The sequence below is a fragment of the Hippoglossus stenolepis genome, chromosome 20, assembly GCF_022539355.2.
Source record: "Hippoglossus stenolepis isolate QCI-W04-F060 chromosome 20, HSTE1.2, whole genome shotgun sequence".
Classification (NCBI taxonomy): domain Eukaryota; kingdom Metazoa; phylum Chordata; class Actinopteri; order Pleuronectiformes; family Pleuronectidae; genus Hippoglossus; species Hippoglossus stenolepis.
This window is the reverse complement of record NC_061502.1, coordinates 19015295-19154521: the sequence shown is the minus strand read 5'-3', so window position 1 is coordinate 19154521 and position 139227 is coordinate 19015295. Positions and strand designations below refer to the sequence as shown.

General features: G+C 43.2%; 12 protein-coding genes across 19 annotated transcripts in view; 5 read left to right on the top strand and 7 right to left on the bottom strand.

Moving 5' to 3' along the window:
* The window catches only part of msra (methionine sulfoxide reductase A), a 23071-nt gene extending 8981 nt beyond the window's left edge, over window positions 1-14090 (top strand). For both annotated transcript variants that reach the window (XM_035143903.2, XM_035143904.2), the window contains exons 2-6: window positions 2606-2674; window positions 3175-3294; window positions 5505-5609; window positions 6328-6434; window positions 13334-14090. In XM_035143903.2, the coding sequence (XP_034999794.1) occupies window positions 2606-2674; window positions 3175-3294; window positions 5505-5609; window positions 6328-6434; window positions 13334-13504 (572 nt within the window). In that variant the 3' untranslated portion in view covers window positions 13505-14090. The remainder of the gene's footprint in view (window positions 1-2605; window positions 2675-3174; window positions 3295-5504; window positions 5610-6327; window positions 6435-13333) is intronic.
* A 5204-nt stretch (window positions 14091-19294) lies between these two features.
* Window positions 19295-22538, bottom strand: LOC118099108 (12-(S)-hydroxy-5,8,10,14-eicosatetraenoic acid receptor-like). Its single transcript, XM_035143386.2, has 3 exons — window positions 22125-22538; window positions 20695-21070; window positions 19295-20401 (listed from the first exon to the last, which is right to left on the bottom strand). The coding sequence occupies exons 1-3, from the start codon at window positions 22277-22279 to the stop codon at window positions 19877-19879; spliced, it is 1056 nt and encodes a 351-aa protein (XP_034999277.1). The 5' UTR covers window positions 22280-22538; the 3' UTR covers window positions 19295-19876.
* A 6780-nt stretch (window positions 22539-29318) lies between these two features.
* On the bottom strand, window positions 29319-33538 carry LOC118099813 (hydroxycarboxylic acid receptor 2). The gene is made up of 2 exons (XM_035144589.2): window positions 32403-33538; window positions 29319-30791 (listed from the first exon to the last, which is right to left on the bottom strand). The coding sequence occupies exons 1-2, from the start codon at window positions 32919-32921 to the stop codon at window positions 30330-30332; spliced, it is 981 nt and encodes a 326-aa protein (XP_035000480.1). The 5' UTR covers window positions 32922-33538; the 3' UTR covers window positions 29319-30329.
* Window positions 33539-42912: 9374 nt separating this feature from the next.
* si:ch211-140l13.3 (centromere protein J) lies at window positions 42913-44420 on the top strand. 2 transcript variants are annotated; one of them, XM_047338126.1, is made up of 4 exons: window positions 42913-43073; window positions 43155-43239; window positions 43516-43636; window positions 44006-44420. In XM_047338126.1, exons 1-4 carry the CDS (start codon window positions 42924-42926, stop codon window positions 44181-44183), a joined length of 534 nt encoding a protein of 177 aa, XP_047194082.1. In that variant the 5' UTR covers window positions 42913-42923; the 3' UTR covers window positions 44184-44420. The 2 variants fall into 2 exon arrangements, with proteins under 2 accessions (XP_047194082.1, XP_047194081.1); XM_047338125.1 differs by having other exon boundaries at window positions 42913-43239.
* Window positions 44421-44670: 250 nt separating this feature from the next.
* Window positions 44671-47478, bottom strand: ttll2 (tubulin tyrosine ligase-like family, member 2). Of its 2 annotated transcripts, XM_035144221.2 has the most exons (4): window positions 47337-47478; window positions 46765-46996; window positions 45358-46583; window positions 44671-45117 (listed from the first exon to the last, which is right to left on the bottom strand). In XM_035144221.2, the coding sequence occupies exons 2-4, from the start codon at window positions 46981-46983 to the stop codon at window positions 44811-44813; spliced, it is 1752 nt and encodes a 583-aa protein (XP_035000112.2). In that variant the 5' UTR covers window positions 46984-46996; window positions 47337-47478; the 3' UTR covers window positions 44671-44810. The 2 variants fall into 2 exon arrangements, with proteins under 2 accessions (XP_035000112.2, XP_035000113.2); XM_035144222.2 differs by lacking the exon at window positions 47337-47478 and having other exon boundaries at window positions 46749-46897.
* A 299-nt stretch (window positions 47479-47777) lies between these two features.
* On the bottom strand, window positions 47778-50456 carry LOC118099566 (hatching enzyme 1.2). The gene is made up of 12 exons (XM_035144231.2): window positions 50330-50456; window positions 50177-50248; window positions 49687-49749; window positions 49543-49593; window positions 49405-49467; window positions 49257-49303; window positions 48990-49059; window positions 48787-48901; window positions 48357-48529; window positions 48163-48244; window positions 47950-48071; window positions 47778-47860 (listed from the first exon to the last, which is right to left on the bottom strand). The coding sequence occupies exons 1-12, from the start codon at window positions 50376-50378 to the stop codon at window positions 47838-47840; spliced, it is 930 nt and encodes a 309-aa protein (XP_035000122.2). The 5' UTR covers window positions 50379-50456; the 3' UTR covers window positions 47778-47837.
* Window positions 50457-51410: 954 nt separating this feature from the next.
* igf2r (insulin-like growth factor 2 receptor) lies at window positions 51411-79243 on the top strand. Of its 2 annotated transcripts, XM_047337996.1 has the most exons (51): window positions 51411-51653; window positions 53529-53668; window positions 58275-58393; window positions 59014-59112; window positions 59590-59722; window positions 60201-60312; window positions 60456-60564; window positions 60658-60817; window positions 61582-61771; window positions 62023-62126; window positions 62349-62513; window positions 62773-62916; window positions 63283-63438; window positions 63566-63703; window positions 64197-64344; window positions 64462-64630; window positions 64729-64844; window positions 64959-65109; window positions 65446-65622; window positions 65715-65810; window positions 65940-66041; window positions 66198-66360; window positions 66461-66637; window positions 66800-66946; window positions 67038-67216; window positions 67333-67420; window positions 67600-67809; window positions 67903-68033; window positions 68252-68355; window positions 68591-68724; window positions 68951-69147; window positions 69263-69389; window positions 69501-69632; window positions 70134-70293; window positions 70448-70556; window positions 70817-70898; window positions 70981-71114; window positions 71258-71407; window positions 71488-71643; window positions 71809-72019; window positions 72436-72588; window positions 73120-73354; window positions 73477-73613; window positions 73725-73842; window positions 74330-74476; window positions 74594-74778; window positions 74913-75099; window positions 75192-75347; window positions 75424-75493; window positions 75578-75844; window positions 75932-79243. In XM_047337996.1, exons 1-51 carry the CDS (start codon window positions 51502-51504, stop codon window positions 76091-76093), a joined length of 7488 nt encoding a protein of 2495 aa, XP_047193952.1. In that variant the 5' UTR covers window positions 51411-51501; the 3' UTR covers window positions 76094-79243. The 2 variants fall into 2 exon arrangements, with proteins under 2 accessions (XP_047193952.1, XP_047193953.1); XM_047337997.1 differs by lacking the exon at window positions 72436-72588.
* A 96-nt stretch (window positions 79244-79339) lies between these two features.
* LOC118099221 (solute carrier family 22 member 2) lies at window positions 79340-83909 on the top strand. The gene is made up of 11 exons (XM_035143617.2): window positions 79340-80482; window positions 80625-80728; window positions 80835-80989; window positions 81078-81246; window positions 81816-81930; window positions 82016-82116; window positions 82203-82417; window positions 82495-82603; window positions 82876-82988; window positions 83290-83389; window positions 83816-83909. The coding sequence occupies exons 1-11, from the start codon at window positions 80081-80083 to the stop codon at window positions 83907-83909; spliced, it is 1677 nt and encodes a 558-aa protein (XP_034999508.1). The 5' UTR covers window positions 79340-80080.
* A 1453-nt stretch (window positions 83910-85362) lies between these two features.
* On the top strand, window positions 85363-90665 carry LOC118099730 (solute carrier family 22 member 2). Its single transcript, XM_035144479.2, has 12 exons — window positions 85363-86178; window positions 86697-86744; window positions 86841-86944; window positions 87114-87268; window positions 87502-87670; window positions 88273-88387; window positions 88463-88563; window positions 88636-88850; window positions 89229-89337; window positions 89408-89520; window positions 89709-89808; window positions 90440-90665. Exons 1-12 carry the CDS (start codon window positions 85825-85827, stop codon window positions 90525-90527), a joined length of 1671 nt encoding a protein of 556 aa, XP_035000370.2. The 5' UTR covers window positions 85363-85824; the 3' UTR covers window positions 90528-90665.
* Window positions 90666-90668: 3 nt separating this feature from the next.
* LOC118099732 (plasminogen) lies at window positions 90669-103717 on the bottom strand. Of its 2 annotated transcripts, XM_047338153.1 has the most exons (19): window positions 103573-103717; window positions 102940-103075; window positions 102744-102850; window positions 102329-102443; window positions 102011-102150; window positions 101439-101559; window positions 101199-101317; window positions 100559-100721; window positions 100300-100418; window positions 99128-99287; window positions 94329-94519; window positions 94087-94235; window positions 93896-93989; window positions 93513-93627; window positions 93345-93419; window positions 93073-93213; window positions 92402-92508; window positions 91577-91719; window positions 90669-91075 (listed from the first exon to the last, which is right to left on the bottom strand). In XM_047338153.1, the coding sequence occupies exons 1-19, from the start codon at window positions 103619-103621 to the stop codon at window positions 90914-90916; spliced, it is 2406 nt and encodes an 801-aa protein (XP_047194109.1). In that variant the 5' UTR covers window positions 103622-103717; the 3' UTR covers window positions 90669-90913. The 2 variants fall into 2 exon arrangements, with proteins under 2 accessions (XP_047194109.1, XP_047194108.1); XM_047338152.1 differs by having other exon boundaries at window positions 94087-94519.
* A 1228-nt stretch (window positions 103718-104945) lies between these two features.
* Window positions 104946-113414, bottom strand: LOC118099731 (plasminogen). Its single transcript, XM_047338154.1, has 19 exons — window positions 113273-113414; window positions 112445-112580; window positions 112249-112355; window positions 111827-111941; window positions 111494-111633; window positions 111053-111173; window positions 110828-110946; window positions 110540-110702; window positions 110281-110399; window positions 109550-109709; window positions 108671-108861; window positions 108428-108576; window positions 108237-108330; window positions 107855-107969; window positions 107687-107761; window positions 107409-107549; window positions 106739-106845; window positions 105860-106005; window positions 104946-105345 (listed from the first exon to the last, which is right to left on the bottom strand). The coding sequence occupies exons 1-19, from the start codon at window positions 113319-113321 to the stop codon at window positions 105184-105186; spliced, it is 2409 nt and encodes an 802-aa protein (XP_047194110.1). The 5' UTR covers window positions 113322-113414; the 3' UTR covers window positions 104946-105183.
* An 11391-nt stretch (window positions 113415-124805) lies between these two features.
* vgll2a (vestigial-like family member 2a) lies at window positions 124806-132656 on the bottom strand. Of its 3 annotated transcripts, none has more exons than XM_035144009.2 (4): window positions 132390-132656; window positions 130538-130781; window positions 128776-129267; window positions 124806-127425 (listed from the first exon to the last, which is right to left on the bottom strand). In XM_035144009.2, the coding sequence occupies exons 1-4, from the start codon at window positions 132465-132467 to the stop codon at window positions 127376-127378; spliced, it is 864 nt and encodes a 287-aa protein (XP_034999900.2). In that variant the 5' UTR covers window positions 132468-132656; the 3' UTR covers window positions 124806-127375. The 3 variants fall into 3 exon arrangements, with proteins under 3 accessions (XP_034999900.2, XP_034999899.2, XP_034999901.2); XM_035144008.2 differs by having other exon boundaries at window positions 130538-130784; window positions 132390-132652; XM_035144010.2 differs by having other exon boundaries at window positions 124806-127653; window positions 130538-130784; window positions 132390-132651.
* Between the last annotated feature and the right edge of the window lie 6571 nt (window positions 132657-139227).

Here is a 139227-nt window from a genome sequence, read left to right as displayed (position 1 = left end):
TTTCATGTGTTTTACAAATGATTTGCCTCTTATGTCACAGTTTATACCTTTTTATTTATTTCATTATAATCTAGTTCTGCTGTGGTTAGCCGTGTGCAACATCCTCGCTTATCGACAGAGAAGCTGCAAAGAAGCACTGTGTGTGTGTGTGTGTGTGTGTGTGTGTGTGTGTGTGTGTGTGTGTGTGTGTGTGTGTGTGTTCCACAGTGATATCTACAGTTTGAATCTAAAGAAACATTTCAGATCTTACATACGTTTCGAGGTAGAGATGGAAATAGATGACAGAGCTGATTTGCATCTTCTAATGCTACCTACCTGTGTTTTATTCCTCCATGCACACACACACACACACACACACACACACACACACACAGAAAGAGAAAGCTGTTACATTCATTAGTATTCTGTCTGGACTTATTGTCTTTCCCCACTGACATTAACATTTAAATTGTTTATCTGTGTGTGTGTGTATATATACATATATGTTTGTGTGTTGTGTGTATCTACGTGTGTGTAGCCAGTAATGAACATGCCTTCGCTTGTCCCTGAAGGCAGCCATTAGGAACACGCACACACACACACACACACAACACACACACACACACACACACACACACACACACACTCACACACACTGAGCAGTAGTGTGAGAGGAGGGGGATGGAGGAGTATTTGTACCAGTAATAAGATGGAGGATCTAAAATGTTCATGTTGGAATCATGGAGATGTGCACGTTGTTAAAGGCTTATGGTGCTTTTATTTTATAGTCATTTCTATGTGTCTGAAAACGGTATCATATATTTTCTCTGCACTGCTAGAAAAGGCAGAATATATATGAATATCTTGATTTTTCACATTTAAAAATGTAAATATTTGGATCCTACGGAGTGAATCTATAACCTGAGAAAGTATAAAACACCACAGAGAATGAGTGCCATTAACAATAAGGTAAATTTAAATGAAAAACATACACGTGTGGTCAAAAAACATAAACATTACACCAGATGTTACAAAGAAAAGGCAAAATGAGTTTGTTCATTTAAATTCTGATGTATTCTGATTACACATCACTACACATCAAATGGTTTTTAATGTTTCCCCCCCCCCTCTGTCTATGTGTGTATCTCAACACATTGAGATGCTAATAGTGTGTTCAGTCTGACAGTGCTAACAATAGCAACACTGCACAATGGAGGCTAAGTGAACGGGGCTGTCGAGGGACTGAAGGTGAGGAGCCGCAGTCGTTTCCTCCCCGACGTCCAATCACTGAAGCTGCAGCTCCGCAAACCTTCCTCCCTCGGAACGTGTGTGTCTGTGTGTGTGTGCGTGTGTGTGTGTGTGTGTGTGTGTGTGTGTGTGTGTGTGTGTGTGTCAGTCGCACACTGACTCTGCAGGATGAAACGCTGTAATCAGAATAACAAGAACGACTCAGAGAATCATACGACGTGTGTGTGTGTGTGTTTTCCGAGTTGAAATCATGCTTTGTACAAAATGTTAAATTCAAACTGATGATTACAGATTTATTTTTTCAAAGTTTGTGTGTTTGAAGCGCTGCCGACTGGCTGCCACTTCCCATCTGGCTGCTTTTGTCTATAGGCATGTTGCCCCTCGTGACACTTACGCTGCCATGCATAAAGATTGTGTGTGTGTGTGTGTGTGTGTGTGTGTGTGTGTGTGTGTGTGTGTGTGTGTGTGTGTGTGTGTGTGAAGAAGCGGGAGGATGTAAGGAGGGAGGATCCAGATGTTGGGTTCATTCTCGTCCTCCTCTACCCCATTTCATTTATTTTAATCCATGTCCCTCCCCCACAGCATCGTACAGCAAGCCATCTGCACACACACACACACACACACACACACACACAGCCTCCAGCATGTTATAACGCTGATGCGTGTTAGCGCAGCCAGGTGGCTGGGTGGCCTCAAATGGTCCTCATGCACCTCTGGCTCTGTGCTGATTGGAGTGAATTCAGCTGCTATGAAATTATGCAGAGCTGCTCACCACTGTTTAAGTGGGTCAACGGTGTGTGTGTGTGTGTGTGTGTGCGTGTGCGTGTGCGTGTGCGTGTGTGTGTGTGTGTGTGTGTCCCATATGCGAATTCAGTGCTGTAGTTTGTGTTTTCTTGTTTTGCTGGTGCAGGCTCATTAAAAATGAAATGTTTGTTTGAAACCCACTGTTCCTCCCAGACGACGGCTTATTAATGTGGTTTCACCAAATCATTCATTTGGTGTGTGGGAGAATTTAAACCTCTGTGGAACTTCCTGTACTTTCATTACAGAGTCAGGAGATAACACTTTTCTATTCTTGGGGAAAAACCGAGCTTGTGTATAATTAAAAAAGACAACGGCATAAAAACAGGTGCATGAAGTTTCAGAGCAGCGCTGCTGTCTTGTTCTCTCCTGCTGGGGCCGAGCGATACAGTAACATGTGGAAATAGATTGAATAGAGCAGAAGACGACATTCCTCTCGTGTTATAACTTCACCTACAGCTCTAATCTTCAGAAAACTTAACTTTTCCTCAAAAGATAAGCGTCATAGACCATCATAGATTATTAATCCTGCCTTCATGTTCATAACCTCTGTCTCTGTCTTACTTTTCTCCCGCAGCCAAACATGACGTGAACGGCAACAAGACTATTCCACCTTTCCCAGAGGGGACGGAGATGGTCATGTTTGGTAAGTGTCCTTTAAAAAAAAATTCACATTTATGGGTTGAACATGGCTCATAACGCCACCTAGTGTATTAAACTGTCTTTGACCTTGGAGGGCCCAGTGCCTACGTAGAGTTTGCTAGCTCTCTACGTCACGATGCTACCTCCCTACGGGCACGCTCACACCGTTTGAACCGCTCCAGATATCGAACCCTCGGGACCACCACGCTCGTCCAACACAGTCGCCTCAGCCCTGGCTGTCTCGGCAGCAGTCGCCTGGGCCAGCGGTTCAAATGGCTCGGGGCGACTGGACTTGGCCGAAACTTCACACGACATTTCTGTTGCGATAGTGTGTGTGCTGCTACTAGAGTCGTGGCCGTCTAGACAACCGAGATAACTTAGCTGCAGCTAATTGGTATTTCCAGGGAAACGCACTCCAGCCTAAACTTATGTCTGAAGTTAATTTCTTCTCTGTCAAATTGCTTTTTGTGTCGTTCTGTTGACTTCTCCTTTCTGCTCCTGAAGGCATGGGCTGCTTCTGGGGAGCCGAGAGGAAGTTCTGGAGTCAAAAAGGAGTTTATTCCACCCAGGTGGGCTACTCTGCAGGATGCACACCTAACGCCACCTACAGGGAGGTCTGCACAGGTATAGCCCCCGCATACTGACACACCCCCCCCTCACACTGTGTGCTGGACACTGTGTTTTCTACTGAGAGTCAATAGATTGTGGAAAACAAGATACAAATAAACAGAGCAGGGAATCATTTTCCCCCAGGCCCTATTATAGTGGGGCATGGATTAGGATGCTATTGATGCCTGACCACTCTGAGCAGACTGTGTGTGTGTGTGTGTGTGTGTGTGTGTGTGTGTGTGTGTGTGTGTGTGTGTGTGTGTGTGTGTGTGTGTGTGTGTGTGTGTGTGTGTGTCTGTGATGCGTGTCCAGACCTCCCAGTGACTCCTCCAGCCAGTAATGAATCCATCATTAGACCTGCACCACCGCCTGTCTCCCTCTCTAACTTAGTTTTACTCTCCCAAACACTCACAGAACAAGTGTCTGTCAAACCGGGGGAAAAGGTTCACTTGATTAATTGATAGAAAAGTCTCGTGCCCTGGTGAAGAAGAACAGAGCGAGTCTCTGGACCCGCACGCCGGTGGAAAGATGGACGTGTGTTGTTTGTTTAACACAGTGACTTGGCAGAGCGTTGAAAGATGGAAGCTTGGCTAAAATCAGGTGCTTCTCACACCTTCACGTCTTCAGGAGAAACAAACAGAAGATGCTGATGAGGATGTGAATATTCATTGTTGGTTAAATATTTACACACACACACACACACACACACACACACACACACACACACACACACACACACACACGCTCCACGTCCACACACACAACACACGTTTATTTTTTAAAACCATTTAAAAATGATTTCAAAGTGATCTCCGTCGAGATGAGCTCTGTCATCAAGGAAAAGGAAGAAACTATTCAGTCTTTATTTTATATTTATAAACGTAACTTAAAGCTGCACTAATCATAGTTATCGACTATAAATGCAATGCAAAACAATATATTACAGACTCAAACAAAAACATGGATTATTGTCTGAATAAAGTAAGATTACAAGGGTGGGAAGTCTTATTATTTTAGGTTATACAGGTTTTTGCTCTGCCAACGTTTGGAGAATTTCATATTGCATTTCTGCCAATAGACCCCTGACACAGCCGCCCTTTAAGAGAGGAAAAGACAAAAGCATTGTTTTGAGTCTCAGGTTTCATAACTCAAAAAACTTTCCTACACACCCGGTCCCTGGTCTGTGAAGAGTCTGAGCTTTCATTACGTTTTCTTTTTTACTTTATCTGTGAGAAGTTGTGGGTTTTTTTCAGGAGCCAAAGTGCAAACGTCAGAATAAAACTTCTAGAATCTGTTTTGACAGGTATAGTTTTCCGTTGGCAGGCAAATCGAAACTGATGAGATTCAGAAACTGAAACTCTGGCAGCGTAACAGGCAAAGACTGAGGAATGAGAACAAATAACTAAACCAACAATGAGACAGAGTCATTTCTAAGTAAAACAGGAAACAACAAGTTCAATGTCCAAGTCCAGAGTCATTCAGAAGTCCTTTACATTCCAACATTTATATAGATTGAATAATAATAAGACAACTCTGCAGTTAAATGTACATTAAGTGGACGGAGGATCTCTGCAGCTTTATTTTTCTATTTCGGTTCCAACCACCACTTTATTTCTCGTCCTGTCCAAGAATGAATTTATTCCTGTGAGATCTGCCCGGTGAGGCATTAATTTAATATCGACCGCCGCTTTGTCTCCGTTCAACCAATATCTACCGAAGGAATCCATAAGTCCTGATATTAAAAAAGTAATAAGACGGACAGCGAGCGACGGAGATAGGAGCGGAGGCAGAGACGGAAGAAGACGAGGTTCAGCGTAACGGGTCGTACTCATTACCGACACCAGCTGCTATCTGTCTGCAGGAGTCAGCGTTTCCTGACGTGACAATTAGCGGCGTGGATCACGTGGACCTTTTTAAGGAAGGGGCCTGTTTCTTGAATTATCAGGTGATTCAGTTTTGATTGAATTCCATAATATACCAAAATACTCCCAAGGACGACTGAGGGGTACCTTCTGTTTTTTTGGGATAGACCTTCGGACCATTTGCAGGAAGTTGAGACAGAAACTATTGAAGAAGAGATAGAAGCTGAAGGGTTTGTTGTGTGTGATCAATCAAAGACCTCGAGTTGAGACTGTTTTGCTTGACGTTCACCACACGGAAATGTTTGTGACATGATTTACTAGTCGAACTTCGTGGAATTAAACCCATTTGTTTGTATTGCGCAGGTCGAACCGGCCACACTGAGGTGGTGAGAGTCGTCTTCCATCCCGAGCGGATCAGCTTCGCCAACCTGCTGAAGGTTTTCTGGGAAAGCCACAACCCGACTCAAGGTATGAGACAGTCTGTGCTTTTAAACAAGCTTCGTTTTACTGAGTACAGTTAAACTGAAGAGATGAAACCCCCGAGATTTCAAGAATGATGTCGTAAAAGTGCCACTTTGCTCTCGTACCATTGCCGTTACTCTTGATTTCTTGTTTTCCTCTTTCAGTCTCTCGCCCTCGTACTCCGATGTAGTTCTGTGTTGTCTTATTGCTTTGACTATTGAAACGTTCTAAACAAAGAACTTTGCGTTTCCCTCTAAGTTTTTCAGACATTGTTGGTTAATTATCTTGTGAAGAAACTTCTGATTCACCCAGATCCACTGTCTGCTGATACACTGGAGGCAGAAATTAGAAATTGGCTAAAAGTGTGGAGCCAACGAAACAGGCTGAGCAGCTGAGAGGGAAATGATGAAATGATAAATGATGAAATGATAAATGATGAAATGATCGGATCACAGGAAAAAACAAAACTGCGTTCGGTTCTGCCAAGATAGACGAGTCTTATTTTTGGAAACACTTCTGGCTGTTTCCAGATGATGTGATGTTCTCTCTGCCAGGATGAAAGCACCTCATGTGAAAATCCTCAAACGTGTGTGTGTGTGTGTGTGTGTGTGTGTGTGTGTGTGTGTGTGTGTGTGTGTGTGTGTGTGTGTGTGTGTGTGTGTGTGTGTGTGTGTGTGTGTGTGTGTGTGTGTGTGTGTGTGTGTGTGTGTGTGTGTGTGTTCAGGGATGCGTCAGGGGAACGATACTGGGACCACGTACCGCTCCGCCATCTACACCTACACAGAGCTGCAGCTGGAGGAAGCCTTGGCCTCCAGAGATCAATACCAGCAGGTAGACGAGTCTTCATCTGTTAATCACTCCATCATCATCATCCTCCTCATCAGCTCCTGTCCACTCCTCATCCATTTGTATTTAATCTGTCTCTTCTCTCTGAGCACCCCCCCCCCTCTGCTGCACATCCCTCTTTCCATCAGTCTGCATCAGAAACACTTCTGATGGCAGCAGATGGAGACTGACATGTAATGGATTTGTCTGCATGTGCATGTAACACTCGCCATATATACCCATATGCTGTTTTTAAGTGAACACACACACACACACACACACACACACACACACACACACACACACACACACACACACACACACACACACCTCTCCCTCTCTCTCGAACTCTCTCTCCTGCTGAGACTTCTGCACCACCATGCCACCAACAGGGCTTGTTGCCATGGAAACTGACGAGGAAGAGGCTACTCTATTCAACTCTATTCTTTTCTATTCTATTCCGGTGTAGTCTGGTCTTTTTGTTCTCTGTGCTTCTTCCCCTCGTTCACGTCTCTCTTTTTTTCCGTCTCAAAGCTCGTTCCTCTCGACAGGGTTTGTCTCTCGGAGCAAAATCCTGGTTCTGGGCTTCAGGATCTTTAACGGACGTGAAACCATAAAGCAAAACCGCAGTTTTCATGCAGACATGCTCGGTCATTGGAGCGTTATAAATGCCCTGAGTATTTAAGTGGGACATTTATAGCGGAGACACGTGTCCAACGGAAAGGAGGAGGGAACATGTAGGAACACTGAGAGACCGAGACACTGGTGTAGATGAGGAATATGCTGACAGGTGGAAAATACAGGGAGTGGGGGGGGGGGACTGAAAAAGAAAAGCAGACGCACGTGAGGTTCAAAGTTCAAAGCTCGGTCACCAGGGAACAAAGGACTTATTTTGAGTGAAAGGAAATTAATACATATTCTTAAACTTTTATTCTAACAATTTTTTATTTCTTCAGCTCACAAGAACAAGATTTGCTGTAACAAGTCATTTCTTATAGTTTCAGGTGTTGTGAACATTTAAATATCTTCACTCTATTATTACCGTTAATTAAAGGACAGTTTCAGCTTCGTATATTTGTTCAATCCCTTTGAGGGAAGATCAAACCGCTGCAGCTGCTGATATAAAAGCATCGTTTGTGATGCTCACAGCTTTGTGTCTGTATTTGTGTGTCCGTGTGTGTGTGTTTGTGTTTTGATTGGTTATGGCCAGAAGCTCTTATCCACGATGGTCGTAGATTGACAGATGCTCACAACAATTTCTATCTGTCTTTAAACTGTGACGAGTCCACGGATAGATTCTTCTTCTCCTCGTCGATCCATCGAAATCGCTCTGTGTTTTGTTTCCGCTCTTTTTTCTCCTCACCAGATTGCCTCCCCCACCCTCTCCCATCTTGTGTGTGTGTGTGTGTGTGTGTGTGTGTGTGTGTGTGTGTGTGTGTGTGTGTGTGTGTGTGTTGTGTGTGCTTTAGCCTTGCACTCCATGCCAAACCATCTGGGCCTTAAATCTGTCCTCCACAAAAATCGCTTTAGTTGCAAAACTAACACAACCACACACACACACACACGACAACAACCACACACACACACGGGTTTGTTCACATTATGTTTTGGCTTCTTTTTAATGTTCTTAACTCTGTATTTGGTCTGAGGTCGTCTGTATCGTGTTTCCTACAAATATGAGCATCTTTGTGCCAGAAGCCACGAGGACGTTTCACAGACTGTAAATAAAGACGGGCGGAGTGTCGCTGTCACTTCCTCCCGTTGTAGGAAGTGAAGCCATTATCTCAGATACTGGCGCCGCCATTTTGCTCTTTAAAATTCTCCAGAGAACCTGAAGCATTTCTCTGATCTGCAGCGAGTTCGAGACACAATATTGAGGCAGGAAAGTACAGAATTGTGGCTTTTTACTCAGTTCAGCATCCTTCCTCCCACCATCCAGAAACTAAGCCAAATTATCCCCGGACTCGAACGCTGCCATCCTGCACATTTGGATTCCCCGCTCGACCAATCGCTGCAGACGTAGATTCTCTGGAGGATTCACAGCGAGCGCGTGGGAGTGTTTCTTACAGACGCAAAACAAGAAAGAACACAAATATGTCAGGATGAAACAGAGCAGCGTAGAAGACGCCGGCGGAGATGACGACTTGGAGGTTTTCCACGTCCGGACAATCTCCTGCTGCTTTCTTCATATGTGAAAGACCAACCACACACATCAGTGTGATAAGAACCACCGAAATGGACAGACACCTTCTTTGAGAAAACATTTTTCAATGTGTACTTTGACATTTGAGTTTGGTCCATGTCCCTTCTGCTAACATGGAGAAGCCGGGGTTTATGATGTATACTTAGGGGGGGGCTGTTGCGTCGTCCATCTTTATACACAGTCTAGAGTTCATCCCTTCCCTTCGCTCACCCACCCACACGGACTCTCTGTGAAACGAGTTCACGCTCATCCTTCCGGAGGATGAAGCCTTCGCAGGTCGACTCACTTGTCTTTGCCTCCGCAGTGGCCGCTCCTTCTTCCTCCTCCCAAACAAAGTGAAAATGTAAAATGCATCACAGCACAGAGGATTCTTTCCCAGGACGCACCTAGCAGACACTTCCTGAATCCTCATTAATATCCGCTCTGATCCTCGGAGTCTCTCTCCCCGTCTCCCTTCCAGCCACATTTCATACGCCCGAACGTAAAACATGTAGAGGACAAAGTGAAATAGAGATGGAGGAGGAGGAGGAGAGGAAGTTAAGGTGATGGAGGGAGGCAGGAGGATGGAAAAGAGAGAGAGAGAGGGAGCAGTGTGGTTAATTTGGTGTCAGGGTATTGACTTCGCCACCTGGCTTGATTGTATTGTTCACGCAGAGAGTGATTGGGGAATTTGGTGTGTGTGTGTGTGTCTGTGTGTCTGTGTGTGTGTCTGTGTGTGTGAGTGTGTGTGTGTGTGTGAGGTACAACAGCACTGCAGATAATTACCTTGCAGGCGGCTGGCGGTTGTCTGCAGCATGAAAGGAGCCTCCCTTTTCTTCTCCTGCCTCCTACCCATCATTAGGGTGTGCACTGCATCTAAAACGGCAGATGGAAGAAGAGTGTGTGTGTGTGTGTGTGTGTGTGTGTGTGTGTGTGTGTGTGTGTGTGTGTGTGTGTGTGTGTGTGTGTGTGTGTGTGTGTGTGTGTGTGTGTGTGTGTGTGTGTGTGCTCTTTATGTAATAGTGTGTGCTCGCTCAGTGGGTGCAGCATGGGTGCTAAAGCAGTGTGTACTCATTGTTCTGGCATCTCTTTCTCTCTCCTGCTACATCTTCCTCTCGTGAACGTTCATATTTCTGCTGCCCAGCACCGAACAGCTGCTTCTCTTCTCCTTCCCTTTCTTCTTTGTCTATGAAAATCCCTCTCTGGCACTTTGTACCACGGCGGCTTCACCTTTCCTCTGTTCCTCTTGTTCCCCGTTTCTCTCTCCCCGTGTCTCGCGGGTGCTTATCGCTGTTGTTCACGTGTCCCTGCTTTACCGGCGCAGTCAAGGTATTTGCATTCCAAATGAGCAATCTACTTCTCCGACATGCAAATGAATGGATGTGAATTATGCATTTATAGCCGGCTGCTAACACAGCAGAAGGGAGGATGTGTGCGGAGGCCATTAGAGCAGCATAATGGAGAATGCAGTCATTCTGGGTATCACAGGTAGCAATGGATTGAAGTCAGTGCTTCTAGTTTCCACTTAAAGAGCCTGTAGCCACTTATATTCATTATCTGAGAGGGACTGTCACACTTTAATGTGTTAATACTTCAACCTTTAGAATAATAGGAGGCTCTGAAAAGACTGTTGTCGCAGTTAACTTGGATTCACAGCAGCTACTGTGGTTTTCAATCATGACGACCCAGGAAAGCAACATGTCAGTTTTGTCAAACGACTCCTGAAGCTTCCTTTATGTTTATGACCTTCATCTTTATGTTTTGCGTGCACCAAACTCATTATTTGGCAAATAAATCACAATTAGCTTCATGCTACGTCCGGAGTTGTGGAGGTAATGGGCGACGAAGACGCTTTAAAGCTTCAATGTGCAGAAAAACATCTGTTTAAAACGTTAATAACATTCAAATCCAAAGGTGAGAAACAGATTGTCCTGCAATTCCTCCAAAAGTGAATAGTGAGAAGTAAAATGATCCCCGATGTGGGATCAGTAAAGTTGATCTTATCTGAAAAGTCTTCCAGAAGATGTGAGAAGACCGATTTGCTGCAGTTTATGGACGACACGTTTCCACTTCCTCCTGCTGAGCCTTGGTATCCAGGTCCGCTCGACCAATGACATTTCACCCTATTTTTATTGGTTTGACCTTCTGTCAGATTCTCTAAGAGCCGTGTGAAACCTCAGCTTCTGCTTTGACTCTCAGGAATCTCTAGTTCTGTGGTTGTGCTGTGATGAGCAGATCATTTAAACGCTCCGCTCCGACTGGGCAGAGGTTTTCTGACGTAGTTTACGTACGACACTTGTTTCCAGAGACAGAAAAGCTTTCAACACGTGTTTTAACACAACAGTGACCCAGCTCGTCTCAGACTGACGATCCTGTATCTTCACTGCGGATCAGCGCCGAGCGGAGCACCCGCCCTGCCTCAGTTTCTGTGGGAATCAAACCAGCGTGATTGGCTGGCTCGCATTGCGTCAGAGGACACTTGCACAAAGTTGAGTCTTTCTCAACTTCTCCTCCGTAGTCGCCGCCGGGCGCCTTTTAAAATCTCTTTAACTCAACAATGAGAATCAGCCTATCACAGTAATAGGTTTTGATTATGTCTACGTGAATGTTCCCATTATTCCTACATGCGAACATTAGTGGGTGAAACTTTCTTTGGATGATTTTCTGATGTTGTTCTTCTCTGACTCTGAGACAAGAGGAGTTATCTGAAGTGTCTCTGTAGATAACTAAACGAGTGGGAGACGCAGTAACTCACTGGACTCTGACATCTTTTCACTGACGTCATCTTTGTCAAGCGCCATAAGAATCTGATTCTCTACAACCAAAACAGTGAAAATATGATATTTCCAAAGGCTTTTACTCTGTGTTGTTGCTTGAATTTAAGTTTAACTAATTATTCACACTGTGGTAATGAGAAATCCTTAAGTTTTCAATTTTTGTATTCACAATTGTCTCTGGAATACTTTCACACGTAATTAAATCTTCTGAAGTCGTGCCATAATGAAGAAGTTGCCAACTTTGCCTTTAATTTTCTCAGAAATTCTGCGGGAAAATCCTATGAAAGTTAACACACAGACAGTGGGGGGGAATATCTGTGTCACCACTCAAGGTTGTTTTTTAAATAATATTTAATATGAGCACGTTTTGATCCTGCAGAGCTTTAGTCTCACTTTGTCTTTTTCTCGTTCTACTGTAATTTGATTTGACTTGGTTCCATTACAAGTTATTTTATCTCCTCTTTCTTCTGTTAAATGTCTCTTTTCTTTGTCTTTGTATAGAATATCCTTCTGAATATCATAATTCCGGCCTGAATCTCAAACTGCAGCTTCGACAGAAACACAGAACCCCGGCCTGACTCACCGCTGCGCTCTACCTTCACACTACTTACTCAAATTAAATTGTGGTGTCAGTACAGTCATGGTGGGAAGTGTTCACAGGAGCTGATGGATCAAGCAGCGGGGAGCAGACACTCTCTGGCCATTAAAAGACGAACACGCCAACGTTACAGCTTTTTGTCTCTTTGGTATTTTCTGCTGTTAAAGCATCGCCGACCCTGTGGGTTTGTTTGCTGACATGTTCTTTAACAACTTGCGTGAGCTGACGTCAATGAAGTTAAAATGGTTTTCTAACAATTAGCTCTCACTAACTATTAGAGGCACCAATGTGTGAAATTACCCATCACAGCTTTAGGCCTGATTGTTTTTGGTACTAAAAATACACAGAGAACTTTTTTTTATTATTTCCCCCGGAGGAGTTCATTCCAAATCAAACTGCCTGAGAAGATTTCTCCCATTTAACACTGAGCCTGTCTGAACATTTACTTTATGACAAATGCACAAATCTAAACGTCCAGAACAGAAACAGTACTAAAGTGTTTCCTGTTACTTTTACGTCCTGTCAAACCAGCGAACGTCTGTTCTCTGTAACTTTGGTGAGTGGGTTCGAAGCTGAACTGGAGATCAGTTGAAAAGACTCTGAACTTATTAAAAACCTGAGTTTATCTCCAATATTCAGCAGGAAACTGTTAAAACATGAAGAATTCTGAACAGAGTTTGGTGGATTTGTCACAGCAGCAGCTCTTCTGGTTCAGGAAGCAGAGGATCATGGGTAATATCCAGCGTTCAGAGTCGGGTTCGGTAGAGAAACTGTCCTTTCTTGTATCGTGCCAGGACCACGAACAGCAGGTCGGCTCTTAAAAGGGAAAACGTGTAAATGTCAAACCCAATTCAGCTCCACGACATGTTTAAATATAAAACTCTGCTGTAAACATGCATGCACACGTGCACAAAATCACAGAAACACTCTTCCACCGGCAATGAAACTTTCATAAGTGTGTGTGTGTGTGTGTGTGTGTGTGTGTGTGTGTGTGTGTGTGTGTGTGTGTGTCTTTTCATGTTCATTTCCCTTTGTCTTTTACCCACACGCCATCTGGTTGAGTAGTTTTTATCACGAGGAGGAGAAAGTGTCATCCCCAACTGATTCTTCTGCGTACGTGTGTGTGTGTGTATAGTGTGTATAGTGTGTATTTGTACCACAATGCTTGCAGCTACACACGTGCTTTCGCATAACCGGATTAATTCCATCTCATGTTTCCAGTGTGAAGCCCTGAAAAGTGTCGTCCAACTGGAAGTCACATTCTTCTTTTGTGTGAAAAGCCGGATCCCTGTGTTTTGTTTTCATTTGAAATCCAGACGATTAAAGGCGACGTGTGATTTTCCTCCAGGTCCTGACGGAGGGCGGCTTCGGTCCAATCACAACAGAGATAGCCGAAGTCAAGCCGTTCTACTACGCTGAGGATTACCACCAACAGTACCTGAACAAGAACCCAGACGGATACTGTGGCCTGGGCGGAACCGGAGTCTCCTGCCCAATAGGAATCAAGAAGAAGACTTAGATTGACAGTGGCAGGGATTTCTTTTAAGCTTTAAAATGCCTACAAATGCAAAAAACCTGATTTATTAAATATAACTGCATGAAGCTTCTATGATGCGTTGGGGCACCACATAGCACCGGCCTCTTATCTACAGCAGCTGATAAAGTAAGAGTGTCAGTAATGGAACGGCTCAATCTTCTTGAAAACAACAGACGTGTGTTCCTCATTGGAAACGTGATGAGCAGTGCTGCTTTCTGTCGACGTGTGTCAATCATGACCCGTTTTTATATCATCAAATAACCAAACTTTCTACCTGGAATGACACAACACATTTATTTGACTCCATGTCCCATCTGCTAACATGGAGGAGGCAGGGTTTATAACCCATACTGCAGCCAGCCACTAGAGGGGGACACTTTTTTGAGCCGTCATATCGTCCATCTTTCTCTACAGACTTTGGGAAAATCTGCAAAAATGTCATATTTTCTCTGGTTTGAGCTCCAGAAGAAGATCGTGATTTGTTTTGTTCAGCTTGTTTTATGATATTATTCTTTTTAAACTGATGTAGTTTCATAGTTTTGATCATTAAAGCATTAACAAATTCTCATAGCAGTTCACTGTCTTTTCTGATTCCTGACTCGTGATATTTGAACCTGTGAAAACTTTACGTTTGCATTTTGGAAAGAAAACTCAAAGTAAACGATGCTCAGGAGTATTTTACACAGTAATAAATCTGACACCATTTTCTTCCAGAAAAGAACGTTTTCCTCATTTTTTTCCAGACTCATTAAGTCACCGTGACCTCGGATCAGTTCATCTGTGAGTGTTATTGAACCTTTGGGCTAAATTTGATTCTCACGAGGTAAAACAACATATTGACAATGTGGAAAGACCTGTGAGGTCACAGTGACCTTGACCTTTGACCTTCAAATCAGTTCACTTGTCCAATTGAATGTTTGTTCCAACTTTTTTCACATAAAAACATTTATTTTATAGAACAAACGATGCAGAAAAGGTGAATTTATCTTAAAAATATTTATTTTCCTAATTCAAGTTCTATATATTTGATTGTGTATGTGTTTTACTTTATTTATACTTAAATATAATTAAGTTTTTGGATAAACTTTAAAATAATAAGCTTCAATTACATTTATATGTCATTAGGGTTCATTGCTAATTTAAAAATATCTATAAATCAGCCTTGTGAGGGGGACTAATAAATAACTATTCTGTGATATTTATGTTCAGGGTTGTTATAATTACAATTTGTACGTTGTACTCCTGTGGAAAGGAAACTGTAAAAATAAGTCTATATAATATAAAAATTCAGAATAATGTAAATATATAGGCCGATATATGGTTACGAGAATTTCTTTTACTCCCCAATATCGGTATCCATGGTGTTGACCTTCAAAAACCCTCAGGCTCTTTTACTCGTGATTTAAAGCGTTGATATTATTTCTGGGAATTTGTCCACAAACATTTCTATATCCTCTATTTTAAATTTTGCATTGTTTCTCCTGTTTTCCTTTCACTGACTCTTCAGGCCGGTTTCAACAGGAGATGAAAAGAACCCCATGTTGGTGTTTGCTCCTTTGTGTTGCTGCGTTGCAGGATTTTGGACGACCTCCTTCCTCTGGTCTCCGCCTGCAGCGATGTTCCAGTTCGTGACTCGTCTGTCATCGCCGCTAATCTGCGCACGAGTGTGTTTGTACAGTATATGTGTATGTTTTGATGGTACAGCCTGTAAACACACACACACACCAGCAGGAGGAGGCTGGTGCCAGGGCCTCTGAGCCTGGCACCACCATCACAGAAGAGAGGGACAGAACGGAGAGGAAGAGGAGGAGGAGGAGATGAGTCTTTCTGGATGTGGCAGAGCGCCACCTTGGATCTGTGCTGCGTTGGAACACCTCCTGCTTGCAGGATCATGGCTCGACCGTGGGTTTGAAAGCCAAATCTGACTGCTTGGTTTTTTGGAAATGGACCTCTGACGATGGCTTTTTGCAAATACTTCAATTCTTTTTAATGGAATAAAAGTAAATTCCCCCCCAAGAAAGAAGACTTATCATGGTTTCACCTTTAAATTTGCTAAAATTCAAATGGTTGATGCACTAAAACTACTGGAGAATCATTTGACTCACACGTTTTCAATCATTTAAATATAATTAGCTCACATCTACAGGCCAATTCTGAACCTACATCCACTGAGATAAAATGTGACATCTGCTTAATGGTTCAGTTGAACAGGAAGGAGTTGTTCCCTCTGCCAGGGACGTTCATTTGTCTGTTGATTTGTTTGTTTGTGAACAAGATTACACAAAAAAACCACACGACAAATTACCACCACACTTACACCAATGATGTGATACGAGTCCGGAAAGAACTCATTAAGTTTTGGTCCAGATCTGGATCAGGGGGCATATCGAGGATTTTATTTTCTCTTTAACGTTGAAAGATAGGATTGTTTTTGACAGTTTCACTAATTTCTCATTGAAACATTCACGGATCTTGATGATTGGTGTATTTAGGGAACAGATTTGACTGAGTGTGTGTGATTGGATGCAGCCTGATTGAATTTAAAGGAGCAGTCCGACCTTGGTGGAGGTTTGAGCTCTACTGGGAGATATCACAGTTTATTAGGAGGTTTCCTCTGTGATGTGGATCTCACTCATCTCACACCACACTCAGACCCATTAGTTAGACCGCTGGGTTATCCTGCCACCGTGTGGTTATTCCAAGTAACACAGACCAACACAAAGTATTCATATGTAAAAGATATAGACTGTATATAAATGACTTCTTTAGGTTTTCAAATAAATTCAATATTAGTTCTCAATTTTAGAAATATCTTCAAAAATGTTCCCGGAACAAAGAAAACAAAAAAAACATTTTTTTTTTCCAAATGAGAACGCACTGACCGAACCTTTATTTTGAACGTTTTCCTTCACGTTTTTATTCCCGCGTCAGATTTCACTTTAATATCAAGTCACGTGTTTGAACTTCAACTAAACCGTAGAGCCGGAAATGTAACTGTAGCAACAGTAAACTTCCCTCAACTGAACCTGACGACAGGTAACAAGGAATTAACGATTCATTCAGTAAATACAGGTTTAAAAATGTCTCGTGCCACAAACTACACGTATTTTCTTTATCTGCGTTTGGTTTAAGTTTAATTAATTCAAGAGTTTCAACGTTAACTTTGTTTCAACCTTTGACTTTTTATCATTATTGTAGTTTTGTTCATCTGAAGTTAGCTACGTTCGTGTTTTTATTCACGCAAAGTTTAAAATTGATAATAAATCAACGCTAAAGCCGTTTTTGTTTGATTAAATTACTGTACATTACATTTGTTTAACTGTTATGCCTCCTCGTTGGTGACACCTAGTGGCCGGAGGGTCATTTGGTAAAATATAATTATTTTCTGACCAACTCCACAGCCAAGTTTCCGTCCTGTTGTTTTTGTGGAATCTGCGAATTAATAGGAATATTTTTTTGTCAGAAAAAGTATTTACAGAACAGGGTCTTTCTTCTCAGAGAACTTTAGTTAATTTTCATTGTAACGTGTTTTTTGTGTGTTTGTTTACAATCCACTTTTCTTCAGATACAGCTCAGGACAACCAGGTGTGGTCATCGTCCAGAGATGTCTGCTGAAATACCCACGGACCGAACGAGTCCACGCACAGATCCAGGTCCGTCACGTCCCCCTCCAGCCTCAGCCTCAGCACCGTCCTCCGGAGTCGGTGGCGTGGAGCTCCAGGGCCACACACCGGACCTGCCGTCCTCTCAGGGTGGGCCAGTGGTGGACAAGACTCACACGTCCCCCCCGCTGAGCCCTGATGCCGCTGTGCCCCCTGGACCATCCCAACCGACTGCTGCCAACATGGACGCCTGTCAGAATGTCAAAAAAAACATGGAACAAGTAGGTTTTAAAGGAAAATGATGACGTAGATCTTTCATACTGTGAAAAACTAGTATTGATAATGTACCTTTGAGCGCTGGCTTCTCTCCATAGCTCCTATTGTTCTCGAATGTTCAATAGAGATATTAGTTGGAGCGATCTCTTCACAACATTGGCCTCAGTAAAGTGGATTTGAATCCAGTCAAAACATTTCCTGTTTCATTCCCACTCCTCACCCTGAAGTCCGGACACTTTCCTGAACGAAGGAGACGCCGAGGAAGACGTCAACTTGGAAACACAATGAGATTTGAAAGGTTTTGGTGAAAAGGGCCGACGCCGGTGTGGATGTGCTGTTAACAGAAACACTGAGCTTGTGTTGCTTTAGGAGCAGGGAACTTTATTGAGAAGCAAATATTTACATTATACAATATCAATGTGATCTGATGTCAACTTTAACCTCAGTTCTTCCTCTGTCCATTAGATGGCAGTAAAACTTCAGCATCTCCCCCTGCCTGTCACAGAGATTGAAACGTGTTTGGTTGTTTGCAGACTGGAGCTCGTCCCTGTGAGCTGCTGCAGCACATTGAGCAGATCCACCAGGTTCTACAGGAGCAGGTCCGACTGCTCACTCTTCTAGCAACAGGTCAGTGTCCGACAGAGCAAATGGGCCCATGTGAGAACACAGCAGGAGATTCACAGTGTTGGTGACGTTTCTAACACGTGACGGACGCAAAAATGTAATATATATATATATACAATAACTAAAAACAATCACAGAAAATACAAATATCTCAGGATGAAAAAGAGGAGCCATACACGATGGAAACCTCAGACCAATTCCAGAGCCTAAAGTGATGCTTCAGATCGACATGTGAAACTAAAGAAAATCTAACTTTTCTAACTTACTACTCAATTCTTTTAATGTTTGTTTGCACGCTTCCTGTCTCTGTTGTTGTTGTTGTTGTTGTTGTTGTTGTTGTTGTTGTTGTTGTTGTTGCTGTGATATTCAAGATTCAAGAAAAGATTTGTTTGTCATTCCAAAAGTACCGAGGTCCCTGTAAGCAGCAATGAAGTAGAAACACTTGAATCTAAAAAAAACTGCTCCTGCTCGCCTCAACTCCACAGACTCCAGCAGCTCGGCTGTTGCAAAACCCATTAAACCCGCCCAGAGCAAAAGGTTCACGCCTTAAAAATGTTCAAAGAGTCGAATAGAGTCGATAACGACATGTGGGAATGCGCCGCCTGTGTTTGACCTGCGAGCGCACGGCAACAGAACCTGGGCTCAGTGTCTGTGGCAGCTTCCTGTGATCAGCAACAGGTCAACGTCATGGTTGTTTTGGGGGTAAAGTGAAGTGTGTTTAGATCAGTGGTCTCCTGCTGATTTGTATTTGTGCAGCTGCATCACCTGTATTCTGTGTGTTTACTGTCGCCATACACACAAATCTCCAGTCAGCCTTACTGTGATATACAAATGATCCAGTTGTGATAATCAACTTCACCAACGACCTGTAAACTCTGTGAGTGAGGAGAGTTTAAAAATCCTTCCAGGCTCCTGCAGGACACTGTTTTCTCTTTCACCTCCGGGATGCAGACGATTTACTCTGATTATAAAAGAGACAGAAACGAATGCAAGGAGCAAACTGATGTCTCTGACGGATACTGACATTTAAATACACAGAGTTGAGTCGTGTCAGACAAACGTGGAGACGTTCACAATGTGTCGCGCAGAGTAGAAATAACACGACAGTGAGAAGAGACGGGGGAAGTGGTTTGAGATGATGGATGAGTTTTCTGCAAACACTCGGAGAGCAAACACACAAGTATTATCTTCTGAGCACTTTGTAAATGCTGCAGGAGTCAAAGTATTCAGATAAAATATAATCACAAAGGAAACGTCACATTCTCTCGGCTCCTGAACGCAGACTCACAAGAATCCAAATACTTTAATATATTATAAGTAAATACAGATATAAAAATACAGATATAAAAATACATTTTAAGCGACACTTTGTAACTTTGACTTTGAAGCAACACCCAAATCTGCAGCTCTGACTCCGGTGCTTAACGGAAAGAAAATCTAAATATGTTTATGATGCACCTGGGATGGTGGAGGGGGGCTTTTGCTTGGAGCCCCAAAGTCCCCTGAAACGCCCCTGCCCACAGATCACAAACATCCCCCCATCCCTCCCTCATCCCTTCATCCTCATCCCTTCATCCCTTATTGCTCTTTCCCTCAACTCACCCTCATCCCTTCATCCTCTTTTCCATTTCCATTCAAACCCTTCAATCATATATTGCTGTGGCGCTGTTCTTGCCGGTGAGACGACCTTTGATGACCTTTAATGGTCATCATTGACAGAAAGAAAGAGTCTGATGTGCCACAGTAGCTGAGAACAGAAGCAGTGGTTATAATCTGTACGGCTGAGGCGTGATGCTAAATGTCCGCAGATGCTGCCTTTAGATATAGATTCACAGTTCGGCAGAAGAACAAGTCACTTGCCTACGAACGGCAATGAAATTTTTCTCGCTGCAGAGGTTGTAGCTGTGTTCGTTGCTGTCGTTGAGCTGATGTCGTATTTCTTCAGCCTCTTCTGCAGAAACGTGGGGCAGAAGGTGGACATGTAAGCGTTTTTAAACCCCGAGTTACTTAAGCAGTAGACCAGCGGGTCCAGCAGGCAGTCGGTGTAAGACAGAACCATGAGGCCGTCGTACACCTGCACCACGGCGTCCTCGGCCTCCTGCCTTTCGCTCGGCAGCAATGCTGAGTGTCCGTCCCCGGCACCCTTCCGCCGAACGATCAGCAGCACCGCTCGGGCGACAGCGCAGGGCAGGAAGCAGACGGAGAAGACCACCACCACAGACATGACCAACCACATGGCTCTCCTCAGTTTGGCCTTCTCCCCCACGGTCTTCTTCCTGAGCCGGTGGACGATGCGCACCGTGCAGAAGACGAGGATGACGAAGGGGATGAGGATCTCAGAGAAGAAGACCACCTCTCTCAAAATGTCCACCACGTCCTCAAATAAACAGACATGTACATCAAGTATTATTATTATTATTATGGGAAATAAAATGTGCACAGGCCTCAGATTGTTACTGCATCAGCTGCTGTGATGGAACTGAAGTGAGGAAATTAGATTAGATATTAAAGCTCAGTGTTCTTAAATAAATAAGCTTATAGGAAGTCTGAGCCTGTCAGTAGCTGCAGTTCTTAATTACTGTCACGAGTTAGTTCCCTGATCATATTAGAACTAAAAGGCCTCCACGTGCCAGGTGAACTTTTACAGCTCGTGCAAAGTGAAACAAATACCTGTGTGTCCTCATTTCGTCCGAGGCTGTTGCAGCACCCGTTTTTCTGGAGCATGGTGGGGATGGTGAGCGGCAGCAGCAGGACCCAGATGATGATGGAGAACTGGGGAGATTTCTTCAGCCCTTTGACAAAGTTCCTCCTCCCCAGGTGGACCACGTTGAAGTAGCGGTCGATGGTCAGCGTGATGAGGAAGGTGATGCTGGCTCCTCGGTTGAGAAAGAGCATGAAGAGCATGATCTTGCACACCACGTTGTCCTCGCTGCGCCGCAGGCCGTTCTGGTAGTTGTAGGCCCTGGCAGGGAGACAGACCACCAGCAGGAAGTCAGCGACCACGATGTTGAAGAGCAGGATGCTTTTGTTCTTCCAGAACTTGAATCTGAAGAGGAAGATATTCACACAATTAAAAGATTAAACATAGAAGAGCAGAACAACTGTAAAATGTATACAACAACACAGATACACCGTGTTTCAATATTTGCATCGTAACGAAGCACAAAGAAAAAGGTGGAAGGTTGTTGTCAAGGAAGAACGTTTGATGCAAATCTGGATCAGGGCGCGGATTGAGGAAGTTTTATAGGATATTTATGGATCTTGATGAAAATGAATGAAAATTGAGCTTCTGCTATTTGCTGCAGCTTGATTTAATTTAATGGGACAGTTGTTGGGCCTTGGTGAAGGCATGAGCTCTACTCAGTTTAGGATCACCACTGCTTTTCTTTCTGCTCTTCATACTGTGCATCAGTGGTGGAAATCCACTGGTGCCAAAGAAAACAGTGACTCTCTGTTCAGAAACCTCTCGGCGTGTTTATCAGTCGATCTCCGACCACGGAGCGGCTCCACTTGTTTCATCTGATCGAAGATAAGCTGAGCTCAACAGAGGTGCACGTCTCTCTGATGCACAAGTTGTTTTTAGAGAAGTAAAACAGGTTTTCATTTGCATTCTGAATAGTTTTAATAGTTTCCGGTGCATGAATCCTTTGCAACATAAATTACTCGCTTTAGTTTTAAAGATCTTTGAAGAACTTTGTTCTTGAGTTTCACGTTATTCATATCAAATCTTTCAGTGCAGAAATATGACAAACTGTCGATAAACAAACTTTGTCAACTTACGTAATAACAAACAAGTATTCAGACAGGATGTTAACACTGTCGCCTTCGTCTTCTGCTGAGAGCATGAGTTTATTACTGCATAGTTTTGCATAGTAATAAATCACTCTAGGTTTATAGAAAGCACAAGAAGAACTAGGACAAAACTATTTTGCCTGATGATTCCTCATTAACTTTCTCCTGATAGTCACATTTGAATCAATCAAATACAACGTCAGGAAATCTGTGCAAACTTCAGTTTTTACGCCTCCGGCTCTAAAAGCTCACGTTCATATTCTTCTGTGTTTGCGATGACGTGATGGTGAGGTCGTGTTTCCTCGTACCTGAAGATGAAGATGTAGAGGACCGATAGGTTGAGCGGCAGACCCAGCATGAACTCTCCAACCATCAGCCAGGAGAGAGCGTCATACGTGGACTTATTGGGTACATTGCAGTCGTCAGTTTCATTATCTGTAGACATGTTTTGGCTGATGGTCATAATAACGGTGGAGGAAGTCGATCAGTCGTCCTGTTTGATGAGGCCCCGCAGCAATGTGAAGAAGAAGAAGAAGAGTCACAGAGTTTTATCCTTCATGCTTCAGGCGTCTCCTCTGCTCAGGCTCCGGTTCCCCTCCCTTCTCTGATCCGTGATTCTGGAGCTCTGTCAAGCCTGGACAGCCCCGAGCCAGGAGTCACAGAGGAGGTGCACTGTAAACACCTTGTGTCAGTGCGTCTGTTGGGTCTGTGTGTGAGAGGCTGATTCTGCAGAGAGGAAGAATATATAGTGAGCTAGAGGTGTGGTTTAGAGAGAGAGGATCTGACTGGATACAGAAGTACGAGTGACGTTGCATCATCTTTCCAGCTAAAATGCATCCAGCAACAGGTTCGGTGACATCAACTATTCCGATTTAAGGGGAGAAGACATCTCAGCAGTTGAGGGTGACTTCCCTGGATAATGGAGGCGATGCTTGTGAAATTCCTCAGGTGGCGGTTAATAGAAAAACAATCATGCCTGCACACGTCGAGCGTTGTGCATATCTTCTGGAAAACATCCCCTTTAATATCAAACTCTTTAGGTCTAAGGCCAACGGGGAAACCACATGATACTCATTTTGTTATATAGATCAAAAACATCTAAAAAGAGTTTGGAAGGAATAAACTGCATGTGGTGTCTTTGCAAGTTTTTATTTGTGATTATTGATTCAAGAGTTTAGTTTAAATTGTGTTTTTCTACTCAATATTCACAACACGACCAAATACACATAACAAGACCAAATACTCATAACACGACCAAATACTCATAACAAGACCAAATACACATAACAAGACCAAATACTCATAACACGACCAAATACTCATAACACGACCAAATACACATAACAAGACCAAATACTCATAACACGACCAAATACACATAACAAGACCAAATACTCATAACACGACCAAATACACATAACACGACCAAATACTCATAACAAGACCAAATACTCATAACAAGACCAAATACACATAACAAGACCAAATACACATAACACGACCAAATACTCATAACACGACCAAATACACATAACACGACCAAATACTCATAACAAGACCAAATACACATAACACGACCAAATACTCATAACACGACCAAATACACATAACACGACCAAATACTCATAACACGACCAAATACTCATAACAAGACCAAATACTCATAACACGACCAAATACACATAACAAGACCAAATACTCATAACACGACCAAATACACATAACAAGACCAAATACTCATAACACGACCAAATACTCATAACACGACCAAATACACATAACACGACCAAATACTCATAACAAGACCAAATACTCACAGCACGACCAAATACTTACAACACAACCAAATACTCCCTAACATGACCAAATACTCATAACACGACCAAATACACATAACAAGACCAAATACTCATAACACGACCAAATACTCATAACACGACCAAATACACATAACACGACCAAATACTCATAACAAGACCAAATACTCACAGCACGACCAAATACTTACAACACAACCAAATACTCCCTAACATGACCAAATACTCATAACACGACCAAATAGTTACAACATGACCAAATATTTTCAATGGGTCTGTTGTGAATTGTACTGAGTTAAACCGTGTTTTACTCCTTATTATCAGTATCCGTGCATACTCATGATTTAAAGCTTTTAAATAACCTAAATAATTACTCTGTAACTTTGTGTATTTATATCCGACTCCACACAGTGTTTCTCTGTCCCAAGACTTGATGTAAGTGACGTTACACAAAAGACCAACTCTACTTCTGCTCTAGATCGCATGTCTGAAAGCACATGTGGTTTGTCAACCATGTCTCAATCCACCGCAGTCATTGCAACATCCCCTCTCTTCCACAGTAGTGTGGTTATGATCGAGTGTTTGTACACACTCGTCCTGAAACATCTTGTTCCTCCGGTTAGGAGGAAAAACTGAAAGAGATATCCTCTCCAACCTGAAAGCTCCATGATGTGGTAGAGGGATGTGCACAAGTTTCAGAAAGCATCGTCTCCGTGGGAATAGACAGAGAAGCTTCACACTTCTGCATTTATGTTACACACTGTTTTCTTATCACAGTTGTAAATATTGTAATTTTGTTGAAGTGCTCTGTTGAGCATCTGTTGCACTTGAGAGAAACATCCTCACAAGTTTCTACCTTTTTCTTTTTCCCTGTTTAAAGTGGTTTTTCCTCACAGTTGTCGAGGGATACGGACAGAGGGTGGATTGGTTGGTTGGTTGATTGATTGATTGATTGATTGATTGATTGATTGATTGATTGATTGTGGGCCCTCCTGCTCTTCAGTTTCAGGTGTTGCTTGTTCTCACAGCCGTTTGTCAAAAGCTGTAAGATTGTTTATGTAAAACTTAAAGATATTTTTTGTCATCATTTTATGTCAAAGACGACATCATCTTACAGGATCTTTGATTTGAATTCAGCTTCACAACCTAGGAGCTTCATGGTTTCCAATTTCCCCCGACCATGTTTCTCCTTATATTTCATATTTCATAAAAATATTGCACGTTATTTTCCACAGAGGTCGATTTCTGTGGTTATTAAATAGTGAAATAAAATATTTTATCTGAAAAAAAGTTTTGGTAAATCCCCTTGATGCAGATTTCTAGATTGACTCATTGGGGAACTGATTCATATTAACATGGACATTTCAATAATTCACTGAATAAGATCTCTTGTCATTTCTTAAAATAATCTGTAACAAATCGTTACGATAATCTTCTTTTTAGAATTTCAAAGGAATTTGCGGTTGGCACAGTTTGCTTGAGTAACTGCTGGTAAAGGCAAATTCATCTCTGGTGAAAGGAGAACTGAGTTTGAAATCTTCCTCTGATTTCAGACATTTAACCACACGGACATGTTGCTTGTTCCTGAGTACCTGTTGTAAAACACCAGTAATGAGTCACACACTCGAGGGGGCTGGACAAACTAAACACCCTTTGAGTTTTTCACACACGGCAGCTCTCAGAAATTCAACATCTCCCTCAGCGATCTAATCTTCTCTCCCTTGTCTTTCTCTCTGTGTCTCATGAAGGTCGGACGCTTCCTGTCTGCTCGCTCCGGATTGGCTCGCCGCTTGTGCTGACACAGACAGATTCCGAGGAGGTGGGTTCCTTATCAGCGGTCTGATGGTCGCCGGAGGTTGGAGGGTTTTAACATGTTTTATCTTTTTTCTCGGTGTCACTATAGAGTCAGACCAATTTATCAGTCGGCTGATATCTGTGTTTATGTTTGTGTTTATAAAAACCTTTCACGCTAAAGTCATTTTAAAAATTGTATTAAAGTTCAATGTATTTGGTTGTATTAGTGTTTTCTTGTTGTTTGTTGTAGTTAATTATAATAAAGTTTATGGTTAAGCTGTTAAATATCAAACCTCAATGTCTTTGTCTTAAGGGTTCGATTGAGAATTGGAATGAGGAACAGCTCGCAGCAGATGAGGAACTGTGACAGTAAACCTCTTTCTCCTTGAACCCTGACATCGATCCTCTGTGTTTTCTCGGTCCCCTCAGCTCCCAGCTCTCCCAGCTCTCCCAGCATCCTCTGCTCCATCAGATGGAAGGAGGCCCCACGTCCATCCTGCCCCAGCGTGTCTCAGTAAGAACCAGCCACTGCCTCGCTCAGCCGTGTCACAGCAACTGAGCTTATCTGACCCAGATTCCATGGTCACAAGTCCAACCCTGTTTTCCTGATATAATCAAACACAGGTATTTAAAACACCAGCGAGAGTTTAGTGGATTTACAAAGAGTCGGTTCCTCCCGTTCATCCTCTGTTCATCAGGGGCGTTGCAACAGGGTAGGAAAAGATCGTCTTGGGCCCCCGGGCAGAGAGAGGCCCCTCGAGAGTGGCTGATTCCATTCGTTACTTTACAGGAGACTGGAACGACTCTGAGGAATGAAACTTGTGCAGGTTGTCCACTAGTCAGAAGGTTCTCCTCCAGTCGGCATGACGGCGTGTGTGTGTGTGTGTGTGTGTGTGTGTGTGTGTGTGTGTGTGTGTGTGTGTGTGTGTGTGTGTGTGTGTGTGTGTGTGTGTGTGTGTGTGTGTGTGCGTGTGTGTGTGCGTGTGTGTGGCGCGTGTGTGTGCGCGTGCGTGCGTTAATAAATAATATTAATAAACGTTATTTATTTAGCACAGTTCATACATGACATGCAGCTTCAAAGTGCTCAAGTAACACAAACACACAACAACAGTCTGGTTACCATTGGATTATTTTTATTGCAGGAGCTTTTTTATCTTGTGATGTGTGGTTTAACTAAGCCACCTCCCATGTTTCTTTCAGGAATTTCAAGCATTTATCGCTTGGATCAACACTTTATTATTCAAGGTGCACTTTAAGGCAACAAAAGACAACCACACCCTCTTTTTCTCAGTCTTAGGACCGAGGCAGCGACGCGGTGCAGGAGCGTGTTGACACATGAGATTAATGGACGCCAGCCTCCACAGGCACTAGTCACAGTCTGATGATTCACTCAGAGTTCATCCACAGAGTTTTCTCACCTGAACACAGACGAAGGATCTGTCGGCAGAAATGTATTTATAGATTCACATATTTCAGCAGCAGTAAAAATGTATTTACGCAAACAAACACATTCATTTCTACACACGTCATCAGCTCATATTGACAACTTCACCCGTTTGTGCTACTATTGTTAAGTAGAGCGAAATAATAACATAAAAAGTTCCAAGTCATAGTTATACCTCGTGTACATTTCTTACATGTAACTAATTATTGGAGTTTAGAAGATGTTTGCTCTCATAAATCCTTCTTCTACACAGAATTCTTCAGTTTTTATTTGATCTTTATTTGACGTGTTTATGAATCACAACATATGAGAACATTTACAGTGTTTGCTTGTGCTTATCCAGGATATTCAGGATCAGGCTCATGCAGCTGCAACCCTGCTGCATTCCTGTCGGGACGACTTGTCCAGACTTGCACGTGTACCTGACCCCGTAAAACACCTACAGGCCAAATTACTCCAATTAATTTAGATGAGTTGCAGCACTCTCCGTGTGGTGGAAACTGTTTTTCCTTCTGCGTTCATGCACTTTTAAGGACGCTCGGAGAACACGCACACCTGCAGATCTAATGGTTTCTTCCTTAGGTCATGCCCCACCCCGCAATAAAATTTAATGGGAATCGGTTCTGTAGTTTTTGAGTAATCCTGCAGACAGACAGTGATAATGTCACTCAGTGGAACACACACCTGCACATATACAGTCTCCTTAGATTCAATCAAGCTGCACCAAATGTCACACACTCGTATATTTCAGTCCACTAAATGTGTCTGATTCTGTTTTTTTGTGTTCTTTGAGAAATTGGTGACGATCTCTTGTCTTGCAATGTCAAAGAAAGTGTAAAAATGAAATCCTGGATCCAGACTAAAGTTCAATGAGTTTGTTTCGTAGTAATTCATGAAGTATAGTTTTCGTGTAATCGTGCTTGAAAACAGACAAACAAACCAACAGCAAAGGAACAGGGGGAAACACAACCTCCTGGGCAGAGAGGACTTTAAAAATGTCCCATGTCCTACTTGACATTGGGCTGTTTGATCCATATGTTAAATAAAACAAGACTCAAGCACGGTGCTGGTACAATTGTGTCGAGTACTTTGTACACATTAAACAAAGTAAACAGACACGTTGACATATCTAAGTTCAGTTTACACCTGTGTTGGTCTTCACTTAATATTTCCAGCGTTTCAGACACTGACACATTGTTCGTGAGGCAGATGTTCGCTGAGCATCATGTCGTTGACAGTTCGGTCTTTGTATGTGCTCTGTGGACAAAAGTGGGCGTCGGTCTTGTTTCTAATCAGGTCGTTAATAGAGAGCTGTAAAACTTTAAAACTTTAAAAGAGCTTCGACAGAGTAGAAGGATCATTCAAAGGGAAACGAAATCTCAGTTTTCAAAAATAAAGGCGTAATATTATGAGAATTAAGTTGTAATATTACAAGAGTAAAGGTGTAAGTTAAGGCTACGTGTCATTTTACGTGTCGCCTGTGTTAAAATGAAGAATATAGAACATTTTATTCTTTTAGGTTATAAGTTTCACTAATAACTAAATATTCTGGAAATGTCTGAATTTAATTTTCTTCCACGTGGCCGTATGCTCGTCATAGTTCAGCTGTGGGTGTCGCTCCCTTGTTTTGGGTTTATGGGGTTTTCTCTTGTCAACACTCCTTACCCAAACTCTGAAGGAGGGGGGGGTTCCTGTTCTCGTCATTAATTCATTATTTGATTTTCCAAATAAATTCAGTGTGTTGCGTAATATCACACAAAACACAAACGTCTCATTGTGTTGTTGTACGTGACGTTACTGGCGTCACACACACACACCTTCAACACACTGATAGTAACATCCACATGATATTAAACACACAATCGCCAGACAACAACACACACTACTGATGACATCATCAAGGTGAGAATGACCCCTCAGGTGACTCATACAGTCTTTGTTCAGTCGTGAGTTGAGATGATTCATGATCAACATCGTAAACTGTATCTATTTAGCACTTGATGACCCCTCGAGGTGCTTTACACTAGTTTAGCCATTCGCCCATTCGTTCGCACGGTGCATCACGCATTGTGCATCATGCACCACTCATACACATGTTGTGTCAGCTGTCTGGGGCAGTTTGTGTATCGGTACGTTGCCCAAGGACCCGTCAGTAGCAGGACGGGGGAGACGGGGATTGAGCTCCCAGCTTTCTGGTTAGCGGATGATTCAGTGGAAGTTTGGATTTGTAGTCATCAGAGGACGGTGGTTAGTCACCTCGCAACAAGAGGTCCTCGGTTCAAATCCCAGTTTGACCGAACTGTGTGTGTGTGTGGATTTTGTCTGTTGGATTTAGGTCTGTGTGTAAATGAGTTAAAATGATTCATTATTAATCACGTACGATGCATTCGGGCGATTTATCATTTATAGCCATCAAAGTTATGTCTTTAAATCACCACAGGTTTGTAAAGAGCTTCCCAACATAATGAGGGATGGTTTATTTAAACTTGCTTAAAAAAAGAAACATATTTACAGTATAAACATAATACACCCATCTGTCTCTATATATTTACACAGTATAAACAGTTGTACAATTCATTAAATCCCTATTAATGAGCAGCTTCCTGTATGGGGCCTTTTTAGTAAACTCTTCTGTACTAGGGGACAGACAGTGGCCACATATGCATCTGATTTTACAAATCCAGGAATTCATGCTTGTGAATATAATAGAAAACGCTTCTTCTCTCGTCTTCTTTTTTTCGGGCTTGTTTTGGAACACTTTGTGGTGGTTTGGTTTTATTCAGCGAGTCTCAATCCAAACCACGGAGGCTTGTTTCACAGTGGGAGCTCAGACGGCTTTGACAGATAAGATTCCTGCGCTCGGAAGGAATCTCTCATGGTCGTAACTCGGCCGCTCATTTCATTGTCCAAGCCAAACGGAAGAAACAGATGTGCATACTTTAGCTGGGAGGTATTAATAAAAGACCCTTATGTTTCCCTCAAGAAAAATCCACCAACATTAATATGATATGGACAAAACATAGATAAATAAAGATGGACGACGCGTCTCCACTTCCTCACGTTGTACAAAAAGGAAGCTGAGGCCCAATGTCCCCCCTGAAGGACTCAAGTCCCACACTAAGGGGTGTTACCCACAGTTAGGGGGGCAGGGCTTATTAGCCATACAGCAGCGAGCCACCGGGGGGCGATCAAGACGCTCTGGCTTCAGGAGGGGAGCTATCATGTCGCCCATCTTTATTTACAGTTTATGAACACTACGCATTTTGGACAGTTGTGTACCTCTGTACATGTCTTTTTAAGAATCATAAGAAAACAGACGTTTAGATATCGACCACGTGTCTTGTCTTAATGGCGTTTACTTTCGTCGCCCTTTCATAAAGTCATTTTTTTGTCAGTCTCATGTTGGAAAGAAACCACACACCATGCAGCAGCTGTCCATCCTCTGCGTTCCATCGACTTCAAATGACGTTATTGCGTTGCGGCTTCGGCGTGTTTCCTGTTGAGCTTTCTATCGGCAGCGGATCTCCTTTCACCAGGAAGGGGAAATAATTGGAGAGATAAAGACCTTTAAACTTGGTGCTACAGAAGCAGTAGACCAGCGGATCCAGTAGACAATCCATGTAGGAGAGGACCATGAGGCCGTCGAACGCCACGGCAGCGCCGTCCTCCAGCTTATTGCCCTTGGTTCTGACCCGGACGATGAGCAGCAGCATCCTGGCTATGGTGCAGGGGAGGAAGCAGATGGAGAAGACCACCATGACGGAGGTCACCAGGAAGACGGCTCTCTTCAACTTGGTCGTATCGCCGACGGTCTTCTTCCTGAGCCGGTTGACGATGCGCACCGTGCAGTAGACCAGGACGACGAAGGGGATGAGGATCTGAGTGAAGAAGACCACCTCTCTCAAAATGTCCACCACTTCCTTAAATACAAAGAAAAGAACAACTTTATTGACATGTACATCAACAACAGAGGCTTGTTTATGACTGGTTGAGTAAGTGTTGCTTAACAAATAGGTTTAAGGAGAGTAACAATCAAAAGTAAAATCTCTATTCGAAATCAATGTGTTGGAATAAGACCAGACCCCTACCTAACTGTCACTGAGCAACAGCGCCCTCTGCAGCCACACGTGGTATTTCATTTTGTTACATGTAAAAGTCCTGTGTCAGAATTTTCCTCAAGTTAAACGAAGGACGTTTTAGCAGCTGCATGTAATTAAAGTTCCTTAAAAGGTTCCTTGACAAATGCGATATTATTAAATTAGCAATGTTCAGTTGTAGCTGGTTCGTTTTAACTGCCTTAAACACCCAGTGAATAGTAATTAGTTATTAGTAGTTAGTAGTTTTCCAGTTCTTTTCCAAACGGACATGTAGTCAGACATGTGTTGTGTAATTTGTGTAATTTGACTCACTCAAACTAAAGCTCTGCTGTGTCGGTGCAAAAATAGCCCTGGAAACAGGCTCCATTATAAGTGGATAAGATAACCCCCCCCCACACTACTACATGGAGAATTCCATGGACCCACATTCTTCATCGTATAAATCCAGCCTCTTTATTATTATTATTATTATTATTTCCAACACTGTTATCGTGTCTCTTCAGGCTGAGAAACTGTTTGCTCACATTAACCCTGTGTGTGTTTTATGTGAACTTTGAATTTCTCAAGAGAACAGTTTGGGTTTTTATCAGCGACGTAGAACCTCGCTCGCTCAGCACTGTGTTGCCTCACGAACATGACTGACAGCGTGGAAGTTATTAGGAGACAAACAGTTTTGTTTATTTAATGTTCCGTGAAGCTCGACTCTGGAGACTTCTTTGTCGTGAACTTAACAACACACATGACAGGTTTGCAGCCAATAAGATGAACGGTTCTCGAGAAAGTCACGATTATCTATCGGACACGGAGCCCAGCAGAATTAATCTCCACGTGTGGCTCAAGGGGGCGCTGTTGCTCAGTAAAAGTGACGTAGTGTTGCTTTAATTTTCTTACCTGAAGCTTAATTATCTTATACCTTTCGTTGCAGCTGCAGCAGTATTTAGATTTTATCTTTTACACTTTTCTTCGTATAAGAAAAATATTGTAATAAAACGAAATTTGTGAAAAATTGGACGCTAAATTCAAAATTGACAAGTTTCCCATTCTACTGAAATGTTTGTTTCTTTTTCAGCTGCCGCAGGACTTTTAGTTTTCTCTTCTTTTTCTTTTTCTGTCGCAACAAATCCACGATGAGAACATTATACGTTTAAATAACGCCGCTGCTACAGAGTCGCCTGTTTATTTAAACTTTATTCATATTGAACGTGTCATGTGTCCAAATCACACCAGATTCAAAACTGCACTTCATTGGGCCTCAGGCCGAGTGTGAAGCCAATAAGATAAACGATTCTTGAGATAAACAAGACATATACAGACACACTGAGATTTCTGGAATTAGTAGATAGACGACTTTACCCCATGGATTCAAGTAATAAATAAAGACGAGAAGGTGGAAATGTTCATCTACTGAATGAAGGATTTCATGACGTTACTCACAATTTTATCATCAAGGCTGTTGCAGCACTCGAAGTTCTTGAGCATGGTGGGGATGGTGAGCGGCAGCAGCAGCAGCCAGATAAGGATCGAGATCTGAGGAGATTTCTTCAGGGCGCGCAGCAGATTTTTCCGGCCGGGGTGCACAACGTTGAAATATCGATCTATGGAGGTCACGGTGAGGAAGGCGATGCTGGCCCCTCGGTTTAAAAACAACATGAAGAGCATGGCTTTGCACACCACGTCGTTGTTGCTCCTCCGGTACCCCTGGATGAAGTTGTGCGCCTTTATGGGCAAACAGAAGAGCAGGAGGATGTCAGCCAGCACCAGGTTGAAGAGGAAGATGTTGTTGCTGTTGGATTTCCAGAACTTCAGCTTGAAAATGAAGAGGTGGAGGACGGACGCATTCAGAGGCAGGGCCAGGATGAAAATCACAATCATGACAGCCGCATAGAATATATACAGACTCTCCTTTGTGGCTTTACAACTCTCAGTGTCCTGTGTGTTGGTGGTGTTTGCCATTTGAACGGTTGTATGCACCTGTCGAGCAAGAAGAAACCTCCGTCCTACATGCAGGGTGCAAAGTATTCTTCTCTAGAGCGATGAGGAAATATCACTTTCAAACAACACACACACAAAAAAAAAAAAATCCTGCCAAACAAGTTTCTTCAACCTCCTGTCTCTCCCTTATTTCAGTCCTGAGACAGTGTCTCAACAATCCTCCTTCCAGTCTTCTCTTGTGTGTTTGGGATCTCCGAGTCGTCCGGGGTTTTATGTCTTGTTGTGCGAGAGTCGGCACCGAGTCTGGAACTGATTCTGCCTCAGTGCCGCAGAGCAAATGCTGCTCAGCCTCGTCCCTGTGGCTCCTCCTCACTGCCCGAGGAGGTGAGTCACCAGCTGCTTTCCCACTCTGGGACCAATGGGGCTGAAAAGGCAGAGACGAGCCTGTAACGTTTGAAATGCTAATTTTCCAAGAGGAAGCTCAAACCGGTTCACTTTGGTTAACAAATGACGAGGGAGTTGCAGAATGTCTTCTTGAAATGATGAAATCAGAAGTTGTGAAAAGCCTAGAGTGAGTGAAACAGTCAAACTGATAGAAGACGACGGATACGACTTTTATCCAAGGTGAAAACACTTTTATTTCCTCTCACGAACTGTGAGAATGAACTATTTTTCTATTCTGAGGCCTCAGTAAATCCCAGAAGCTTCTGATCCTCTCTGAAGCTCCTGGGTTTTATAACTGAACGTCTCCGCAGATGCTAAAACTGCTGCGAAGGGACGTTCAGATATAAACTCGCAGATGTGGATCCCTGGGAATTGGTGACAGATTTATGTGCGGGCACGTGCAGACGGACGCAGCGACTATGTAAGGGAAAGTAGAAATGAGTTGCGTGGAATGCCGGAGTCCTGAGGGAGGAGGATTTCTGTAAGGAAGGAGGTGAGGGGGGTTAAGCCAAGGCCTCACGCTCAACCCTGCATGCTTCAAACTCCTTCTCCACTTCAGAGACAAGTCCAGACAGCTCGTCCAACATACAGCCGGTTTCCAGGAAGAGGTTCCTGAGACGTTGAGAGGACGTGACCTCTGGAGGGCGTTTGATTTAAAAATCTACACAGGGAACTTTTGTAATAAATGTTCGATTTGTTTCCTGAACATTTTCTCTCTCTTGCGGCCGTTGAATGGTTTTGTTCGGAGACAGGATTATACATGTTTTATTTAAAAGCTTTGTCCTGAGTGATTTAATTCATCTTGTCTTAAACTGGACCTTATATTGGACCAGTATTCTGTGTTTGTCCCCCCCCCCCCACCACCTCTTCACAACTGATCCTTGACCCCTCGTCGCAATCCTCTGCTCAGACGATGGTTTAATTGTTCACAGGGCCGGTTACTCAGTTACCTGCGGTGGATTTTAATCTATAATATGTAACAATCACTAAAATGTCTTAAACCAACCGGACCATTGTTATATATTTGGTTTTCTTACATTATCTAAAATGTTTCCTACGATGATCAAATGCTGTTGTTTTTAAAGAATATCAACAATATAAAATATATAATTTGAGTTTTTGAAGAATGTGCTGTCAAACTGCACAAAAGGAAAACTGGGTAACGAGCTTCATTAAAACATATTTCATAGTAAAGCAGGTGAGCTTATGAAAAGGATCAGAAACACACGATTTAAGCAAAAGCTCAACAGCAGCGATTCGAAACAGTTTAATCCAAAAGAATAAACCTGAAGGAAGATGTGATCCCGGTTTGTTTTTCCTCTTCAGGGAGATTTGCAGCCTGTCAGTCAGACACACAATCAAACCACTGTACCCAGAATACCGAGCAAAGCTGCGACTCCACTGACACTCACTGTAAAAGTTGTAGCTCCGACTATAAATCACAGTCCCACTTTCATCCAGACAAACCTCACAGGAGCTCGAGAGGTTTGACACCCGCTCAGCCACATGTTTTGGCTTCGAGCTCCGTGAAGCTTCTCTTCACCTGCAGATTCTCTCGGGATCATATCACCGTGTAATAATGTTTTTTCTGATACTAACGATTCACAAATTTGTGGATTTCCAAGTAATAATTTGACAGAAAAGTAGTTTCTGGCTAACGTCATTTAAATCCTCATATTTTTTAATAGGGAAACCTTTTAAATTTTTTCTTTTGTTCTTTGTGCTGTTTTGTAAAGCAGGATCTCGTGAATTTAAATGTGGGGACTGTTGTTATATAAACTGATTCATTACCACATTATCTCCTGTTCTCTCAAAACTCCTCGTTATCTACTAATCAGCCTTTAGAGTTATAATGAACCTCTCGTTAACGATTCACGGTTTATTGGGATGAACTTTGTTATTCAGGGTTAACTTGTGTCCCAGGGAGCGACCGGACTGATGGAGACCAGGACCCAGTCGGTGGTTCTGCAGGGAGGAGCGTCCCCCCCGAGGACAGGTGCTGCTGCCCGACTCGTTCACGAAGGTGCATGGCCGATGTTTATCTGACGAGTATATTCTACAATACGGTCTTTTATTTTTTTACCTCTTCAGTTCTGTTTTGGCGCCAAGTTGGATTCAATCTGCCTCGAGCTTCGAGGATCTCGGAGAGTTTGTTGGAGAGCACGAAGCTCATGAGTCCAAACAGCTGAAGGTATAATATATATATATTATGTTTTAGTTTAGTTTAAACATTAATTTACTGTGGTGCAGAGGCCAATCAGGCACCTGCTAGACGACCTCTACATGTATATTAAGCAAAAAGCAAAACTAAGGGAAATAGAAGAAGAAACATCAAACTAAACCTCAGAGAAACAATAATTTGATTGCATTTATATTTTAAAACAGATTTGCATTGTTTAAACAAACACGTGATAGAACCTGACATTAAAAAATCTTTTATTTCATCTGTTCCCTGGTTCTCACCATTCAGGTTTAACTGCCACTCTGTGAAAGGTTTAATATGAACATATGGATTATTGTTGTTTTCCCAGAACAATGGTGCCTCAGTGAGTTCGAAAGACAGACGTCACTTCTTGAGGAAACGGGAAGACATTTCCAGGATGAACAGAAATAATTTGAAGGTCAGTGACCATCAGGAGCTCCAGAGGACGGCGTCTCTCCGCCAGCAGCAGCAGCAGCAGCGCAGCAGGAAGCTGACATCTGACGGCCAGAGGTTCACCGCCGCCTCATCAAAGGTCTTTAAAGATGGGAGAACACAGCTTGTGAGCCTTCCTGAGTGCAGCCAGGAGTTTGGGTCTTTGCAGGACTTTCACTTTGGTTTATTTAATCCTCAGACACCACAGAGAAAGACTCAGGCTCAAACTGAGGAGGTTTCCCAGGTTCACATCCCAGTCCAAGTGAAAGAGATCAGGGAAAATCACACGACAAAGGAAGGGAATGGGATTTCACAACCATTTCAGTCACAAAAGAAAACATTCAAATCCACAGGGACAACCCATTTAGAGGAGAAAGAGTCCAGAGGAATCCAATCACTCTCCGGGCTGACGGCGTCTGTGAGCTCAGACAAAAGGCTGAAGCATCAGGAAACAGAAAACATGGGTGAAGCTGCAGCAAAGTTCTTGGGTGAAGAGGAGGTTAAAGGTCAGGTCGAACTGGCAGCACCTCAAGGAGACATGCCTGTGAGATCCGGCGGTGTCACCTCAGAGGATCGGTGGGAAACGTTCCTCCAGCAGAGCGACCCACGCGTCTGGACGCCCAAACATCCCAACGATGAATCAAATTTAGTGCAGCTTTTCCACATTTCCCCCCCTATGAGAGCGAGCAGCGTTTCCCCTCGGGCCTGGAGACATCAGGAAGTTATTGTTAGTTTTGAGACAGTGAACGACCACATCGAGAGAGTCCCAAGCTCGGACTTGGAAACTCGATCCACGGGCTGCGATGAAACAAAAACACACTTTCATCTCTGCCAGTGCGGCGAGTGGAGACCAGGAAGAAACGCAACCTCGCACCGGGTCGAAGGTCAAAGGCAAGCTGCAACAGAGCGTCTCTGTGCAGCGAGCAAGGCGAGTCCAGCCTCAGCACCTCACACACGCAGCACATTTCCCACACATTCCTCGGCGAGAAGCAGCAGTGGCAGCAGCAGCAGCGAGGGTGAAGATAACCAGTGTCACCAGTTTCCCAAGCCCCCCCCCCTCCGTCCCCGCCGCGGCCCTCAGGATTCCCAGTTAAGCTGCTCAGAGGACGGTTTGACCAGCGACGCTCCCAGTGAGGATGAGGACGCAGGGATGTTACCACGGAAACAGAAGCAGGACCTGAGCCCTGGATCTGGTCCAGTTCTTCAGCAGCAAAATATTACTCGTGGTAATTTTAACATATAGTTTATTTAACAGTTTCATTTCAATTTAATTGTAATAAGTTTCTAGAGTGTTTCTTTTCAGTATAGACTTTTTTATTATAAGTGTCCCATTATGATTATGGATAAGAAGTCTTTATTGACTCTGCATTGCCCAGTTGGGGAAATGAAATATCAATAATAATAATAATAATAACGACAAACATAAATAGATAATACAAATAATAATAAATAAAAGAGTCTGATAAAATTAATAGAAACAAGAGAAAGAAAACTCCGGGGGGGTTAAACACAAAGAGACTCTTTACTGTTATCTGAATTAGTCGTGTCTCTATGGTGACGCCAGCAGACTCAAGATAAGGCTGCAGCATCACGTCCTCTGTTCAACAGGGAGGCTGAGCTGGTGTTTCCCTTCGTGTTGATTTTCTTTGAAATCTCTGTTGTGTATTTTTAATTTTTATTATTTACAGCGGTTCAGAAAACGCTGAAACCAGAGATGGAACTCGATGGTGCAGATAAAACAAAAGCGGCACGAACATTGTGGGACTTTCAAAGGTAAGAACAATCTTTTTGTTAATCTTGTATGAAATGATCAGTTATCTGCTGAATCTGAGCAGCTGTGCCTTCTGCAGGAAGTAGGTAGGTAGGTAGGTTTTAATCTCTCTGGGTTATTATCTTTGTTTCTCGCAAAACAGTTGAACGAGATTATATTTTTTAGAAGGTCGCTCAGTAGAGCTCACACCTGCACCGGGAACCCAACTGCCCCCTTATTTAAACCACATTTAAATTCACAAGGTCCGGATTTCTATTTGGATCTGCACCAGATTTCACACACTCAGGGTAGTTCACTAAACGAGTTTTCTCACCACGATCATTTAATTATCGTCTGAGTAATAAACGAACAAAACGTCCTCTCACAATCTCACAATGTTAAAGAAAGTGAAAAATCCTGGATCTGCACCAACAAGTCTGACTCATAAACCCAAGTTTCACATTAATCCGTTTGAGAAGTTGTTGCGCAATCCTGCTCAACGAACAAAGGAGAGATGAGAAGACGACATGCATGAAGGACCCTGCGGCTTTTTCGCTTTCAGGACGGATTATGTTCTCACTCCTGTCCGCTGGTTTGTTGGTTTGTTCAGTCTTTGTTATTCCTAATAGTTCTGCAGTATTCACTATGTCTGTCTGCAGAGAACAAGTGGAGCGCGGCTGCAGAGGAGGAAACGGCCTCTTCAGCAGAAGAGACGTCACGAAGGATCAACACAGGCCCAGCAACCGGCTGAGGGACGTCCAGGTCAGTGTCTGGTGGGAGGGTCTTCACACACAGGCTCGAATCGGACACTATTTTTTTTAAATAAATAAATAATAGGAAATAAATAGGATAAGAAATAAAAGAGTTGAAATAACGATTTAATAAAAGGCCGTGGCAAACAGGAAAGTCTTCAGCATTGATTTAAAAGGAACAAAGATGGGCACACAAATCAATCTTCCCCGAGTTCACCAGGTGGAATTCTTGAGTGGCGTTCCGTTGCACCTTTTCCAAATAGGAGGTCAGCGAGCTGTGGAATGCAGCATAACGATGGACGGCACCTGGAAAAAGCAAACAGGGTCGGCCCAAAAACAACAAGGCAGCAAGCTCGCTGAAAGACTTGGCTCTGACACGTGGAGACGCCCGACACGTAGCCCGGGACCGGCCGAGATACAGGCAGATCGTTGATGCCCCTCAAGGGAGGAAGAGGACCAACCAACCAACTAACTAACTAACTAACTAACTAACTAACTAGTTGCCAAAGTGGCAGGGACGGTGACATCATTATGATCCATTTTCATACATAAAAGCAGCGTAAACAAACCGTTACTCAGCTTCGGCCTCTGTTGTCGTGGTCACAGCGAAGCCTCGCCATTGTGTCTTTCACCATAAATCCTCCGACGTGTGATCCAGACGCCGCTCGCCCGACTCCGAGGTTGAACTCATCGGGAGTTTCAGGGGGTTTTGGTTGGATTTGGCCGCAGCTTTTTCTGCAGCGTTGCTCAACAAACAAATGATTTCTCATGACCTCACGGTTTCTGTTTCACAACACGTTTCATTGCTCCTCGCAGACTTCGCCAGGTGAACCGAGGAGCTGCTGTGTCACACTTTCCTGAGTCAGAGCCAGAGTCCAGAGGATTATTTACTCTCCTGCATTTCCTCCTGTTTTCCCTTAAGCCATGAAAACCGCCCACTGTTTAACTGTCACTGGCATTTAGTCAATAACAAGCTTTTTAATGGCAGCGCTGCAACAATACATTCAGATAATAAGAGGATTGAAGAGTCTGAAGCGACTGTGAAACAAAAATTATATCAACTTTCCTCTCACTACTGGACATAGACGGGACTGAAATGCTGTTTCTCCCTTATTCCTGTTGTAAACACATAAGTAGATGTATGACTTAATGTATAAGTAGCACAACATATAAGTACACAACATACAAGTACACAACATATAAGTACACAACATACAAGTACACAATCTGAGGATATAAAATGTCATTTAAATAATAAGAAACTAACATAATCTTTGACAGTTTATTTAGACTAGGGGGCCGTGATGGGGTGAAATGACCACAAATTATATCAAGACAAACATTTTCATATCAGACGATATCGATAATTATCACGATATCGACTGAAATGTTTTATATATTAATATTTCTTTTAAGTTTAAAGAGGGATTTTTGCTCTCGAGTGAAGGTTGTGGTTTTGATTTCTTCTTCTTTGGGAGCAGAAAATGACAAACACTTGAAAAAACAACAAAATACTTAAGTGTATTTATTGTATATATTGAACCTTAGTTATATTCTGATGATTACCGATATTGTTCTATTGCCCAAGTGATGACGCGTTCACACCTCTGAGTGTTATTTCCTGTAATTCTGTGATGAAGGTAGATTTTAATGATGGTCACGTCGACGTCGTGTCAATATCTGTGTTTGTCTTCTTCTTTGGAAAGAACCTGGACAAGTTTCTGCCTGTTTTCCTCCCTGATGTGTTCATCTGCCTGTCACATCTGCTTGGGAAGTGCAAGTCAGAAAACATGGTGGAACAGGTGATGGACACAGTTAAATACCAGCGCTGGACAAACAGGGTTTTTGTACAGGACGATGAAATGAAGCTGTGGGTCCTCTTAAAGTTTCTAAGTGGTTCCCAGCAAAATGAGACATGGTTTTGTTATTAGCTTTGTTGTCCGTCCAGGTGTTAACAGTTTTACAAAGCTACAGACCAAGGGAGGTAATTGTTGAATTAAGTCGTTCAGTTAATCCGTTGGACAGTTTCGGGAAAACACGCCTAAATCTGCCAGTTTCATTTTGAGTCACATGATCTGGAAGCTTATTGGTCATCAGGTGTGAAGCTTGGAAAACAACTTTATGGTGCAATTCTGTAAAATCATTTACAAACACACTTACTGTCACACATGAATCACACACAGAGTTCACAGTGTCGTGTGTGTGTGTGTGTGTGTGTGTGTGTGTGTGTGTGTGTGTGTGCAGGCCCCTCAGTGTGAGCAGAGGGGGGGTGATTGGTCTGTAGTTCGACGCCACCTCCAGGAGCTGATCAGGGAAAACTCCGAGCTGAGGAAGAGACTGACACTCGCTCTACAGCGCTGTCTGCTGGCCGGGCGATGCACTGCACCAACGCACTGCGCGTACCAGGAGGAACAGACACAGGTTCGATATCGACACTGAATCTTATCAGCCTGTTATCTTATCTTCCATTTCAATCCTTTATAGTTATTAACATCTGTGTCATTTGATCCTGGATCGTTTCACTCCATCGAACATATGAACAGACTCGAGTGTCTCCAGCTCGTTGTGTGTTGAACTGAAGTCGATGCACCGAACAAAACTCTTAATGCCACAAAACCTGCTCGGTTACATCTTGGTTTGAACCACCGCGCCTGCACAGTTAACATTTGCATGAGTTACACCCTCAACATCAAAGCCTGTGGCCTGTTCTTTCAGATTCGTTTCAATCACTTGTTCCTGAGCCTTTCGTTCCTCACACACAATCAACAAAGAGAAGCACTGTGATATTTTGGCCGAAACAGATCAATATATTTACATCACCCACGATGCTCTGCTTCCTTAACCAGAAAAGCCGCGGCTAAAACAAATCGATGCAAAACAGCAACAACACCAGTGGCTGCTCTACACCGGCTTCACTCTGGTTCACACTCCTCGGTCTGAATTCAGTTCTGCTTGTTTTTGTGTGAAGGTATTTATTAAGATGAAGGTTGTGTGGATGGACACGTCAGCTGTAGTGTAGACGAGGCCTGTGTCTCACTCCGAGAGGACGGACGAGCTGCTCCACACAGTTGTTCTTTATCTCTGTGAGCAGAGGAATGTCCTGGACAGGCTGCAGAGACAACGCCTGCACGTGAAACACACTCGCACTTCGGGCGTCGTGCGACAACATCTTCATTTTCTCCTCCTTTTCCTGTACGAGTAACGTCCAGTGATGGCTCATTTCAGCTGGACGGATTCCACCTGTTGAGGAGGAGGTGCGTGTTGCTGAGGTTTCATCATGAGCACGATCTAAACCCTGAAACAAAGACCATATAAGGCAACAGGCTCCACTGCACTCGAGGTGTTTCAGTATAGAACTGAGGCCTCGACACATCAAAGAGTCAATTATAGAGTCAGTCGTCATATTAAAGGACCTGAAACACTTAGAATACAAATATTAAATATACATTGAATATTTATAGTAGAGCTGCCAGTGATGTGGAATCATTACATCTCCTGGATGTGAAAGAATAAACATTAAAACTAGTTTGACATAAAGTTGGAACATGTACAAATGTCTTTATGAAGCAAGTCATTAATAAATACGTCCGTTTCAAACTTTTTAATAAAAAAATGAATGAATGAAAGAAGCTGTGCTGCCCTCTACTGGCCCTCGCTTTTCTCTTTTACTCCTGAGAGAGACGAGCTTTTAATTGAAGTGAGAATACAAGTGTTTTGCTGTATTTGCTGATAATTTGCCCGTAAAGAAACAATAACTCTCACTGAGCAGCAGTTCACTGTTTTAAGTTTTTTTTTTTCTTAAAGCTCGTTTCTATTCTACAGTTGTGCCACTTTTCCGTTTAAATCTTTCAGGCATCAAATGAGTCAAGTGTGTAAAAGTCTGCTAAGTGGCCTTTAAGCTTCCCGGCAATAATTCATGAGCACGAACAAAAGACGGTGTCGAAGAACCGACTGACCTCATTACATGTTCATGCAGTGAAAGTCGAGACGCTGCCCGAGTCTGATTTCACCTTCACAGCTCAAACAGTTCAGGAGTTATTTCTCATAGATTTACTGTATAATTTACATGTTTTCCTGAATTAGGAGTGAAATACATAAAATTACTTTTACTAAATATGATATATTTATCAGGTATGGTCTTGAAGGTTAAATGATATCAAATTCCATGAATTTAAGATTATTTAAATAAGGAGCATTTTTATTTTACTGTGCATGTTAATGAAGTCTGAAATAGAAATCTAAGATCTATCAGAGATAATAAAAATAATGTTTCATGTTTCACAGATGATTATAAACAGATGGATCAATAGATAGATAAATATGTATATTTTATTAATCCCCACATCGTAGCACTGCAGTACAAACCAGTGATGATAGATAAGCCATCATTCGACCTGCAGGAAATAAAAAGAAAGTGCATGTTCACGGATCTTTAAATCCCCATGTGGACGGTTTGTGTCTCTGCTCAGACGGAGCTTCGTCTGTGGAACAGAAGCCTCCTGCTGACGAGGAGGATCGTCTCCACCCAGAAAACAAAAACCGTCTCGTTCTTCAACGGAGACATGAAACACGTTTTAGAAGACGGGAAAGTGGTGAGATCTCAGTTTGACTCCGTTAGGTCTGTTTGGATGCTTTGTGTTCACGCTTCACCCGATCGAACGTGTGTGTTACAGGTGTATTATTATGCCAGTGCACAGATTACACACACCACCCACCCAAGTGGCCTGGAGATCCTTCACTTCCCCAACAAGCAGATCGGTAAGAGGCCAGATGGTGAAGCTACATCTATCAGGGGACTGTTGTAGTTTGAGTTTTATATTATACATCTTTTATATTCCTTATATTTAAAGGTTTAAAACAATGTGGACGTTCTCGCTTGCAGTGACAAACCTACAGAAAACTATCACCTGAATCTGGAAAGTTTCTGCACAGTCGGACCAATAAGGACTTTGGAGGCCGATTGTTTATTCTCCAAAATAAAATCTTTGAATATTTCTATTCACACTTTGGTTCTGTGTGTCCTTGTGTGAACAGAGAAGCGACACCCTGGAGGGAGAAGAGAGATCGTATTTCCAGACCAGACCATCAAGTCTTTGGAGCCCGACGGCAGCGAGAGGACGATCTTCAGCGACGGCACCATCGTTCTCGTTTCACCGTAAGACTGATTCCTGTCAGGATGAGCTTCAGAGCGTCTGCAGGGTCAGAGAGTCCGTGCAGCCGGAGGAGGAGCTTCCATTGAGGCGGCCAACAGGCGTCCTCATGAATAAATAAAACCGTTAGAGGTCACACAGGGACAGAGCTTCACATCATCCACTGGTCAGCAGGTCAGACAGAGGATCTCTAGAGGCTTTGAGCTTTGTGACAGATGTGGGAGTGAAATCACAGCTGGTTCAAAGCAAAGAGCTGGAGTTCATCAGTGTTTGTCTGCAAAGATTATTCAAAAAGACGTCTCCTGACTGTCGTGGGCCGTGTTTTTAAATGTGCTATATAAAGTTTTATGACTACTATGATTATCATCTTCCAGGTCCGGTGAGAAGATGATCGATTTCCCCAGCGGTGAGAGAGAAGTCCACACTCCTCAGTTTAAGAGGAGAGAGTATCCTGACGGGACGGTTCGGACCACCTACCCCGACGGGCGCCAGCAAACCAAGTACACATCAGGCCGAGTGCGAGAAAAGATCAGAGTCACTCAATCTGAATAAGTGTTTGTGATCACATGGGCAGGAAACGTTATTTTTAAATGTTTGTCAAGTTCTGTTTGTGTCACACTTGTATTTCTCCTGATCATGCAGCAGCTCTTTCATCTGAATAAGTGATGAACTTATTAATGTAGCACGGTTAAGTCTCCGTGAGCGAAAACTGAATCTGTCAGTGAAATGAATTAAATGTCTTAAACTCCACAAATATAAATGTTGAAAGTTTCTACTCATTTTACTAAAGATTATATGACAACAACAATTCAATATAATTATGAATTATTTTCTTTGTGCTGTTGTAAACACTGTAAATAATGTGTTAAACCACTTTCCACTTTCTTTGAAACTGATAAAAGGATAAAAAAATATATATTTTTTAAAATAAATTAAGAAAAGATTAAGGCTCAAATCAGGATGTTTGCTTCAACGATAAGACTGAAAATATTTCATAAAAGAGAATCAGGTTCTCATCTGTTTGGTTTTATTTCTTTAAGGAAACTTGTTGCGCTCATATTCAGGTTAACAACTTTTAATTTGTGTTATTACTGTAAAAGGGTTAAATGCTCTAATGTTCAGTAAACACATCACTTTCCTCTTTCAGCCTCCGTCTCAAACACTTTAGCTCCGGTCTCTTTAAGTTGGTTTGAAACATTGTCTGAGAGACGGAGGATCCTTCGGGCCCCAGAGCAGAGAATCAAAGTCTTCTTCACCCTTCTTCGTCCCCTCTGCCTCGTCGGACTGACCTGAAGTCAGCCGACCCGTCAGCTTGTGAAGCTCCTGCACGACAACCTTCACGTTCAGTTTGTGTCGGGAGGCTTTCAGGGTGGCTGCGTTGAACGGGAACGTCCGTATGAAGTCTCCGACTCTGACTGGAGGAACATCTTGTCCAGTCGGTGCAGTGGTTTCCTCCAGAGGAGCCGTTACTGGGACGCGACTCCCACTGTGAAACAATCACAACATTACACTCTGAGAAGCATTGGATGTTTTGACACATTAACACGTGAACAAACATCAGTGTGATAACAACAACCTAAAACTACCGCCTCCATCCACTGACATGGAGGAGGTGGTGTTCGTGACCTATACTGCAACCAGCCACCAGGGGGAGGTCAAGAGGTTTGGCTTCACATGTAGTGACCCGTCTTTATCTACAGTCCATGGACCAGACAAAGTAAATCACCTGTAAATGTTGGGGAGCTTCCAGGCCACGGCAGATGGTTTGAATCCCAGCCCCCTCGGATGTCGGATCTCGGGTGTCTTCGGGGAAACGTCCGTCTCTCCTGGACGCGTGTGTCTGTTCACCACTGACGCGTTTGTCCTTGAACGTGAGCCCAGGATCAGGTTGAGCGTCTCGTCGCTGTGGGTTTTTCTGGCTGTGGAGTTGATTATTCTGACCCCGGCTGCACACGCTTTGTTTGAGTTAACTGGTGGAAGACGTCTCGACTGGTCCGCCACAAGAGCACGTCGTCTTGGGTTCATCCCTTTAGACTGTGGGACAGTTTTAAGCAGAGGGAGTGTCTGAGTTTGTGAGGACGTAGGAACATACGAGGGCCGGTCGCCGTGGAAACAAGGCTGCTTGCACTTAGGTTTCTGATTCGCTCCGTCTCTTAGGCCGTCAGTCGACGTGTAGTTCATCAGGTCAATCAGATCACTAATCAGTCCCCTCTTCACTGAGACATCGGCGGGGCAGTCCAGGGTCAGCGCGGGGCTGTAGTTGACCTCCAGCAGCCAGGGCTTCAACCTGGCGTCCACGAGGATGTCGAAGCCGAAGAGCTCCACGCAGTTGGGACAGGAGGGAACGGAGGGAGCGATGGTGAGGAGGGTCAGCGTGACGATGTTGTTGATCCTCTGCCACAGAGGAAGCTCGTCGACGTCCTGGCTGTGGAGGAAGTGCCTGAACTTGCTCATGGTCCACTTGCACCCCCGGCCCACTCGCTCCTTCTCGGCTCTGTAGAAAGGGCCGAGCTTGTTGATGCTGGAGTTGGTGAGGTGAGCGAACAGGTTCCGCAGGGACGACAGGCTGTACTTCTCCGTGGCGAAGCGCACCAGCCCCTCCTGGTGGATGTAAACAGTCAGTGGATGGAAGCTCTTCACGCACACGTAGATCCTCAGGTCGAACTTGTAGCCAGAGATCAGCAGGGGGTCGCTGACGTACCGCTGCACGATGACGGAGCAGTCGTAGACCAGGTCTTTGATATCCTGGAAGACGAAGATGCCTCTGCCTCTGGAGAGATCCACAGGTTTACAGATCCAGTAGAGCGACGGTCCTCCGGTCAGATGCAGTTTGTCGTATTCAGCCAGGAAGCGGGTGTAGTCGTTCGGGAGGATGAAGCTGGAGGGACTGAAGTCGTAGAGCGACGAACCACACGAGGCTCTCATTCTCCTCAGGTTTCGTGCCAAGCAGTCCTACCAAAGAGAGACGAGCCATTCAGAGTGCGATCAGCCACCAGGGGGCGTTCAAGAGGATTTGGCCTCAGTTTTGAGTCCAAATACTGATACATCACTTTTAAAGTTCATATGAAAAGATTATTGACATTATCTTCCATTTAGAGTCTTTATGAGTTGGCTCACGTGTCGAGGACTTCACCTTGCGTGTGATGCCAACAGTTTTGGGATGGTGGTTGAGGCGCTGCCACGGCAACAGGTTGTGATACTCGGAGCTGCGGAAGGCCGAGCCCCTCCAGTAGAGGTTCCAGTCTTCCTCCTCCCGTTCTCCATCATATTCTTCCCACCCTCGCTCGAGGAGAACGTCTCTCAGCAGCTCCGGAGCTCTGTCGTGCAGTCGGAACACCAGGGACGAAGCCATGCACCATCGTAAACTACAGAACCAACAGTGAAACAAACATATGGATCAGCTGCACGACTTTGGATCGTCTTTATATTCGGTCTCAGAGCTGAACAAGGTGCGACAGCCTTTGTTCTGAACATCGAACAAAACAGTAAAGTTGTATTTAACATCAAAATGTTCTGAAATCTTTTGAGATGCTGGTTTCAGAATAAGTGGAACAAATTTATGATGTATGAAGATGTTTTAAATTGTATTTCAGAGGCTTTTCTCTTTTCCGAGACTTAAAGATAAATTTATGAGAGAATATTGAAACATTTAAAGTGCAGATAAATTTGAATAATAGTAACACACAATAGATATAAAAGTCTTACCTTGTAAATGCTGAGTGCCCATTAGGTCATGGTCTGATTTTCTGTGTGTCCAATGACAGCGTTAGAGAATAAGAGTCTTTCCTCTTACATCACTTTGCTTCAAGTGTTTGTTTACAGGCGTCTGTTCACCTGGCTCCTCCCACAGACCTAACCAGACACACACACTGTTCAGACACACACACACACACACTGTAGATGGTCTGAGTGAGATCAGCAGCTCCGTCACTCAGGAGTTCGTCGCCAGGTCAAATTTCAAGGACTTGATTAAAATCCCTGCTTAGTTCCACACAGACGTGCACGTCATGTTACTGAAGTTAAAACGATCAGCGACTTTAAAACCAGACACACACTCGGTGCTCTTCTTCTCTCGATGTGACCTTTCAGATGAAGAGTTTAAACTTGTGCAGGCGGGTGAAAAACAAAGACACAGAAAACAGGATCTTCTTTGTTCATAAATATGATTTTATTACATCTCGAGGCACAAACCAGCAGCAAACCCGCTCACTGTGGCGTCATCCGCTCGGCTGAAAGAAGACACACGTTTTAGTATCGTTGAAATGCTGCAGTTCGTGGTTTGTTAGCAGGATTACACAAACAATGAGCAGTTTGTTACCACAGTGGTAGAGTGAGTTGAGTTTCTGGATGTCCAGCTGGCTGAGATGTGTCCTCTGACCCATCTGGTCCCCCCCCCTCTTGGGCAGCAAAGTGGGACTCCCGTCCTGACTGAAGAAAAACCTGCGATGACAGAAGAATAAGTGTAGTGCAGTCCAAGGACCAAATGATCAGAGTGTGATATGAATATTGTGTTTATGGAGAAGAGACTCACCAGCCATAGTGCATGATGGAGTCTATGTCATACGGCAGATTCAGAGTGTTCCCATGTTTCACCTTGAAGTTATTTTGTCTCCCTTGAATCAGAAATATTATGAATCACGCCTCGACCTTCTGAAGACCCACGAACCAAAGTATCACACAACATACAAACATGAATCTGATCGGTGTGTCCTCTGAGGCCTTCACCTGGTGTGATGCTCTGCCACTGCACGCTGACGTACTGGTCCCGGTCGTCGCGGGTGTGTTCATGATGTAGTCCCAGTGCGTGGACCAGCTCGTGGCAAAGGTTCCCCACGCCGCACGACCGACCATAGTACAGCGACTGGGCTCCTCCCTGACAGCCCACGAAGGATGCACAGCTAGAGGAGACAAGGAGGAGCCGGTTTCTCTCTCGTGTCCGATAGTAGTTTAATAAAAAATACCAGAACTGAGAAATAAACCACATTCCACTGGTTTCATCCTCCTCACGAAACCGCCTCAGTTTTTTGGGGATTTCTTTACAAGATCCTGTTGATTATGTTTAAGGTTTGTGGCCTCGCTGCTTATTTTTCTCTCTGATATTGATTTAATTATGAAATCTAAATCCTTTGTGTCGTTAATTTGCCTGTCTTCTCACCCTTCTCCCTCCTTGATGTCCAGGTAGTTCAGCTCCTTCGTGTGAATTTTGAAGCGAATACATGTGACGTTTGAGATCATTGTGAAGGCAGTGTCTATGTCTGACTTTCGATCAGCTGAAAACACACAAACAGTTTCATCACTACACACACAGACACACAGTGGTCTTTACATGAGACGTGAGCTTGAACCACAACAACTCACCCAGGTCATGACTGATGACGTAAGGGACGGTGGCGTCCGGCCACAGGGTCTGCACAGCGTTCCTGACCTCCTGTGACAGAACCACAATCTGAACACTTCCATACTCAAACTCTTCATCATGTTTTAAACCATTTTTCCCAACATTCAAAACACTTCATGTCATTTTGCCATTTGTTGCAGATATCATTTCTTCTCATTTTAAAATTCCCAGTTGAAGCTGCATCTTTCCTGCAGCGGTGTTACCAGAAACTTCTCTGTTCATCTTACCGGCATCAGAATGTCTCCTTCTTGGACAATCAGGTCTTCTTGAAGCTCTACAAGAGTTCAAATATCAGGTAAAAACACAAAACACACATTCTATATTTGAACTATTATGTTTTTTCTGTACATTTATCAGTAATAATTTTTATTTTACCCTCTAAAGTTTCCGAGCTGTCGCTCTGCCACGACCCAAGCTTGGAGGAAGCTCCCCGAACACCTACAGATTTAAACGTTACTGAAATTCGAAAACATAAAATTGCAATAAATCTTTAAAATACCAATGAGCGCCAACCTGTTGTTGGATGAGTTGCATTGTGGGTATTATTTAAAGGAAGAGCGCCGACTGAAAAAGAGAAATCCAGTAAAAACCATCAGGTTATGGGAATAACCTGTTTAAAAATGAAAATGATTGAGCATGTAAATACTGAACAGTTACCTAGTAAAGGCTGTGAAGTGTTTGGCTGCTGCACATCGAGCGTCGGACTGACCGTCACATTACCTGAGCAAAGGAGGGAAGAAGAATTCTCTCATACATACAACATATTATTACCATTATTACTTCCTTCTGAACTTCTGTCTGTCTCAGTGCAGCTGGTGAAACTCCTCAGCTTGTTGTGGACAGTTTGGTTTTAAAACCAGGATCAATACGATGATTAAAAAAAGGTTGATTCAGTGACTCAGACTCACCTGAGGTCGCCTGAGGAAAGAGAACAACCTGAAAACAGTCCTGTACTGTGAAGCCCCCCTGTTTAACAGAAGCTCAGTCAGAGACTTCAAGCAGCGATCAGATTATTTTAATGAACACTTTTAGTCGTGTGCTGTGTTTAATATTTTGATGTGCACAGTGAATTTCATGTTTATTGTCTGTATTTGGTGGCAAATTAGTTTCCGGCTTAAATTGCAGCAAATATCCAAAGAGCACCAACCTGTGTCAGCAGCAGCAGGAGCAGCAGGAGCAGTAGTAGCACCCTGAGGTGGACGTACTGGGACTCCAGCAGCTACATGAAGAGAAAGAGTCAATCATCATCATCACTCAGCTGAATATCTGCTCTAACGTCTAACGTCTAGGTATAACGTACCTGTGGACAGGCAGAGGACGAGCAGGAGCCACATGGTGCAACACGGCATCGTTTCACGAGCAGAGGATCTGAGGAGAAGAGGAGCTGAGATGTTTCCTGACTTAAAACCTGGTCACGTCTCAGCAGGTGGGATCACTTCACTCTGATTATGACCTCTCAGTCCGGCCTGTAGAGGGCGCTACAGTAGGTTTCTCAGGTTGTGCCATGGAAACTGAATATAAAAGACATTCATAGTTCTTCTTCTGGTAGTCAGCTGTTAATTGTGTGTCTGTTTGTGTAAGTACCCTGAGCACAACTACACCAGAGTCAAATTCCAGGTGTGTGTACTCGTACATGGCAAATAAAACTGATTCTGATTTAAGGTTGAATCTTTTTTTTTTGCATCACAAGAACCTACAGTCATATGTTTAATCATATTTATTTTTATTATGATCAACACTAAATTGCACACAGTCGTAAATATCAGTCTTCTATACATGCGATTGAATTATGCAAAAACTACCAGATGAACTACCACAAAACTTGGTAGAAGTATGTGGTATGTGTCAGGGACCTGCTCCCGATGTAAATATGATGTACTTAAATATATATATTTATATATATTCTAGGGTAAAGAAAACAACAAATTGCACAATTTAGATGAAACACACTAGTGAAAACATCACTAGGATCATTTCATATTCAATTTCTGCCAATAGATACTTTCACCTGAATCTTACACACTGGACCTTTAACATCTGGTTCACATCTGGGCCAAAAGAGTTTTGAGTCATTCCTCAACATCTGGTGTAAGAAGCTCAGAACCAATCACCAACTCTCATAGAGCAGATGTTTAATTGAATTATTTGCTTTATTAATGTCTCGTGCATATTATACAACACTATTCTTCTTTCTGCTCCTTTTCATTTGAGATTCAGTGTTTGTATTTAATTTCTTTTCTTTGGTCGCTGACTGAGGCGAAGTGGAAACACCAGAGTCCGCGGGAGTGCAGTTCTCCCAGGGCACGTGAAGGCAGCGCCAGTCACCGTCATGTGATGTCCTGTCATGTGATGCGGTCACTTCCTCCTCACTGGGCTCGGAACTCACACACTCTGCTGCATCATGTCGTCTCACTGAGGCTCGGCTGCTCGGCTCGGCTCGGCTCGCACGCCCCCCCCCCCCAAAAAGACAGCATGTTTCCCCGGTGTTCCTCCGGCCGCCGGCTGCCTCTCGGCCCGGCCCTGTGGCTGCTGGCGTGTGCGGGCTGCCTGCTGGCCCGGTCCGGAGCCCAGGAGGCGGGCAGCTCCGGCTCCAGCAGCAGCCTGTGGTACCAGGATCTGTGCAGGTAACAACAACAACAACAACAACACAGCAGCAGCACCTGAGACACAAACCCTGCAGCGACACAACACAACACACACACACAGAACAGCTGTGTCCCCTCAGCTCATCCACCTCGAGCTGTGTGTGTCTGTGTGTGTGGAACCTCGTGTAATTAAGTGTGTTTTTAATCTTCCTCTGCTCAGACACCCGGTACCACACAACCCAACACAAAACAACATGGTTTCCTGTTGAACGTGACTCCTACACAACCGTTCGGCTTCTTGTTCCGGGCACAACAGCCACTCGCACATTAGTTTAGTTCCGGTCAAAGATGTGAAGTTTCAGCGGCGTGAAGGTGAAGCGTTAGCGGGGCTAACACACCGATAAACACCGCTCTTATCTCGCAAACAGTCGCTGCCCGACACCCACTAATCAACCGGACTCGATTTGAATGGAAACTCATTTAATTCAATTATCTTCTGATTGAATTAGTCAAAGGTTATTTGTGTGTTTTGTGTAATTGTATCACGCTAATGTGTAGCCTCGCTCCCCGCGGCTAACGTGACATGTTAGCTGTCATGTACCAGCTAATGCTAACAACTGTTAGCAGGGTTAAATTACACGTTTTTCAAAGGGACCCTGGTAAAGCAGATGCATATATCTTTGTGTACATTCACTCATACCTGTACTTTACTCGAGTTTTTATACAATGCTGCTTTTACTTCTCAAAGGGAAGTATTGTATTTTTACTCTTGTACATTTATTTGTCAAGTTAAGTTACTAGCTACCTTTGTTTACTAAAAGCTGGAGCTACTATGTAAGCACTTTTACTTGAGTAGCATTTTAAGATAAGATAAAACTTTATTATTCATTGTCACAGCAGCAAGAGTCTGAAATAGGCATCAGTGAGTAATAATACTTAATTGTAAGAAACTTATAAAACATATAAATGGAATAAAAACTACTATATACAGTGTAAAGACAAGGAAAATATATGTACAGTGGGGGAATATGTTCAGTGTATTGCACGGACAGAATGAATATTGCACAGTTAAGAGAGTTAAACCAGAGGTAAAGTCCATAATGGGTGCGTTTAGTTTTACTGGGAGCAGAGCTGGTTGTACAGTACTGCCCAGTGCCGTGATGGTGTCCTGCAGTGGGCGGGGCGCTGCAATAACAGTACTTTTACTGTGTGTTCTGAGGACTTTTACTTTGGTAAAGGATCTGAGTACTTTTTCCACGACGGCTTTGTGTTGACGTTTCACTTCAACCTGAACAATGTGTTGGTTGAACACAGTCGTTATCATCCTTCTTAGCCGAGCTCTGTTCTGGCTGCTGCTGTTCAAATATTGACGCAGCAGCGTGGCAGGAACCAGGAGCTGTGACATTTGAATTCAGTGCTCGTGTAAGGAGGCTGCTGGTAAACAGAAACAGTTCACAACACACGTCTGACAGGTTTAATTGTACATATGCAGGATACAGGCAGAATTATGCAGGTCATTTATTTACAGTTCTGTGGTAAATACGACCCCTGCAACAGGCAATAAACATGAAACTCAAATCTTAATGCACTTTCTTCTTATTTCCTTAACTCCAAAAAAAAAAAAAAGGAACTGTAGTTGTTGCATGTGAAAAAGTTTGTGTCTCACTGAGTCAGAACTTGTGGCGACAGGTTGCAAAACACTTGAACGGTCTTATTCTTGATTTCCCTGCAGATCACTCTGAGTTCAGACATATTTTAAAGCTGTGTTTCACCTGCTGTTCTCGTATTAGATGGTAAAATGATATCTCTCACTTATTGTTACTGTTGTTGACAGCTCTGTAAATCAGTAAAGCAACAATACTGTGTTTAATCTCATCTCTCGTCCTCTGTCTTCTCTTTTTCCTTGTGTCGCAGTTATAAATGGGAAGCTAACGACCGCATTAACAAAGTGAGCTACACGTTGAAGCTGTGCGAGTCTTCCCCCCCGACCGGCTGCGCCCCCAGCGCCGCCGTCTGCGCCAAGGACCTCGTCTCCGGCAAAACACAGTCTGTGGGTGAGTGCAGCCGAAAGGAAAACGGTGTTCGTGGTTCATGTTTTTGCAGTTGCATCACCTTCTTTTATCAGCCAGGTGTTGTGGCATCGTCACTGTGACTTAAACGCTAAGGAAAGAACTGTGGTCGGAGAAGTTTGAGCAAGACTTTGACAGTTTCTCCTCAGGTGCTGTAAGAGTTAGTTTTTTGACGTGTCTGTGATCAGAGAGCGGTGGTTTTATAAGTAGCTGGTGAAGTGAAGCTTCGGTGGTTTCAAGTGTGTCAGCTGACTCTTCGTCTCACAGGATCTACGGCGAGATTGTTTTGATAAAACCTTTTGTGGCTGGGACTTGAATTCTTGAGCCATAACCACTTCATCTGTCTGTTGCTCCATATTGCTTTTTTTAACTTCTCACGTTATGCAATTCTGGAGTCATTTTTGTGCAACGGGAGGAAGTAGAATGCGTTTGTTCATCTCTATTTAGCTGCGGAGTCTGAACTGGTCGAGCGTTTGCATCAGCTCAAGGTGGCAGCGTTCGTATCTGGGATTTCTGGGTAGTGGGATCAGATGGATCCTTGTTTACACTGCATGTCTGATGGTTAGAGTCGCAGCTTCTGGCTGTTCAGAAACGCTGATTCAACCACGTGGATATTGAGACACACATCATTAAGAGCACAGTTCTGCCCAACTTCAGTGTTAACAAGAGGCGAGTTCAAAGCCCTGTTACCTGTTGTGTTGTCATGGTGACTCTAACCCCTCCGTAGCCCGAGTAAAGTTTGCTAATAAAAGTTTAAACTTTGCATCGTAGCCGTCTTTCACACTTTTCAAACTCTTCTGTCTTTTCTGTACTTTGGACGTCTCTCATTGCCTCTCGGGTGAAGTTGCAGATTTCAGCGTAAGATGCAGCTTTGCAGGAGTCACCTTCGACCCCGAATGGAGACAGACTGTTGAGCTCTAGTTTGACATGTGATGAAAGATGATATATATGACATATGGTATCAAAGAAAACATGACCCCCCCTCTTCCAATTTTCGTTATTTAAAGATATGCCCCTGCACATTTACTTATGACGCATGCATATTTGATTTTTATTAATTTCTGAGACCATGTGTGAATGGATATACGCCTGCAGCTAATGCATATATTGATTATTTGTTTTGTAAGTTTGTAAGAAGGATAATCTTATGGTTATCAGGAGAGTAACAGATTTTTTGCCTCTCAGCGCATCAATGACTCATCTTAGGAAGAGAAGTGACATTATTATCGGGATTGTTGATGGAAAGCAGCTCATAAATCCTGAGTCCTGAGATCAGACGTGACCTCTGAGATCTTCTCCTGACGCCCAGAGAAGCGCTGCTGTGTGGATCAGACTTTCAGAGCTTTATCGGTACATTAGCACATCTGATCTCTGTGCTGATGAGGCTGAATCTCCTGCTGCTGTGTGTGTGTGTGTGTGTGTGTGTGTGTGTGTGTGTCAGCAAGATCCACGTCGCTGCCCCAGAATCCCTGATGTTTCCCAGCTTCTCTCTTCACTGACCCTCTATTTCTTTACTCGTGTGATTTAGACATTTAGACCTGGAAACATGAACCAAAACCACAGTTGATTTGTACCAATAAACCAGACAAGATAACACACAGCTCGTATTTTTAGATGTCAGGAATATTCAGTTTGATGAATTAGTAATTAATCAATTTCTACTCTGAGAAGAATCTGGGACAGTTTTTGGACAGTTTGTTCACGTTTGTCTTTGTTCTTCTTTCTGAGCCAAACCCCAGCATCCTGTTAATCAGTGGTCGTGTCTTTTTGCGGGTGTTAACATTGTGTTTCATTATTGCTCAGTCACACTTGACTTCCAGTGAACAGAGACAGTCCTGATCGCAGCTTAATAACCTGAACGTAAATCGTAAACTAATTCAAACTGAATAAAGTTAGGGACATTCCCAGATTGTCTTTAATTTGTACCTGAAGATATGATATATATATTTGAAACCTGGTCTCACTGTGACGATCGGGGCAGTTTCTCAGTTTCAGTCACGTCACTTTCTTTGACCCTGAGCTCTAAAGAAGACGTGCTGCCAGACGGAGTTATTTCCAACTCCCACAACAACAACAACAACTTGTCCTGCAGACTGAAGCCGTGACCTTCCCCCGGTGACAAATTGGTGTTTGGTCGCTCTCGGCCAGAAGAAGAGCGTCATCTGACTCTGATTTCTGAGCGTGACGAAAAGCTGTGTCTCTCACTAAAGGCTCTGAGCTGAGTTTTGTATTGTAGGCTCCTGTTGACGGTACAGCTTGTGTCCAGGGTTTGTACTTTTAGGATTTCCTCATCAAGTTTGAGCCTTTTTCCTCTCAAGAGGAAGATCACATGTAGAAAGTGTGTCGAAGCAGTGTGGTCAGATGGACTTTAATCACACGTCGTGACTTATCACATGACTCGGATACGCACCGTGAAGCATAAAAGCTCGACGACACAAATAGACTCACATATCTCACCCTCCGCTCTCTTTCTGTTTGCTGAAGTCAAAGCTTTGTTCGTGCTCTGTGGTCCGAAACCAGACGTGGTCGGTCCTCTCACCCTGACATTCACGTCTCATGGTTCCTCAAATCAAAATCTGTTAGTGTTGTCTGTTTTAGATTTTTTTATTACCTCCACCAAGGATGTTATGTATTCAACCCCGTCTTTTTATTTAGTTTTTGAAAGCAAGATTACTCAAAAACTACTGGATGGATTTCCATGAAACTTGGTGGAAGTATATGCGTTACTGGTCTTGAAAGGACACAGCATTTTGTTGCAACCCTGGATCAGGAGGAATCAGTATTTAAAATACAAATCAGGATCTAGTGGTTTAATATTAAACTATTTGTTTTCCTCAGGTAAAAACACAAGTGTTCAAGACAGTGTTCAGGTCAAACTGCCAGTCAAACCTATATGGATCTAGTTGTTTACTGATTGTCTCGTAGGTTAATCATTGATCAAATGTTCCAACATGCTGACCTGATAAATATCGGAAACTAAAAAGTGATCATCAGAATACATAATATAGTTTTTATATCTTCAAACTTCTTCCTCGTCACAAACTTCTCGAGGTCTGTTGACTCCCACAGTGTCGTCTCGTGCTGCAGCCGTTTTCAGTCAAATCTAATCTGCTGTACAACACCTACTCATCTTTAAACCGTGGACAGACACAGATAGACACCAGCTGGTGAAGAGAGATGAACACCAAGCTGACAAAGATCCAGATGTTTCCACCAGGAGTCAGAGAAACTTCTAAACTTCAGACCTGAACAAGATGGTGAAGACTGGACTTTAAATTTGCACAGGCCACAGACATAGTTTAACATATCAAGTTAAAAAGAGACGATATGTCACTGTCGTGTTCACTTCTTTTTATGTCGTCTAAACAAATAAATTAATGCAAGTTTTTTAAATATTCTGGTGGTGGTAGTTTTGTAGTTTTCCTGAAGGAAATGTGCAGTAGAGTAATTCTTTCAGTCTTTAGTTTCAAAAGAGATAACGATCACTTTTCAGTTTGATTCACAAGTGATCAGTCAACTATCAAGATTTTGTGTTCAGATAGAAACTCTTTGTGAATATGAGAAACTGGTGAAGCGGTGCGGAGCTCTGCCAACAGCATGTCGTGTTTTTGGTGTTGGGTCACAGTGTTGCCCAGTCACATTCCGTCATGGTGTCATTTTGAGGGGGCGAAGAACACGCACTCGCAGTCACACGTTCAAACGCTCACGCAACTTTCTCTCCAACCGCCTTCAGAGGAAAAACTAAATACAAGATTTACCAAAGAAATGAGAGGCCAAGTATCTCTGAGGAAGATTTTAAATTGAACAGAGAAATGTAAACGTAAAGGACAATAATAAGTTAATTTATTAAACGCAGACACTTTGAGACAGTTAATTACAAAGGCCTTAAAGTGCATTTTCAATTAAACCAAAGGTGAAATTAAACCAAAGTTTTACATTATTTATATTTAGTGTATACACAAAGCAAATGGACGTAAAAACAACTAGAAAAGAACGACCACATGTAGCATGAAGAATAAAAAAACAATATTCCAATAGTTGTTATGGTTCGTTTTTCTTGTTTTGTGATAAACCTCCTGAAAGAAGGAAACTTATTATTCATTCTTATTTACACTTTTCTCATCGTTGATATAGCCGATGTGAGCGAATCACAGTTTTACATCTTCACATCAGTTACTCTCATAGTGTTTAGTCTGGCCTCTGTGACCCACTGAGTTTATTTAGTGGCAAATCAAGTTTCGAGGCCTCATACTGGACAGTTCCCACAGCTGTCCCATGATAAATGGACAGTGTGTACTGGGAGCATCAGGATATTAAAGCACAGAGGTTGATCTTGTGTGTTTGTTTGAGTTTTCAGGTCAGTAGCACACAGGGGAATCCAGTCTGAGAGCGAGAGCCTCGGTGTTTGATACACTTCATACTTTCAAATGGAAATAACCGTGAAACATCTTTATTTGAATCCGTGTGATTCAGTCCACAGCCACAAAATATTAAAAATAAATTAATTTCTTCATGTATGTTAAAGACAAAGGGCTTTAAAAACCTTGTTAATGTTCTGTGGTTGACTGTGTTTCTCTGTCTTGATGTCCAGGTGAGCTGTCGCTGCAGAGGCTCTCTGGCACCGTGCTGGATTACAACAGCACCGTGAAATGTCCAGAAAACAACAACAATATACAGACGAGCATCAGCTTCCAGTGCGGGAGAACCATGGTGAGACGGACCAGAATCATCACACGAAATGAAACATGGTTTCCTTTAACCAAACTGAAACTAAGATTCAACCCCTCCCAATATCTCTGAGCTTTCATTTCACTCAACCAAAGTAATGGTGAACTTTTTCTTTCACTGGAACAAACAAACATCAGAAATACAGTTAACTGTTTGGTGTATATCCGCTGCAATGAGGGGAAGAGAAGCTAAGAATGGAAATAATGTCGAACAATGAGAGTCACCTCTGCTCCAGTGAGTCCAACCTTTGTGGGACTGTGGTTTCTGAAGATGTCTGAGAGGTGGGCTGACATGAACGATGAACGTCGGTGTCATTTCCTCTTCAGTTTTCTGTTTCTGCAGAAGTGAATTGAGGAGAAATCGTTAGTTCACACATTCTGGAGAAATGAAACTGAATGAAAACTTTTTAAAATGTCATGTAACGTTTATAAGAAGATTTGAGGGGTCAATGGCAGATAAGCTGCAGTAAGCCTCAGCAGAAATGGGCCACGGGTAAAAAGTTGTTGGATAAATCAACGTTTTTGTAGTTACTTTAAAAAAACGAATAATTAATATAATCGATTTGTTTTTAATAATTATGTCATTTCAATGCCTCTGTGCAGGGGACCCCGGAGTTCGTTGCTGTGTCTCAGTGCGTCCATTACTTTGAGTGGAGGACGTACAGCGCCTGCAAGAACGGCAAATTCAAGCCGCACAAAGAGGTATGTGGTGGAACATCTGATTTGGAGGTCGAGAGCGTTTCATGTGTAAGAAAGAACGAAACTGTGAAGGTGTCATGTGAGAGAGAGAGAGAGGATGAGTCAGGGAGGTGTTAAAGTGGAAAAGCTCTTGTGAGGATGCACCGAGTGTGAGACACGTATTCAACACTGTAGAAGATCTAGTTAATCTGAGTTCAAGACGGAATAATTGGAACATGTGAAACCAAGTGATGTGTGATTCATTGTGTGAAATTAATTAAATCTACATGTACATTTCTGAGGCAGATGAAATGTGAACTAGGGCTGCAGCTATCGATTATTTCAGTAATTGAGTAATCTATCCATTCATCAAATGATTATGAAATATCTTTGTTTTATTAAATAGCAAAAGTAAATATGCAAAAGAGAAAAAGGGACTTAGCTCCTGTGTGTGTGTGTGTCTGTGTGTGTGTCTGTGTGTGTCTGTCTGTGTGTGTGTAGGTGCCCTGCTACGTGTTTGACTCCGATGGTAAGAAGCACGACCTGAACCCGCTGATCAAAGTGAACGATGGCTACCTGGTGGACGACGGAGACGACAGCATCGACTTCTACATCAACATCTGCCGCAGTCTCAGTGAGTGACGGGTGGAGGGATGAGTAAAGGACCTTGTGAATGGACGATGGAGATAACTGTGTGCGGGTTTCTCACCTTTTAAACAAGTACAATGTACAGAGTGAAACTCACACACTGTCCGTCTGTATTCAAGACTTTAAAAAATAGGTCAGAGCCTTTTATCGTGTTGCACATAAACCTGCATTTGATCAAATATTGTTCCTACCACCACTCTGACAAACCAGGGCTGGTTCTTTTTAAATTACACCTAAAAGTCTGTTAAATCAACTGTAAGGAAACGTTTAATATTTTTGATATCTTCAGAAAATCAAACCGTCAGAGTGTAAATATGTGATTAAATATGATATAATGTCTAATCATCATTCCTGTGAGTCACCACCATCAAGGACCTGCTGCAGGAGCTTTACTTCCATCAGCTGTTTGTTGTTGTGATGCTCCTGTTTCTTTTTTCATCGTCTCATTTCTCCTCCTCTTTCAGACCAAGCAGAGAAATCCTGTCCCGAGGGCTCGGCAGCTTGTCTGGTCACCAGTCAGGGCTCCTTCAGCATGGGCTCCCCCACCAAGCCACTGGAACTGGTCGACAGCGACAGGTGACCTCCGAGTGAACCAGGACCTCCTGCAAATAGCCTGCACACATCCAAACCTCTGTCTCTTAAAGATCTGTTAAAGAACCCGTTCAAACAGAAGATTAAACATTTTTATTCTTCGCTTTCTTTCCCCTCGTCTCCTCAAGACTGAGGCTGCAGTACGAAGTGAGTGCTGGTTCGACTCCTCCTGAAATCTGCAAGGGACACAGTCCTGCCGTCACCATCACGCTCATCTGTCCGTCAAGCAGACATCCAGTACGTTCCGCTCATTCACATGTTCGTCCCTCCCCTTGTTGTAGATATTAACTGATCCGTGGTTTACTGTAAATGTAATGTCTGTTCCCACAGGGCAGTTCTCCTAAGATGACAGCGGAGTCTCACTGCCGCTACGAGGTGGAGTGGGTGACGGAGTATGCCTGTCACAGAGATTACCTGGAGAGCCAGAACTGCAAACTGACCAGTGATCAACACGACATCTCTATAGACCTTACTCCGCTCACTCTGAGCTGTAAGTCCGTCTCTTTCCTCCGCTCATTCCTGAAGAACGAGCAGTTCCTTGTTTCTATCGGCAGAAAACAAACACTCAAATATTATCCACAATCACATATGTAACCTCCAAGAATGATTGGCTGCTATTATCGCAGTTAGAGGAAGTAACTTCATGAGTACATTATTCTGACCTTCCTGATTTTTGACAGCTCATTGAAGCTAGAAATAGAAAAAAGCCCTTTTTCCACTTTTAGCCCCAGTTCATGAGCAAAAATACGAGTGTGTGTGTGTGTGTGTGTGTGTGTGTGTGTGTGTGTGTGTGTGTGTGTGTGTGTGTGTGTGTGTGTGTGTGTGTGTGTGTGTGTGTGTGTGTGTGTGTGAGAATCTCTGAGGTCTCTAAAGGAATCGATCCACGTTGTATTGAAGATCGATACCAAACTTTTCATCTAATCTGTGTAAATCCCATTAATACACAAGTGTTTTGTACAGATTGAACAAATCGGTTCCAGGACATTAATATATTAAGACGACAAAACTAAATACCAAACTATTCCTTTAAGTTTTATACCACAATGTTAAATTATTCTGTGTTTCCTCTAGAGTTTTGCTCTTTTCAGGATGTGAAAATAATACAAGAATTAGACATATGGTTCTGCACTAAATCAGATTAATCAAATCAATGTTCATATTAAACAATCATACTCAATCAGATATTGAGAATTGTAGTATGATGATGATGGTGATGATCCTCCTCCTCCTCCTCTGCTGTTTTGTGTGCTGCAGCCTCTGACCCGCAATACTATGCACATTCTGAGGCCAGCGACGGGTCCGAAAACTACGTGTACTACCTGAGCGTGTGTGGACAGATCCTCAACAAGGAATGTGGCGACGAGCCGTTCATATCGTCCTGCCAGGTGAAGAAGAACCCGCCCATGAGCAAAGTGGCTGGAAGAAACCAGAACCAGACGTTACGGTAATGTGTGTGTGCGTGTGTTTTGATTAAAGGCTAAATTCTATGTTTTCTTTGAATTATTCCACCGACCACATGAATAATCCAAAACTTTGAAATCAACAAACAAACACTCACAGAAACCGACACACGATGTAATAAAGAATGATCCTGCACATGACTTTTACAGTTAAAAATGATAAAGTTCATATCAGTTTCAGATTTTCAGTTGTTTAGAGTTGAGGTTAAATCTTTTCTTCTTTTCTCCTCTGCAGTTATTCAGACGGAGATTTGACTCTGATCTACCCGGACGGGGACAGATGCTCTTCCGGATTACAGAGAATGACCATCATCAACTTTGAGTGCAACAACAACGCATGTGAGACTCTTTCTATCGTCTTTTATATTCTGTGGAAGAGGTTTGAAAACTCTGCCCATTGATGTCACCTGGTGGTGAAATCAAGAATCGCAAGTGTTTTTTTTAAATTAAGTTTCTCTCCTCCTGACTGAATCGTTCTGTAAAATCCAGATCGTTCATTTCACAGGTGATTCGTGTTCAAACTTTGTTCTTCCTCGTTCTGGTTGCCTTGTTTTTCCGCAGCCAACGGCGGCCGAGGGAATCCCGTGTTTGCCGGAGAGACGGACTGCACCTACTACTTTGACTGGGACACGTCCTTCGCCTGTGTGAAGGAAAAGGAGGATCTGCTGTGTCGGGTCAGAGATGGAAACAAACACTACGACCTCTCACCCCTCACAAGATACCCTGGTGAGTGTCACAGGCTTTCTGACAGGAGGAGTTCAAGTTTAAATATTAGTATTCTTCTAATTTTGCTAAAAGAGATATTTTTTACTTCTGCTACACTGAAGATTTGCAGTATAATTGTCCTTTTTTTGCCAATATTTAAGTTCTACCTCTGATATCATGACATTTGATGATGTATTTGTTGTAATGTATTCGAGAAAAGTTTGTGATTGAGTCCAAGAACCAAATTAACCTTCCTCTGTGTCGTCTCTTGTTGCTCCAGAGACAGATGTCAGTGGAAACTGGGAGGCGGTGGACGCTAACTCTCCAAAGCCGGACTCACGTTTCTACCTGAACGTCTGTCACAAAGTCGTCCAGATGGGAGGAGCCGCCGGCTGCCCGGTGAACTCCTCCATCTGTGTCGTGGGTAAGAAGACGGTCACTCTTTGAAACACAATATCTGAGGAGCACCTCAGGCAGAATCGTTCACCTGGACTCAAGGAGGTCCTGTTTTCTCTGTGACCTCACAGCACACGTTTCTGGAGTTATACACAAATTCTGACAAAATACACTCAATGTCTTATTTCCTTCCTTGAAAAATACAAAAAGATAAACAAATTATTAACAAGTGGGAACAATCACGCTAAATATAAATAATTGTGCCTCTTTCTACCTTGATTTTCAAGTTCTAAGCAAATTCTAACCTTCAGAGTGGCTCAGAAACAAATGAGAGTTATTGTTAAGCTTGTTAAGTTTATATTTAACCTGATGAGTGTGTGTCTGTCTCCTTCAGATAAGGACCATGGGTCCATCAGCCTGGGAAGCTTCCTCTCGTCGCCCCACAAGACAAAAATAGGGAACGACATCCAACTGGTTTATACTGATGGAAATTTCTGCATCAATAAAAAGACCCGGATCCAAACTATCCTGACCCTCAAGTGCAAACCAGGTCGGTCCCACGCAGAGATCAGTTGTCGTCTGTCCTGCTTTGTGTCTTTCAAGGTGATTTCTGTGTGTTTTGTGTTGTTGATTCACTCTGTCGCTCTTTCCTCCTCCTCCTCCTCGTTCTCCTGCAGGAGATCTCGAGAGCGCTCCCGTCCTTCGCAGCGTTTCCGAAGACGGGTGTGTGTACGAGCTGGAGTGGTACACTGCCGCCGCCTGTGTGCTCTCGAAAACTCAGGGAGACAACTGCAAAGTGGAGGATCCTCAGGCTGGTAAGACACACACACACACACACACCTGAAGAGGAAAAACCTGAAGAGGGAAAGAGGAAATTCACTTGTTTTTAATGTTCAGCTGGTTTAAACACCTTCTGAGATCTTGAGAGCAGAACTTTTACTTTCTGCGACTCCTGTTTTGGTTTTTAAAAACATCCGTTACGCTCATTACACCCGGTGAGAGGTTTCAGGCACTTTACCCTCCGGTCGTATCTTTTCATCACATGACAGTTGTTTAGCTCAGATGTGAATCATTAAAGAGACGCTGCCCTCTAGCTGCTGCTGCGCGCACTGCGTCTTCAGCTGTGCTCTGTTTATTCTTTTATTGGTGGAAGTTTAGATTATATACAAGACACACGATTACCAAACAGCTCGTCCCACACAACAGGGTTTGATTAGAGGCAAAAACCACATTAATAGAAATAGTATACATCGGTTTGTTTCTTTGACCGAACTTTAATCCTCCTCTTTAACGTTTGCTTCTCCGCAGGTTTCTCTTTCGACTTGTCGCCACTCTCCAAAGATGGCGGCTCCTACAACCTGACGAGTGGAAACTACGACTACTACATCAACGTTTGTGGCCCCGTCAAAGCTGCCGACTGTCCAGGGAAGGCCGGAGCGTGCCAGGTTGAAAAGAGGTAAGAAAGAATATAGGTTGAAGATGAACTTGCAAAATCAGCTCATTCAATTCTATTCTCTTCTTCTCATGGATATTAGGACTTCAGCCTCAATAAATGTTTTTTCTTCCTCTGCAGTTCGTGGAATCTTGGGGATGCAAACTCTCATCTGTCATATTACGACGGCCTGATCCAGCTGTCGTACACCAACGGCTCCCAGTACAACAACAAGGAACACACACTCAGATCCACTGTCATCTCCTTCCTCTGTGATCCAGAAGCAGGAGCTGGAAACCCCCAGTTCCAGGTCACTTCCTCTTTTCCTTTCATTGCTTAAACCGTGTTTGTGCTCGTTCTTGATTTTTTTTTATCAATTTGAATCCTTTCTTGATTTTGTGAATCCAGGTTGAAGACAAGTACACGTATAACTTCCACTGGTACACATCCTACGCATGTCCTGAAAGGCCCCACGAGTGTTTGGTGACAGATCCCAACACGTTTGAGCAGTACGACTTATCCAGGTAAAAACATTTGCCAACTGTAACACAACATACAAATAACACACATTTCTTAATACCAGCAAAACTAAGAGGAACAAACCCCCCACCAACAGCGTTTCCTCTTCTTGTTTCCAGCCTGTCTCGCTCCACCACCGGTGACAACTGGCAGCCCATGGATTTGTCCGACCAGAAGAAATACTACATCAACATCTGCCGGCCTATCAACGCTGTGGCCGGCTGCGACCGCCATGCGTCCGTCTGCCAGATGAAGTTCGTGTCCGAGCAGGTCTGTAACCGCTTTATTCAGATCTGCACCAAGTTGCACAAACTGATGAATATTAATGATCAAGATCCATTAATTAACAGCAGTGAGTGAGAAAAGGTTGGAAAAAGTGAGAAAAATTACCACATCCTTCCGATAAGTTTCATGGAACTCCGGCAGGTATTTTTTGTGTAATCTTGCTTACAAATGAACGGACAGGGATGAAAACATAACCTCCTTGGTGGAGGTAATTATGTTATCATGGGAAAAATGTAAATGACAACGGTCTGCCAGCAGATGCAAAGTGTACGTGGTCGCTGATATGAAATGAAACATCATCTTCCCCTCCTCTGTCCTCAGGGCTCTCGGAAGGAAGTTGTGTCCATCAGTAACATGGGGATTTCCAAGGGAGGGCCGACCATCGAGGGACGGGACCAGCTGCTGCTGGAGTTCACAGACGGATCCGTGTGCATGTCTGACGGCCAAAAGCTCACATACACCACACGCATCCACCTGGTCTGCTCCCGGGGGGCTGGGGTAAGGGAACGGAGTTCAGACCGTAAAGTGGAACACCGCCTGTTTGTGAGCAGTGTGTAACTTTGTGTGTGTGTGTGTCCCCCGCTGTGCAGTCGACCGGCCCACGGTTCCTCGTGTACCAGAACTGTACCGCCAACTTCATGTGGGAGACCCCGGCAGCCTGCGCCATCAGAACCACCAAGAAAGATGTGAGTTCTCCGATATGACAACGTGTCTCCAATCTCTCCTCTGACGGTTAATCTCCACATTTTAACATTATTGGAATAATTTAACAAATGGTAAAATGTCTTTTCTGTGTTGTCATCGCTGTGTCTCAGAGCTGCGCTGTTACAGACCCCAACACCGGCTTCGAGTTCAACCTGCAACTTCTGGCGTCAAAGACGGGATACAAGACGACTGCAAATGGGAAGGACTTCCTGGTAAGACAGACAAATACTCTGCCAACAGGAAATACGCTCTCATTGCTGTTTTAATGTTTTAGTTGATTTTTAAGACTTGTGTCTGTGCAATGGTAACGACAACACTTCCTTCAGGACTCAACAAAAGTAAACTCTCTGCCTTTCACCACCCTGCAGGTGAACATCTGTGCAGATGTGGCACAATGCGGCGCCGGCATGGCTGGCTGTGAGCTGGAGGACGGGCATCCCTCCAGCCCAGTGGGGGTGGAGAAGTCCCTCCAGTACTCCACCGATGGGCTGCTCCAACTCACGTACAAGGGGCCGCTGGACGATCCCACGGGTAACAAGCACTGGAGATCAGTTTAATACTTAGAGAGGGGTCGTCTTCGATTTCTGAGATATTAACATTATTCCCTCTCTGGTTAATATTTTCCCTTCAGCCACTCGAGACACGTTTACCATTAATTTCGTGTGTGATCAATACTCTCACCCGGGCTCATTGAAACTGGTGCGAGAGGGTTTGAGCTCGCTGGCCACCCACGTGGTCCACGACGTCCTCTTCGAGTTCTCCACCGCTCTGGCCTGTGTCCCTGCTCCAGTGGACTGCCAGTTCAGTGGTATGGACACGGACACAGACACACACACACACACACACACACACACACACACACACACAGTATAAGTATATGATGTCTGAAGGTCAGACGATGTGTAAATGTACAAGCACCAGCCCTCATACACTTGTACACTGTGTAATTCTACCTCCCTGTCACCCCCAGATCCTCACGGTAATAAGTACGACCTGAGTCACCTCGCCCGGGACGGAGACGACAGCCCCTGGATCGCCATCGACACAGACTCGGTCAAATCGCGCAGCTTTTACATCAACGTCTGCAAACCTCTCCCTCCCGTGAACAAATGTCCAAGTCAGTCTACGTCTACCGCTGCACCGATCGTCTGTTAAGTCTTTTGTGATTTTTTTTTTTTTGTGTGCAAACATTCTCGTCTTCTCTCCAGTCGGCCCCTTGGGAGCCTGTGGTGTGATCGATGGTAAAAGCTACAACCTGGGATACGTCCTGTCGACACCACAGCTGGCAGAGGACGGCTCCATCAGCATCATCTATCAGAACGGAGACCTGTGTGGTGCCACGTCCCGATACTCGACGCGCATCATCCTGCAGTGTGACGACAACCCGGTGAGTGACTCGAGACAATTGAAATATGACAATCAAAGGATATAAAATATATAAAAAGAAAGGAAATCACTGACAACGTGGCGGTTGAATTAATATTTGTGTGTCTGAATTTCCAGGGCTCCCCCATGTTCGACCGTAAAGACGGTTGTGAATACGTCTTCATCTGGAGGACGTCTGAGGCCTGTCCCATCAGGAAGTCTCAAGGTGAAAACTCATGTTCCAAGTGTCAAGAAAAGTTTAAACATTAAAACTTCTGCTGTTGGATGATTTATGCAGAGAAACAAAACTGCCGGATCGGTTAAATCCACCAAGTCAGAGGTGATAATGAATTTATTAGAGAAAGACGAATAGAGATAATAGATCTTTGATTATTGTCTGTCCAGGCGATGGCTGTCGGGTTCGTGACCCAAAGAGCAGCTACGAGTTTGACCTGAGCTCTCTGAAGGGACAAGATTACCCAGTCAGGAGCGGACAGTACATCTACCACCTGTCCGTCTGCGAGGGGCTCCAGAGAGGCGTCTGCACCAAGAAAGACACCGGCAGCGAGACAGTGTCCTCCTGTCAGGTGGATGGAGAAAAACACATGATTGCAGGTACGGGAATGTTCTGATCTTTCATCGAATGTTTGAGTCGTCGTCCTTGTATTTATCTCTTTTGTGTGTTTTCACGCGTGTGTATTCGTGCAGGAATGGCAAACCAGATTCTGAACTACGTGGGAGACCAGCTGATCCTGAACTACACCAACGGAGAGACCTGTCATAAAATATACACTAGATCCACAGAGATTTACTTCTCCTGCCACCCCGACAGACATCCGGTGAGTTCGACACGCACTCAAAGACAAACTCAACCAGACAAATGCATAACAGACAAAAACACAACCCCCTTAGAGGAGGTAGAAATCTGCTGATACATGAGATACTGATATAAATGTGAGTGTCTTTCTTTAAAATACAGAAAAGCCTCCCAGCTTGTTAATCAATAAGTCGCCTTATTGTGTGTCTGTGTGTGTCTGTGTGTGTTTCACGTGTCCAGGGAGCGCCACAGTTTATCAAGGAGACTCCAGACTGCACCTACCTGTTCAGCTGGCCCACCGCTCTGGCCTGCGTCCCATTCAGAACCACCAGCTGCTCCTACAAGTAACAATCCTCCACCTCCTTACTCCTCCTCCTTCTTTTTTTCTACTCCACCTCCTTTTTACCCTCATTTCTCATCCAGGAGTATTTATTTCTTAGTACCATAAGCAACATAACACAGTTTAAATATTAATGGAACAAAGTTATCATTCTAATAATTATTGTGGCAACCCCCCGGTTCAGAAATGTGTTTAAACCTCGAGCGTGTGTGACAGAGATTTTTCTGCTCTGTGCTCAGCGACGGTCAGGGCCACTCGTACGACCTCTCACCTCTGGCGTTGGACTCTGGGAACTGGGAGGTTGAGTCCTCGTCTGTGGACACGACGAATCGATTCTACATCAACGTCTGCAGGACGCTGACCCAGCAGGGAGGTCTGTGTGCTCGTTCATTCACTTGTGCTCTTCATTCAGTAACCAGTGTAGCATCTAATCAGATTTTACTATGGGCCCTGATTGGTCTGCTTTATCTGCCATGATGATGTGTTTCCACCGTGACTGTACTTTTAGATGTCATGTGCTTCATTAGCTTTGCTGTTGTTGAGTTACATTCTTCAATCCACTAAACATCCACTTTCACCCTCGGTTCACCTCGCACCAGGTTCATGGAAGTGTCCCTCCAGTGCAGCGTCCTGCATGAAGGTGGGAGATGACTATGTGAGTCTGGGGCAGGTGGAGTCTGGTCCCACGTGGGACGGAAACGTCCTGAAGCTGCAGTACAGCAGCGGCCAGCTCTGCCCCGACGGACAGCGCAACAGGACGAGCATCGTCCGCTTCAAGTGCGACAAAGACCGAGTGGTGAGGGAAACTCGGTGCATGTCTCGGCTGTCAATAATGGTGTTGGAGCCTGTTTTTATGGCACAAATGTGTGTTAATCTAAACACAAAGTTAAATGTGTGTTTCTATCCCCCAGGACTCCCGGCCCACGATGATCTCTGCCCTTGAGGACTGTGTTTACACCTTCCTGTGGTTGACAGCAGCTGCCTGTCCTCTCAACAGCAGTGAACACGACGACTGCAAGGTCACCAACCCAGCTACAGGTCAGACACTCCAAAGATGATCAGTTTATTACACATTATATACACTTACACCTGTTTAATACTATATTATGATCCCTGGTGACCCTCAAATTTGAACCTCTCTCCCCCAAGGTCATCTGTTTGACTTGAACGCCCTGACGAAGGAAGGCGGTTACACGGTCTACGGTCACCAGGATCACAAAAAGATGTTCCGCATGAATATCTGTGGAAACGTGGCGAACACCGGCTGCAGCCCTGAAACCGGTTCGTAACCTCCATTGTACAGATTTTTCTAACACAGTTTCTCTCCTGGTTACAGTTTGGTCTCGCTCACGCACTTGGCTGAGTTATGTAACTGAGGGATGTGCGTCACCTCTGTTCTTCAAACTGCATCACGCAGAGTAATGAGACACCTGAGGTCACGGTGCTCCTCAAATTATTGACTCCTCTTCTACCAGGGGTGTAGTAGATGTTGCACAGTTAACTGAGCAGCAGCAGAAAGACGAGGCTGCACAATATGTCTGAATAATGAACTATGGGAATGTTCATGAATTAATGCACATCTAGAGATATTATGGGATGCACATGCCAGATAATAATGGCTTCTTCATCCTGACACCAGGTTTCATTTCAATGTGTTCAGGAGTTTTTACATAATCCTGCTAACTAACAAACAAATTGACAGGAGCAGTGGTAACATAAGAGAAACGAGTCCTTGTAAACCTCGACATTGTGTAACTATCTGTGTGCGTCTTGTGTTTGCAGGCGTGTGCATTAAGGACACCAGCACAGCGGTGAGCGGCGGTCAGGTGAGCAGGAAGCTCTCGTACAGGGATCATGTCGTGGAGCTGACGTATGAAGGAGGAAGTCCCTGCGCGGCAAACCCCGAACTCAAACACAGCAGCATCATCCACTTCATCTGCAGGTCCGTCCTCCTCGTCCTCAGCTGGGGCTTCTCTTTAGTTGTCCTTCTGTCATCACTGTTTTCATTAATTACATTTTTGACATTGTTCCAAAGCTACTGTGATTTGTCTCTCATGTTGACACTGAATTAAATAATGAGTGTTGTGTCCCTGTAGACCCCCGAACATGGGCTCAGCCTCCGCAGAGCCAGTCCTCATCGACTCCGATGCTGAGACCTGCACACACTTCTTCTCCTTCCACACTCCACTGATCTGTGAACAGCCTGTAAGTATATGTGTGTGTGTTTGTGTTTGTCATACAGATGTTATTAACACTCCCTTAGCTGTAGATTTATTATTATTTTCATACATTCAAGTGGAAAATATGGTAGAGAAGAAGTGAAGTGGACGTGTGGGATTGTCTCTGACTCCTGTGATTCTTCAAACCTTGTTTACTTTTGGGTTTCAGAGGCACAACAGCTGTTATTGTTCATCGTGTCCTGAGCCTCAGTCTGATTCTTTTCTTTTCCATAACTGACCTCTCAGGTGACGTGTTCGGTGCAGAACGGCTCTGCTCTGATAGATCTGACTCCTCTGATTCACCTCAATGGATACTACACAGCCACAGGTCAGCGCGCAGAGGTTTACACTTTACTTCATTAGATCAACGGATGATTTACTGACGCTCTGTTTCTGTTTCGTCCTCTCAGATGAGGCGGTGGATCAAAAGGATGGATCGTCAGACTTTTACATCAATGTCTGTCTGCCTCTGAACCCAATCCCCGGCGTCACCTGTCCTCCTGGATCTGCCGTCTGTATGGATCCTGATGACGGTCCACCAATGGTGAGGCCCACTATCAATTGTTGTCATAAAACAGAAAATGTCAGAAGATGTGTTTCTGTTTCCATCTCATCTCTCTGTGTCTCAAAACCGTCTCTAACTTTCATCGTTTTCTGTCTTCAACTCCTTCTTTCCGTCTCTTAAAGGATATCGGGCGAACCACCAAAGGTCCTGAGATCGACAGCGCCACAGGGGAAGTGAACATCACCTATTACAGCTCCACCAAGTGTGCAGAGGACCTGTCACAGAACTACTCTTCAACCATCATCTTCACCTGCCAGAGAGGCCTGGAGCTGGTCAGTCCGCACTTTAATGAGAACAGCGTTTACGTTCTTCTTCTTCTGGAAGAGGTCACTGACCCTTGTTCTGTGTCCAGGGCTCTCCACGGATGCTGAAGCTAGAGTGCGTCTATTTGTTTGCGTGGGCGACGCCTGTGGTCTGTCCAGATGCCACCCACACCAGCGGCTGCCACCTCAACGACTCCCAGCTCCAGTTTACCTTTGACCTTTCGGCCCTTTCTGCTGAAGTCCAGGTGAGCTCCACTAAAATGACGTTCCAGTGACTTTGAGGTTCTCGTCGGTTTGAGGTGTCAGAGAGTTTCGTGAATCCGGTCATTTCCCCCAGTGCTGTAAACTGCAGCTCTGTCTCTCCGACCACCTGTTGAACAAAGCGGTGACGCTGAGTCTTTGTACTTTAGGTGCCAGGACCCTCCAGCATGTACCACATCAGCGTCTGCGGCTCAGTGGCGGAGCCGGCCTGTAAGAACAGCGCAGTCTGCCTCGTGTCCGGTTCCGGTTCGGACACGTCGGCCTCGTCGTTCGGCATCAGCAAGGCCATGACCATGGACTACAAACACGAGGAGCAGGCGGTGCTGATGCAGTACGGAGGAGGAGATCCCTGCCCGCCATGTGAGTCTGTTCAACTTACTACAATCACCTCAAAAAGGTTTTTACCATCTTCCAAGTTTCACAATCTTAAAAGATACTTGGTAAAAAGTTTGTTAAAAAACGTAGATAAAGTAAAATAATGCATATAACAGCATTAACAGAATCAAGCTGATTTTAAAAGGTTACACTTCATGATGATCAACAGGAGCATTTAAAGCAGATTAACACAGATGAACCTGGATGGTCGACATGTGAAGAACGGAGACCACTTCCTGTTTTGACACGTCCTGTAATGGACCACAGTGTCATGGCTGATATATTGATTCTTTGCACTGATAAATTGTAAATTAAAATGAATATATGTGGCGTCCTCACCTCATAAGATCTTGATTTGTGTGAAGCGACTGAACGAATAAACGAGTGTCTGTGTGTTGTAGTGACCCCTGCTGGTGAGGTGTGTGTCTTCCCCTTCATTTTCATGAAGAAGTCGTACACAGAGTGCACCAAAGATGGGAGGACAGAGGGCAGGAAGTGGTGCGCCTCCACCGCCAACTATGACACGGACAGGAAGTGGGGCTTCTGCGTTGAAGGTGACAGAGAGGAGACCAGGCATTAAATCACATGATGCTGCCAAAACTTTTTAACTTTTAACACGTGTAGGACTGAAGCTGAAGTGTGGAGCAGGCAGGGAAAACAAAAGACTTTAATTTGTTGTGATAAAAGCTAAATACTTTATAATATATTATGTCGTTAAGCTGTGAGCACTTGAAGCACAAGGTATGAATTAGTCTTTAGGGGCAACACCAACACTTTGGGGCTTTAGACGACAAATATCCCATCTTCCGCTCATCGTACACTTTGTATAGCCAGAGTCAAACATCCTTCTGTTTCCATATATTCTTGTAAAGTATCCACTGCCTTGAAAGTGCCCTCAGTCGTATCATCCATCTTTTGTTACGGACATGTTTTAAGATGCATTATTCTCCTGTGGTGAAGGAAATAGTTTTTTATTTCTTCCTTTGCAGGAGTTTAGAATAGTTTGAAAATGTTTTCTTATGTTTCTCCTCTTTCTCTCTCTCTCTTTCTCTCTCTCTCTTTCTCTCTCTCTCTCTTTCCTCCAGCCTCGGCTAAACGTCAGTCATCCATCTTGTTTACCTGTGACCAGTCTGCAGGCCACGGCTCTCCACAGCTGCTCTCAGAGACGGCTGGTTGTTCCGTCACTTTCCAGTGGAAGACCAACACGGTTTGTCCCCCGAGGAAGATGGAGTGCAAGCTGGTCAGCCAGCATCAGACCTTCGACCTTCGAGCCCTGTCCTCCCTCACCGAGCCGTGGAAGTTCAGCCACAAGGGAGATTCGTGAGTCCATATATGTTTTCCATATTTTATCACCACGCTTTAGTTTTTAAGTGAAATCATTTGGTATTAGAGAAAAAAGATATTTCCTGAATCCTGACTGTTTTAAATACGACTGTCCTCAGGTATTACATCAACCTGTGCCAGGGGATCCACGGTGGATTACCAGCTTGTCCAGACGGAGCGACCGTGTGTCGACACACGGCGGCAGGACAGACTCACACCCTGGGTCGAGTTTACACCCAGAAGATGAGCTACTCTGGTGGGTAGTCGAGTCAAATGCTCTTCAATGGACCTGCACTTGTATGTGATGCTCAACGAGAGCTGGTCAAAGTTCGTGATCACGTCTGACACATCGTTCCTCTCTGTGCAGATGGAAAGATCTCCGTCAGTTACTCAGCAGGAGACACCGTCTGTGATAACGGCGTGCAGGCGAAGACTGTGATCCAGCTGAGCTGTGGCACCACTGTTGGACACCCAGCACTCATCAGGTAACACACACACACACACACACACACACACACACACACACACACACACACACACACACACACACACACGTTAAATGATTACTTCTCCACACGCTCAAAATGTGTTTCATTTACCTCCAGTATATGGTTTTGGTTTCCTAGCGAGTACAGTAAATGTGATGCTGCAACATCACAACATTCATTGACTCATTTTCTAACTCACAGTTAACGGTGTTTGGCTTTAAAGTTCAAGTTCTTAGGTTAAAGTTTAATCAAAACAAAACATTCCTTATTCCTCAGTTGACGTTATTCATAGAAGCGAGTTTTTCATATTCTCTGGAGCAATTTCTATACAAAATGTATTTTCAAACAACCTAAGAATGAATCAGAAGTTCAATATGTCTCGTTTTTAAATTTAGTGAGTGTGTCACATGTCATTTTATTCACTGAATTTTTAAATCTGAAATCGTACACGTTGAATGCCTCTCCCGTCCGTCCGTGTGTTTAGTGTCGACGAGGCGTCCTGTGAGTTTGTGTTTGGCTGGGAGACTCGGTCGGCGTGTGCGGTGAAGCAGCGTGAGGTGGAGATGGTGAACGGGACGATACAGGTTCCTGACACCGGGGCCAGCCTCAGCCTGGGATCCCTCTACTTCAGGTAACAGATCACACTGGGTCTTTTATAGTTTGATACCGGAGCAGCGGGGGAATAGTCTGCTGTGGGATTGATAAACGTACAACGTGTAATTCTCATTCACCCTCATTTTCCTCTCAGCCAACACCAGGCGTCTGGAGACATCCGTCCCAACGGCGACCGATACATCTACCACATCCAGTTGTCCGGCATCACCAACAACTCACTGCCCAGCTGCCTCGGCGCCAACATCTGTCAGGTGAAGCTCAACACAGACTACCGACGCAGGATCGGCTCCTCCAGCAAAGCCAAGTACTACGTTCAAGGTAATTCTGTCCATCGTTTGGTTTCCCATTTCCGACAACGGCCATTTTTGACGGGACTCCAGAGCTTGTGGGTCCATTTCTCCGCAGCTGCAGGAAGGTAACATACAATTAACATTTCAATCTGGTGCCATCAGGAGGAAACCTGGACGTGATGGTGCCCTCGGAGTCGGCGTGTGGCCGCGAGAAAACCAAAATGGTGTCATCCACCATCATGTTCCACTGTAACCCCGCGGCAGGCGTCGGCATCCCGGAGTTCATGCTGGAGACGGATGAATGCCAGTATCTGTTTGTGTGGCACACGGAGGCTGTGTGTGGTCTGACGTGAGTCGACGCTCTTTTCTACTCATCGCACACCTTCGACAAGTTAGTTTTTTTCCTCCAGACGTCGATAACTAACTGAAACGTTCCTGCAGAACTGTCGATGCGAAGTCGTACGACGGCGACGACGACGACAGCGCGGCTAAAGCTGTCTCCAGGCGGAGCCATGCGCTGGGGGTGCTGCTGAGCCTCCTGTTGGTGGGTGTGTCGGTCTGTCTGCTCGGGCTTCTGCTGCACAAGAGGGAGAGAAGGTGACGACACGAGCATCCTGTGACTGAGTGTTCTTCATTCTCACAGACGCCTGACCTCGTTGCTTTCTTCTTCCAGGGAGCTGGTGATCCAGAAGGTTTCCAGCTGCTGCAGAAGAGGAAACCAGGTCTCGTACAAATATTCAAAGGTGGGTCGATCAAACGAAAACACGTCCTACCTCATCGACAGCGGCGGGATTCAGTGCTCGTACTAATTCCCTTTACATCCTCAGGTCAACATTGATGAAGAAGGGGGCGAGGAGGAGATGGAGTGGCTGATGGAGGAGCTGGAAGCCCCTCCCACGTCCTCGTCGTCCCACCGGGGCAGGAGTAACCAGGGCAACGGTCACATCACGACCAAGCCGGTGAACTCAGACGCCCTCCGCTCGTTCACGCTGGACGAGCAGGAGGACGACAGCGAGGACGAGGTGCTCAGCGTCCCGGGGGTGCAGGTGTTGAAGTCGAAAAACTCGGCGGCTCATCGCAGCGTCTTCCTACAGGTGAGTCTGGTCACTGCAGCTGTAATCCAGATTCTCACTGTGACGACCTGAGGCGCAGGATTGAAAACTCTCTCTTTTCCGTTCCAGGAGGAGAGTGACGAGGACCTGGTCGGGCTCCTGGACGACTCGGACCGGAAGAGGAAGAGCGGCAAGCCTCGCTCATCGGGCCGTGGTAACCACGGTAACAACACGGCGGCCAACATGAAGCGGGACGAGGATGACAGTGACGAGGACCTCCTCAGGGTGTGATGTCACTTCCTCACCCCCCCCGCTCTGTCCCTCCTCCTACATCCTGTCTGAACTCTGCTCGCTCAGTGAATGTCTCCATCATAGCAACACAACAGTGAAAACCCCACAACATCTTGAAATCAGTTGGTTTTTTTTGGGACTGCACCTTTACTTTACTCCCCTGTCCAGTCCACAGCTTGTCGATCGATTAGCACACGGTTATTTAAACCTGCACCCTGTCTTTTCACTTGTTTCTTTTTGTATTTGAAACGATGAATTGAAATCACTTCCTTCACCGCAGGCCACATCCGTCTCCCCCCCCCCGTGTGTCTGACAGGCCAGTTCAGACTTCTCAAATCAACCCAGGGCACAAAAAACACCTTTTAAAATGTATTGACTCTGCAGAGAGACACGTCAGGGAAAAGATTTAAATGAAGATTAAATTATATTAAATACTTGTATGTTGGTGTTTTAAAAGAAAAGCTGTGCCGTTGCTTTTTGCACTTTACCGTAGCACTGATTACCTGGAAATGATCCCTTTCTTTGCAGAGTGGGCAACAATACATTTACTACTTTGAGGGGTTGATTCATAGTTTGGGTTTTTAATGACCTTTGGGAACTTATTAGAAAACCAAGCTGGAGCATTGGGGCCATATGAAGAGAGAAATAACACGAGATTTCGAGGATTATGTTCATGTGGAGCTGATTTCTCTTAATATTACAACTTTATTCTCTAAATCTCGGATGATTCTTCTCTCGTGGCCGTAATAATCTGTCGTAGGAATCTGCGGTGAAATAGTGAAACAAAAATCAAACGGCTATCGGAGCAACAGGAGGCTGGTTCAGGTTTCAGGACGACGGCCGTGGAGCCGCCGGCTCGTGTCGTTTCTAAAGGGAATGAAGACGCCCGCTTGTCTTTTCTCGCTGTTTACAGTTGCTATAATAGCAGATCTTTTCTCTTTCTTTCCCCCGTGAAAAGAAAGCGTGATGCCTTCCTAATGATGAATTTACTTTTGCATCTTTCATCAGTGAATCATCTCCAGCGACAGATTGATTTGTGAGACGTTGTACATAGACGATAATGTTCAATAATGTGGAACTTTTTTTCTGTTTTTCGTTTGTCTTCACCGGTGAAATGCTCACACGTTTTTGTTTTTTTATGATTATTTAAATGTCGGAGCTGATTTTCTGTTGGTGTCTCTGTTCTGTGTGGAACTAGCGACGGCCTTAAGTGTGAATGGACGGACGGTGGAAGGTTGAACGTGAAACATGAGATGTTAGTTTAGCTTGTGTTGGTTTTCTGAACTCCCGCTAAAGCCATATTCCTTCAGCCACCAACGGATGGAAGTAGTTTTCTTTTATTTTTTGTCCGCTTGCACGCTCTCGCACACGAACGGCTCAGTTTCCATATCCAGGTCTGTGATGGTGGACGTGTCAAAAGTGAGGTTTCAACTCGGTAAAGCCGAGTTTTGTGCCGAAATCCGCCCTTTTTTTTAGCCAAATGCATGAAATGATAACACAAAATGAAGAAATTCAACATAAATATATCCAGACATGTACATTTAACACCTTTTCTGCTCAATTATATCAAAACTAATGTTTCCTCAAAGGATCCAGGGCTCAGCTATTCAGGTTTTGTTATTTCATTGAATCCTGAAGTCACACACTGGAGTAAACCTACACAGTATAAACCACTGACTGGAAATAAAGACGGCTCCTCCCACCATCCAGAAATGAAGCCAAAATATTACAAACGCTGCTATTTTGTGCTATGTCATCAAACCTGTTAGAGACACGAACTCTTGAACGTGCGTCGATGTGACAAGAACGACCCAAAGTCTCAGGTTTATGATGTATACTGCAGTCGGCCACCAGGGGGACATCAAGGCGCTGTGGCTTCACTTGGAGCCGTCATATCGTCCATCTTTATTTCCAGTGTTTGGTATAAGCTCAGTATTTCTGGTGCCGTCCCACTTCTTTCTAGTTTTCATTTGCCTCCACGACAGATTTAAAGGTGGAATCACAGACTTACAATTTGAATTCACACGAACTCGGCTCAACTTGACGCGTTGCCGATGAAAGAAGTCGTGTAGATGAGGATGAAATGTGCATTGGTACGAAGGGCAGCGAGGTTAAACCTCAGTTTTCAATCCACAGAAACTCAAGTTATTAACAGACATGTGATGTCATCTCTAAAATATCTAATCAATCACCATTCAGGGTATTTCTAAAGCTTTATACGCAAATTTGTTAAACACATTTTTGTAAAATGTCCAAAAACTCTGACAAAATAACAAAAAAAAAAGGCTTTAGCATCGTAAACATCAGTATTTTATATGGATGAGTTTGGGTTGTGCCATGAGAGTGAAATTTGAAAACACAAATATAAAACTTCATGTTTCAGTCCCTCTGCTGCAGGAATTCACTGATGATTCACAATCACATGATAAAATTAATCTTCTTTCACATCTCGTTCTAAAATCTCACTCGTTATGTTTTCTGTTAATAATCGTCAGGATCAGTCGAATGATTTTTGCCGCTGATCTGAAGTTATCAAGTGTTTAACGGGTACGTTTTCCAAAAGCCAAAAACAACCCAGAACCTAAATATGATTGTCCTGCAAAAAGTTGAAAATGAAATTGAGCCTGTTGCTCGCAGACGTTATTGTTTTAAACATTTGTATTTATTCAGCGAGTGAACTTCACGACCTGGTCCCGGTGTTTTCCACTTTGTGACTCATCTCTCCTGAGGAGACGTGGTAGCACTCCTCATCGCAGAGAAGCCGACGGCGCAGTTTGATATGTGAAGTCTTCTCCGTGTTTCTGCTGTGCTCAGCACCGACGTCCGCTCGGTTCGGACCCTTCTCTTCTCGTGAAGATGTGAACGGACATTCTTGTGCTTTTTCTTTAATCGTCACTCCAGCAGAGACGTTTTGTTTTGTAAAACTAACTCGTGAGAGTTGAATCCCGACAAACAAACTAAACAAAGCCTGCAAGATATTTTCTGTGATGATTCTGGACGACGGGAGATTCTTGTTCTGTTTTGTTCGCTGTAAGTTCTGTTGTCTCGTATGTTTTTTTGTTTTTTCAGCTCTTTGCCCGTTTTCCTATTTAAAAAGTATTGATGTAAAAAATATTGCATTATTTGAATAAATAAGAGATCTGCTGTTTATCACTGTTGTGGTTGATTTACATTCAGTAATCTGTGTGAAATATGTGAAAATGAAGTGAAAAGACTTGGACTTAAATCACATGAGACTTTGTTCATCTAAACGGCTTCAGACTGGAATTTATTTAAATAGATTTGGACATTTGACTTGGACTTGACTCTGAGGACTTCAATAACTTGAGAGTTCACCTTGAAATGAAATCATTGGAACAGCACAAACATCCAGACTCGACTTGGACTCTAGAAGAACGTCAACACCAGACGACTTGATGTAGACTTGGCTCAGGTGACTTGAGACTTGATGAGAACCCGTTTCAAAGTTCACTCATGACTTGACCTCGTCTCAAAGGAACCTCAGACCTGGAGTTGTGTTATACTAATGACTTATTTTTATAAATGAATAAACCAATGTATTGAGAACTTTCCTGAGCTTCAGGTGTAGCAGCCCTTAAAAAAATGGATCTTGATTTTCATGTCTAACAGATTCACAGAAGCTACATTTATAAGTTAACTGACTGTTCCTGACGGGCAGCGCAGGCAGGTCCACGTGTCCATGTCGGTGTGTTTATGTTAATAAACTCCTGGCTAGTCAGTGGTTCAAATGACACATGCAGTCTGACGTCCGAAGAAGTGATGACGAACATGTTGTAATGCTCAACTCCACTGGACCTACGTCCGTCCTGGGACCTTTGCTCCTGCTTGTCTTGATTAAAACCCACAGAACATAAGGAGGCTCAAATTCCTGTCCACTCTCAGATAAGGCTGCAGACGTCTGAGAGAAGGAGCTCAGTTTTGGCTCTTTGCAGTTTTTTTTAGGGAAAAGACAACACATCTGCAGCCATGACCACTTTTGACGACATCCTGGAAGAAGTTGGCAACTTCGGCCGCTGTCAGAAGCGCATCTTCGCCCTGATGTGCATGGTGTCCATGCCCTGGGCCGGCGTGTACGTGGGCATCGTGTTCCAGGGCTTCACCCCCGATCACTGGTGTCGGGACTCTGCGGTGGTGGAGCAGAGGCAGGCGTGCGGCTGGAGCCTGGCGCACAGTCGCAGGCTGACGCTGCCTCAGGTCAACGGCTCTGGAGCCGTGCAACTGAGCAGCTGTGAGCAGTACGAGCTGGACTGGAACAGCACCTCGCTCACCTGCGACTCTCAGGAGCTGGACCTCGGCAAAACCCCCACAACTGCCTGCAAAGACGGGTGGGAGTACGACTACAAGGGGAGACAGTCCTTTGTCACCGAGGTGCGTTTCCTGACATGTTGAACTTTTCCTTTAACCCCATTCATCTTATTTTTCAAAGGTTACGTTGAGATCAGAGAAATCCTGAAAAGAAAAACCAGGATTCCAACACAACTAACCTTGTGTATCTGTGTGTGTGTCCCAGTTTGACCTGGTGTGTTCAGACAGTTGGTTGGTGGACATGTACCAGGCCACGCTCAACATCGGCTTCCTGATTGGAAGCATTGCTATTGGTTACCTGGCTGACAGGTAGGCCTGCGATTGGTTGGCTCGTTAGTCAGTTAAACCTAAATACTCTGAATCGTTGCTGCGACACATTAAACTCACTGATATCTGTTCGTGTCTCTGTCTCCAGGTTTGGCAGGAAGATGAGCTTCCTGATTTCCAACCTGTTTAACGGGATCATGGGGATCCTGGTGGCCGTGGCGCCGACCTACGTGTCTCTACTGGTTTTCAGAACGCTCTACGGGTTCGGAGTGAAAGGAGGCTGGGTGGTGGGATACGTGCTGAGTAAGAGCAACGTTGACATCTCTGTTGTCCGTCTCTCCTCCTGACACGTGATTCAATGTGTGACACGTGTCCTCGTCTTCGTCCTCAGTCACAGAGATCGTGGGAGTGGAGCAGCGACGGACGGTGGGAGTCCTGTACCAGATGTTCTTCAGCGTTGGCATCCTCCTCCTCCCGCTGCTCGCCTACTTCATCACCGACTGGCGCTGGCTGCAGGTCGTCATCACCGTCCCCTACATCTTCTTCCTGTCCTACTACTGGTGAGATTGGGATTCCTTTCCTTTGTCCTTTCAACAGGAGCCGACGTTTAATGCTCATTACTTCTTCAACCTAATGTTGATGAATGAATCCAAAGACAGTCGCCACCATCTGACGAATCATTCGAGGTCACGCTGGTTATCACCCAACCAATCCTGAGTCAGTCTCAGCTGTCAATCATGACGTCCAACCCTGTTTTTATGTTTTTGAATAACCAATCAAAACCAAACTTAAGTAAAACATAAACAAATAAACAACAAGAACATCTTTAAATTACAAAAAACGTCTTTGATTTTTGTTGTATGTCCCCTCTACTAACGTGGAGGAGGTGTGAGGAGGAAGTTACAGCACAACCAAGTTTAATCAGTTAATAAAAGACAGTCGGACACGTGAAGGTCTGATAATCACACATCTCTGTCCTCCACGTGTGTTTATGATACATTCCAGTGGTTTTGTTTCATATACACAGATGAACAACACGTAGTTTATTCAGTAAATTCACTGTCCCTGTTTTAAATAAACCAATAAACTCGTCTGTTAGCAGTTCTTCATGAACGTTCTTGTCTTTCAGGTTCATCCCCGAGTCTCCACGGTGGCTTCTGTCTCAGAACAAGAAGTCCGAAGCCGTGAAGATCACCGAGGACATGGCCAAAGAAAACAAGAGAACTCTGTCGAAGAACATCGAGGTAAACGGCGACGTTGTTTAATCATAACTTTCATTTCAAAAGTTCAATTTGTTTCAAATAAATATAAAGATGTTTGTTTCTTCAGACTCTGGCGGACGACAACGCCGACTCCAGCACCGCCTCCTTCATGGACCTGATCAGAACTCCCAACATGAGAAAACACACTTTCATCCTCAGCTTCAACTGGTGACTTTAAAATTCACTCAGATTATTATTTCTGTGTTTCTGAGCTCGATCACAGGAGATAAACCCCCTCCGGCTCTTCACCCCAGGTTCACCAGTGCTGTGGTCTACCAGGGTCTGATCATGAGGCTGGGGATTCTGGGAGGAAACGTCTACATCGACTTCCTCATCTCGGGCCTGTTGGAGTTTCCCGCCGCCTTCCTCATCCTCTTCACCATCGAGCGGATCGGCCGACGTCTTCCCTTCGCCACCGCCAACTTCGTCGCCGGAGCCGCCTGCTTCATCACGGCCCTGATTCCTGAGAGTGAGTACGAGGCAGGATTCCACAGACAGGAAGTGAAGAGATAATTATTTTTAAAATAATAAATAATTTTCTTGCAGGTATGTTCTGGTGGAAGACGGCGGTGGCCTGCATCGGGCGGCTCGGTATCACCATGGCCTTTGAGATGGTCGTGTTCGTGAACACCGAGCTCTACCCGACGTTCGTCAGGTAAAATCTTTTCTGGGCCACAATCAAGAGCAAACGTACCAAAATATTAAAAGTAGTTTTCAGTGGAGTGACGAGATGCTGTCAAGAAGCAGGTCTCCGGTTCGACTCCCGGCTGAAGGACCATTTCCTGCGTTTCATTTCCCTGAATAAAGATGAATCCACTTCCTCTAGTCTCTACTTTAGTGCGTTACAGCCTCCCAGCTGTTGTTTCACATATTACCTTTATGCATATATACACGCAAGAAACTGAGCTGTGGTTGTTGTACCTGCAGGAACCTGGGCGTGTCGGTTTGTTCCACGCTGTGTGACATTGGAGGCATCGTGGCTCCGTTCCTGCTCTACAGACTCGCCGTCATCTGGCTGGAGCTGCCACTCATCATCTTCGGTGCGTGCTGACGTTATTATGAAGATGTTCTGTACACGTCTGAAATCGTCAGTCCACAGAGCGACAGAGGCTTTTATTCTCTTGAACTGTAGTTGATGTGCGTGAGGATCTAATAAGTTCAGAGTCAAAGAATATGGAGGTTTTGAAACTGTTGATTAATGCAGTTTAATGCAAATCTTCTCAAACTTCTATATTAATATTGAAAAACCCTGTGGGAGCGGATGTAATTAAAATAGATCTGAGATGAACCTCATCATTATTAAAGTTCAATATATAATATTTGTTGTGTTGTGTGGTTCAGGGTCTCTGGCGTTCGTGGCTGGAGGTTTGGTTCTGCTGCTGCCTGAGACCAAAGGCGTCCCGCTGCCCGACACCATCGACGACATCGAGTTCCCCAACAAGTGAGAATCCACGTCTGAACACACACGATAAAAAATAACATAAAAACAAAGTATTACACATTAAAAGGGTAATTTGCTCGTATGTGTATGAAGTGTATGTAAACGTGTCACTTTATTAGGTACACCTGTCGTCTCATATCTGCACTGAAGCTCAATACAACAGCTCTGGCAGGAATTCTACTTTTACAAACTTTATACGTTTTCTGATTCAGGGTCAGAAATAATTTTCCAGTACAGTTGCAGTAAAACCCCCCCACAACCAATAATCAATAATAAACATTGAAGAGTAGAGTTATTGTTTTATTATCTCACGGCTGAGCTGTTGGATCCCATCAGATCGAGCAGTTTTACCACCAGTGAGATTCTAGACGTTCTCTCTGTCTCGTCCGAACATGATGTTGATGTCGTTGTTTTGTTTTTGTTTAGAATGAAGTCGAAAGTTTCACTGAAGAACCAACAGTTGGACAACTTGTTGCCCAGCGACGACGTGTCGACCAACAAAGAGCCGGCGACTGTCTGACCAGTCTGAGACCAGAGTATTTATTTATCATGTTTGTGACTGTGTCTCTGTGTCAGTGATGAGCGATGTCTGATCAATAAAATGTGCATTTTTATTTAAACGGTCAGTTGTTGGTGTGTGTTCATAAAGATTCGTCTTTTTAAAGACGTGTGGCCCGAGCGGGTTTCCGTCCCTGTTACCATGGTAACAAGCTCTACATACAAAGCAACCAAACAAACTCACATGGTTTTGATAATAAAAACAATTTCTGTGAACGATTAATTTGTGAGAAATGCAGGGGAAAGCTTCACAATAAAAGCCAAGTCATTTTTTTTATCTATATAATGTTTAGGTCTTTTCTATAGTTCTTTACAGATCCCTCAAAAAACACATATGCATGAGATAATTTTCTGACTTTACAGTGACTAACTTGGAGTGAGTAATTTTGTGATCAATATAATCTTTGTATTGTCTCTGTTATTTGCTGAGATATTTTGGAATATGTTTTTTTTTTTTTACCATATTCTAAAACGTAATAGTCTGGAGCTAAACTGGCAAGTAATGTTTCCACCAAACACACATTTTTCAAATTTATTTGAAAATCTGTTGTGTGAGTTGTTTTGCACAAACACACACACACACACACACACACACACACACAGAACTTTAAAATAAATGCAATAAAAAAGCCTTTTGGGGCTTTATGCTGTGGTTTAATTTAACTTAAAGGGGAATTATGTTTTTTTCAACCCGGGCCCTATGTTTATAACTGTGGGTGTAAATTAATCTTTCAAAAGCTTTTGGAATCGTCTCAGTAGATCACCTCCACTGGGAGCCCTGACACGACCGCAGTGGTCACAATGTAATCTAATGGGGCAACTGCGACAGTCCATGAAATGTCCACAAAATTGGTCTTTGCTAATATTCCTGCAACATAACACATCAACAAAAAGTCTCCTCAACTGTGGAGCTGCTCGTTCTCCCCCCTGTGCTTGTGGCATTAGTCCTTTTCCTCATTGACTCTTCAGTTTGTAGCATCTCTTCACTTTTATACTCTTTAGGGAAAAAGATTCAAATTCAAACTACTATTTCTAATCCTAATTCTTATGTTTCCACCGTCCTGCAACAATTCCAGTTTCACGAGACCTGAGCGTGAGACTCGTGTGTGATGTCGCTGCCAAAAAACCAGAGAAACAATTCCCTCTTTTCTCTGGTGGAAATAAAAGTATTTTTAGTGGACATTTGATGGACTGTCGCAGTTGCCCCATAGGATTCCATTGTGGCCACAGCTGTCGTGTTGTGGCAGCTGTTGAAAACAATCTACTGGACGGATTCCAAAAGGTTTTGTGAGGCAATTATTTACACACCACCATTTATTAATTCAGGGCCAAGGTTAAAAAATAGCTGAATTCCCCTTTAAGAGGACAGTTGGGCCTGAGTGGAGGAGTGAGCTCCACTGAGTGGTGGTCTAGTTTAAGTTATCCGACACTTCCTTTCTCTGGACCCTGTGTAGAACTGTTGGACCGTGACGCAGGTTTTCGAGCCGCTTGTGATTCTGATTTCACAGGTCTCATGTTCGGTGTCTTGTCCGATGCAGAGTTAACCTGAGTTCAATTCTCCGGCTGTTTGACATTCAACAGCGTCTTTGTCCGCCGACGCTGTGCTTATGCATTAATGAAGTTGTGTAACCGCGGCTGCACACTTCAGGCATACTAAGGAGAATTTGTTTTGGCCTGAGCCCAGTTCAGGTTCATTCACTGATTACATAATAATTCAGCCATTCTCTGTTTGGCTCCACTGCAGCTTGGCTCAAAGATCGATCCCCGTTAGTGAAGTGCAGAGTGAACGCCTTTAAATTCTCTAAAACAGGAGGGAACGATGAGCTGAAAACAAAACTTCCCCCCAAAGCATCAAATCTGAGAGTTGGACCAGAGCGATGGCGACCTTTGATGACCTGCTGGAGGAGGCCGGCACGTTCGGCCGCTGTCAGAAGCGGATCTTCGCTCTGCTCTGTCTGCTGTCGCTGCCTTTTGCAGGCGTGTACGTCGGCATCGTGTTCCAGGGCTTCACCCCCGATCACTGGTGTCGGGACCACGCGGTGGTGGAGAGGAGGCAGGCGTGCGGCTGGAGCCTGGCGCACAGTCGCAGGCTGACGCTGCCTCAGGTCAACAGCTCTGGAGCCGTGCAGCCGAGCAGCTGTGAGCAGTACGAGCTGGACTGGAACAGCACCTCGCTCACCTGCGACTCTCAGGACCTGAACCTCGGGGGAGTCCCTGTGTCCACATGCAAGGTGAGAGCTCTCAGGTTGTTTCTATCTCCACCAGAAGTTGTGTTTCCAACTGTGTGTTTGTCTCTAAGCAAGACTACACAAAAACATCTGGACTGCATTTAGACTTGGAGAAATGACATTGTTTGGCTCAGGGTGGAAGAATTTACATCTTGGTGAAGATCCAGGTCAGGAAGTTTCTGAAGCATTTACAGATGTTATTGAGTTCCCAGGGAATGATTTGTGGAATTTGATTCAACGAATCAGGCAAATTTCAGAGAATGATATCAATTAGTTTGTTGTAGGTGTTTAGTGTTTTTTTGTATTTCACGTAACGTCTCCTCCTCTGAACCCTGAAGTTCTTAAAGCCCTCAATGAAAACAGAGCTTTCCTGAGGTGAAATACAGTCGCCCACTCTCTGGGCAGTGGCGTGCACAGAATTTCAAGATGTCACGGGCATCCGGTCGAAGGCTCCTTCCTCAGTTTGATTTTAGCGATGTTTCCATCTGTTCTGATCACGATGTTCTGTCCTTGTCTTTCAGGATTCCTGGGAGTATCAGTATGAAGGGAGGAAATCCTTCGTCACAGAGGTGAGGGTTGATTTTAATTCACCACAAAACTGAACTGACAAATCCAATCTGTCTCAGACGTGATCACATGTAAACCTTCTTCCCTCTTGGTCCCAGTTTGACCTGGTGTGTGAGGACGGCTGGTTGGTGGACATGTACCAGGCCAGTCTCAACGTGGGCTTCCTCGCCGGCAGCTTCGCTTTTGGATACTTCGCTGACAGGTGAGGTCCCGACAGTCCCACAGATTCACAGAAACCGTTACGATGTCGGATCAGATGCATCCTCCCCCGATCCGTCAATAGGGGCCGAGCATCGTATTTCAATCTAGAGCCACATGTCAATCGGAAGAACTTTCTCCAGGAACTTTGCATGTTTTCTCTCCGTCCGCAGGTTTGGCAGAAAGATCAGTTTCCTCATATCTAACATCCTGAACGCCATCGCCGGGCTGCTGCTGGCTGTGGCGCCCAACTACATCTCCATCCTGGTGTTCAGGACCGTCTTCGGCTTTGCAGTCAAAGGCGGCTGGATGACGTCCTACGTGCTGCGTGAGACTCTCACCAATTAAATATTCAAGTTAAATGAGTTAAATCTTCTCAACGGTTTTTGCAGTTAGAGATATGGTACCGTGTGATTGGTTGATCAGTAATATTGGGTTAAGATTTGTGCTTCTCACAACTCACGATGAACTTTGTGCTCCGTCCTGGAACAAACTTCCAAATGAGACTTTGACTCAGGTTCAGTAAAGTGATGATACACTTGTCATCGTCTTCTCTGTCAGTGACGGAGATCGTGGGAGTGGAGCACAGACGGACGGTGGGGATCCTGTACCAGATGTTCTTCAGCGTCGGCGTCCTCCTCCTCCCGCTGCTCGCCTACTTCATCACCGACTGGCGCTGGCTGCAGGTCGTCATCTCCGCCCCTTATGTCCTCTTCCTGTCCTACTACTGGTGACAAGCTTCATATTTACATGTTGTCGTTTTGTGTGTTTGAGGAGGACTTTCCTTTATTATCTTATTCTTAATATTTTAACTCACTTATTTATGTCTATACAAACTCATAGATTTGGTTGTTATTCGGCCCCTTGTCTGTGTTTTAAGGACGATTCCATTAAAAAAATCTCCTTATTAATGAAGAGCATCATCTTCATCACCTGTTTTTCCTTAAATATATTATGAAATCAAATTTCACACACTTATAAATATCAGTCCCCTAAATAGATCCATGCATTTTTTTTGAGAAATTGTCAAGCCTTTATCGCAATATTAAAGGAAGTGATATTTATAATTTATATTTGTATGTCTCATCCTTCCATTAAGTTTCATTTAAATCCATTTAAATAGTTTCTGAATATCCTGCTGATAATCAAACAAATAATCAAACCTACAAACTCACAGACAGGGGGTGAAAACATAACCAACTCTCTCCTCTGCTGTAAGCGATTTCATAAAATCACCTGAATTTAATTACTAATAAAAAGTAAAGAAAGAGTTTAGTTTAGTTTCCTTCAGCAGCAGATGTGTTGGTGAGAGAGATTCTCTCTGTGGTTCAGGTTCATCCCAGAGTCTCCGCGGTGGCTCGTCTCCCAGAACAACTCCTCCAGAGCCCTGGAGATCACTGAGGCCATGGCCAAGGAGAACAAGAGGAAACTCACCAAGACCTTCGAGGTGGATCCATCGAGCAGCTTTCAGATAAATGCCCTGTGTCTATTTCACTGTTTCACACATGGCTTCTTGTTCCAGACGCTGTCTAGTGAGGAGGGCGACTCCTCCTCCGCCTCGCTGCTGGACCTGATCAGAACCCCGAACATGAGGAAACACACCTTCATCCTCATGTTCAACTGGTGAGACTTCCTGTAAAATCACGATTCATCACCTGGACCCAGGAGATGCTGAGTCTCATTGGCCCTCTGCAGGTTCACCAGTGCTGTGGTGTATCAGGGCCTCATCATGCGGGTGGGGATCGCCGGAGGAAACATCTACATCGACTTCCTCATCTCTGGACTGGTGGAGTTCCCCGCCGCCTTCCTCATCCTCTTCACCATCGAACGTGTCGGCAGGCGTCTTCCCTTCGCCGCCGCCAACATCGTCGCCGGAGCCGCCTGCTTCATCACGGCTTTTATTCCCGACCGTGAGAAAAACTCTTGGATTCTGTTTTGTCCTTTTCTTGCTTCTAACTTAAAGGTTCAGTGTGTAAGATTCAGGTGAAAGGTCGTATCGGCAGAAACTGAATATAATATGATACTAGTGATGTTTTCATTAGTGTGTTTCATCTAAATTGTACGAATTGTTGTTTTTTTTACCCTCAAATGACCCTTTATATTTAAATACTTTATATTTAAATACTTTATATTTACATCAGGAGTGGCTCCTCTCTACGGAGGTGGCCATGTTTCTTTTACAGTAGCCCAGACTGGACAAACTAAACCTTTTGAGTTTTTATTGAAGCTTCCACAGGTTCTCCTTCATATTTGAAATGTAACTGCTCTTGTGTCTCTGTTGGGGTCAGACATGTTCTGGTGGAAGACGGCGGTCGCCTGCGTCGGGCGGCTCGGTATCACCATGGCCTTTGAGATGGTCGTGTTCGTGAACACCGAGCTCTACCCGACGTTCGTCAGGTGAGGTCGACTCCATCGTCTCCGCTTCTCACGCTGATGATGAAGCTGAAGGTTATTAATCTGTGTGCAGGAACCTGGGAGTGTCGGTTTGCTCCACGCTGTGTGACGTGGGCGGCATCGTGGCTCCGTTCCTGCTCTACAGACTGGCTGTCATCTGGCTGGAGCTGCCACTCATCATCTTCGGTAGCTTTTCTTTTAGAGGATTTTAATTTCACAGGAGAAAGATGAACGTTCAGCTTCTTAACAAGTGGGGAAAGGACTCGTACGTGTCGCAGAACGGCACTGCGATTTAAAATCACTGGATTCTTTTTAAAACTGAGCAGTGAAGCTGGAAGTTTGATTCAGTTTTAACTCTTCGTGTTGTTTCTCAGGAGCCGTGGCGTTCGTGGCCGGAGGTTTGGTTCTGCTGCTTCCAGAAACCAGAGGAGTTCCTCTGCCTGAGACCATCGACGACATCGAGTTTCCTCACAGGTGAGACTTCCTCAAAACATGAAACTGTTTCTTCTCAATATCCTCATCAAGTACTCTGATGTTTTATTTAAGCAAAATACTTCTAATGCAGAATGTCCCACTGGATTATTTGTTATTGTTGATTTATTCCCATGTAAACCACATTTATATGGTTTGGTCAAATTGAATTAAATGTTTTTCTCAACACCTTATATAAGTACATTTGTTTTTTTGTATGTAAGCTGTTTATTAAATACTGAGGTGTAAAAAATAGAAATACTGAATTAAAGAATTACATGTGAGTAATTTACTTTTCACCACTGGCAAAACATTTTATAGCAATTAATTAAAGATTTAGATAAATAAGATGACTGATGCCTAATTTTGGAGTAAAATTACACGTTTCATTTGATTTATAAATACGAAAAACATCATATAACTATAATCAACCACTGCAATAATTGTTGCTTAAAACAAATTTTTACAGGAAAGCCTTTTATGTCTGAGTTTTAACTGGTTTTAATGGGTGTTGTTTGTTTTCATTATGAGTAATGATTGATTGACTTCTATCAAATCTTGATGTTGTCTACAGGAATTATTAAGAACGTGTTTTTATTTACTATTAATAAAATACATTTGTTTTTGCTTCCAGGAGGAAGGAGAATCTGCTGGAGAACCAACAAACAAAGAAACTTTTAAAATCCGACCTGACGAGCAACAAGGAAACAACAAGTGTGTGATTGTGTTTGATTTTGTGTGTGTGTGTGTGTGTGTATGTGTGTGTGTGTGTGTTCATTTTGCTTTTGCAACAACATGTTGACATGTTGATGAAATCAAGGAAGTAGTTTTTTATACAATTTCTATAAAGTGTGACTTCCACATTTCCTTTGTATCAAGTTTTATTTTTCAGCTCTTACAGAAAACACATGTTTACATTTTAATACCAGGACTTTGCTTATTGTGCTTCACTTTAATTTCACTTCAGCTCCAGTGACACTTTGTTCACATCAGAAAATACCAAACAAACACATCAGCACATCTTCAAAAATCAAAAATCAAAAATCAAAAATCAACCACTGCCTGTGACGTGTTTGAAGCTGTTTGGGTGGAAAGTTTAGTTTTTTATTTAATTGGCTTGGATGGTTGCCTCGATCCAGTCCGTGAACTTGGAGACTCGAGCGTAGACGCCGGGTTTCATGGCGTTGGCGCATCCCAGACCCCAGGAGGTGACGCCCTGCAGGATGTACTTGTTCTGAGCGGTACACACCAGAGGGCCGCCGCTGTCGCCCTGCGGAGACAAACACACACATGACGACGGTTTCAACTTCAGTCAGACAGGAAGGAAACACTGTTAAAGCAGGAAGGACAGTTTAAAATCTTTAAATGAGAAGTGACTTAAGATGTTTGCAGGTAAAAACTGAATCATTCCTAAAATAACTGCAGAACAAAAACGATCTTGTTGAGTCTTTTACTCTGAATTGTCTGAAATCACAGTTTGGATGATGTAATTGACGGTTCAATTTTATTTGTAAAGGACCAAATCATAACATTCATCATCTCAAAGCACTTCACAAAAGATCGAGACCTTAAAATTATAAAGAAACTCAACTCTTCCCACTGTGAGAAAACAGTTCTCTAATGCTTTTACTTTTAATTTGACAATATTAATTTACTGGTCTGCAATTCTGTTATATTTTCCTTCCTCCCTTCCTTTTTAAATATTTTTTATTTCAAGGGGAAATGCTGGTTAGAAATCAACCAGTAGAATAAAGTGGTTCTCGTTTGGTACCGGGCAGTTGTTGGCTCCTCCCTCGTTTCCAGCACACATCTCGTGGTCTTTGACTCGTCCGTTCAGAAATGACGGACGGTTACAGATCTTGTTCCCGATCACATACAAAACATTTTCCTTCAGGAGGCCCTCGCCCCCCGTACCTGCAACACACACTTCCTGCTGTTATCCACCATCATCATCATCATCGTTTACAAACATTCATCATCATCAGGATTCCCCTCCAGTGTGAGAGAGAGTTCATTCGAGTTGTTTTACAGGAATAAAGATGTTTTTATCGACACATTCACTGTGTTAGATCCAGTGTGTGTGAGTGTGTCTCAAGTATTTATTCATACTAACAGATATTCAACTTAAATCATCTCATTTAAATGTTGTTAAACCACTTAGCTCGCTGTTCATCTTTCTACATTTGTATTTCATTTAGAGGATATTGTGTCTCACAAAAACAAATAAATATGTGATAAAACATGTTCATTTTCTTATCAATAATTCTTCAATATCTTCAGGGTCCAAAACAAAATCAATAAATTACCTGGAAAAGGCTCTGATGTAAATTGAAGATTAATTTGACGCTTTTACTCTTTTGGTTGTTTTCTATCACAGCCAGTGATCCTGTTTTATTTTTTCAGACATTAAGAAATAAAATAAATGAAACTGTAACCAGCTTCAGTTTTACACATAGTGAGGATAAAGTTTTTCCTGTTCCGTGAAATAAGCTTTTGAAGAAGTAAAAACCAAAACGTCGTCACTTTCCAAAGACCTCGTTGGGTTTAAAAATGAAGCAGGTCCCCACAAAGACATCAGCACAAACACGTACTGTACCTTGAGTTTCCCCCCATCCAGTGACGTAACACTCGGTTCCAGTGGGGACGACGTAATCCTTGTCTGGGAGACACACCGGCAGGACTTTGTCGTTTATTAGAGCCGGACTGAAAACACAACATCACTCTCAATACACAGTGAAGAGCATTTTATATCCTGGTTAATCATTTAATCTGTTAAACACACGTCACGAGCTCAAGCTGACGTCCTCAAACTGCTTGTTAAGTTTAAATGGACCAAAAATACAGAGAGGTTTTATTTACAGTGACGTAAATAACACCTCCCCAAAAGAACAATTTCAATCGCCCCCTGGTGGCTGGCTGCTGTATAGGTTATAAGCGCTGCCTCCTCCATGTTAGCAGATGGGACATGAGCCAAACTAAAAAGCTGGAGTACACGTCAAATACCTTTTTTCTCAAAGATTGATTGACAGCTGAGGACTGACACGTGATTGGTTGAGCTTCTTTATCGGCGGGAACCCACCGGCATGGCTCCATTCAGGAAGTGCGTCCATCTTTATTTACAGTCTATGTTTTCAGCCCTAAATTTGCATATATTATCCGTAAAAGTGCTCAAAGCATTAGCTGTGCTGTATCTGCAGAAGCAGTAAATGAGTAACAGTTGTAGTGTCAGTGTATCTGAGGTGGTTCGAGGATCAGTCCTGTGTTCACCTCTCCAGTTTGAGCAGAGCGATGTCGGCTCCGTTGGGTCCCAGCACCAGTTTTTCCAGCCTCCTCTCCTGTTTGGACGGCTCATTGGCTAGCTCAGTGTGGACTCCCAGGACAATCAGGTACGCTTGAGGCCGCCTGGACCTACGGTACACCACACACACACACACACACACACACACACACACACACACACACACACACACACACACCAGTTATCCAGTGGCTGTTTTACTGCAGGATTTGGTGTTCAGATGTGTCTGAGTCTCCCTGACCTCTCCAGGCAGTGTGCAGCCGTGAGGACCCACTGACGGTGAATCAGAGTTCCTCCACAGAAATGTATTCCCATACTGGTGGAAAGAGACAAACCATGATAGATTAAAGCTGGACGGTATAATTACATCATGTTTTTGTGAATAATGATTTAGTGTTGGTGTACTCACCTGGTCCTGAGGCTGATCTGCCACGGCCACGAGTGAGCTTTGGATACGCAGTGTCCGATTATACGACTTAAACAACGCCTGGGTTTGATGACTGGTGAACCGCATTTCAGTCCAACTGCAAAGAAAGATCGGTTATTCAGTGTTATTTAATCTTTACCATAGGTTGGAAGGATCTTGTTAAGTTTGACCAGAGGGTGGAGCCAGAAATCAAAATGTTACATAGCCAGGCCATTGACAACTAACTAACTAACCAAAAGTGAAGGCCAACGATCTGGATCGCCCCCTGGTGTTCAGCTGCAGTATAGGTCACAGACCTTGCCTCCATGTTAGTATTTTTAGGTCGTTCTGATCGTACCACCTTGGTTCTGATAATGTTCACGTACCACAGTCAGGGATCTGACAGTAGTCCCACATCTTGTTACTGTCGGTAGTGTAGCACCACGGCCCGTTCACGTCGTTATCTGGGTTTCTGCAGCTCTGACAGTGACAAACAAGGAGATAATCAGGACTTCGCCAGCTGTCGACATTAATTTCAATATCGAGATGTCTACAGGTCTGAATGCAGCACACTTACATTTCCCTCCAGGCCCTTGGTGGGGTGGGACTCTGGGGTGAAGCTGTTGTGTTGGCGAGGACTCTGAGCGCTCCAGGCCTGGCAGGTCACACCCAGGATAGTGATGGAGGTTGGACCTTGGTATGTTCCTCCATTTCCAATCTTACAGTCTGACACAGAAACACAAAGAGAAGCCAGGGGGTGAATATAGGATAAAAAAAAATTACAATCAATCTCAAACTCTGACAGACGAGTTGACTGACCTGTCGCTGTTGGGGCCTGGGTGACGGTGGAAGGGGTTTGGGTCACACTGGGTTTGAGTGGGGGTGCTCCTGAAGGAATGACAGCACATTTTTCCAAGTTGCAATAATCCCAACGGACACGAGGGTCCATAGTGTAACACCAGGGAGCTCGGTCTCCTTCTGGGTTCCTGCACAGATTCCCCCTGAGGTCCCTGTGAAAAGAGAAACTCTGGAACATCAGGGCAGCAGGTACCAGTACCCTTTGTATTTTCATCCTATAGAGGCAAACTGAAATTACCACCAGGGGGCAGGATTGGCCTTTGACTTTGAAAATAGCTGGAGAACTCGACGCTGTTTGGGCAAATTCTGACAATTTTCTACAGATATAGATTTAAAGAAAAAAGTCTACCCAAATATGTGATATTGATCTCAATCTACGACATTTCTTTTAGAAATATAACATATAAATATATAAAACACCAATGAGATTCTCATTCCAGCTAGCTACCTTCTTACACTGGAAATACGGCTGTTGTGCGAAGGTTTTAATAAATAGACTATAAACTGGTTTGTTTTCATAAATGCAGTCCTACAGCTGTTAGATGTGCAGACTTGTGCTGTTTGGGTAAAGAATCGGCTCCAGTCAGCAGCAGCTGTGATTGGCTCTGGGTCAGAACTGGTCCAGTGTTCGTTGGCTAATCCTCACATGTCATTCATCACATATGTGACAACCCAATTCACTGCACGAGAAGAAGAATTTGTGTCAGTTGGTGTCGCTGCAAATTTCGGTGGAATTTCAGGTTAACGGCTGTTCACAGGAATCTGCAGGCAGCACAGGAAACTGCCAGGAACTGCCGGGAATTGATGCGGGGTTCCGGTTTCTGGCAGTTTTACAAGCCTGAGAATGTTGGCAGGTGACCCCCCTGCTCCTAGACCTAGGGGAGGCTTTCACATGTAAATGACAATGCTGTGAGCTTTACAAATGCAAATCAGGATAGTTTCACTCAGTGGTGCAGAGGTAACACCTTTTTCTAAAAGGTACTAACTAAGGTACCAACTAAAATATCTGGGGTAAGTACAACAGGCTTAAAGTAAATATAAAATCTGAAATTGTAGCTTATATAGATTTCCCTTATGTAAGTAAGTGTGCTATAATGAATTACATTGTATACCATGAGCAAAGGTCAATGCTATGAAAAAAATTAGAAACAGTGCAATTTATTTCAACATTTGCCTGTCAAGCTCATCCAAGATAATATGTTGTAATGGAGAGAGGGGCACCACTGTACAGTTTTCTAAGAGAAGTCTTTCTGCTGACACCAAAACACTGTACTTCACATAAATCAGTTGTCATCGCGTGTCAAAGTTCCAACCATTTGTCCTCCCAAAATACTGGTAAACTCAGCACCATATTCACATGTCCATGGCATGCTAAGCTGTTGACTCTGCTGAAATTGCCTCATAATTTGAACTTCAATTGTCCTATTGTTGTTATTAAACTTTCTCAGTATTCCATTAAAACACTCAACACTTTTATCCAAAGCGACTTACAATAAGTGCATTCAACTATGAGGGTACAAACACAGAACAGCAAGAATCATGTAAGTACATTAACTTAACACCAGAAAGAATAAACTGGTCCTCAGTCACATACTCATCCCATATAAATGTAAAGTACAATTTAAAAACTGTTATAACCGCTGCTTCAAAAGTGAAAATGTCATTTGTGAAGTTTTACTCTGAAAACATCCGTTCCTGAAGATGCCACGTCAGTCGTTAACGTCATCACGTTGGGGCTGGTCCAATCACAGCCTCGTGAATGAAGCGTCTGTCTCCCACAGACAAGAAACTACCGGCTCGTGTTTTGCGTGGCGAGTCGAGGCGGAGAAGACGGGTGCACAATCCCAAAATTACGGTAAGAGCTAAGCTACAGAGAGAAGCCATTGCTAACTGCTAAGCTAACTATTAGATCTGAATAGCGAGAAAGTTGCTAAAAGAAGAAGAGAGCATCGAGTGCTTGAGCAGAACGAGTGCATGTTTAAATATGTACAAACTGCCTAAATTTAAGAGTTTGTTCTCGTTAAGTTTTTTCATAAACGTAACTTTTTGTCCGGTTGTATTTTATAGGAAACTGTCCGTCTCTTCACACCTCTGAGGCAAATGGCCGGCGCCACGAAGCGTAGCGAGGGTAAGATTAAAGAAGAGACGCGCTGTGCTGCTTAAAATACATTCTCCAGGTTTACTTTATCTGATCTATTTCATCATTGTGTTTTCACAGCCTGAGCCCCCCCCACACACACAACGAGGCAGTCACTGCACATTTGGCCGAGACTCTAGCTGCAAGTCCGGATTTGCAGTGTGGAAAATGACGCCATTGTCTGCAAGTAACTGTTTAGTAAATGTGTTTTTTTACTGTGGATCTTCCAACGGTGATGTAGCGAGGCTATTTCTGTTTATTAATAATATACTCATGTTACTCATGTTGTTTTCCAGCTGCCTGTACTAAGACGTACTATGAGCCAGTATGAAGGAACTTCCCGTACATCCAACCGGAGCTTGCAGCTCTTGCAGCAGCATTGAGAAGTTCAGGAGTCGACAGAGAAGAAAGAGGGTAAGATTAGATTTATTAGATCATTTTTCAGTTACATGTGTAGGTGTATGTTGTCATTGAACTGTGCTAATTGTACTGATTGTGTTAACAGCTGATTGAAGCGGGACAGATGACATGGATCCATCCTTCCACAGCCAGGAGCTCACCGACCTGTGTGCCACACTTCAAAGAAGACTGGAAGCTACACTGGATCTCACAGCTACACATCACAGACGTCTACACGCTGGAGCAGATTCAGACAGAGTCCCACAAAGAACTTATGACCCAGAGGCGGCAAAGAGACTTCAAGCTTCACCTGATTAGTTTTTCACTGGCACAGTTGTGTTTGTACAATATTTGTGCTGTATGTAAATAAAGCTTTGACTCAACATATACCTTGTTAATGTTTTTTCCCTCTACAATATGTTCAACATATAACATCAAGCATCACATGAATGAATGTATAGTCTTCAGTAACTGCAGTGCTTTTGGTAAAGGCTTACTAATAATTAATAATATATATTATTTAATAATATATATATTAATATATAAATTATTAGTAATAATAACTATATTAATTATTATTATTAATATTGTGTGGGAGGGGTTTACCCACGTGTGTATTATAATGACCCAGGGTGACCAATAGCAACAGATCTAGCAGCCAATCACAAGTGACTATTCGTTTCAAAGGTCTGTGGTGTTTGGACCTGGTTTTTGTGAGACAACACTTCGGTATCACATGTTCAGTCAAAAGCCTGAAGCTGCATGTTCCTCCAGGACTCAGTCTCCCAGGGGCCATCAAAAACCAGAGCAAGGAACTCAGTCTCCCAGGGGGCATCAACGTCACACAGAGGGGTGGAAACCCCCAGGGACACAGGTTTCAACTCCCATTGGTCACTCTGGACCCCATGACCTGTGAGGTCACCGGGCCAATATAAGGCCTGGTCTCCCCCTCTTCTGTCTCTTCCTACGATCCTTCCACAGGAGGGAAGGCTGTCGAGCCTCTTCTCTAGCTCACATCTTCTCTTCCCATCCAACTCTTCGTGAGGAGCACAAAGGTGCAGCTTCCAGCTCATCTCACCAAGGAAACCTCCTCGCACTCCAAGCTCTACCAACCCTTCAAGCAGCGACTCGATGTCCTGCTGGAAAACTTCAGCCAGCAACTGAGCTGCACAGCTCAACAGAATCACTAAGGCGGGAGCCACAAACCAGCCAGAAGACTTCACAGGACTGCGAACTGCACAGCAACTCTTTTCCCCCTTTCCACGGACGGGTAACACAACTGGGCTTAATAATTATACTAGGCTAAGCAAGACTGTTTATTCGATTCTGTGTGATGTTTATAAGTTTGATTTGTGTTGTGATATTGTGGTTACAAGTTGTTGAGAAAGTTAATGCTAGTGATGCTCTTCAGTCCTTCCGTGCATGCATCTAGCAACTTTGTCTAATTTGGCACACACACAGACACATGCATAACTCTTCACCTCATTATCTCTACAGGTCGTAAACATTCCAATAGGTGGGGGAAGGGTGTTATCTCTTTGGCCAGCCGCCATTTTGAAAGCACGCTGGCTCACACAGACACACACACACATGCTTACTCACATACCTATCTTTGTTTAGTAATTACACCGTTAGTAATTTGTGTTTTTATACTTTATTATATTCATAATAAATGTTTTTCTTACACAAATGTTTTTTCATTAATGTTGCATAAGTGAATTTTGCCAACCTCTACACTGTCAAGAACTCCATATCCTTCAACTTAGCTAACTATCTATATGGTAATTTTGGTTATAGTTATTAAGTTAATTGTTAATCAGAGTTCCAAATTTGTAGTTAGTACCTTTATGAGACTTAATCAATAAATTGGCTATCTTTTCCCTTCCTTTGAAGGGTGGTGCCCCGAGGTAACTTTAATCAATTAAAGTTATTATTTAATATTAATAATAAAATATTAATATTTAATATTTTATTTTGATGACCAAATTTATTGAATGCCGAAAGGCACACCATTTTATGGTATCGCGTTTATTGCATTATGGCACAACAGTGGTTTCATCCAATGGTGAAGTGAGATAAGTTCTCACAAGCGATTTCGCTGCGATTCATATGCCAATTAGATAACACCTACGCTCCGCGACTCCCCAGCGTATTCATTTCACATATTCATTGTTTGCCATTAAAAACTCCTCTCAGCTTTACTGGAGGTAATTGACCGACTCACGCTGCGGGGTACGCCTGTGGAGTCTTCACGTGGCTGTGAGGAGTCGTGTCACTCCAGCTTTGACATTTCTTTCCGCTGATGGTCTCTGATGTGAGGCCACGATAACTCGTCCCATCGCCCACGTAACAGTCGTCCTCCTCTGGGAGGATCATGGGCTCGTCTGAGGGACACGAGAATACAGGCTATATTGAGGTATTTACAGTTTTAACAATTTAACTCATTATTTTAAACTCCTTTGTCTTGATCGTTTACAAAGTACATCCATCACCACTATCTGTCACGACTTCAGCCAGATCTTAACAGTTTCATTGTCTGTTTTCTTATTTTGTGCATCACTAACTCTCATGTCATTTCAGATGTCAGCCACTCCCTTCTGCTCTGCATCACGTCGTCACACGGATCCCATTGCCTGCCCCACCCCAGACTCACCTGCTTTCCATTAGTCATTAGTCACCCAGTATATCTACCAGCTCATTCCTTTGTTCTCTGCCAGATCGTCTAGTGTGTTAGTGCCTAGCCTTCCAGCGATTTCCCTGCTTTATCTGTTTTGCCTGATCTCATCTCTGACCTGCTTTCTGGACCCTGGATTCCCTTTTGCCTGCTCCTTATTGGATTTGTTTGCTACCTGACTGACTACCTGGCTTTTGACCCACGGATCGTTCCAATAAATCCTGAACTCTTGTATTCCCGTAAACCTGTTTCTGTGTCGTGCTTTTGGGGTCACGCTTGAAATTTTGCCCACCCTGACACTATCTAAAACATTATTGTTTTCAGTTGCTTCCATTAATCATTACTTCAGAAAATCAGGGGTTCCCAAACTTTTCCGCCCCCAACCCCTGAATTAACAGTGTCACACACTTGGGACCCTGTTGGATACTGATTCTAAACAAATCACCTACATGCACAAGTTTCCATTTGTTATAATCACCTCAGCGGTTATGTGGGGACAAAAAGAAGGCTGATGACATATCTTCTATTTTAATGGTTTTATTTTAAATTTCTCTCGACTTTTGTAACAACTGTAGCTAAAATATTCTATTTTTTATTGTTCTCTAAATAATAATTGATTTATTGAAATCATCCCACAAACAACTAACGACTGTAATATGTTACTCAGTTTTCCTCTGAAACTCCTGCAGCTGTAACTCCATCACATCACGGATGTCTGGTACCTGGTCCGGCTCCACAGCTCGGCACCTTGCAGTACTCCCAGCGAGTCTCGGCGACGGTGGTGTAACACCAGGGCATCCTCTTGTTGTCAGGGTTACGACAGTAGTTGTTATCCAGGCCTCTGACAAATAAATACATAAATACGCCGTCACCAGGAAGAACATAAACTAAGATGTTATGTTTTCATTTTGAACTTCTTCGTGTTTACTTTGAACGACTCATCTGCGGTGTTGTTGTTGTGTCGTTAATGTGAGCTCGTACTTGCAGGGGTAGTTATCTGGGGTGCGGTTGTGTCTTTGTGGCGTCTGGGCCGACCAGCTCTGGCAGGTTTTGCCGGACTCGGTCACAGATACGGTGCCTCGGTAGGCTGCGCCCTCATCGGTGGCACAGGTCAGCTCCGGGACGATGGTGGGAGGCTCGGAGGCTGAGGACAGAGGACGAGACGGGTCGGTGAGAACATGTCCACACCATGTCAGTTATTTTCTTCTAGAATCAGCTGTATTATCTATGAAATTCCTGTTATTTGTTTTTATGGTTTTCTTATATTTAATGAGACACTGAGTCATAATCAGGAAAAGGAAGCATTACTTTCATCATCAATTATCATATCTATCAATCGATTAATGGTAAAACACTAAACTTTGACCTGAGAAATGATTATTAGATTAATCTACTAATCGTTGCAGCCGTAATTATATCGTAGAAAATGTAAAAAAAATGATGAAAAAAGTCAATTTTCTTTCAAAAGTGGCAGAAACAAGTTTCCATATCATGTTTCTCTGGATGAATTGACTCTGGTTTTGCCTTTAAATGACTTCTATGCTGAATATTTATATCTTTTGTCGGCTATATCGGGATTTTATATTTTTTAATAGCGTTTTAAAAACACAGGAAGACTTACTGCAGCGGGGAATGGAGCAGAAGTCCCATCTCTTGGATGAGCTGGTGGTGAAGCACCAGGGTCGGGGGTCTCCATCAGGGTTTCTGCAGTAATTCTGTTCAAGATACTTTTCTGGGAGACTAGAGAAAGGATTAAATAGGACTGTGTTCGCTTTAGAAAATCTCATGTGTGTGTATTGAATCTCAGTAAATCCTGCTAATGGTTGATTTGTAAATTCAGGTGTGGTTTGTGAGGTCGTACACGCGGGGGATGTATCCGTGGTCGTGAGGTTTCTGGGAATCCCAGCGTTGGCAAGCGAAGCCGCCTTCAGTGGTGGAGATTTTTCCTCTGTAGTTCTCACCACTGCAGTGAATACACTCCTCTGTAGGACACACACACACACACACACACACACACACACACACACACACATATTATTTTATTACTGTATTATAGATTATATAATAGAAGAATTGTATATACTTTGCGATATAAAAATATTATTATTATAACAGAAAACTTCCCCAACAAATGAATCTACAGCATAAATTCAAAGATTGATCTCCTCTCATTGTCCCAACGAAAATGATGCAGTTTTGTCCGGGTCCCTCTCTTTTTGTGAGATTCGAGTGTCTTTGGTGGCAAAAACACATTCATTTCAACATTTTCATTGATTTCTCAGAGAATAATTCACGGATCCTGATGTTAAATGCAAATAAAAATCATGATCCAGTGACTTTAGATGTGGTTCCATTAGGGGACTGTTGATAGTTTGCAGACTACTGAGTCCAAGTGTAATATTAATATCAATATCACCAACAGATCGATCTCACCAGTGCAGCTGGGTACGTTGCAGTGCTCCCACCGGGTGCTGGAGTCGGTGGTGTAACACCAGGGTCCCCCGCTGTCTCTATCAGGGTTTCTGCAGAAGTTAGAGTCCAGGTCTGCTCGGGGGTGATGTTCTGGTGTCATACTGCAAACAGACGAAAGATATGAAACGACATGATGACGTGATGTAAAATGATAAAACACGTGAATACATACTAATAAAACACGTGAATACATATAAAACACGTGAATACATACTAATAAAACACGTGAATACATACTAATAAAACACGTGAATACATATAAAACACGTGAATACATACTTCGGCACGTGTGGGAATTTCGCTTTCCATCTCTGACACATCTTTCCCGTCTTTGATCTGGACTTTGTTCCTCTGTAATCTGTTCCCAGTCCATTCACACACTCCAGGAGGTATTCTACACAAGAAGAGAAAACAAGAACACAATCAGCATCACATCTGATTAAAATTAAACTGCTAATTAGGTGGAGCGTTTGTTGACCTCCTCACTGTTGTAAATATTGATCTGCTAATCAAACTCATCAGACTACTCCCTCAAGTGAATCATGTGTCTGATGCAACTCGTGTTGTTTCATCCCCAAAGTGCTGTTGAACCTCCTCTCCACTGTGTTTGCAGACACAGTCCAAACATCGCTGATCACGCAAAACAGACTAAACATTAACCACAGTATGATGAGGAGAAAACATCAAGTCTTGCCTTGTTTTTCATATAAAGCTGCACTGGTTCGACGCAGGATTGTCTCTGATTTGGAGTTTGCCGTTGCCGTCACACACTCCTGATCCTTTTCAACATACATGAACGACCTATGAAAGAAACAGAGTCAGGTTGAGATGCTGAGGCTTGAATCAAGTTCAGCTGTTAAAGGTAAAATACACAATGTGTGTGAACTTGCTTGCAGGTGAAGGTGGTTTCACTGTCACATTTGGTGGCACATTCAGCCACAGAGTTTAACATGTACTGTCTCTTGTTCAGCGAGAGGATCCACGCCCCTTCGGTTTTGGCGTAGCCGATGACCTCTGTACCACTCACTAGAATCAGAATAAACATTTCACTGTCAAATATAATAAATAATAATAAACATAAGCTACATTCAGACTTAGAATTTTCGATTTTAGATCAGGCTGTAAACTTTTCTTAACATTTTTAAATGACTCCAATGGACCAACTTAGCGATGCTGCACTGTTATTAAGTTTACAGACGAGTCATGAGCCTTCTTAAAAAATATAATTCTCTAGGACCTAAGATTGAACCCTGGGGTACACCATAGTTGATATAAGCAGACAACAAGTTAGATTATCAGGTGGAAACTTTAACCCCAACACTCGGACACCAAAGGGTTAATTGAGTTGCCAGCTGTTATTACTGTGTCATCAGTCTTTTTAGTTTTTATTTAATTTTGTAGATGTGAATTAGAAGAACCACCGTTGGCACAGCCTGTTCCTTTTAGTATTTAGTCTTCAAATTTGGTTTTCATTTCTTTTTCTATATTTCCCCGATTCATAGTTGTAATTGGTTGTTTCTTACCAGTGCAGGTCAGGGCTCCCAGGAGGAGAGCTGCTGTGTACAGGTCCATGGTGCGACCCCGAAACTAGCAGCTCATAGTCGACTCACTCACAGATGAACCTCCTGTTGTATTAATGGGTTCCTTTGGGTGCGTTGGGTAGACAAACAGGACAACTCAGCCGTTGGTCAATCATTGGCCGGACAAGGACGGCGACAGATGTCAAAATCGCGGTTTCTGGGACACAAAGTGTTACTTCGCAAAATCACAGTGTGTCGTCCTCTCTGTAAAGTTTTGAAAATCAACAACGTTTCCTCGAAAACTGTTCTGTTGCTTCTTTATGTAGTTACAGTAGATTTAGAAGAATTTTTCACATCATGCAACATTTTGTGATTTCTTATCGACACATTTTGCCGACACAGTTTGTACTTCGGCCATCATTATGTGTAAATGTCCCTGTGTTGTGTTAAAAAGCTGCACATTTAAACACGTATCTGTTGTAATGTCATGACGAAGTTCAGACCTGGTTTTTACTCGGGTGGGGGTGTAGGGGAGGTTTTATCACGTAGAACAGACTAAATATGTTTGATTTGATAAAAGAGAAAGTTCGGAGATTTAGTCACCTCGGGAAATTTTACAGTTTTCCCCAAATATCCCAGAGCAAGACACTAATAATCACTTCGGGACAGATGTTCAGTTGTTTTATGTCTTTAAAATAACACAATCGTGATAGCACAGAAATCCAGATGTTTATCTAAGCGTTGTGTGACGGGCGGCCCTCAGACTTTTTAAAACCCCCTGATCTGGATGAAATGAGATCAATGTATAAAGTTAATCTTCAGCTAATGGGAACACATGTCCTCACCAGCAAACAGCAAACAGGTGATTACAAAACAACTGAGTTTAGACGGCTCCGTCTCGTAGGACAGAAGAACCAATGTTCAGTTTAATGTGTTCAAAAGATAAAAATACTTATATTTTAGCCTTTATTTAAATTCTTTAAAGTTGTTGAGATCCCTTTATAGTGCAATCAATTGATGCACGTTATTTATTCACATTTGTTATAAGGTTATTAATCTGTGTGCAGGAACCTGGGAGTGTCGGTTTGCTCCACGCTGTGTGACGTGGGCGGCATCGTGGCTCCGTTCCTGCTCTACAGACTGGCTGTCATCTGGCTGGAGCTGCCACTCATCATCTTCGGTAGCTTTTCTTTTAGAGGATTTTAATTTCACAGGAGAAAGATGAACGTTCAGCTTCTTAACAAGTGGGGAAAGGACTCGTACGTGTCGCAGAACGGCACTGTGATTTAAAATCACTGGATTTTAAAAAACTGAGCAGTGAAGCTTGGAGTTTGATTCAGTTTTTTATACAATTTCTATGAAGTGTGACTTCCACATTTCCTTTGTATCAAGTTTTATTTTTCAGCTCTTACAGAAAACACATGTTTACATTTTAATACCAGGACTTTGCTTATTGTGCTTCAGTTTAATTTCACTTCAGCTCCAGTGACACTTTGTTCACATCAGAAAATACCAAACAAACACATCAGCACATCTTCAAAAATCAAAAATCAAAAATCAACCACTGCCTGTGACGTGTTTGAAGCTGTTTGGGTGGAAAGTTTAGTTTTTTATTTAATTGGCTTGGATGGTTGCCTCGATCCAGTCCGTGAACTTGGAGACTCGAGCGTAGACGCCGGGTTTCATGGCGTTGGCGCATCCCAGACCCCAGGAGGTGACGCCCTGCAGGATGTACTTGTTCTGAGCGGTACACACCAGAGGGCCGCCGCTGTCGCCCTGCGGAGACAAACACACACATGACGACGGTTTCAACTTCAGTCAGACAGGAAGGAAACACTGTTAAAGCAGGAAGGACAGTTTCAAATCTTTAAATGAGAAGTGACTTAAGATGTTTGCAGGTAAAAACTGAATCATTCCTAAAATAACTGCAGAAAAAAAACAATCTTGTTGAGTTTTTTAGTCTGAATTGACTGAAATCACAGTTTGCATGATGTAATGGACCAAATCATAACATACATCATCTCAAAGCACTTTATAAAAGATCTAGACCTTAAAAGTATAGAGAAACTCAGCTTACTTTAATTTAACAATATTAATTTATTGGTCTGAAATTCTGTAATATTTTCCTTTCTTCCTTCCTTCTTTCCTTCTTTCCTTTTTCGAAGGAACTATGAGTTATTTATTTTTCAAGGGGAAATGCTGGTTAAAAAATTACAGACCAGTAGAATAAAGTGTTATAGCGGCACACTGTGATGCTTGTTTAGTTTTCTAAGTTTTCTCGTTTCGGTACCTGGCAGCTGTCGGATCCTCCCTCGATGTTTCCAGCACACATCTCGTGGTCTTTGACTCGTCCGTTCAGATACGACGGACGGTTACAGATCTTGTTCCCGATCACAGGGAAACCAGTTTCCTTCAGGATGCCCTCGCCCCCTGTACCTGCAACACACACTTCCTGCTGTTATCCACCATCATCATCATCATCATCATCATCATCATCATCATCATCATCATCATCATCATCATCATCGTTTACAAACATTCATCATCATCGTCATCAAGATTCCCCTCCAGTGTGAGAGAGAGTTCATTCGAGTTGTTTTACAGGAATAAAGATGTTTTTATCGACACATTCACTGTGTTAGATCCAGTGTGTGTGAGTGTGTCTCAAGTATTTATTCATACTAACAGATATTCAACTTAAATCATCTCATTTAAATGTTGTTAAACCACTTAGCTCGCTGTTCATCTTTCTACATTTGTATTTCATTTACAGGATATTGTGTCTCACAAAAACAAATAAATATGTGATAAAACATGTTCATTTTCTTATCAATAATTCTTCAATATCTTCAGGGTCCAAAACAAAATCAATAAATTACCTGGAAAAGGCTCTGATGTAAATTGAAGATTAATTTGACGCTTTTACTCTTTTGGTTGTTTTCTATCACAGCCAGTGATCCTGTTTTATTTTTTCAGACATTAAGAAATAAAATAAATGAAACTGTAACCAGCTTCAGTTTTACACATAGTGAGGATAAAGTTTTTCCTGTTCCGTGAAATAAGCTTTTGAAGAAGTAAAAACCAAAACGTTGTCACTTTCCAAAGACCTCGTTAGGTTTAAAAATGAAGCAGGTCCCCACAAAGACATCAGCACAAACACGTACTGTACCTTGAGTTTCACCCCATCCAGTGACGTAACACTCGGTTCCACTGGGGACGACGTAATCCTTGTCTGGGAGACACACCGGCAGGACTTTGTCGTTTATTAGAGCCGGACTGAAAACACAACATCACTCTCAATACACAGTGAAGAGCATTTTATATCCTGGTTAATCATTTAATCTGTTAAACACACGTCACGAGCTCAAGCTGACGTCCTCAAACTGCTTGTTAAGTTTAAACGGACCAAAAATACAGAGAGGTTTTATTTACAGTGACGTAAATAACACCTCCCCAAAAGAACAATTTCAATCGCCCCCTGGTGGCTGGCTGCTGTATAGGTTATAAGCGCTGCCTCCTCCATGTTAGCAGATGGGACATGAGCCAAACTAAAAAGCTGGAGTACACGTCAAATACATTTTTCTCAAAGATTGATTGACAGCTGAGGACTGACACGTGATTGGTTGAGCTTCTTTATCGGCGGGAACCCACCGGCATGGCTCCATTCAGGAAGTGCATCCATCTTTATTTACAGTCTATGTTTTCAGCCCTAAATTTGCATATATTATCCTTAAAAGTGGTCAAAGCATTAGCTGTGCTGTATCTGCAGAAGCAGTAAATGAGTAACAGTTGTAGTGTCAGTGTATCTGAGGTGGTTCGAGGATCAGTCCTGTGTTCACCTCTCCAGTTTGAGCAGAGCGATGTCGGCTCCGTTGGGTCCCAGCACCAGTTTTTCCAGCCTCCTCTCCTGTTTGGACGGCTCATTGGCTAGCTCAGTGTGGACTCCCAGGACAATCAGGTACGCTTGAGGCCGCCTGGACCTCAGGCATACACACACACACACACACACACACACACACACACACACACACACACACACACACACACACACACACCAGTTATCCAGTGGCTGTTTTACTGCAGGATTTGGTGTTCAGATGTGTCTGAGTTCCCTGACCTCTCCAGGCAGTGTGCAGCCGTGAGGACCCACTGATGGTGAATCAGAGTTCCTCCACAGAAATGTATTCCCATACTGGTGGAAAGAGACAAACCATGATAGATTAAAGCTGGACGGTATAATTACATCATGTTTTTGTGAATAATGATTTAGTGTTGGTGTACTCACCTGGTCCTGAGGCTGATCTGCCACGGCCACGAGTGAGCTTTGGATACGCAGCCTCCGACAATACGACCAAAACAACGCCTGGGTTTGATGACTGGTGAACCGCATTTCAGTCCAACTGCAAAGAAAGAACGGTTATTCAGTGTTATTTAATCTTTACCATAGGTTGGAAGGATCTTGTTAAGTTTGACCAGAGGGTGGAGCCAGAAATCAAAATTTTAGGTAGCCAGGCCATTGACAACTAACTAGCTAACCAAAAGTGAAGGCCAACCATCTGGATCGCCCCCTGGTGTTCAGCTGCAGTATCACAGACCTTGCCTCCATGTTAGTGTTTTTTTTAGGTCGTTCTGATCGTACCACCTTGGTTCTGATAATGTTCACGTACCACAGTCAGGGATCTGACAGTAGTCCCACTTCTTGTTACTGTCGGTAGTGTAGCACCACGGCCCGTTCACGTCGTTATCTGGGTTTCTGCAGCTCTGACAGTGACAAACAAGGAGATAATCAGGACTTCGCCAGCTGTCGACATTAATTTCAATATCGAGATGTCTACAGGTCTGAATGTGGCACACTTACATTTCCCTCCAGGCCCTTGGTGGGGTGGGACACTGGGGTGAAGCTGTTGTGTTGGTGAGGACTCTGAGCGCTCCAGGCCTGGCAGGTCACACCCAGGATAGTGATGGAGGTTGGACCTTGGTATGTTCCTCCATTTCCAATCTTACAGTCTGACACAGAAACACAAAGAGAAGCCAGGGGGTGAATATAGGATTAAAAAAAATTACAATCAATCTCAAACTCTGACAGACGGGTTTGACTGACCTGTCACAGTTGGGGCCTGGGTGACGGTGGAAGGGGTTTGGGTCACACTGGGTTTGAGTGGGGGTGCTCCTGAAGGAATGACAGCACATTTTTCCAAGTTGCAATACTCCCAACGGACACGAGGGTCCATAGTGTAACACCAGGGAGCTCGGTCTCCTTCTGGGTTCCTGCACAGATTCCTCCTGAGGTCCCTGTGAAAAGAGAAACTCTGGAACATCAGGGCAGCAGGTACCAGTACCCTTTGTATTTTCGTCCTATAGAGGCAAACTGAAATTACCACCAGGGGGCAGGATTGGCCTTTGACTTTGAAAATAGCTGGAGAAGTCAACGCTGTTTGGGAAAATTCTGACAATTTTCTATAATAGACTATAAGCTGGTTTATTTTCACGAATGCAGTCCTACAGCTGTTCGATGTGCAGACTTGTGCTGTTTGGGTAAAGAATCGGCTCCAGTCAGCAGCAGCTGTGATTGGCTCTGGGTCAGAACTGGTCCAGTGTTCGTTGGCTAATCCTCACACGTCATTCATCACGTATGTGACGACCCAACATGCCAGTCACATGTAGCTCGCTGTGGGTCTGAGCCACTTTGGCTCCTCCAGCGTGGGATTCATTTTCTTTTATTCAATGTGACTTCTCGGACACATTCCGCTGGGAAATCAAGCCTGAGCCATTTACAGTTCAATCTCTGAGTTTGATACCAGTTTGAAATGAACCACACGCAGAGACAGATGAGTCAGCTTGTGGTAAAACCCCTGAACAGTGCGCACTCATGTCATCTATGCTTTAGTCTTTATATTAAATTTACTTGATTCAAACACATATTCATTGTTTGCCATTAAAACGTTCTCCCAGCTTTACTGGAGGTAATTGACCGACTCACGCTGCGGGGTACGCCTGTGGAGTCTTCACGTGGCTGTGAGGAGTCATGGCGCTCCAGCTTTGACATTTCTTTCCGCTGATGGTCTCTGATGTGATGCCACGATAACTCGTCCCATCGTCCACGTAACAGTCGTCCTCCTCTGGGGGGATCATGGGCTCGTCTGAGGGACACGAGAATACAGGCTATATTGAGGTATATTCAGTTTTAACAGTTTAACTCATTATTTTAAACTCCTTTGTCTTGATCTTTTACAGAGTACATCTATCACCACTATCTAAAACATAATTGTTTTCATTTGCTTCCATAATCATTGCTTCAGAAAATCAGGGGTTCCCAAACCTTTCCGCCCCCAACCCCTGAATTAACAGTGTCACACACTTGGGACCCTGTTGGATACTGATTCTAAACAAATCACCTACATGCACAAGTTTCCATTTGTTATAATCACCTCAGCGGTTATGTGGGGACCAAAAAAATCAGAAGGCTGATGACATATCTTCTATTTTAAATTTCTCTCGACTTTTGTAACAACTGTAGCTAAAATATTCTATTTTTTATTGTTCTCTAAATAATAATTGATTTATTGAAATCATCCCACAAATCCTGACTCCTAGATTGAGAACCACTGCTATAAATGATATCTTATACCAACTAACGACTGTAATATGTTACTCAGTTTTCCTCTGAAACTCCTGCAGCTGTAATTCCATCACATCACGGATGTCTGGTACCTGGTCCGGCTCCACAGCTCGGCACCTTGCAGTACTCCCAGCGAGTCTCGGCGACGGTGGTGTAACACCAGGGCATCCTCTCGTTGTCGGGGTTACGACAGTAGTTGTTATCCAGGCCTCTGACAAATAAATACATAAATACGCCGTCACCAGGAAGAACATAAACTAAGATGTTATGTTTTCATTTTGAACTTCTTCGTGTTTAGTTTGAACGACTCATTTGCGGTGTTGTTGTTGTGTCGTTAATGTGAGCTCGTACTTGCAGGGGTAGTTATCTGGGGTGCGGTTGTGTCTTTGTGGCGTCTGGGCCGACCAGCTCTGGCAGGTTTTGCCGGACTCGGTCACAGATACGGTGCCTCGGTAGGCTGCGCCCTCATTGGTGGCACAGGTCAGCTCCGGGACGATGGTGGGAGGCTCGGAGGCTGAGGACAGAGGACGAGACAGTTTTGCCTTTAAATGACTTCTATGCTGAATATTTATATCTTTTGTCGGCTATATCGGGATTTTATATTTTTTAATAGCGTTTTAAAAACACAGGAAGACTTACTGCAGCGGGGAATGGAGCAGAAGTCCCATCTCTTGGATGAGCTGGTGGTGAAGCACCAGGGTCGGGGGTCTCCATCAGGGTTTCTGCAGTAATTCTGTTCAAGATACTTTTCTGGGAGACTAGAGAAAGGATTAAATAGGACTGTGTTCGTTTTAGAAAATCTCATGTGTGTCTATCCTGCTAATGGTGGATTTGTAAATTCAGGTGTGGTTTGTGAGGTCGTACGCGCTGGGGATGTATCCGTGGTTTTGAGGTTTCTGGGAATCCCAGTGTTGGCAAGCGAAGCCGCCTTCAGTGGTGGAGATTTTTCCTCTGTAGTTCTCACCACTGCAGTGAATACACTCCTCTGTAGGACACACACACACACACACACACACACACAGACACACACATGTCACACTACAGGGGCGGTTCGAGTGTCTTTGGAGGCAAAAGAGACCTGGAGGTCCGACATGAACCAAAGTGACGCCCCCCTCAAAAACACATTCATTTCAACATTTTCATTGATTTCTCAGAGAATAATTCACGGATCCTGACGTTAAATGCAAATAAAAATCATGATCCAGTGAATTTAGATGTGGTTCCATTAAGGGACTGTTGATAGTTTGCAGACTACTGAGTCCAAGTGTAATATTAATATCAATATCACCAACAGATCGATCTCACCAGTGCAGCTGGCTACGTTGCAGTGCTCCCACCGGGTGCTGGAGTCGGTGGTGTAACACCAGGGTCCCCCGCTGTCTCCATCCGGGTTTCTGCAGAAGTTAGAGTCCAGGTCTGCTCGGGGGTGACTTTCTGGTGTCATACTGCAAACAGACGAAAGATATGAAACGACATGATGACGTGATGTAAAGTGATAAAAGACGTGAATACATACTAATAAAACACGTGAATACATATCAAACATGTGAATACATATAAAGCACGTGAATACATACTAATAAAACACGTGAATACATATAAAACACGTGAATACATATAAAACACGTGAATACATACTTCGGCACGTGTGGGAATTTCGCTTTCCATCTCTGACACGTCTTTCCCGTCTTTGATCTGGACTTTGTTCCTCTGTAATCTGTTCCCAGTCCATTCACACACTCCAGGAGGTATTCTACACAAGAAGAGAAAACAAGAACACAATCAGCATCACATCTGATCCCTGATTAAAATTAAACTGCTAATTAGGTGGAACGTTTGTCGACCTGCTCACTGTTGTAAATATTGATCTGCTAATCAAACTCATCAGACTACTCCCTCAAGTGAATCATGTGTCTGATGCAACTCGTGTTGTTTCATCCCCAAAGTGCTGTTGAACCTCCTCTCCACTGTGTTTGCAGACACAGTCCAAACATCGCTGATCACGCAAAACAGACTAAACATTAACCACAGTATGATGAGGAGAAAACATCAAGTCTTGCCTTGTTTTTCATATAAAGCTGCACTGGTTCGACGCAGGATTGTCTCTGATTTGGAGTTTGCCGTTGCCGTCACACACTCCTGATCCTTTTCAACATACATGAACGACCTGTGAAAGAAACAGAGTCAGGTTGAGATGCTGAGGCTTGAATCAAGTTCAGCTGTTAAAGGTAAAATACACAATGTGTGTGAACTTGCTTGCAGGTGAAGGTGGTTTCACTGTCACATTTGGTGGCACATTCAGCCACAGAGTTTAACGTGTACTGTCTCTTGTTCAGCGAGAGGATCCACGCCCCTTCGGTTTTGGCGTAGCCGATGACCTCTGTACCACTCACTAGAATCAGAATAAACATTTCACTGTCAAAAACATAAGCTACATTCGGACTTAGCCCCTAACTCTGGTTTCGTAGTTTAATGAGTGAAGCCAAATGTTGATAAACAAGATAAGAAAAAAGCTACAAGGGAACTTTTTTTAATGAAAGCACTAAATAATTAAGTGTTAAAAAGAGTCTTTGGGACAAATTTGAGGTTTGTGGTTGTTTGAGAGCATTAAAAAATCCTAGGACCTAAGATTGAACCCTGGGGTACACCATAGTTGATATAATCAGACAAGTTAGATTATCAGGTGGAAACTTTAACCCCAACACTCGGACACCAAAGGGTTAATTGAGTTGCCAGCTGTTATTACTGTGTCATCTGTCTTTTTAGTTTTTATTTAATTTTGTAGATGTGAATTAGAAGAACCACCGTTGGCACAGCCTGTTCCTTTTAGTATTTAGTCTTCAAATTTGGTTTTCATATATAACATTCGATTAAAACTAAACTAAATTCATCTGCAAAACATCTTGAATTACATGTAATTAAACAAAACATTATATTATTTTGAATACTGATTCTGTCTCTTAATGTAGATTGACAGTGACATAATTGACCTGATGGGGAGAATTCACCGTGAAGCAAATCACTGTCCGTCATAATTCTTTTCTATATTTCCCCGATTCATAGTTGTAATTGGTTGTTTCTTACCAGTGCAGGTCAGGGCTCCCAGGAGGAGAGCTGCTGTGTACAGGTCCATGGTGCGACCCCGAAACTAGCAGCTCATAGTCGACTCACTCACAGATGAACCTCCTGTTGTATTAATGGGTTCCTTTGGGTGCGTTGGGTAGACAAACAGGACAACTCAGCCGTTAGTCAATCATTGGCCGAACAAGGACGGCGACAGATCAAAGGGTCAAAATCCTGGTTTCTGGGACACAAAGTGTTACTTCGCAAAATCACAGTGTGTTGTCCTCTCTGTAAAGTTTTGAAAATCAACAACGTTTCCTCGAAAACTGTTCTGCTGCTTCTTTATGTAGTTACAGTAGATTTAGAAGAATTTTTCACATCATGCAACATTTTGTGTTTTCTTATGGATACGTCCGCTGTTTGTACGTCGGTCGTCATTATGTGTAAATGTCCCTGTGTTGTGTTAAAAAGCTGCACATTTAAACACGTATCTGTTGTAATGTCATGACGAAGTTCAGACCTGGTTTTTACTCGGGTGGGGGTGTAGGGGAGGTTTTATCACGTAGAACAGACTAAATATGTTTGATATGATTAAAGGGAAAGTTCGGAGATTTAGTCGCCTCTGGACATTTTTACAGTTTTCCCCAAATATCACAGAGCAAGACACTGATAATCACTTCGGGACAGATGTTCAGTTGTTTTATGTCTTTAAAATAACACATTTGTGATAGCACAGAAATCCAGATGTTGCCTTTTTCTAAGCGTTGTGTGACGGGCGGCCCTCAGACTTTTTAAAACCCCCTGATCTGGATGAAATGAGATCAATATATAAAGTTAATCTTCAGCTAAAGGGAACACATGTCCTCACCAGCAAACAGCAAACAGGTGATTACAAAACAACTGAGTTTAGACGGCTCCGTCTCGTAGGACAGAAGAACCAACGTTCAGTTTAATACTTACATTCTGGACAACTAAGGAGATCTTAACATCATTTTTCTGTTTTTAAAAGTGTATGTAGAATATTAGAAATGAGTAATAATGACTCGAAAAACATCAAAAGATTTACAAAAACATCTGGAGAGTAAATTAAAAGGTCGTTCCAGATGTAAAAAAAACACCCTCTGATTTGTATAATAATTTAATTTAGGCTAGTTTAGAAATAAATATACTTCTTCTCTCCTTTAAAAAAATCTGTTAATGAACAAGATGTCAACGCTTTGTCTGAAAAAGGATTTAAACAAAAAAGACTTCTATACTTTTATTTGTGTAACAGTTTGAATTCAGGATTTGCTGTAATAGTGTTCTTAGCAGTATTTTAACAGTAGTATATAGTTTTGTGTTTGAGTGTGTGTGTGTGTGTGTGTGTGTGTGTGTGTGTGTGTGTTTATACTCACAACAACTCACTTCAATCCCCTCAATCTCGTCTATAAACAAACGGGGACCAAGCTTTTGTCTTCGTCTATCTTATGTGTCTTTCTCTCCCTCTGATTTGAACATATCTATATCTGTATATTTAATATCTATATAAATAAATCTGACTCCATGTGACTCTATATATATTTTGCAGCTGTATTTCACAGACAACCTGGAGCAACAGAATTAGTTTTCTGTATTTGTGTGAACTCGAGTGCGTCCCTGCCCCGGAGCCTTGTCTGCAGCGCTCTGCAGATTCCCTGTTCGGTTCAGAAGGGTCTTTGAACTCACATTCAACTGGATGTAAAATCCTTCAAAAATGGACCCTTCAGCTTAAATAACCTTTTTTAAGTAATATTTTGTGCCTCGCGTCTCCTTGTCCTTTTTCTAAATAAGAGCAGATGGACGTTTTGAGAAATAATTAGTCTTTTTTTGTCCGTCAGCGAAGCTCCGGTGAATTTCCGGCTATAATAACCGTCTGATTGTTTCACTGAGAGACTAAGTGTATTGGTTTTGCTCTGTGTTCTGGCAAGTTGAAGGTCAGCCTCCTCCATAAAGTGGGACCACAACAATACTTGACAGAGAGGAGGCGAGCGAGAGGTGTAGGCTCTGTGCCGTCCAAGGTTCGCCACTCAATCAATATCCCTCTGTCAGACCTCAATTTAGAAATGTCCCTTTCTCCCCCAAAAAGGAAGAATGGCTGCTTTCTGCAGCTGCATCACTCAGGGTTTCATGTTGGGTCCTTTTCTTTGGTGAAAAGAATCATTCCTGTCGCTCACGATATTCAGTATCACAGCTGGACGTGTTATACTGTGTTTAATTATCATTTATTCCTTTTTATTTACTCGTATTTACTTCTGAGACTGTTTCCTCTGCGTGGATCTGGTGGATTTGGACGTTTTAAAAGAAGCAAAAACTCGTGATAATAAAATTCTGTGATATAAAACAGCAGAACTAGTGAAATCATAGAATCGCTGTAGTCTGTGTTTTTCATCAGAGGATTGAAGAAGCTCTTGCTTTGCAAAACTATTTAGGAAAACCTTGAAATTTAAGCAAAAATCTGCTGATTAAAGCCGATAAATATCTTCTGAAAGCGCAATAAGACTTTACTGTTATTCAATTAAAACTAAAAAAGCAGGAAATTCTGATTCGTCATCGCCAGAGCTGGCAAAATGTAACTGAACTTAAGATTGTGATCAAGTAAAAACAAATATGTGCAACTCACATTGAGAGTAAATATCTTTATAAATGTTTAATATGTATTTGTATAAAGAAAATATGATAATATGAGTTAATAGGCACATTTACAACGTGTATGGAGTTTAATTTGTAACCTTAACATTTATTAATTTTATTATTTACTGCCTTCACGCCTTGTTTGGTTCAAACCTTCCGACTTTTCAGTTGAGTCTGAACCAAAATATCAGCTGTGAAAGGTTCCTCCGACTTTGGTCCAGACCAACGGACCAAAGTTAAGTTTCGACCAGTAGAAGTTCCCTCAAAGCAAAAAGTAATAAACGACTGATGCGTCGTGTGAAAGTCGTAAATTTCTGTCAATTGACGAATGTTTTTCTTAATCTACAAATGATTTGTTTGATTTATATGTAATTTATCGTCCTCCTTCTTTATGCTTCAGTGTGACGAGCTCCCTCTGCCACACAAAATAAATCCAATTAAAGATTCTCAAATAATAATAATGATGGTTATTACTTGTATAAATCATCACAACGTTCTGGTCTGAGAACAGGAACTCTCCTCTTCTCTCCCCACAAACGTATCATGGTCATTTTGTATTTTATGGATCAGAAAAACCTCCGTTCGTGCTCCTTCCTTCAAAACGTCGTCTCTTTGTGTGTTTTCAATCACGGCCCCATTGGACAGAAGGTCCCGGCAGACGGACACAGAGCGACGGCACATTAGAGGTGACTGTCATAAACTCTGCAAAAAATAAAAAATATAATAAGAGGAAGAAAAAGCCATTGTTGCTTAAATTGAGTGCATTTTTCCTTTGATTAAAACATCGCTTAAGCGACTTGGCCTTGACTGGAGCATTGTGCGGCGCTGTGCTTCTGAAGGATGTGTGATTAAACATACTCCTCTCAGACTACACACAGCACAGGTATGTTCTGCTTTGTGTACTCCTGGATTTTTTTACAGCTGTTGCACATTGGACGTGAGAAGTAGAAGGAAAAAACCGTGCACGTCCCACATCTGGTTCACGGCTCCGCAGCTTTGTCCGTCGGTTATTGAAGAAGTGGGACGAGTGGATTAAAATGCTAATCGGGTTCGCGGCATTGTGTCCGACTCTTGTGTGAGAGTGGCACCTCTTGAGTGAGAATGGAAATATTTGGGGGGCGAGAGCTTGTTGCAGAAACTTCTTTGTCCACGTTGGAGGTTGTCGGAGTTTCGGCCGTCACGCCAGAGACACAGAGATTTTCTGTTTTGAAATGGTTTTAAATGGGATTTTTGTAAAAAGGGATTTGATCACTTTAACTCCACAGAGATTCGATCTCTCGGGGAAACAGCAGCTTCTTTTGCATCTGGATACATTTGTGATGTAAGGAAGTGACATCATTTCCAAATTAGATTCACCAAATCGCTCTAATTTAAATACTAAATGTGTCTTCATGTCATGGTTTTGGTTAAAATAATTACTTCGTTAAGGTGAATGGAGTTTTGACATCACAGTTTTAATTTTAAGCTCTCGGGTCAAACTTTAAAAACAAAAACACTGACTCCTCCACCTGCTCCCTCTGTGGACTTCCTGTCACCTGACTTCCTCCTTTACCTCGGTCACATCTCCAGAATATGTTTCTATTCATAGAAATTAACAAAAATAAAACACCAAATAATAATCAAATTAAATATCTTCAATTGTGAAAATATAATTTTTATTATCTACCTTTCATTTGGACTTCACTGTTTTCTAAGAAGACAGTTCATGTGACACATTTCCACCAACGGCCTCTAGAGGTCGCCAAAGACATAACATTACTGCAGAAAGAAAAAATAAGAAAAGTGATTAGAGTGAAATAAATAAAATAAATAAAACTACAAATATAACAATGTGCTTTTCTTAATTTACACAGTAGATTAAATATTTGTATACATTTAATTCAATTTTTTTTTAGTTTTTTCGTGAGTAACCTGCTGTAATGAAGTAATACAATATATTTCAAATATAAATTGAAGAAAAAAATCAACATGAACAATACTTTCTAAAAAGAAAACACTTTTAAATAAATAAATGAAAATCCCCAAAATAACTTGTTCACACTTCAGCTGCCTCTCGTCTCCTCGTGGCTTCGTATCTTCTTGTTGTTTCAGCAACAACACAATACACGACGAGGACAAACACATAGTCCGAGCTGCACAAATATGCACATACGTACACACACATGCACACAACAGAGTCCAATGTGCTGAGCCCAGCTGTCTCCGTCTCTGCCATTACTGTAAGAGAATCCCCTCGGCCGGCGCTCTAACCCGCTCCATCAATCTCTGTGTGTTTGACAGAAACTATGTCCACCTGTTCTCCCACACACACACACACACACACACACACACACACACACACACACACACACACACACACACACACACACACACACACTCAGAACCTGCAGCCACTTCAGGCCTCAGGTCGGGACGGAGGCAGAGCGGTTGGTGCTCAGCGCTCGGACTCACGTGGTGAAAACAACTGTCGTAATGTCTCAAACTATAAAAGCATCAGCTGTGAGGTTTCAGGTTTTTATTTATTTAAATATGAGTTCAGGATGATGTGACCCTGCAGCACTGGTACTTTAACACATTAGTACTGAGTGCTGATACTTTACGTGTGTATTTACAGTTTAGAAAACTTTGCACTGCTACTTTAAACGTTTTTACAGAAGTTGTTTGCAACATTTCTACTTCTTTTACCATTGCTATGATCATAGTTACACTACTCACAACATGCTTGTGCAGCACACACACACACACACACACACACACACACACACAGACACACACACTGAGTTCCCGCTGCGTCTGAACTGTTGCAGTGTTTTCAGACAGGTGGAGTCAGGTTACCTCGACTCTCAGTTTGTTTTGTCACGGTAACGAGGAGCCACAGAAAGTTTCCACAAACCACAAAAGATCCCGTATGTAACACTGTGTATATTTATAATAATAATAATAACGCATATGACACTGTTTCTCTGTCACGGAGACGTTGAGCTGAGTTAAACCCGATGACTTCTCTGTTAAATGTGACTGAAGGCTTGTTATCTGTAACAAGCCGGTGTAGTGGTGTTTCCTCAAAGCACGACTGTGAGATGAGATGAGATAAGATAAGGTACGATACCATAAAACAAGATAAGCTAAGATCTGATACAATACAATAAGATACGATACAAAGAGAATATCTTATTTTGAATCTTCGTTTCCTTTGAGATGGGACAGACTCTAACTGAAGCATTTATTCCACTTTCATCCCTTTACAAGTTAATATTTTTTTTTATTTGCAGCAGCTTTGCTTCTTTTCTTCTTGTGCTTGAAACTCGAGTTGGTTTTTGAATCGAAGGTGAAGATCCGAACATCTTTATTCAGATTCATCAGACATCTTTTATCATTTCTGAATTCAAATCTGGAATATCCACAGCTGCAGTTTATTGAAAGACTAAACGTTTCAACTTCAAACCTCCTCTGCCGTTTGAGGGATTTGTGGGATTTGAGCCAAAGATCCTCTGATCTTTAACCTTTAGGCGACTGCTGCCCTCCTATCAGTTAAAATCCCTTTTTTAAACCCGGTCTTTTATTTTCTCCTCCTCTTTTCACTGTGGCCATAGATCACCTGTCCGACCAGATTTGCTCGTCTTCACACCTCACCAATCACTCTTCATCCTCCTGTTGCCTCTCTCCTCCCATTCTCTACCTGTTTGGTCCCCAGATCCATTAAGGACACACACACACACACACACACACACACACTCACACACACACACACACACACACACACACCACACACACACACACACACACCTGAGGCCCGGCAGCGCTCGCTAATGCTCGTGAGACCCAGGCAGGAAATGGGGAGGTGGTGGTGAGGGTGCAGGGGTTATGGAGCAGAGGGGGTTCAAGGTGGATCTGCTCTCAGGTTACCTGTCCAGGTAAGTCTGTGTTTGTTTAGCGTTACCTCCCAGTAGTCCGGAGGTGTGTGTGTGTGTGTGTGTGTGTGTGTGTGTGTGTGTGTGTGTGTGTGTGTGTGTGTGTGAGTGTGTGTGTGTGTGTGTGTGTGACAGGCGCTGTTGACATTTAAAAGAGGTGATACTTAATCCGACTATTGTGGAAGACTGTGTAGATCCTCACACACACACTCACACACACACATATACACATATACACACTCACACACACACTCACACACTCACACACTCACACACACACTCACACACACATTCCTCGGAGCAGCAGTGGACTCCACAGTTTGTCTTGGTATATTCTGGTCGTGGCAGCACCCGGCGTCTGTCTTCTTAAAAATAAAATCACAGCAATTGATGGGATCCATCCCTCGGCCCAGATAAGACTCGTCAATGTGACGCTGGCAGAGGTTCAGGCCGAGCTTTCACTGCCTCGGAGAAATACACAGACAGCTGAGCGGGGAGGAGACGAGCGCGGCTGCTTTCATGTTCAGAGGAACTCAGGGAGACTTTGTGTGTTTCTCTGGTGTCTGACAGTCATTAAAGGATTCGAGAAAAGTTCCTGCAGACTTTCTGATTTCTGTCAGTTTGACCTGATGAACGTCTGAGGACCAAACACAGCTGATTTAGTTTGTTCTCTCACAGTCAGATGGTCTTTAAATGTTTAAATGTCTATAGTTGGCCTGTTGTGTTGCAGCATGGAGAGAACAGCAGGGAACACAGAGAGGAATTGCTTTGCATAGCTGGTTTGTTAGTTTTTTGCATTTGAAGTCACGATTGTATATATTTTTCTTTTCGTCTTCAGATTCAGGAAAACCACCTCAGTCCCATTAAGACCCATCAAGTCCCATCAAGACCCATCAAGACCCAACAGAACCAGATCTCCACACGTTCGTCTGCTTCACTGATCTTCCTCCTCGTCTCAGGTCAGTTTGGTTTCCTGTAATATTTCTGCTTTTCTATCTCAGCTTCTGTCCGGCAGGAATCTAACATGAGCCTCAAGGTTGTAAAGGAAGTGAAAACAACACAAAAAGCGTTTAGATCAGTTTCACACGTTGCTTTGTCTGAGGATGTCTCCACTTGTTAAGGCCTATGAGACAAATTGTGATTTGTGAATATGGGCTATACAAACAAAAGTTGATAATAATAACAAAGACACATAATGTAAATCCTTTATTTACATTATAAAACTGAAATGAAACCAAAGTGGCACATGTGAGCCGACACCATCGGTGAATCTGTCCACACTGTCCCAGTTTCCACTTCTCCTCACGTACGTCAGGAGGTAAACAGACCTCAGTCAGAGGGTTTGAATCCCCGGCCGACAGGTTCTGGCACCGACAGACCTGCAGCTGTGTTTCCACCCGACTCTGCACCTGCACATCTGGATCTTTGTCGGTTCTGACAAGCAGATCAGCTCTTTTAATGCTTTTATCCCGAATGGAACCGGTCACTGGGTTCGTGGAGTATTTGTGTCGTCTGACAGTTTGAGACTAAAACGGACTGAAAGGCAGAAAGTGAATGTCACTGACATTTGGTTTAGTTTAATGAGATTCCAGCATGTGAACATTCAAACATCGGAATGACTGAAACCAATATTGTTGGATTTAAGCTGCGTGGAAATTAAAAATGGTTGTAAAGCCAAAGTGCAAATGATTAAAAAAGGAAAAACTCTCATCGTGCAAGTACCTTGACTTTGAAGTACAAGTACCTGAGTCAATTTCCACCTGAGCGCCCACGTTGTGACACGTGCACTGAACATCTCAGTGTTTGCACCTTTTCACCGAATGTTTCATGGTGTAAAAGCTCCTCATCTTCCTCCTCTCTCCACGTTCAGCGCTCCCTCGTCTCTTTCTTCTTGCCACAGGAGCTGTGGTAGAAATGTGGGGAATGCTGCAGAACAGAGCGCTGGGATTCACTCCGCTTTGTTAAAGGGCTGTTCCGCTCCGTCTCTCCTGTAAACAGCCGTCAAGGGAGGGGAAACCCGATAGCCTCACTTAGCTGTGATCTGCTCCGACTGCAGAGATCATAGGCGGAGGGACGGAGGGATGGAGGGACGGAGGGATGGAGGGACGGACGGACGGAGGGACGGAGCCTGACGAGCAGACACGGATGCTCGTCTTTCACCTTGAAAAGATGCCGAAACAATTTATGTTGAGATAAAAAAAATGAATGTCAGGCGGTTGAGTATCTGCATCAAGTAGACGAGATAAAACGACAAGTGGCTCGAAAGTTTTACTTCTGCAGGATTTACAAACATCCACATTTTCATAAAGATTCAAAGCTCAATATTCGGCCTTCGTTTTTTCAAAATAACATAAAGATGTCGACAAAGAAAAGAAAGTTAAGTGGAGTTAAGGAGCAAAACTTTTTCCAGTCGTCAAGAGTTTCACAGCGACACCAGATTAACTTCATGTCGTCCTCTCTCACGAATTTACACCGGTTTGTTTAATTTATTTAAAAAACGTCTTCTCTCTGTAAATTACTTTTCCATGTTTCATTGGTTGATTTTTAACCTTCAAACTAAATCCTGAGTCGTGACGACCGGAGAAGTTTGGCATCGTTGTAATTTGACGTTTGTTGTGTTGACTCTCGGCCTCGGGGCGCGGACGACCTCGGACACGTCTGAACTCGTCGCGTCGAGCCGCTGGTCGCAGGAGCAGAGGAGACGAGTCGGGGGACAGCAGCTTCTGAAAACACGTCTGATGAAGGAGGAGAAACTGATGCACGTAGTAAATGTGGCGTAAAAATCAAAACAATGAGCTGAAAGGAGCTAGAAACGTCCGAGCTGCAGGGTTAGTGATTATTGTCAGTTTCACATTGCACGTACTGATTGATTGATTTAAATACTGCATATAAGCTTGAGTCAGGTGTCATGTTTATTAGCAGGATTCCTACGAACTAATAATAACTTCCCTGTAGCTGATGTAGCTCATGTTGTCAAACAGCTCGTCCATCAGATCCTGATTCCACCCTGAGTCCTTCCTCTCTGAGGTGTCGGCAGTTTGAAGTGAAAGTTTTTCAACATTGGACGTATCACGTGTCCAAAAATGCGCCAAATTCAACATCGCACTTCTTTGGGCCCTCAACAACACAGATGTCGAGTGTGAAGCCGATAAGATGAACAGATATGTGAGCCACAGACAGATGTCGCTTTGGGAGTTTCGTGAATATTGGGAACCCATCAGGTCGTCAGGTTATCGACAGATAAAGGTTTTTAGCTGGAAATTAGATAAATTATGTATATGATAGAAGAACGTCCCATCTCACAACGTCAAAGAAAGAGATAAATGACTCCTACATCCTCCCGTTTGTCCAGATCCAAAATGTAATGACTTCTTGTCTCAACCTTCCACAAAGTTTCGTTTAAATCTGTTTAGTTGTTTTTGCGTAAACCTGCCGATAAACCACCAAACAAACATCTCCGTTTTTATCGGCTCTGATCAGAAGTGATGGAAACATGAAACCGGGGTTTAAACTTGGGAAAGGAGTCAATCACCTTTTCTTTAGCGTGTTTAAATAAAAGAGGTAAAGTAGTCGAACGTATGATGTAAAAGTAAAACCATTAAAAGACCTGTGCTTCAGCCGTGTGATCCAGTAACAGCAGTTTGAACAGTATTAAGGTTTTAACAGCTTTAACGGTATGAACAGTTTTATTATTAATTGAATCAAATAAATCAATGCCCCCCCCTGTGCGTTTTCAATTAAAGAGCAGCTCTCGTCCTTAACCTGAGTCCCTGTGTGTTTCAGACAATTAGCGCCGCTCTACACTCGCCCATTCTGCCCCACAACTGAATCAACTCTCGAGTCTTTGTGAAGAGAAGCATTTCATGTTTCTCCTCCTCGTCCTAGAAGAGGGGAAACGGACAGCAGCACCTCTCCACCCTCCTTTTGTCCGTCAGCGCTCCCGTCAGAAGCTGATTTTAATCTACAGCTGTCTCAGCTGAGACAAATTCACACGTGTCACGAAGCCTCTGAGAAACGGAACATGTGGCAGAAATTGACAAGTCTTTTGTTCGACTCCCCCTCGGCGGCGTCCGCCTGTGTATCAGCGGGAGAGGATGAGAACAGGTTCACAGTGTTTCAGGTTGGGATCCAGTCAGGGGACGGTATGAAGCTCGTCCGGCGAGAGGACGTCCACAGACTGGTGCTGTTCTTTTAAACCTTTTAAAAGTAAATGTTTGTAATCACAATTTAATCTTTTATTCGGCAGCAGAGGAAATTAAAACATCTTTAGTCTTTAATCCTGCTGATGCTGATTCAGTCACATACATCAACTTCGGTTTGGGGCCCTGAAACTTATATAGTTTAATTCAAATCATTATCAACAATCACACGAGTGAAGCATTTAACAGGAATGTCTAAAAGTGGTGTTAGGAACCAGGTGATTGTTTTAGCACATGTGGAGACAACGCTGAAGTTGCCTTTAGTAGTTATTTATGATAACATTTATGGGAAAATGTAATTATTAGGCCCCAATTATATTTCCTTGCCTTAAGAGTTTGATAACGACATCTAAGGAATCACTGCCATTTAAAAAATATATATTTATCAGTCATTATATTGGTATCAGAAGTGTTTTACTCCATAATATCAGTAACTGCGCTCGACTAGTAACCAGTAACTGGAGCCTGACACATTAATCTCACCTATTATCTGTGCTGACAAACGCTAATATGAAAACTTTTAACACTGAAAGAATTAATTTTAATGTAAAAACTTGTTCACTGTCTCAAGTCAAGCTCTAGATACTTGCTTGTGTTTTCTTTTATTTAAACTTATTTACAACAACGTTTAGTGTCAAACTGTGAAATATCAAACCTCAGTTACATCTCGACATTTAGGAATAATATCTAATTGATCCCTAATATTAGCATCAGTTTTCAAAAGTCCAGATCAGCCAGAGTCTACGAGCTTGAGAAGCGAGTTTCCTGTTAAATAAACGGACAAATGATCGAACCTGAGCGTGCAATGGGAGCGTAGCATCACCACATCCAAACAGAGCTTTATTTACTCAGCGGTGAACCCGTGCTGTGACCTTCCGACATTTCATAGATTCACATTTCGCCTTTTTTACGAGTCGTCGCTCTCAGAAAAAAAAAAAGGCAGAGCAGCCGTGGAGGACGGAGCCGAGTCGCCTCCGACCCGACGCAGCTCTCGCTCCACAGTTACAGGCTTTTACAGCAAAACACGTGAAAGAACTTTACACCGGAGCCAGACAGACAGAAACAATACTTCAGTCCGTATATTCAAATATCCACAGAGAACACTGCTGCATGCTGGGACGGCAGATTTACAGAACGCACCTGAAGGACAGAGAGACGACACAAAAGAGACACACACACACTCGAATGAATGCTTTACCACACTTATAAGGACATTGGCTGTATTGATTTCCTGCTGTTTAAACCCAAACGTATTATTATTATTATTATTGTATAATTAAATTACTCAACCAATTCCCATGAAACTTGATGCGTTAGGGGTCGGGGGAATTTTGATGTGGATCCAGATCAGGGGTCAGATCCAGGAATCTATTTCCAATATTGCGAGATCGGGCATTTTCCAACATTTTCATTGATTTCTCAGAGAATAATTCATGAATCTTAATGAAAAAAACAATAATAATAATATCTAAGGGACGTATATGAGTGTGTGCAATTTGGTGCTGATCTGTCTTCAGTGACAGATGAATGATGATATTGTTATTGTTATTGAGGCACAAAATAATTCTGAGAGAAAACACAGCCTTCAAGTTGCCTCACGTCTTTCAGATATCTGACCGAAACATTATCATCTTGAATATTAATACTAATCTCGACCTGAATCAAATTTTTCTGAATCCAAATCCTTAAAAATACAAACAATAAAACGATGATGCTTCTTCATCTCCTTATGCAAACAGGAGAATCTGGTCCTTATAGAAATAGACACATGCCGTCGTATACATACACATTACTGTTTGACAGGTGTGTGTGTGTGTGTGTGTGTGTGTGTGTGTGTGTGTGTGTGTGTGTGTGTCCTCTGCTCCCTTCACTTATATCACACCAGTTGTCCCAGTGGAGCAGGATCCACCTCGCTCTAAATGTTCCCTTTATTAAGTTCATAGGCCTGGCTTGAACACTGCGGTGTGTGTCTGTGTGTGTGTGTGTGTGTGTGTGTGTTGAGGAGCAGTTGTCGTTGACAGCTGCAGGGAGCAGGCGAGAAAGAGTCAAGTGGCTTCAAATAGACAGAGGGACCCCTCCCCTCTCTCTCTCCCTCTCTCTCTCTCTCTCTCTCTCTCTCTCTCTCTCTCTCTCTCTCTCTCTCTCTCTCCTCTCTCTCTCTCTCCCTCTCTCTCTCTTATTGGTGTGAGCTTTATGTTTCTTTTGTTGACACATTTTTTAAATATCTGCCTTCACCATGAAATGTCTCATAAGTGTCCAGAACAAAGAGGGTCACACAGTCCGGACCCTGAGATGTGGTGGTTGTGGTGGTTGTGGTGGCAGCGGCAGGTTAAAGGCTCCGTTCACTCAGCCCCCTGACTATGGCCTCCTGGGATTGGTCAGAGTCATTGTGACATTAAGCTTTGAGTGGTTTTTAATATTTATTTATTTTATATTCACCTCCACCAAGGTGAGTTTCACCCGTGTCAGGATTAGGATTACAACTGATCTGAATAAAAACAGCGTGTGGGAATTTGAACATGCCATAAGTTAAGTGTTGGGCCTCGGTGAAGCTGTAAGTGCCGCGCTAGTGCGTGTATTTGTTGGGTTGTTTGGTTGTTTTCAGCAGGATTATGCAAAAAGTACTTTCATGAAACTTGATGGAGACGTGGGTCAAAAAAGAACTGGTGTAGTTTCAGATCAGGCGTTTTTGATCTAGATGAAATAAAAATCCATAATGTGATGAGGACTTAAATAAAACCTAGATCTTGTGGGTTTTGTGAGGGGACTGTGGGGCCTTGGTGGAGGTTTGAGCTCTAACGAGTGACACACTATTGTTTTTTTTATTTTTTAAAGCAGCTGTCAGCTCAACCAGCTCCACTTGTGCATTTCATCGAGGGGCAACCGTACGTACAAGGACCTTTTTCACAACTTTTAACATGGTATGGAATCGACAGCTGAACTGGCAAGAAATACGACGTAAAAACCTTCTGACGTTATTTGAAAACCTGTTTGACTTTTGACAGAATGACGGGGGGGGATATTTGCGTTGACATCGAACCAAAACCCTGTGAAAACCTTCGGCGTCTGTGCGGCCTCCTCAACACCAACGTGGCCTTTTTCCTGCAGCCATAACACACTCCCAGTGTCTGCAGCCCAGTTGCCCCAGTGAGGCAAGTCCTGCCAAGTCCTCCGAGCGCTCGTCTTTGGAGTTTGACATCACATGTGTCTCTGTCCGTCTGTCCCAAGACTTTTTCCCACTTTAGGAATGTTGTCTCTGCCTGTTGCAGGAGCACAAAGAAACTCGTCTTTGTCCACGTCCGTCAAAAGATCAGATGCGCTCGCTCCTCTTCAGTTTTTTTTTTTAGTATCCACGGCGTCGGCGTTCAGCTCAGCAGGGCTGCGCCGCTGCCGCACAGTCCGCCGTAACACAGAGCTGCAAGTAGACCAGAAGCCGTTACAGCATAAAACGTGCCGTCACTTTCTCTCGTCAGTCATCAGCAGAGCAACAGAGGAGGAGAGCAGGACTGGGGGGGAGGGGAGAGGCTACAGCTGAAGGAGGAGAGGAGGGTGGGAGTGCAGGGGGGGAGAGTGAAGGGCAGGCAGGGAATCATCAGTCTCTAAAACCAATACAAATCCTTGCTCTTATCCTGCCCCTGTAGACCTGAGAGAGAAGGAAAGGAAGGAGGAAGAGAAGAAGAGGAGGCGGAGGAGGAGGAGGAGGAGGAGGCAAGAATAGGAAGATTAGCGAGAGGAGCACAAACGTCGTGGTGACAAAAGCAGGAGGAATCGCTCGAGGCGGCGGAGATGAAACCAGAGAGAAAAGCCAGTTGACAGCTGGTGTTAAGGTGCTGATTGATTGACAGGCGGGTTGTTGGTTCAAACCACTTGTGGTGAGTTGATCTGAGGCAGAGAAGTTTATCTTTTATTCAATTCTGACCCTTTAACGCTGAAGCTGAAGTTCTCACACACAAACTAAACTTAATCTGATGCTTTAAGTTTCTCACTCCAGTCAAATACTACAACATGTTTTCATTAGTTCTCTGAGTGACGGAGCTTTTAGACGATCGGTGGCCAATTCAACATCAGAATAAGAGTTTCAGTTCGTCAACATCAGACAAAATCCATTGGAAACACAAATTTAACAAAGCTAGCGTTGATCCCTTTTGGTTTTGGTTATAACCTCCGTCTGTTTGTTAGTTAGCTGGATTACGCAAAAACAAGCTCTGCAGCTGAAACTATGAAGTCTGATTGTTTACGTGGACGGTAAAAACTTTATGGACAATAGCAATGGAGCGAAACACCATGTTAGAGATCTGTTGTGTTTTTTTGTTGTTTCTAATATTTCCCTCAGGTTTCTGAAAGACAGCTCTCTGTATTTAAATTTAAATTGTGGATCAGCTCTCAGGCCCAATAAAGAGTAAATCTACTGCAGTACTACAGTACTACAGTACTACAGTACTACGCCTGAGTATTAAATATGCCAACAAAAAAAAGACTAAGATAAGAGTAAAGTTTATCAAGAAATATTTACCAGATTTAGTGTTTTAACTTTTAAGTTTATTCCTGATTGGCTCCCAGTTCAAACAGCCATTTAAAATAAATCAACTAAACTTTGTGGGGTTTGATTAGAAGTGAAAACTTTGAATGATGACATCTTTAAATGTGATTTATAATTTTTTTATTTCCATTTACTCTGTACATCTGTGGCGTGTCCGTCTTGAATCAAAGTATTTGTGATCTTAGTCTTTAGAAACAAAATGGTGATCTGAGAAATGGACGATACCTGTGTCCATGTTGAGTCCAATTTCTGCTCCGGCTCCGGTGAAGGCGCCGCTCCAGGTCGACCCCGTCCCCGACTCGCCCTTCCCCCCGAGGTCACAGGGCGAGGCGTTGGGCCCTGACACCGAGCTGCCGGGCGTCAGCCGGTGGTGAGGCCTCACTGACGGCACCAGCAGCGAGCCGTACCGCGGGTCGAACGCCGCGCCGTACATCTCGTGAACGCCCGGACGTGGGTACGCCGAGCCCTGGGTGCCTATAGCGCCCCCTAGCGAGTACGGATGGTGGTGGTGATGGTGGTGGTGGGACGGGTGCCAGGCTTCGGGGCTGGGCTGGTGGAGGTGGCTGTGCAGGGAGGCGGTGGCGTACGGGTCCCCGGGGAAGGAGAGCTCTGTGTGGGGAGCGGAGAGGGCGCCGCTCAGCGTGGACGAGACGGACGGCTGGTACGAGCTGTTCCAGAACGACGGAGGGAAACTTCGCTGGCTCATCGGGAACGAATCTGACGAAACACAAATCAAACACATGTTTAATCTCCGGAGTAAGTTTGTTTACTCGCCCTAAATAGTAACTAGTTACTAGGATTACTTGAAGTAACTTATTAGATCATCTCGATTTACCAAAATTCTAAATGTCTTATTTTCTCTATTTTTGCAAAACTAATTCAAATTAACCTTCAAACATTCGGATTATTATTCATTGTTTGAGTCACTTTATAAAAGCAAAAGCAAAAGTAAATTGGCAGTTGAACAGATATTAAAAATAATCAAATACAACGCTGAGGACGTATTTTAGAAACTAAAGGAGGATGACGTGCACAGTGACATTTGATTAACTTGAGGATTTTCTTCTTTTTAACTCCACATTTACTCTCATATAATAAATTATTGACTAAAAACCTTGTGAACCACTTCAAGAAAACGTGGGAATTATGTTTTGCTGTTGTAAATGTCCCATATTTGAAAATCCTAGTTTACACAAGGGTGGTTAAAAAAGAGTTAAAAAAAAATATGCAACACACAAAACTCCTATTCTGATTTACATTTAACTGTACTTTCAAAATATTTCAGTCTCAACATGTTCATTACAATTGTGTGCGTTTTTTTAAATCAACTCACAATTTTTTCATTTGACTCAAAAATACAAAAAAATCAAGGTCCCCAGGAAAACTGAATGAAACAAAATACACTTCTTCTCTTTTCTCTTTTAGCGCTCACTCAATAAATATAAAATCAGAAAGTCACAGTTCTGCATCATATCAGCTGATAAATAGATATTAATAATGTTTGGACCAATATAATGCGACGTTTATTATTCATCATTTTGTAGAATTATCATTTTTCTGAGTATTCAGACGTTTCCTCATCGTTGAGTTTTGTTATCTTCAAATTACCAACGTGCTGCTTCAGAGGTTGTTTCTCTCTGATTTGAAAAACACTGACAGTGAAACATCATCTACATTAAATTACATTATCTTTAGATTCTCTGGTTTTGACTGAAATCAGGAAATAGAGCCACCGTCAGTCGTTGCAGTTTAAGAAATTCTCCTTTTTTAAAGTCTTTATCTTTGCATGAGATCATTTTATCACCATGCAGGTAAAAATCTTAGAGACAGAGTTACTGAATCCAGGGTTTGTGTATGAAAATCTATTAAATCTAAAAACTATTATTGACACAAACACCAGAAATAAAAGCATGGCAGCACAAGATGTGTTTCTCCGGCGGTTCCACATATGTACGATGGTAGAAAACACACACACACACACACACACCTCTTACGGTCTTGTGGCTGCTGGAGGCAGGGTAAGCGGTCGTCTGGCTGAGCGCTCGGCTGAAGTGCTCGTCCACCACCGAGCTGATGTCGCCCTGGAAGTACGTGAAGAGGACGCAGCGGGAGCTCAGGTACTCGGCTCCCGGCGGCAGCTCCTTGTCCTCCTCCTTGATCGCCGGGGGCCCCAGGGGGCCGAGCCGGCTGCTGCTGTCCTGGGGGTCTTGCATTTTGGAATACAAGGCCAGCTTCTGGGGGGGGGGACACACAGATTTATACTGTTCAGACGCACAACTTCAGAAACTAAATCCAATCTATAGATGATGCATCAATTTCAGGTGTTCGCACCGATTTTTACATTTGACGTTTGACCTTTAAACCTCAGGACTCACTGGGGTTTACTGTTAAAGACACAACACGTGTCTTAAATGCTAAATAACACAAGTGTGATACATTAACACAAAGGTGTGTGTTTATAATATAATGTTATATTGATGAGCGACTATTACATCTAATACTTCAACCTCCTTGTTAATTTATCACCGTGTCACACACACACATATAAACTGACATGTGAAGCCATTTTCAAGAATAATACCCAGACACCGGTCGCACACATGAGAGAAAAACATACAACTAAATTGGTTCTAATTACTGATATGATAAAAAGCAAAAATCCAGGTTGTGTTTAAACTCTACGTGTGATTACTTTGAGACGTTAAGACTTTAAAAAATATATATTATTACTGTAAAACAAATGTATTAAACAAGCCACAAAGATTAAAAACTAATAAGTAGTAAGAACGCTGGCTGTAGTGCTGCAGTGCAGCGAGTGGACGGATCCTCCGGCTGCAGGTGACAAAGTGAGATGTGGCACTATGTGAAAAATGCCTGCATGTTGACTGAGAGGCTTTAACACAGAGAAAAGGCTCTTTAACAGGTCTGAAAAGGCCTCACACACACAAACCTGCAGCTACTGACACACACACAGACACACACACAGACACACACAAGGTCCGCTCACACACTGTCACATTGCACTGGGAAATCAAAAGGTCTTAATGTTTGGCAGCTATATTAGGATATTTATACTGAGATTGAGATGCGACTAAATTTAAATAAAAAACTACAGGTTTGGTTCAACATATGTAAAATTAGAGAAGGAAATTAAACTTTTGCAGGATTAATAATTGTTGTTGGACTAATTATTAATTCAGAGAATATGTATTTAATCATATTTTACATGAATTACAAATTCTTCAACAGTTTCAACTCCAATAAAACTCAAGTATGATGGTTTTCCTGATAAGTACAAATTTATTATTTGCCTTTCGGGAAATTCACGCATAGATTTGACAAACAAACAGTTCTTTGTCCTCTGAAGCTGAAATTAGTTCACTATTTATACAAAGCCCCAAAATAAAGTTGTTCGTGTTCATGATAAAATCTTTACGCAGTGACAAGTATGTGTGTGTGTGTGTGTGTGTGTGTGTGTGTGTGTGTGTGTGTGTGTGTGTGTGTGTGTGGGGGTGTTCCTCTATGCTCACTGCGCACCTACACTCCATGAATTACATTTTTTAAGGGTTTTAAGTGTTAATCAACTTTATATTTTTCGGTACAAACAGGTGGCAAAGTTGCTTTAAAGCCTGAAGGGTTTAAAAAAAATTCAAATAAATGATCCACAGCTACAAGCGATGGGTAAAAACAGCTGCGTAATCCTGCTGCGTGCAGATTACGCACGGATTTTAAGTTTCACATTATTGAACAACCTAAATCTTAAAAGTTTCCTTCACACTGAACCTGATATAAAGTCTCCGCACACGAGCTGGTTTTAAAACCCGTTGAAGGATCCATACCTGGTGGTGATAGGGGCTGTAGGAGCTGAAATAAGGCTGAGGTCCAAACACTTGGTACATCACATCCAAGCAGCTCATGGCGAAGAAATCACGGAGAAGAACCAAGCTTCATTGAGAGCGCGGGTCAGCTCGGACTGAGAGGAAGCGCTAATCCGGGCGGTGGAGGACACACGCACTCACACAGACACACACTAACACACACACACACACTTGGAGAGTCTCTCTGTGCTGTGCCGCGCTGCGCTCTTTTTACGCACTGGACTGAGGCCGTGCGCAACGGAGGGATCCCCTGCAGCCTCCTCCTCCTCCTCCTCCTCCTCCTCACTCCCCCTGTTACTGCCACACACCAGCCTGACACCTCCCCCCCAACCAATCACAGGCCGAGCTCCACCTCTGCCTTAATGGACAAATTCAAATAACTGCAAACATCAGAAGCCAAATTTCTTATACATCCTGTTTTTAATTGGACGACCCACGCGTTTTAATCAACCTGTCGTCCACATACACTTTTCATTCATTCCATCTTAAATCAGTCAGATACGTCGTCAACAGTGCATTTTATTTTTCAGTTGAGATATCGGTCATTTTGCAGAGTGCGTCTGCGTCGATTCACCGACAGTTTCAGAGCGCAGGAGTTTATTCTTCGGTTCCATAACTTGAGCATTTTCCTCAGATCCTCTCAGCGCGTTCCAGGCTGCGTTGGGATTTCCATTATTTTATTCGGCCGCCAAAGGACGTATGTTGTACGGAGCTCGTTGGAGGGACGGGGCCTCAGATGAACCCTAACCCATAAAATGATGGATTTAGAGGCAGATCCACATTTTCTTTCACTTTCTTTCGTGTTTTATGACAAATAAATAATTTACAATATCAGATATTTCCTTTTTTCTTTTATATTTCTACTGCAAGAACTAAACAATCATGTGTAGGATTGTTCGGCCTTGGCAGAATTTATGAGTTCAATAAGTGCCATTCTAGTTATTTTGAAACTTTATTTTGAAACTTGCAAAGTGCGACTGCAACATTTAATGGGGCTCGAGAATCCAGACTTCAGAAGGAGCTTTAATATTTTCTTCTTCTAAAGCTTTTCACTGACAAACACATCATGAAAATGTGTTTTATATCATTAAAATGAGCCATAGATTATTAAAGGGATCATCTCATATTAGAAATAAGCTCCGGGTCAGAGTTCATCGTGATTCATTTAAATGGATCAAAGGTTTCAGCTGCTGATCATTTTAAACCTCCACCAACCTGCTCCTCTACTGTAGCTCGCTAATTGTTGGGCGAATTGACCCCTGACCTCTCGTAACGGCATCAAACTGGGAGAAAACTATTTGACCTCTGACCCCCTCCCAGAATTTGGGAGGCCACCGAGGGATTGTGGGAATTCACAGCATCACATTCCACTCATTGGTCCGTTTGATTTGTTTACTCATTCAATTAGCGGCGTTACATTCTCCAGGTCTGAACTCAGCTGCTCTGATGGTGATCAACACTAACTACACACACTGAACACAAAGTACTGCATCGGTAGTCACACCTGATACCTTTCAGTATTTGTGTTTTCTGTTAAACACACAACTGCTGCTTTTTATTGCAACAAACACTTGAACACAAACGAAAGAACTCCCGAAAAAATGACAGGATCCAACTTTGTATGTATTTTAACATGTCAAATCGACTTTTTAGTTTGATCCATGTCCCATCTGCTAACACGGAGGAGGCAGGGTTCGTGACCTGCACTGCCTCCAGCCACCAGGGGGCGATCGAGATGCTTTGGCTTCACTTTTGTTTCGATCTTTAAATACAGTCTATAATTTGTACATAATAAAACCGTTATATTATCACAAAGGGTTTTTCCCCTTCACACGAATAAAGTGTCAGTCACTCCTCCGTCTTTTAGGCCGACCCCCCCCCCCACGCCTAAACCAGAACACCTGTTCCCGCCACAAGTGGCCCAGAGACGCTATTAAAACCCAGAATATCTCCCATTGTGGTGCAGCTCAGCTCATCTCACCGGCTCCATTCAACCATCAGTCCCTGAATGGGAACCACCCAACCCTCCAAGGTTCAAGCAGGAATTTTCAATCAGGAATGTTTGGCACCCCCTCGGCCGTCACTCACAGGTTTGATGGACTCCGGAGAAGGTTACGGGAGGAATCAGGTGTTCGGTGATTTCGTGCGAAATTGTTTGGGTTAGGGTTAGGAAGATAAACACAAGAGCGGGAGGTTATTCAGAGCCGCTGTGGGGGCGGTCCAAGTCAAAGCTACCAGAAGTTACCCTCTGCTGAGGAGGTTATGTTTACACCCCTGTCCACTGAACGGACTTACACGAAACTTCGTAGGAGAATGGAACACGAGCTAACGAAGAACTTCTGGCGTCGATCTGAACAAAGGATCCTGGATTTTTTTAAACGTTGCAAACATCGTCCATACATCAAACGCCACAAATCTCAATTTCGTCGAGCAAGCTAGAGCTAGAGCTAGTTCGCTCAGACAGAGACGTTGTTTGTCGCACACCAAGTTTTTAACGGTGTCTCTGATTGTTGTCGATGAAAAATCTGACGTATTGTTTGGACTAATATCTGTGAGTGTGAATAGTTTGGTGCAGCTTGATTGAATTTAAGGGCGAAGTTGGTCCTCGGTGAAGATAAGAGCTCTACTGGGTGATGTTCTAGTTCTGTTTCTTGCAGCACGTCGTCCTTTGAATTTAAGGATTTTGTTACAGATGTTCTACTGATGCTTCAAATCTGAAAAGTTTCTATCAGGCTCCTGACATTTAATTCCATTAAATACCACAAGATGACAATCGATGGTTTTATCTCACGGGAGCAGTCAAAGTCAAATATTCGTTTGTCTCAAGCACAGTTTCTGATTCTCTAACTGGGTTTTGTCTCAGTTTAGTCGTTGATGCTAATTTTACGCTTCGGTTTGGAAAGAAAACCTCGGACACGCGATCCAGTTTTTCCAAAAAGAGCGATGACAGAAGAATGAGAGTCGAGGAGCAGATGCTGGCGGCGACAGAGGACGTGGAGAAAAACACAAAATCATTTCACTGCTAATTTTAGACCTTTTATGGTTCAAATTTAGAAACACGTCTTACACACACACTTACATTGACCTCGCTCATGGCTGTTCACATACCATACATGACTGCCAGCATGCCCCGCCTTACACACACACACACACACACACACACACACACACACACACACACACACACACGCTTGCATGCATAACTGCTCTTTAGCACGCAATTAACAGCTCGAGTTTGACTTGAAAACTGACTCTGGCCTGGGATTGGAAGCTACAACAAATGTGCAAACACAAACACGCACGCACACAGACACACACACACACACACACACACACACACACACACACACACACACGCTTGTGGCTGATCCTCGTGTTATTTCTACCCAGAGAAAGACCGAGTACAGTTTCATTTTCCTCACCACAAGAAAGAAAGGAGCCGCAGGGGATTTGACTTTTGTTCTGGACGTTAAAATTAAAATATTCCATCATTCCCAATGTTCCACCATGAGTTTGACCTTGACCCCAGTTTTCTGTCCGACAAAGAGTTTATTCTAACAAACCACAGTCGTGGTAATGGACGCGTGAGCCTCCGATACACAACAAGAAGACCGAGTGTCTATTATTTAAATATTTCACTGTCTTTAGTTATTTTATTCAGCTGCAGATTATAAACTCCTGTAGCACAAAAGTGATATTGTCGGACATCTTGTTTTGTTTGACCATATGAGGAAGATTTCCAGAATAATGTTCGTAATATTACAAGAAAAAGACGAAATTGAGGAGAGAGTCGTAATATCATGAGATACGTTTGTAATTTAATGAAAAAATTGAAAATGAAAAAAAAGACGTCATATTACAAAAATAAAGTTGTAATGTGTTGTAAGAGAAAAAATTCATATTACGTCAAAATATTACGAGAAGAAAGTCGTGATTAAGAAGAAAGTCATAATATTGCATGAATGAAGTTGTAACAAGAAAAATGTCATTATATTAAGAGAAGAGATTTTTTATGTTACAAGAATAAAGTCTTAAAAATCATAATTTAACAAGATAAAGTTATATTATGAGAGTGAAGTTGTAATACTACGAAAATAAAGTCGTACTACAGACTAAAGTCGCAATATTATGAGAATAGAGTCATATTTTGTATATATTTAAATTCAATAATATTTAACTTAAGATGTTATTTAATGTCTCACATGTAAATATAAAGAAGGTGTTGGATTGTGTGGACTGTACAAACTGTACGTACTGTACACATGTGGGCTGAGCAGGTGTGTGTGTGTCTGTTAGAGTGCAGCCTTTTCATCCTTCAACACTTACTTTACCTTCATGGTGGAGGAGTGCGCCGGTTTTGTTTTCCGCCGCTCGCCGAGGAAGACCCGACCGTGACCCTCCATTTAATACTACTCCACCAGTGTCCCCACCAAGGACAGCCCAGTGTGTGTGTGTGTGTGTGTCTGTGTGCATTATACACACTGTGTGTAAACTGTATGTGTGCATGAACTTGTGTGTTTCTTCCAGTTTAAATAAGTAGGAAATATACAAGGTTTTAAAATACAGCAACAACAGTTTTCTGTGTGAAGATATATCGGAGTTTTGTCATCTCAGAGAATGGTGTGTGTGTGGGTGTGTGTGTTTGTGTGTGTGTGTGTGTGGTGATCGGAGCTCGTCCGTTCTTTGTTTTGCCTGGTCATGTGACTCCCTCCCTAAACCCCCAACGTTAATAATGCCAGAGGCTCCAGCTCCGTCAGCACGGACGTTAGCATGAAGACGTTTTCTGAACCAAGCTTCACGTCTTTGTTACATTTGATCTGGTTCATTTTGGTTTCACCAGTTTTATATGATATATACTGTACGAACCCATACTTGACTCTGATTGGTTTGTAGACGGCGTCTGACGTCTGCGTCTTGTCAGTTTGGGGGATTAGTCTTTCTGTTTCAATGTAGAAAATTAATAAAAATAAATGAATGCAGTCTCAACTTCCAAAAGTCCGAACTATCCAAACAGATGTTTTCACTCTGCAAACATCCGGACCCAGTCCACCTCTTCTGGTCGGACTAAAGTGAAAAGTCTGCTCCAGGCTGAACAGGTCCAAGTTGGGTCTTAAAGACAACCCTCGCCATATCTTCTGCTCTTCCTGGTTGTACGAGTACCCAAGGCAGCAAGTCACCCCCCAACCCCGCAGAGAGCGATCCACAACAGAGCTGTACCTTGAAAACAGAATCTCTGAAAACATTGTGGGGAACTTGATGGGAAGAAGAAGATAAACACGTCGAAGAAGGAACATAATGACAATAACCTGAGAAGGAGAATGAAAAATAGAAGAATAGAAGAATAAAAAACACATTAACAAGAGCAAAGTAGGAAAAAAGAAGCAGGAATGTGAGCAAAGAAGAACAAAACCAAGACCAAGAAATAAAGAGGAGAAAATATAAGCGAGACCGTGAGCACGAGAAGAGAAATGGACCAAAGAAAAACAAAATCAATGAACACAAAAGGAGGAAGATGAGAAAGAGCAGAGACGCACAAAAGGAAACAGAGGAACAAATAGATATAGAAAATAAAGAAGAGGATGATATAAAATATATATTATAAAATCAAATCATATCCTTAAATCTCCCGTGAACAAACGACAGAGTCTCAAAGTTCTTTATACCCCTCCTCTCGTTTTCTGTTTTCCTTTTTCACTTTTGGTATTTCGTGTCAGAAAATGTCATTTCACTCCATTTCAAAGAAAAGTTGGAGCACAAAGATCCAAAAAAGCCACTTTAATCAAGTTATATTCATAACTGATTTGCTTCATTTTGAAACAAAAAAAAAACATTTACAAAGCGGCACAAAGAGAATTTTTCGTTTTGGGAAACGGACAAAAGATCGGACAGAATCAAGAGGTAACATTTTTTTTCACCTTTTTACAATTTACAAGCATTTAATTTTGAATTCATTAAAATTCATTATTACACCAGGTATAGCAAGGGCAGTGTTTTTGAAAGAGCGTCTGAATATCCATTTATTTTTGTATTCATTTTGTGGCGGTTTTGATAGAATAACTTCTGCGATGACCTTCCAGCAGAAAACCTTGAGGGTTCAGGGACGGCTTTTTGGGGGGGGATCAGACTTTTGTTTGTCGCTGGGATTGAAATCCACTGGCAGGAATATATATTTAAGTCAAACGCAGTGGGTGCAGCATGTTTGAACATCCCTCTCGTATCCAAAACTTCAAATCAGGCTTTTTACATATGAAATAATGTAAAATAACTCTTTGTTTGGGATTAATCAGCCTAATTAAACCGTCTAGTGACAACGATTTGATTCCAAACACAGAAAATCTATTTTTAAATGATTGTTATTAAAGTGAACTCCACTGATTTACTCACATAGATTAAATTACTATTTTATTTAGGAGTTAAACTAGTGCAGTGTCCGTTCTAAACTGTCACTTTTTAATTGTTTTTGTGTTCGACGTCGTGTGCAGAGTGTTCATCCTACCTGGTTTATCTGCAGTGAAGAGTTCATAGTGCATCTTTCTCATAAAAAAGAAACTGAATTTGTTTTGTTCTTCTATGTATAAGTTTGAATGATTTACTGTTGACTATTCTAGACGTCTGTGAAACAACCGACACAATATTCAGACCCACGTTCCCTCCTTTTTCAAAGTAAAAGCCCAGTAATTCAGTTCGTTAGAAAGTATTACGGGAACAAATCATAGTACTTTTACTTTTAAGATCAACAAAGATTCAGACTCACAGACATTGTGGAGTTGATTGGTTGATTACCTCAATATTGACGACA

Excerpts from the sequence above, each read along its gene's own strand:
- LOC118099108 (XM_035143386.2), bottom strand. The coding sequence starts at position 22,279 with ATGACCATCAGCCAAAACATGTCTACAGATAATGAAACTGACGACTGC. Across the intron at positions 21,071-22,124 it reads CTCTACATCTTCATCTTCAG|ATTCAAGTTCTGGAAGAACA; the intron begins GTACGAGGAAAC and ends CTTCCTCTTCAG. Across the intron at positions 20,402-20,694 it reads GACGAAATGAGGACACACAG|GACGTGGTGGACATTTTGAG; the intron begins GTATTTGTTTCA and ends TGTTTATTTGAG.
- LOC118099813 (XM_035144589.2), bottom strand. The coding sequence starts at position 32,921 with ATGGCAAACACCACCAACACACAGGACACTGAGAGTTGTAAAGCCACA. Across the intron at positions 30,792-32,402 it reads ACAGCCTTGATGATAAAATT|GAAGTGGTGGACATTTTGAG; the intron begins GTGAGTAACGTC and ends TTTGTATTTAAG.
- si:ch211-140l13.3 (XM_047338125.1), top strand. The coding sequence starts at position 42,924 with ATGTGGACGGTTTGTGTCTCTGCTCAGACGGAGCTTCGTCTGTGGAAC. Across the intron at positions 43,240-43,515 it reads CTTCCCCAACAAGCAGATCG|AGAAGCGACACCCTGGAGGG; the intron begins GTAAGAGGCCAG and ends TTGTGTGAACAG. Across the intron at positions 43,637-44,005 it reads ACCATCGTTCTCGTTTCACC|GTCCGGTGAGAAGATGATCG; the intron begins GTAAGACTGATT and ends ATCATCTTCCAG.
- ttll2 (XM_035144221.2), bottom strand. The coding sequence starts at position 46,983 with ATGGCTTCGTCCCTGGTGTTCCGACTGCACGACAGAGCTCCGGAGCTG. Across the intron at positions 46,584-46,764 it reads CTGTTGGCATCACACGCAAG|GACTGCTTGGCACGAAACCT; the intron begins GTGAAGTCCTCG and ends TCTCTTTGGTAG. Across the intron at positions 45,118-45,357 it reads AAGCTCCCCAACATTTACAG|TGGGAGTCGCGTCCCAGTAA; the intron begins GTGATTTACTTT and ends ATTGTTTCACAG.
- LOC118099566 (XM_035144231.2), bottom strand. The coding sequence starts at position 50,378 with ATGCCGTGTTGCACCATGTGGCTCCTGCTCGTCCTCTGCCTGTCCACA. Across the intron at positions 49,594-49,686 it reads CACTTCACAGCCTTTACTAG|TCGGCGCTCTTCCTTTAAAT; the intron begins GTAACTGTTCAG and ends TCTCTTTTTCAG. Across the intron at positions 47,861-47,949 it reads CAACTCACTCTACCACTGTG|CCGAGCGGATGACGCCACAG; the intron begins GTAACAAACTGC and ends GTCTTCTTTCAG.
- igf2r (XM_047337996.1), top strand. The coding sequence starts at position 51,502 with ATGTTTCCCCGGTGTTCCTCCGGCCGCCGGCTGCCTCTCGGCCCGGCC. Across the intron at positions 51,654-53,528 it reads TGGTACCAGGATCTGTGCAG|TTATAAATGGGAAGCTAACG; the intron begins GTAACAACAACA and ends CTTGTGTCGCAG. Across the intron at positions 75,845-75,931 it reads ATCGCAGCGTCTTCCTACAG|GAGGAGAGTGACGAGGACCT; the intron begins GTGAGTCTGGTC and ends TTTCCGTTCCAG.
- LOC118099221 (XM_035143617.2), top strand. The coding sequence starts at position 80,081 with ATGACCACTTTTGACGACATCCTGGAAGAAGTTGGCAACTTCGGCCGC. Across the intron at positions 80,483-80,624 it reads GACAGTCCTTTGTCACCGAG|TTTGACCTGGTGTGTTCAGA; the intron begins GTGCGTTTCCTG and ends TGTGTGTCCCAG. Across the intron at positions 80,729-80,834 it reads ATTGGTTACCTGGCTGACAG|GTTTGGCAGGAAGATGAGCT; the intron begins GTAGGCCTGCGA and ends CTCTGTCTCCAG.
- LOC118099730 (XM_035144479.2), top strand. The coding sequence starts at position 85,825 with ATGGCGACCTTTGATGACCTGCTGGAGGAGGCCGGCACGTTCGGCCGC. Across the intron at positions 87,269-87,501 it reads GATGACGTCCTACGTGCTGC|TGACGGAGATCGTGGGAGTG; the intron begins GTGAGACTCTCA and ends CTTCTCTGTCAG. Across the intron at positions 88,388-88,462 it reads AACTCACCAAGACCTTCGAG|ACGCTGTCTAGTGAGGAGGG; the intron begins GTGGATCCATCG and ends TTCTTGTTCCAG.
- LOC118099732 (XM_047338152.1), bottom strand. The coding sequence starts at position 103,621 with ATGGACCTGTACACAGCAGCTCTCCTCCTGGGAGCCCTGACCTGCACT. Across the intron at positions 101,560-102,010 it reads CAACGTACCCAGCTGCACTG|AGGAGTGTATTCACTGCAGT; the intron begins GTGAGATCGATC and ends TGTGTCCTACAG. Across the intron at positions 91,720-92,401 it reads TGGATGGGGGGAAACTCAAG|GTACGGGGGGCGAGGGCCTC; the intron begins GTACAGTACGTG and ends TGTGTGTTGCAG.
- LOC118099731 (XM_047338154.1), bottom strand. The coding sequence starts at position 113,321 with ATGGACCTGTACACAGCAGCTCTCCTCCTGGGAGCCCTGACCTGCACT. Across the intron at positions 107,762-107,854 it reads CAGATCAGCCTCAGGACCAG|TATGGGAATACATTTCTGTG; the intron begins GTGAGTACACCA and ends TCTTTCCACCAG. Across the intron at positions 106,846-107,408 it reads GCTCTGCTCAAACTGGAGAG|TCCGGCTCTAATAAACGACA; the intron begins GTGAACACAGGA and ends TTGTGTTTTCAG.
- vgll2a (XM_035144008.2), bottom strand. The coding sequence starts at position 132,467 with ATGAGCTGCTTGGATGTGATGTACCAAGTGTTTGGACCTCAGCCTTAT. Across the intron at positions 130,785-132,389 it reads ACAGCCCCTATCACCACCAG|AAGCTGGCCTTGTATTCCAA; the intron begins GTATGGATCCTT and ends CCCCCCCCCCAG. Across the intron at positions 127,426-128,775 it reads TGGACTCAACATGGACACAG|CTCTGTGTTACGGCGGACTG; the intron begins GTATCGTCCATT and ends GTCTACTTGCAG.